The sequence below is a fragment of the Andrographis paniculata genome, unplaced genomic scaffold (genome assembly GCF_009805555.1).
Source record: "Andrographis paniculata isolate CXL003 unplaced genomic scaffold, ASM980555v1 Contig98END, whole genome shotgun sequence".
Lineage (NCBI taxonomy): Eukaryota > Viridiplantae > Streptophyta > Magnoliopsida > Lamiales > Acanthaceae > Andrographis > Andrographis paniculata.
Window position 1 is genome coordinate 1,235,690 of NW_026137637.1, and position 102,737 is coordinate 1,338,426.

At 30.2% G+C, this 102,737-nt stretch overlaps 9 protein-coding genes across 18 annotated transcripts; 3 read left to right on the top strand and 6 right to left on the bottom strand.

Moving 5' to 3' along the window:
• Nucleotides 1-5,117: 5,117 nt before the first annotated feature.
• LOC127243756 (LOB domain-containing protein 1-like) lies at nucleotides 5,118-6,674 on the bottom strand. Its single transcript, XM_051263921.1, has 2 exons — nucleotides 6,381-6,674; nucleotides 5,118-5,486 (listed from the first exon to the last, which is right to left on the bottom strand). The coding sequence occupies exons 1-2, from the start codon at nucleotides 6,672-6,674 to the stop codon at nucleotides 5,130-5,132; spliced, it is 651 nt and encodes a 216-aa protein (XP_051119878.1). The 3' UTR covers nucleotides 5,118-5,129.
• A 2,917-nt stretch (nucleotides 6,675-9,591) lies between these two features.
• On the top strand, nucleotides 9,592-19,394 carry LOC127243851 (DNA-directed RNA polymerases II, IV and V subunit 9A). 4 transcript variants are annotated; one of them, XM_051264058.1, is made up of 6 exons: nucleotides 9,592-9,833; nucleotides 11,022-11,127; nucleotides 11,262-11,337; nucleotides 12,336-12,494; nucleotides 13,508-13,612; nucleotides 19,256-19,394. In XM_051264058.1, the coding sequence occupies exons 2-5, from the start codon at nucleotides 11,099-11,101 to the stop codon at nucleotides 13,586-13,588; spliced, it is 345 nt and encodes a 114-aa protein (XP_051120015.1). In that variant the 5' UTR covers nucleotides 9,592-9,833; nucleotides 11,022-11,098; the 3' UTR covers nucleotides 13,589-13,612; nucleotides 19,256-19,394. The 4 variants fall into 4 exon arrangements, with proteins under 4 accessions (XP_051120015.1, XP_051120013.1, XP_051120012.1 ...); XM_051264056.1 differs by lacking the exon at nucleotides 19,256-19,394 and having other exon boundaries at nucleotides 9,593-9,833; nucleotides 11,005-11,127; nucleotides 13,508-13,835; XM_051264055.1 differs by lacking the exon at nucleotides 19,256-19,394 and having other exon boundaries at nucleotides 9,593-9,833; nucleotides 13,508-13,835.
• On the bottom strand, nucleotides 14,301-22,384 carry LOC127243757 (protein PHOSPHATE STARVATION RESPONSE 1-like). The gene is made up of 10 exons (XM_051263922.1): nucleotides 22,357-22,384; nucleotides 20,689-20,798; nucleotides 20,491-20,554; nucleotides 19,235-19,410; nucleotides 17,687-17,885; nucleotides 17,515-17,591; nucleotides 17,392-17,431; nucleotides 16,291-16,348; nucleotides 15,974-16,043; nucleotides 14,301-14,892 (listed from the first exon to the last, which is right to left on the bottom strand). The coding sequence occupies exons 1-10, from the start codon at nucleotides 22,382-22,384 to the stop codon at nucleotides 14,575-14,577; spliced, it is 1,140 nt and encodes a 379-aa protein (XP_051119879.1). The 3' UTR covers nucleotides 14,301-14,574.
• Nucleotides 22,385-30,202: 7,818 nt separating this feature from the next.
• LOC127243880 (probable inactive histone-lysine N-methyltransferase SUVR1) lies at nucleotides 30,203-39,106 on the top strand. Its single transcript, XM_051264102.1, has 11 exons — nucleotides 30,203-30,289; nucleotides 31,097-31,356; nucleotides 31,671-32,133; nucleotides 32,231-32,557; nucleotides 32,656-33,006; nucleotides 33,100-33,447; nucleotides 33,695-34,641; nucleotides 36,094-36,356; nucleotides 37,717-37,783; nucleotides 37,873-37,923; nucleotides 38,689-39,106. Exons 2-11 carry the CDS (start codon nucleotides 31,168-31,170, stop codon nucleotides 38,785-38,787), a joined length of 3,105 nt encoding a protein of 1,034 aa, XP_051120059.1. The 5' UTR covers nucleotides 30,203-30,289; nucleotides 31,097-31,167; the 3' UTR covers nucleotides 38,788-39,106.
• Nucleotides 39,107-47,116: 8,010 nt separating this feature from the next.
• On the bottom strand, nucleotides 47,117-51,019 carry LOC127243758 (histone-lysine N-methyltransferase SUVR4-like). The gene is made up of 7 exons (XM_051263923.1): nucleotides 50,951-51,019; nucleotides 50,689-50,788; nucleotides 49,415-50,382; nucleotides 48,348-48,613; nucleotides 47,634-47,700; nucleotides 47,503-47,553; nucleotides 47,117-47,218 (listed from the first exon to the last, which is right to left on the bottom strand). The coding sequence occupies exons 1-7, from the start codon at nucleotides 51,017-51,019 to the stop codon at nucleotides 47,117-47,119; spliced, it is 1,623 nt and encodes a 540-aa protein (XP_051119880.1).
• Nucleotides 51,020-54,063: 3,044 nt separating this feature from the next.
• LOC127243759 (plasmodesmata-located protein 2-like) lies at nucleotides 54,064-57,829 on the top strand. The gene is made up of 3 exons (XM_051263924.1): nucleotides 54,064-54,471; nucleotides 55,406-55,751; nucleotides 57,711-57,829. The coding sequence occupies exons 1-3, from the start codon at nucleotides 54,064-54,066 to the stop codon at nucleotides 57,818-57,820; spliced, it is 864 nt and encodes a 287-aa protein (XP_051119881.1). The 3' UTR covers nucleotides 57,821-57,829.
• A 6,569-nt stretch (nucleotides 57,830-64,398) lies between these two features.
• Nucleotides 64,399-67,902, bottom strand: LOC127243832 (hypothetical protein At1g04090). Of its 2 annotated transcripts, XM_051264025.1 has the most exons (3): nucleotides 67,745-67,902; nucleotides 67,355-67,509; nucleotides 64,399-66,310 (listed from the first exon to the last, which is right to left on the bottom strand). In XM_051264025.1, exons 2-3 carry the CDS (start codon nucleotides 67,455-67,457, stop codon nucleotides 64,749-64,751), a joined length of 1,665 nt encoding a protein of 554 aa, XP_051119982.1. In that variant the 5' UTR covers nucleotides 67,458-67,509; nucleotides 67,745-67,902; the 3' UTR covers nucleotides 64,399-64,748. The 2 variants fall into 2 exon arrangements, with proteins under 2 accessions (XP_051119982.1, XP_051119981.1); XM_051264024.1 differs by having other exon boundaries at nucleotides 67,355-67,882.
• A 1,484-nt stretch (nucleotides 67,903-69,386) lies between these two features.
• LOC127243726 (transcription initiation factor TFIID subunit 8) lies at nucleotides 69,387-74,787 on the bottom strand. Of its 6 annotated transcripts, none has more exons than XM_051263881.1 (6): nucleotides 73,189-74,787; nucleotides 72,768-72,867; nucleotides 71,665-71,748; nucleotides 71,513-71,561; nucleotides 71,364-71,433; nucleotides 69,387-69,465 (listed from the first exon to the last, which is right to left on the bottom strand). In XM_051263881.1, exon 1 carries the CDS (start codon nucleotides 74,296-74,298, stop codon nucleotides 73,192-73,194), a length of 1,107 nt encoding a protein of 368 aa, XP_051119838.1. In that variant the 5' UTR covers nucleotides 74,299-74,787; the 3' UTR covers nucleotides 69,387-69,465; nucleotides 71,364-71,433; nucleotides 71,513-71,561; nucleotides 71,665-71,748; nucleotides 72,768-72,867; nucleotides 73,189-73,191. The 6 variants fall into 6 exon arrangements, with proteins under 6 accessions (XP_051119838.1, XP_051119839.1, XP_051119836.1 ...); XM_051263882.1 differs by lacking the exon at nucleotides 69,387-69,465 and adding an exon at nucleotides 72,014-72,097 and having other exon boundaries at nucleotides 71,080-71,433; XM_051263879.1 differs by lacking the exon at nucleotides 69,387-69,465 and having other exon boundaries at nucleotides 71,080-71,433.
• Nucleotides 74,788-77,274: 2,487 nt separating this feature from the next.
• On the bottom strand, nucleotides 77,275-93,391 carry LOC127243725 (protein CHROMATIN REMODELING 20). Its single transcript, XM_051263878.1, has 24 exons — nucleotides 93,077-93,391; nucleotides 92,649-92,711; nucleotides 92,474-92,569; nucleotides 92,298-92,390; nucleotides 91,824-92,014; nucleotides 91,485-91,743; nucleotides 90,687-90,800; nucleotides 89,050-89,133; nucleotides 88,249-88,664; nucleotides 86,196-86,286; nucleotides 85,911-86,126; nucleotides 85,348-85,467; nucleotides 84,068-84,234; nucleotides 83,841-83,982; nucleotides 83,196-83,345; nucleotides 83,057-83,112; nucleotides 82,677-82,980; nucleotides 82,004-82,136; nucleotides 80,645-80,694; nucleotides 80,205-80,431; nucleotides 79,424-79,627; nucleotides 79,263-79,341; nucleotides 78,922-79,187; nucleotides 77,275-78,045 (listed from the first exon to the last, which is right to left on the bottom strand). The coding sequence occupies exons 1-24, from the start codon at nucleotides 93,245-93,247 to the stop codon at nucleotides 77,568-77,570; spliced, it is 4,170 nt and encodes a 1,389-aa protein (XP_051119835.1). The 5' UTR covers nucleotides 93,248-93,391; the 3' UTR covers nucleotides 77,275-77,567.
• Nucleotides 93,392-102,737: the final 9,346 nt, after the last annotated feature.

Genomic DNA, 102,737 nt, shown 5'->3' on the forward strand with positions numbered 1-102,737 from the left:
AGGCACTTGTGTCATCTGTCTCAATCATTATAGTTTTTAAAATTTTAATTATGCTCTTAATCTAGAAAAACGTTACACGCGTTTTATGCAATGACTAATGTTAGGCGAAAGGGACCTGCAAAAGAAATTAAATTTATATATATATATATATATATATATTTTGTTGGAAAATGTTGCTAATGAACCCTTCAACATATGAATGCTAGAAGAAAGATCGAAATAAAAATGTGTATTTAATTGGTAACTTTTTATTTAATATTTTGCATTGAATCGTAATATAGATAAATGTTTTGTGATATGAAAAGTTTGTTTACCTGTGCTTTAAAATTAATTTGAAATGAAATATTATTTTAAATTTTTATTTAAATAGTATTTTGATTTAATATTTTTTAAAATAAATAATATATTTTTATTAAAAATTAAATAATGTTGATTTAGGTTAGAAATCACAAAAAATCAAACCAAATTATTTATCTATTTTTTTTTTCCGTTGTAATCTAACAATTTCTCACGACAAATAATGCATGTATAATTACTCTGGCTATATTCTTCTAGAAATAGATTATAATATTTGATTGTGCAATCATGGTAATTTTGTATAAAAAGAGATATATATATATATATTTATTGAAATTTGGCTCAATTCAAGACTTGCGATCCGAGCCCAATTCGCAATCCAAACCCTTTAATCCGGATCCAATTTGTAAACCCGCTCCATATAAAACCTTTTTTTTCCTCAAATCGATTCATTTTGTATGGTATGTGATTTCTCTTCTTTTTCTACTTCGCATTCAATTCTTTGTGGGTTTTGGGGGATTCGGTGTTAGTTTCAGCCATTTTCTCTCGTCAAAATCTCTGGTGAGTTTTCCTTCTTTGTGCGCTAAGTGTTAGGGGGTTTGATCGGGTGTGTAGAGTTAGGTTTCGGTTGCTTAATCCGTCGGTTTGAGGTTTGTTTGGAGGCTGTTGGTAATCGCTATTGTAATTCATTCACCGCCGAAGAGGGTTATAGACTGAGACAATTCTCTACTAATTTGACCATATCATTTACTCGAGGGTTGCTCCCGTAGGGATGCATTACAACCAAATGACTATTTTCGCCTAGTTGAATCGCATAAGATTTTCCCGGAAAATTTTACCAATACACAATGAACCTACACTCACAAACAAACATTAAGTAATCATGCACTCACGAGCAAACATTAGTTTTGCGCACAACTAATATCTCATTCTAAAAAAGAGACAACTTAATGCAAAAATAGGCAACAAACAAACACCGTCTCAAAAAAATAATCACGGAGTTTACTAGATTACAAAACTTACATATGTCATCACACCACTCATAAAACATAGCGAACGCTTTTATTAAATTATCGTATCACATGCTTGAACACCCAAAAACACAAAGACAAGCATATATTACACTCAGGAATTCGACATTGATCACAAAGAAACTAAAAATATAGGTCTGCACATATTATCATACAGAGATACAATATTATCACATAGCCTAAGCAAAATTTATCACAAAACTTAGCAGACTAACATACAGTTAGACAAACACTCAAATATTCTCGGGATAATAACAACTGAGAATTTTTACTTAGTCTAGGACAAAATCATAAAGGACAAAAAATCAGTTCATTATACCTCATTAACAACTGATTTAAGCCACGCAGCAACAAAAAAACACATGCCATTATTCACATAAAAAGAAAATGTATAACTATTTTTCAGCACAACATAAAAAGAACAATGGCAATCACACTCGAGGACAATTTTTACAAATAGTATACCCACAACACTTATTCGAAGAAAACAAATCCTATATCTCACACCAACATATAAAAAGAAGAAAATTTCAGCATATGGATCACAAAGATTTTTACAACACTTAATATATTGAAAGAAAAAATTTTCAACACTATTTTTTCCAAAACAAAAGGTCATTATGTCTACAAAATAATTTTATTTACAATCACAACTATGGGAACGGACAGATCACACGTAGAAAAACTAATATAGACATATCAAAACATAAAAAACAACCCCTAAAGATAAACTACTAGAAACTATAATACATGCTTTAAACTCAATTATTCGACTAGAATTTGTCTTATTAAGAAATTTCTTAATCTAGTTATATGCTCCACCACGGACCAAACAAGATATAGACATAGACCTATTCATCATCTTAAATTTTCGTACTTTTATAGGACAAGGATTTATTTTCAACATTGTTGCTATTATGATTATTACTTTAGGTGTTCTACCCCTTAAGTACTTTACAATACTACATATTTTTAAATCAACTAATTCGGTTGTAAATTTTGTGTTGATATAATCAAGTCAATATGATGTTGATTTCACCAGGTCAGCATATATTATATGGGTAACTAATATATGTATATGCATATTTTAACATTTGTTGTGTTATAAGATAGTATATGATGAGTTATAATATAATATACTACTGTAGTTATAAATATGCTAAAATATGTTAAATATATGTTGGTAGTCTCTGTAACATATGCTAATCTGGTCAAATCAGCATCATGCTGACTTGATCGGATTAACAACTAATCCATGTCCAATTGGTTCTATACTCAATCTAATTTCTATATTTTCACTTTATGCTTCCAAGAGAGAAAATTGATTTTTCCATTTAAAAAACAAATTCAAATTAACACGATCAATAAGTGCTTATATTGCTGCCTATTCAAAAACAGATTTAAAAAATATTCTGAAAAATTTTGTATATATAAAAACAGCAGCTTCCAATCACTAAGAGTCATTACACCAACGAAAAACATACTAATCACACAAAATAAAAAATTCTCTCGACACACAATTCATTTAGAATAAAAATGGGCGCATATACAACATAATCCAACAAAACAAATCAAACACAAAGATTCATAAAATATATGTTTCTTTGCATGGCTATGCAAAACTACAACACATTACTTGTTTGATTATTTTTATAATTATAATTTAATAAAAATATATACAACATATATTATTTTGTAGAGAATAAATTTTTATATTATATAAATAAATAAAAAATATAATTATTTATTTATGATTAACATAAATAAATTGCATCAAATCAATACACATTAAAACATCAAATATCAAAATCAAATATACAAATATAAAGGAATACAGAATCTTTAAATTCAAATTTGTTTCAAACTAAAACTCAAATTTCCAAAGCTTTCTCAAAGAAACACACCCTAGTACATATATCATTTTAGAATTTAAGTAAATTTTATATAGAATTACATGATGACACGTTCCATATGGACGAGCCACGTAACAATTAATTTGTTCATTCAGTATTTTTCATTGGAAATTCCCTATAAATATTATTAAAAAAAATACAAATTTACACACAGTAATATAATATAATATGTACATTATTCATTCATAAAAAAATCAATTATTCAATACAAAATATTATTTTTTATATTACTATGTTGGGATTCTCGATCTTTCTGAACGTTGGGTGATTTGCACAAATTCTCAATCAAATAATTAGTGCGGATAAAAATGATGATTAAGAATGTGAACAGAAATATATGTTAAGAATTGAAAAGAAAGATAGATCAATCGGTAGTGTAGGCTCAGATCGCAGCCACTCCTTCGTCAACTCCAAGTCGTCCTACGAGGTAACCCACAAAGGTGTCGATTGCGGTGGTTCTTAACACGAAGTAACCTAAGAACCCTATAGTGTTCCTCGCACACTCAGTATCAGGACGAAAAATAACAAGAGAAGTCGATAGACTAAGGCAGTAGATTCGTCGCTCACATAACAGAGAACTGAATAGCGAACTCGTCACACCACGCTCCCAAAATCCCAAACCCATATATATAGAGAAGAGGCGGATGGATAGAACCCAAAATAGGAGGGAACAACCTTACCTTATCAACACCCAATGGCTGACTCGATCAATCTCGAAGAAATAGGGATAGCACCGTGACTGACTTAACGGATGAGAGACCGATTCAAACGATCGAACAAAATGGGGAGAGATCGGTTTGATTTGAGGGGATAAAAAACAAACCGGGTCGTTTCTGGATCGGGTCGGAGAGGGTCGGGTCGAATATGTGTTTGGGTGTGGGTTGACGCAGAAACACATCAACATACTAACATAGTTTTTCATACTAAAAAAAAAAAAAAATCAATTCATCTAAAGACGCTGAATGAACATACTGAATACTTCTAATTTAATATTGATGTTGATTTAATTTATATATATATATATAAATGTATGAATATATATATTTTTGTAATAAGTACACAAAATTAATTCTACGTTAATATTTAGTGTTAAAAATTATTATATGACTAATTCATATCGACTCGGAGGTGTTACGTAACACACAACAATATTTCAACACCAAATAATTTTTCCAATGAATACAAATTAAACATAAAACTATACAAATTTTACTTATAATTATTTTTAAACAAATTGCACTTAAAATAACCAAATGATAATAGATGCTATGTATGCAACTAAAATACATACTTTTGTTTGGAGGTTTGGATTTTAAGTTGAGATTTGAATAGTAAAAATTTTGAATTTGAATAGTTGTGTGATGTGATATAAATATGTGTTGATGTGATATTTTGAATGTAAAATTGATTTTTAGTATAATATAAAAAATGAAAAATAGGTATTTAATTTGATGTTTTTGGAAAAAAATGGAATAAATAGTGAAATTAAAATCCAATCCTCCAAACAAACACAATCGAGTCTCTCTCTCTCTATATATATATATATATATATATATAAACTTTCAAACATATTTAAAAACAATCATAAATTTTCCCCAAATATTTATTCAATAATAACCAAAACTAAAGTTTAGTCAAGAGCAAATGTGACAAAAGAAACAAAAGGTGAAAGAAATTCCATTGATATGATGGCATTAGGTCACCCAAAAGATGCCAATACACAATAATAATTCTCACATCCCTTCAACTAATTTCTTGTCTTTATCTTTTCCTTTGGAAAAGTTAAGGATTTTCACATGAAAGTACTCCAAATCTATCGTGTGAATAAGACTATAGATAACCTTAAAACTACTTATACTATTTCTTGACACAAGTGAGTCTTCTTTTTCTAAGATAAATAAGTCAACGGAAAATCCGCGCGTAAAAAGTCCTCATAGAGAAAGAAGTTCGACGAGACATTACCATCGTTGTCATAATAGGACAACATCGGCGCTTCTTGCACGACTTCTTCATGCTTGTATTGGGCGACCCTTTGATTATATATTAGCTCGTATAGTTCGGAATTTTGGAATTGCATCTTTATTACTTCTGCCTGCGCTTTTGCCAGTTCGGCTTGTAATTTGTTTATTTGTTTCTGGAGCTGGCTTATGACCCCCGCACATCCGTATACGGGATCCCTTAATCTTGCATTCGCTTCGTATACCATACTGTTCACTGCATCTTCCCTTTGATTTTCCGGGAGCTCCTGAAATCATATTTATGAGTATTGACATATATTGAAGTAGCGTACTTAATTCACGTATATAATTGATAGCAATACTTATAATAATGGTGCGTTTGTTTTGTGTTTTGATGTGATTTTTTTTATTTTTACGTAAAATATAGAGAATTGTATAGTTAATATAAAAGTAACAAGAATATATATAGTATATTAAAATTTTTAGAAAAATATATGTACATTTTTGTTAAAGAAACAACACTTATGTCTTTATAGAAAGTATACTGGATGTGTTTGGTTTGTGTTTCAAATACAAATTACGATTTTGGATAAAATATATAATTTTTTAAAAAATATTATATTAAAATGATATTTTAAAAAAAAAAAACAGTTGCAAATAAGAACAAACAAATCCATTATATTATAATAAATCAAATTAAATGTATTATTATATATACATTAATTCCTAAATTTTAATGGAAATAATTTGGGTAGCTTTTGTATAAATAATTAGGTGGCCTACATGTATTGACCTTTGCCTAAGCATGGAAATGTTATAGTGAGAGAGGAGACAATTAAAGTCAAGAAAGATGAGTAACAAATAAAAGTAAAATTTTAAAAATGAATAAATATTTATATGATATAAATATATATTGTATATTATATTTTTAATAAAAAAATAAAATTTTGAATGATTTTAAAATAAAATATATAAAATAAAATACCTGTTTTTAGGAGATGGATTTACTTAATAATTTAAAAAGATATTAAAGGCATAAGTAAAATTATACTTATAGAGTGTATAAGGGAATATTAAATTATTTTTTTCATAAAATATTTAAATATTTATATTATTTTAAAAAAATTCAAATTTTCTATATGAAATGGGAGACATATATATATTTTTTTATTAAAAATGACCTGCAGTAATTTGATGATATTGCTGGCTCCAAAAACCCTATGTGCGTTGGAGAACTTCAGCGGCTCCGCCGGCGGGAAGTACGGCGCCAACGCACATTTCTCCACGCACCGCCGCCGGAGAATCCTGCAGGCGGCGCAAGGGCTGAAAATCACCGCCGCCGGTGGTGGTGCTGGTAATTGTGGCGGTGGAGACGATGATGGCGTCGGAGACAGGCAGCAGAACTGAGATCCCGCCGCCGCCGCCGCTGCATTGTTGGCGGCGGCAATGGCGGCCGGGGTTTCTGGGTAGGCCATTGGTAGTGGGATAGTCGGTGAGTTAAGAAACTTGGGTAATTTATAGCTATTATTATTATTATTGTTATAATTATTATTATTATTATTATTATTATTATTATTATTAGATAATCAAGGAACTTTTATTATTAGTACTATTATTATTATTGTTATGTACTGTACCTGTTGCGTTGAGTCAATATGGTACATGCACGAGGAGAGTGAGGTATACAATGACGTCATCCACACGTCATCTTTCTACTAGATTTTCCACGACCGTGTCTAACGGGCGCGTGCTCACATTTAGGATCCACCACCTCGGGTGTCTTCGTTTTGAGGATTGGATTTTATTCATTTCAATTTTTTTAAAAAAATATTAAATTAAATACTTATTTTTTTATTTTTTATATTATTACTAAAAAATTAATTTTATATTTAAAATATCACATCAGTACCTATTTATATCACATCATACAATTATTCAAATTCAAAATTTTTACTATTCAAATTGTAACTCAAAATCCAAACTCCCAAACAAATACACCGGAAAAGGAAAGTGGATATTGTGTTGATCCGACTAAGTGATTGTAATATTGATTTGAGATTAACATTTCTTATATAAATAATGATCATCATATATTTATATATTTTTAATATATAATATATTATAAAATATCATATATTATATTATAATATAATAATTAAAATATGAATAAATATATACTAATAAGTCATATGACATTGACTAGACTTGACCAGAGGATTCATACCCAACAACAAGACTTGTATAATAGGGGTTTGTTTCATTATTATTTCAAATCAAAATTAATATTATTCATTCATATAATTTTTAATAAAAATATATTTTTTTTCAAAATATCAAATCAAAATATAATTTAAACAAAAATTGAATTTAGCACCAGATTTCAAATTAATTTTAAACCATAATCAAGCAAACCCAAGATTAATAAATATATACTCTCCCTCAATCCCGGTCCAAATGAGCCATTTGGGGTTTTGTAGCAGATTACGAAATAATAATATATGATTAGTTAGTAGAAAAGTATAAGAGGTTTTGACATGTTTGCCGTTTGACTTTTTATGTAAAAAGTAATTGTATATGTAATGGTATGTTTGTAATATAGGTAAAAGTTAAAAGATATTTTGGTATTGGTGTAGGGTTACTTTTACTAAAATAGGAAATCGATACTTTAAAATGAGACATACGAAAATGGTAAAAATTGTACTTTGATTTAGGACAGAGAGAGTAATATGTTTTATAACCTTTTTCTTGTACTGAAATAATAATATATTGTACTATATGAAATTATATAGTATGTTATGCTATATATTGTATTAACATTTGCTCTTGTAATGTGCCCGGAAGCTAACACGCCCGGCGCCTAAGCCACACCGGCGCTGAGGTCCAAACCAGCCGTTCCGTACGCACAAGGCTGAATACACCATATAGTATGAAAAAATTATGCGGAATATGTACATGCACCAAGACATATGCCAAATCAATCTACTCAATAGGATAATGGTTTGCACACATGGAACGGACTATGACTGAGAACCTAAATCGGAAATGACAAACTATGACAATACTCATGCAAAGGGGAAAGAGAACTTCCCAACTCGCTGGAAAACCACGAGAGGATCGATTGGTAGTGCAAAAGATGGCAACGGCGGGTAAGGGCTTTTCAAAGAGAAGAAACAAGAATCAAGTGAATGGTCTAACATGACCTGTTTTCTGAGTTCGAACGATTGCTTGCACGATAAAGTAGAAATGTTCTTTAAGTTTTTTGTTCGATATTGATTTGGTTTTGTGAGAATATAGCATTGTCCATAATTTGCTTATTATGCTAAATATAATTATATAGTGTGTTATATATTATATTAAGATATACTGTTGGTTATTTGTTACTTTCTTTATAAGTATGTGTTGATTGAGTCAAATTAATACTATGCAATTTTAATCTAATCTAATCAACACAGTAGCTAAAATATATATTGTGTTAATGTGTATATATATTGTATTTCATAATATTATTTTATACAAATTATGTCAAAAAAATACAAAGTGAACAAACTTAAAAGTAAGTTGATGATTTATGCTTGGTTTACAATTTCATAATACTTTTTTTAGAATTCTGGATAATTTTTATATTATCGACACAATATTTTAGTATATTTTAAATAAAAAAATTTTTAAAATCAAAATACTAAATAAATAAACATATATTTTTTTTTTATGCGAAGCATACAAAATTGTATCGTTAATATGAAAAATAATATTTTATATTGACTTTAATTTTTTTAAAAAAAATAAAATAAAATACTCCCTCCGTTCTATTGAAAGGTTGTTATTTTTTATTTTCGTCCGTCCTAGAACAAGGTTACCATTTCCTAATTTAGTAATTATACTACCTAACATAATAAATACCCTTAAATTTACACTATATTACACAAATATCATTATTTTTATATTACACAATACTAATATGAGTATTTTCGTCTTTTTTCACTACAACCCATTATAATATTAATATTAAAAAATTTACTTGCAAAAAAGTAAACGACAACCTTGCATCATCGGGACTGAGGGAGTATAATCATTTTTGTCAATTTTAAAACAATAATTTTATTTTTATAAATACTAGTATCACTTTGTACTTTTTATCGATAATATCAATATTTTTTAAATTTCGTATTAAATTCAAATAAGATCATAATTTTGAAACGGAAGAAATATATCGATAGTTATCTAAAAGAAAATTATTGGAGAAACAAATTATTTTAAAAGATATAAAATCAAAGTATTTACTCCTTAAAATCAAATAATTGGAAATAATTATTGCACGGAAGAAGTATTTCTAAAAAAATATTTATATTAAAAATTAATTTTATATTCAATTTTTTTCACTCATGTCCGTACACATTTTTTTCATTTTCACCCTAATCGAGTACACTCTCTCCCGTCTTCATCGCCGCCGTCATAACCTTCCTCCGCCGCCCATCCCCCTAACGAGCTGCGCAGCGTTGGGCGGAGCGAGTAGTGGTGGAACAACCGCGATCCAGGGGTTCCTTCCGGCAAATTGAGGGCGGACAAGGAAAGACGACTTCGGCAGCTATTCTCCGACGGAAAATACTCAGAGAATCTCTATCCCTAGATCAGTGGTGAGCTATTACACTTTCAATGCTAGATCCGTTCTTCGTTACTCTTAGGTTTGGTTCGATCTGTACCTTATTGAGAGCTGAGCTATTTACGAACGTTTGCGAATATCAGTTCTGAATATTTCTTTGGCTCGCATAACACTGTTCTAGAACAATCTCTTATTGTTCGTTGACAAAAGTAAAAATAAAAACATAAAAGAAGTGATGAGAATGTAATATACATATTTTCAATGCAGCAAAATTTATATGAATTTATAAATTCTAACCATTAAGGTTTCAATTTGAGCTTGGTTATTGGGGATTGAAAAAATTAGGTTTCAATTTGAGCCTAGTTATTAGGGATAGTAAAAGTTAGGTTTCAATTTGAGCTTGGTTTTTGGGGATAGTAAAAATTTGAATTGAAATTGTATTGATGTTTTGAATGATTTTTCTTTTTATTTTCTGATTAATATTATAAGTGAAAAGTATTTGTTTGATTTGATGAATTTTCAAGAATAAATAAATTGATGAATAATGCTAAACAAACCAGACCTTAAAAGAAAAAGACTAATTCTGATGACCTTTTAATAATTGTGAGGATTAAACAATATGCATAATATAATTATGGGGTGTCTGAGAGTACATTTGAAAACTTGGAATTAAGATGTGGTTTCTGAGATTACAAACAATGGCTTCGATTACTTTTGAGATTGTTTTTTTGTTTTTGTTTATTTTGTTCTATAAATACATGCAATTTTTTTCGTATAAAATATTTCACCCAAAAACACAGATCAAAGAACCAAGCACTAAGTAAACACACCCAATGTTTATAGTTTGTATCTAATAAGTTAGTTCATGTTTCTGTAAAACATATAGCACCGCTGGACTGGTATCGAATTTGTGTTTATCTGTATTTATGGAAGTGGATATATTTTTTCCCCTTTCTCAATGGAAAATAGAGTTTTAATATAGCGTTTTGAATGACAATAAGCTTTGGTATATATATATATGTGTGTGTGTGTGTCCCCTAAGGTTCAAATTCAAGGTTTAGGTATCTTCTGGTAGAAAACTCTAATGTGTTGTATGATTTTTGCATTTTTTAGTTAAGAGTTTGTTAATCGGGTTTAAGTTACAAGTTCAGTGGACACTTCTTGCTAAGTTGCAATTGTTGTCTTGAATTCTTTATTTATGTCAGCTTTATTTCCCTTCAAGGAGGATTAGGTAAGTGATCAGATCATATTCAAAAGTCGAAGAGGGAACACGTTCCAAGACACTCCTGACTCGCAACCATGAGTACCATGAAGTTTTGCCGTGAATGGTGGGTGTTCTTTTGGTTTCATGTGAAATGTGGAATTTCTTGCCCTTCCTTTTATGTTGTGCTGTAGCTTCTACTTCACATTTTATTGTTTTACTTGGAGACTCTGATATAGGTGACTGTTTGTTTTTGGTCAGCAACAATATTTTGTACCCAAAGGAAGACAAAGAACAGAAGGTTCTTCTATACGCTTGCCGCAATTGTGATCATCAGGTTCAAATTGGACCTCTTCCTTAGGTTTTGGCTATCTAATTGTCGTGGTTGTTTTTACGAGTGTTTGAACATGTTTTTGTGTGCTGACCCCAAGATGTTAATTAAAATTATCTTGAGTAGGAAAGTACTTTAGGGTTTGTTCATTTGTGGCTTTGTTTTTCATTGTCTTGATGTTTGTAGATGAAAATAATTGTTTGATATGATTTTTTGAATGAAAAATACATGTTGGATGTGATGATTTTGAAAAAAAAAATACATTAAATAGTTGGCATATCGCCAAATTGTCGACACGGCGCCTAGGCGATATGGCGGTTAGGTGATGCCATGCCCCGAACCTCGCCGTGACAACCTTGGTGATCAACCCTGTTTTCTTGAGAAAACTATTGATGGCCTCTAAAATGAAATTTCATTTAAAGCCATTTGTTTCTTTCTCTTATCACTCTTCATTGAGCTATCACTATCACGGCTTGTTTATGTTTACTTGGACTCTCGGGGTGTGTGTTTTTTTTGCAAAATTTTTACAATTTTTACTATTTGTACTCTACGTTTTTTAAACAAATATATTTTTTTCTCTCACAAAATATCACATCAAACATTATTTAAATACAAAACAAAAAATACGAAGGTGTGTTTCTTTTGATAGGTTTTGGAAAATTTTGGTTTGAGTTTGGTATTAAAATAATATGTGATGGATATTTTGTGAGAGGAAAAAATGTATTTTTTTCGGGAACGCAAAGTCCAAATAGTAGAAATTTTGGATTTGGATGTTAAAAAACACACCCTCAATGTCTCATGGGTGGAATTTCTTTTGAACATTGCTTGCGAACATAGTAATATAATTGACACCATATCGATGTGAGTTACATAATTGTCACGGATATGGTCAAGACTAGTGTTCTCTAGTATCAACTGAACTGTCATCGTAATTGTACGAGTAGCCGGAGTTGTGTTGTAACTTAAACCATTGTTTATTTTTCCAAACGTGGCTCACTTTTCAGGAGACTGCCGATAACAACTGCGTGTATAGAAATGAGGTACACCATTCGGTTGGAGAGCGCACCCAAGTCTTACAAGATGTAGCTGCAGATCCAACGCTTCCTCGTACAAAGGCAGTTCATTGTACCAATTGTGGACATGGAGAAGCTGTTTTCTTCCAGGTTTTTTTTTTTTTTTTTTTTTTTTTTTTTTTTTTTTCTTATTTATTTAATAAATTTTTCGGTATCCCATTCATATTTTTTGGTATACCTTCTTAGCTCAACATATTCGTAGTGATCGTGCTTTCTAGTGATCATTCTTAGGTTCAAGATATAGTCACTTGATCCTTGAATCCTGGTTTTTATTTTATTTTTTTTGTTCATCAAATTCTTCGGTAGTTTCAACTAAATTTAAAATAGCCAAAATTGCTTATAACCCATTTGTGTGTAGAAAGTTTGCACCATACTCATTCATGATTTAAAAGCTTTACGAGGCTCACTTGTATTTTAGAAAATATTGGGCAAATTTTCTAGATATTGCGTGAGGCTTCTTCGTGTTTTCTAAAGCATTGCACAAAATCCCCTAAAAATGAAATTCTGTGCAATTTTTTAAAAAGCATAAAGAAGCATTATCTAGTTTCTAAATTATGAAGGAGAATGGCACATACTTTCCAAACTACAAGTGGGTTACAGATAATTTTGCCTTTAAAATAAAAATGATACTACAATTCGTTCGGCTCTAAGGATCTCATTTACTTTTTGCGTGTTGATATTTGAATATTAATTATTATATGAAAATGTAATACAAATTAAGGGAAAATGACAAAAAATACTTCTATTAGTTTCTTATAATACTATTATAATGATATTTCTACAAAAAATTATACAAATATAAGGATATTCTTAATATTAAGTACAATGACGCAAAAGATAAATGAGACTCTTAGAGCCGGACGGAGGGAGTATTTAAAACTATTGCTTTGTGACAATTCACAAACACTTGCTTTTCGATGGTCGAGCGGCTAATAGAATATAGCTTTTTCTAATATATCAATCTTTGTAAATCAGACAACACTCTTGTCACCATGTTCAAATATGCAGTAGTTATTTCATCGTTTTAACTTTGTAGTTCCGATGTTATCCTATGGAGTCGTAAACATTTGGTAATATTTATCCAAGATTTGATGCGCATACAGGCAACTGCTCGGGGCGAAGAAGGAATGACGCTATTCTTTGTCTGCTGCAATCCGAACTGCGGGCATCGCTGGAGAGATTAATTCAAAATTACATAGTCGGGTGAGGTAAGCTTCGAATATCACTTTCTGTGCAATTACAGTATGTAGTGCTTGGGGAAGCTGTTATTTTCCGACTGTTAAATTGACTGCGTATGCTAGAAAATCCTAACTGATTTGTAGTTGACTCCCTTTAACATACATTTCATTGTTTCGACTAATTCCATCCTTCTCCATCACTTCAATGTCATACTCTCTCCGTTCTGTTCTAAGGGTCATATTTATTTTTTGTGTATTGATCTTTGAATATTATTTATTATATCAAAATATAGTACAAATTAATGAAAAATTGACAAATACTTCTATTAGTGTTTTATAATGCTAATATTAATGACATTTGTATAAAAAATTATACAAATATAATACTCACTTCGCCCCTTAACAATCTATCTATTTTTTCATTTTGGTCCGTCACTTTTCTTTTTTAGTAACTGTACTATCTACCTACATTATAAATATTTTTTCAATTTACAATATATTATACAAATGCTATTATTTTTATATCATACAATACTAATAACGGTAGTTTAATTTTTTTACCTTTATTTCTATTACATTCCAATAGAATACTAATACTTTTAAAAACTCCGCGCAAAAAGTAAATAGACAAATAAATATTGGACAGAGGGAGTAATATTTTTAATGTTAAAAATATAATGATGCAAAAGGTAACTGTGATCTTAGAGACGATCAGAGCTACTATAACCTTTGATTAATTCCACCCATTTTTTGTTGCCTCGAATTCATTTACTTCTGTAGCGTAGGCTCGATTATGAAATGATACCCAACGTACTCAAGAAATTCTTCTTGAGATATCGATCATGAATTGTTAATCATTACCCGAATATTCTCTATATTCAGATGGCCCCCATCTTTTACCAAATCTCAATTGATCCCCCGACAACTGTGTACTTCTATACACTAGAACACAATTGATAATTTTTCGCGAATTCTACTATAAGACTTAGATGTCATAATTCTCGAGGAATTTCAGAAGTACCTGTTTCGATAAACTTGGCTTGTTTTCTTACTGGACCGTTGTCATCATCTTCGTCGCCACTATGATCCCTGCAAGGTTTCATTTCTTGCGACGTTTCATTCTTACTCGAATGTTCGTCTGCATCATCGGCCTCTGATGGATCTGCTTTATTGGTTTGTACATAAGAAGGGTTCTCAATTTCTGATGATGTTGGTAGTAGCTTTTTTTCTTCCATCTTCCTCTGATGCTCGAAGATCTTTTGGAGGTGCTTTGTTTGTTCTTCGATTCGTAGCTGAAGGTTTCTTTGGATCTGTAGAAACAGCTATCGACGATTAATGGCTAACATTTGACAAATCAAGTGATGTGCAATAACATGTTAGCCAGTGAATTCTAGCTGCATTTCAAACAACAATAAAAGATCGAAACGTAAATGTGCGCTCATGTAAATTAATCAGTTATTTTTACTAATATATATTTTAATTATTTATTAATCATACATTTAGCTGGTTTCCTGTATTTACGTAAAACTGGACACGTAAGGTGGGATTGAGGTTTCCCATTGTATTTTCATACACTTTTGAATGTTTTGGTTTTCTTTTACAAAATATCATGTCAAATAACAATTTTATCTAGAAAAAACATTACATTGTATATCCAACTTTTTACTATTCACGTAATTCTCTAAAACTTCGAAAAATTCTTATCTAAACAAAGCTTCGGGTTGTTTGGTTTTGATTTCAACTCAAATAACTACTAGTTAGACCGTCTGATTTCCCGTAAAATTCACTATTTCATTCATATAATTTTACATCAAAATACAATTTAAACCAAGACAAATAAAAAATGTATACCAAAACCAAACAACCATTTAGAGATTGGATAAACTTTCATTTCTCCCCAACCAGCCTTCTATAAATGGATCAGAACACAATACACATTGGATGAAAAAAATGGACATATAAATTGGCCGGCGGCTGGTAAGGTGCTGATTTGGTCAAATAAGGCAAACTAACACGAAGGAATTAACAAAATATTACACAATATATATAGCACATTAATTTGAAATAATTAGCAAATCATCGTAAGAAAGATAACATATATTGTATTATATATAATGTACTATATATTATGTGATGATTTGTTATATTATTTATGGACATTTGCTAATTGGATTAAATTACTATTGTGCTGAAGTCAAAATATATTTTACTATATATAATTATATAGTATACTATTCAAATATGTGCTATAATCTATATCTGACATTTGCTATTTATATTATAGACATTTGCTAATTGGATCAAATCAGCATGATTCCCAATCAACACGGTAATCGAAGCGAAATTGGCCTTATAATTTTTTCTAGGGAAACAAAACCATCCTTTACATACCTCAAGTTGTTCATGCAGCTGCTTTTGTACTTCCATCTGCTGTCTGAGGGCTTCAGTCAGGTCCAAGGTCCTGCCAAGAACACTCAACTAATTGAGCTTCAATGGCAATAAACATTAGGGAGGATGATTAGAAATGCACATGAATTTAAGTGAAAGCACCTAAGGTCTTCACAAAACATTCGAAAACCAAATTCAATCGCGAAGCAATGCCCGCGCTTTGGATAGCATCATGAACAAACAACTGAAGGAAATTTAATGTAAACGTGCTTTGGTAATGGCCGTGTGAGTGCCACATAGGTATAAAAAGGGGGACTCACGCTTTCAAGTCCACCGGCTTTGATTCTTTTCCGGTGTTTGAATTCTTGTCTGAAGATCCTAGCAATGGCAACCATTAAGAAGCCAACAATAACAAAAAGATCTATATACACACACAGAACAAGGGGTAAATTGTAGTACATCCGTCCGGCTCTAAGAATTTTATTTACTTTTTGCGTGTTGATCTTCGAATATTAATTATTATATTAAAACGTTGTGCAAATTAAAAAAAAATTTGCAAAAATACTTTTATTAGTGTTTTATAATACTAATAGAAGGACATTTGTAGAAAAAAATTATACAAATATAAGAATATTTTTAATGTTAAGTACAATGACGTAAATGTGACCTTTAGAGGCTAACGAAGAGATTATAATATTCTTTGAATTTTATTATAAATGCACAAAATACTTTTCCGTCTAAAACTGAAGTTGGTTGTAAACAAGCATCTAATTATACAAATAAAAATGGTAAAATATCTTAAATAGCTTTCTTTGAAATAAATAGATAAATAATCAACTTTATTTCATACTTTTTTTTTTTGTTTTTTTGAGGCAGGAGTGCTATTTAAGACATTTCGCTCTTTTATTTGTGTAACACTTTGTAATTAGGCGCAACCAACATCACCTTTGGACGGAGATGATGTTTCACACATTTTAATAAAAAACAAAAAAAATTTACATAATAAATAAAATAATGATATTTTGTGCATTTATAATAAAACACAAGAGTGTATTATACTTACTCCGTCCTAACTCAATGTATTTTTTTCATAATTTTTTCTGTTCCACTAAAAAGTATTTTATTACTATTATAGTAAAAATAATTCATTTATAAAAATCAAAATACTCATTACTTTTTCAAAAAATATTACTTTTTTTTTATATATTTGCAACAACAAAAATGTCAATGTCAGTTTAACGTACTTCCACTAACCAATTAAACATTCTTTTCTTTTAATCTACCAAAAAAAAAAACCAAAAGAATATTTTGAGCCGCAACGAAGGGAGTACAATTTACCCAAGAATATGAAGGAGAATAGTCAGCAAATGTGAAGCATTTCCCATTGTCCAGCAATTTAAAAAAAAAAAATGGATTTGTACCTTCTGATGATTCAGGCTTCACTCTGGCAGTTCTATATTTCTGAAATTCCAGAATATGGTTAGCTTTAAAAAAGCTTGAATCAGAAAACCAAAGATTTAATTCAACAGAAACATTTTTACCACCTGTAGATGACTTTTCACATGATAGATTGTCAAGCCTTTAACATTGATGAGCTTCAAAACAGCCTTTGGTGTAGCTTCTGTGCAATTTTATCTCATAAGAGTTAAAACATAAAATAAGATTTTAAAAATCCATGGAACTCTGGAGCAAACTAGTAGAAGCCTAAAAACTCACTTTCACAACCACCAAGCTTGTTCACAGCGTCGACGAATATTTCATGAAGTTCAGGAGTCCACCGCATTCTAGATTTGTTAGAGGGTGCAGTCGGAGAGCAAATCACTGGAGAACAATTTCCACTTGGAATCGGATAATGACATAGATGATGAATTTGTGGTTGGCACTTGGAGACCTCCTCCGGTGGCAGATCTAGCAACTGCAGTTAAACATTTTGAAGAGATGAAAAAGGGATAACAAAACAGTAACACATTTTAGTTACACTATAAAAAGCTATGGCATAAATAGTCGCATTAGCGTGTAATAATATCCATCTAAGTCCCAAAGATCTAAAAAGCGATGAAAGATTTTCCGTTGCTGCGATGTTGTCCCTAATCGACATCTTCCCTGTAGCATCTAACACGGGAGTGTGTTGTTCATTAGTACAATCTAGAAGATGCCTTAACACAAATGTGTTTTAAACAAACAGAGTTGATTGTAATTAAACACACCCATGTTTCTGTCTGAACCTCCCATTGACTAGAGTTGTAGAATAACATGTTCTTGTTTGTCAGGACCACGGGCATGTTTCAATGCAGACAGACTTAGAATTGGGGGGTAACTTAAAACTTTAGTTGAAGAAGTTTATGGCAAGCCCCCATTAGGGGGGTAGTTACTACAAAAGAACTATGTTATTTATGGAGCATATTATATTCAAACATTAGCCTAGTCCATATAAATCACCTACTATACACTTAAAATGATCATCATACACCTACGAATTCATTGAAATTTTTAAGTTTCACTATAAACCAATATGTAAAACCACAATAAATCACTCACAAAAAGTAAATAAACTTATACAATGCAATTGGAAGCAAATAACTCTTATTTGTATAGACGCTCGATAACATGCTTGTATTCATGATGAATACACGTGTGTTCTCCTACGACTCTAGTCAATGGAAGATCCAATTTAAGAGACAAGCATGTTTTATTACCACATTGGCCATGCTCAAGCATCTTACAACTCATGTGGGCGAACAACATACGATATGCTGTACTATGTTTTGAAGCCAAAATACAGAATGTTGATAGTAACATGCCCATGTTGCTCCCTAGAATAGATGATAGGGGGGGGGGGGGGGGGGTTGGGTGCTATGTCAAACAACTTGCTAGTAGCTTTTCCAATCAACCATATATGTTTAGAATTTATCTCTCTCTCTATATATACTCCATCTATTTGTCATCAAACTTATTTCCACTTTTTTTTTTGTCATCCAAATTTTATTTTATTTTTTAGTAAAAAATTCCACTTTTCTACTTTTTTCTTTATCATAAAAGGAATTTTTTTTTTTCACCCACTTTTTTTATAAAAAAAATTCGTGTCCGATCAAATGAATATAATTTTACATGACGGAAAAAGTACAAGTTAATGGAACCATTTTTGTTACACCTATTCTTATGGTACTAAATGTGTAGCCGAAGAATTTAAATAGGATTGAAACACATTATTTTCCCAATCAAATAGTAAAAGTATTAAAACATCATTGATATTGAGAAAATGACCTTGGAATCTGGATCGGGCAGGTTGACATCAATGAGAATATCACTCCAGCTTGAATCAAGTGAATCATCTGCAACTGTAATCAACTCATCTGCCCAGCCATGCCAATCAGTTTTCCTCACATGGTTTTCTGATGCCATTGAACCTCCAGTGGTATTTTCAGCCATTATGCAGAAGCCTATTGTAAGGATTATCAAGAAAGTTCTTACCATCAGCTTTTTGCATTAAAGGATGCTAGTCATTTATATTGCATGTAAAGAATAAAATAGTAAAAAAATCCATTATTATTGGACCACACAGAAACACGAGGAAGATCTATGAGACAGTTAGGATGCGTTTGTTCGAGGAAAGGGTGAGGAAGCAAAAACTATTTTAAATGTTCCTTCTTTTTTTTTTGGAATGGGAAAGGAAAGGAAAATACTTACCTACAAATTGGCGAAATTTGTAGGGAAGGGGGAAAATAGTTATAATTATTTTTAACATATATATATTATTTATTATACTTTTAATACTTTATTTAAAATCTATACCTCTGTGTAGCCCTCGTTTTGATTTTATATTTTTATTCACTTTATCCATTACAAGTTCTTTTGCTATTTGTTACATTTGAGTTTGTTTTTTTACAATTTTGAATCCAAATTAACAATTCGTTTTCAATAAATATATATATATATTTTTCATTAAATATTCCATCAAAATATTATTTTATATAATTCAAATCAATATCTCATTTCAAATCAATTTTAAATTACAATCAAACAATCTCATATTACACCCAAATGCAGATTTTTTTTTTTTTCTTTTTCTTTTTAAATTTGGTTTTTGTTAAAGGAAATAATGTACTCTATTGGGAATCACCATTGTTGCATAATTTTTTTTATATAAAAAAAAAAAAAAAAGAAAAAATTCCAAAAGAACACCACCTAGTTTTGTGTTTTTGCATTTTGTAAAATCTAAAAATTTCACGATCAGCTAGATTTGGTTTTTTGGTCTTAAAATCGTGATGGAATCTTAAATAGTAGAATATTTTTTTGTTAATTATTATGTAATTTAATTTTTATTTGTTTCATTTTTCTTCACCAAATAATACAATTATATATTTGTAATTTTTTTCAAGCTTTTCTTCTTTAACCTTTCCCTCCCATTCCCTAGGTTGACCAAAACACACATTTAGGGAGAAAATAAATGAGAAGCAAATATCTGCAACAATCTATACCAAAGCTCTACAGGCTTCCACCTATTTGTAACAATGTTTTACGAAAGGCGTAGGGAACTTCCTTAGGTGTTCTCACTGTGTAAATCTTCATAGAAATGTATAGAAACTACGAAAACAATAAATTCCACAAAAATCGAAGCGAATACACAAAAAAAATTAAGCGAAAAACGAACCTCGAGAGGCAGCGCAATCCGATAGTCTCGCGAGTGACTAAACATACAATTGAAACCAAATCCAGACTGACGCAGAGCTCAGAAACGCCGCGCCGATTGCTGAGTCCGCAGGGCGATAGAAATGTAGGACGACGACGGCGACGGCGACGGCGACGGTGGGAGCGGAATTGGATTTATCTGAAATCGGGAATGAAATGATTGATAGATCGTTGGCTGCTGTTTGATCCGTGGGGGTAACTAATACTCAACTAATAAATAGCTATGCTTGCCTTGGAGTGATGTGGACCGTTGATTTCGGCGATGGATAAAACGATCTGAACCGTTGATTGGACGCCTCTGCTGGAGTTGTCCAAGTTGGCTAATTATGGTTTAGCTTAGTGGTGGGGAAACAAATTCTTGCTGCTATTGATTGTTTTTTTGTCTTTTTGCTTGCGTCACTTTGTGGGGCCCACTTTAAAAAGTTTATGCCGTGTTTGTTTGGGTTGGAGTGCAATGAAATGAGTCGGGTTTAGTCGGATTCGGGATCCGACCCCAAAATATAGTATTGGATCCGAGATTTAATTTGAATTTGATCTTTGGATCTGATCATACTCGGATTCGAATTGAACAATAATTAATAAATTTTAATTTTAAATTGGAGTCAAATTCGGATTCAAATTCTATATATAATATTAAAATTTATGTATTTTATTAAAACTATTTTTAATATAATTTATATTGGTATTTTTTTTTCATATATATAAATAATAGTACTTCCTCATTCTCATATCTATTTATTCATTTATTTTTGACAAAGTTTTAAATTGAAATGATATTTGAACTGTTAGGTAGATAGTAGGAAATAAATATTTTGTTGTGAGACAACTAAAATGAAAAACTAGATAGATTGTTAAGGGACTAATGATGTATATTATTAATAGGGTAAACTGTTTTTTTAGTCCCGTAATTGGACTTCCTTATCATTTTAGTCCCGTAAGTGGAGTTTATCGCAAACTATTCTCATAAGTGAAAATTTTTCGTTATTTTAGTCATCTGGCGCCGGAGACGCCCGCGTGTCTCGCCGGAAGCCACATGTCCGCCAGGTCAGCGACACCTGGCGCACACGTGGGATTTGATTTTTATTATTTTATTATTTTTTAATATTTTTTCAATTGGACCAAATAAAAAAATTAAAAAAGGCAAATAAATTTTAAAAAATAAATTTAAAAAAAATAATGAAATCCATGTGTCTGCCATGTCAGCGAGACCTGGCGGACACGTAACCTCCGACGAGCCACGCGGGCGTCTACGGCGCCAGAGGACTAAAAAAACGAAAATTTTTCACTTATGGACTAGTTTGCGACTGGTTTTACTTACGGAATTAAAATGATAAAAGAGTTCAGTTACGAGACTAAAAAAACAGTTTACTCCTATTAATATGAAGTATATTATTAATATATTAATTAGATCTAGATCCAAGTAGGGTCTACAATTGAATCCGAAACACGACTCAGACCTGATAAGAATATACAATATCCAACCTATATCTGATCCAATATCCGTATAATTAAACCCAACCCTCTATAAATGGGTCCTATCTCGAGCCTACTTAGACTTATTGTCATCCTTAGTGCAAACTAAAGTCTTTTGAATAATTCAAAAATAAATTTGTACAAATTCGATTCACAATAGTATGCTAGTATTTAATTGGTTCAATCATAATTATTTATTTTTTATTATCCACACATATTTGTACAAGCACAAGCTTTTGGTTTTGGAACCATTGATACTTCTAGTTTGTGACAATGATATGTTTAATAAGTTAATAATATATGAATTATAATATTATTTTATGTGAAATATTGTTGATAATTTTAAAATATTCATTATTTTTTATAATAATAAAAGAAATATATATAATTTTAAATTTATATATGAATAAAATATTGTATATAAATAGATATTATTTAAAAATAAAATAAAATTTTATATAATACAAATAAATAAAAAATAAAATAAAATTTTATATAATACAAATAAATAAAAAAATATTTATTTATAATTGACATAGGTTTGCCTATAATTTTTTTTTACGATATGTTTTTCAATATATGTACATATGTTTTATTTTTTTACAAAAATAAATATTTAATATAAAATATTATTTTCTATATTATCGATATGATTTACTGTACTTTACATAAAAATTCTTTAAATCAAAACATTAAACAAACATACCCTATGTTATAAAAAAATCAGTGTGTTTGTTTGTGAGATTTTGATTTTGAGTTTAAATAATTAAATTTTATGAAAATACTACATATACCATACGAAAATATAATAGATAAAATATGTTATATAAAGCATATGTGTGCTGTAAATGCTATTGATGACTTTTTTTTTGTCCGACCGATAAAAAATGATCATTTTTATTTTTAATAAATTTATTTATTTTAAATATATACTACCAAATATAAGAGGATGGTTTTTCGAGAGCTTTTAGCAGTTGTATCAGTAAATCAGCCAATTTTGGTGTTAATTAACGTTTTCAATTAGTTTATTGAGTCCAAAAAATTAATTTTGAAAAAACTGTATATCTCAGCATTTCAAATTAGTTTTTTTATCTTCATTTTTCTTATTCCTTATTTACTCTTAAAATTATTTAATTATTTTACATATATTAATATTTTTTTGTATAGTATATTAATAATGAATGCGTGTAGTGTATTATTTTTTTTTTTAAAAAAAACGTATTTGAAAAAATAAGTGAAAGAAAGAAGCCGCATCTCTCATAAATAATACTCTAATAATTAACATATTTATGGTTGTTATGAAAAATATATGAAAGAATTTAAAATTTTATTAACGAAATCGAGTAAAAATATTGTATTAGTTTTAGTTTTTGAAGGATCAGCCCCAAATCAACTCGAAAACAAAAAAATCTACACAAAAACACACCCAAAAACGCGATGAACACGAGCACTCCGGCCTACTATCTACGACACAAGAAATATATCCCCACAAATAAAGATATAATGCTAACAGAAGCCTACACGTTGAGAGAGCCCCTTGCGGCTCAAATTAACAACACAGAGAGAAATAACCATGTCAATGAACTCCACCGATAGGAGGAAAACAACCGTAAAAAATCGTCGCCGAAAGGATGGCCAGAGAGAGAGAGGAGGACTAGAGAGAGTGAGTAATGTAGAGAGAAGATTATGTCAATGAAGTGAGTGAAGGCTGCCTCTTCCCTCCCTATTATATAGATAGGTTAAAAAGAAATGAACGGCCAAGATCTCAACCCTAGATCCAACGGTTGAGATCTTGTCTAATAAAAAGGGATGCGGGTCAAAAGAGGGTTACGGGCTGCGGACATGGGTTAAGCAGCGGGTCGCAGGCTGTGGTTATGGATTAAGGTAAGTGGATCGTGGGCCTCGATTGTAAGTTTAAGCCCAAGTGTACTTGGGCTGCGAAAATAGGTGCATTTTGTATATAAAATGAGGTGGATCAATTTGGAAAAAAAAATAAAAAATCCAACAATGGTAATATACTGATAATTTTTTTTTAATATAAGGTTTGTTCGTCAAATTAATTTTTTTTTCTAATAGAATTATTAATGTATAATATTTATATTATATTTTCTTATAAAAATCATAATTTTTTTTTTTCATTCTATATAATTATTTTTATATAAATACTATTCTTTATTAAATTTCATGAAAAAAAAAAAAAACAAATGCATTTTAACTATAGGGAGCATAAAACTAAATAGAAAAGGAATAAAAAAACACAGCCCAATACACATAATCCAATTATACGAATGCAATTCGAGCAAATTTAGGATGATTTTAATTATAGTATTATATTTAATTTTAATTTCCAAAAAAGTGTTTAAAATCTAATTGCTATTATCTAATTTGATGTGTGGAAAATATAAGCATAAATAATTTATAGAAATATATAAGACTTTTATTAAAAAAATTGCTGATTTTAAAATCAATATAAATGTACTTAATATATATATATATACTTTACATAATATAAACCATGCAATTTATTTTTAAGTATATAAGGGCTTGTGTTGCAATTCGTTTAAAAACATAAAATGGCGCGTGATTTCAAATTTTTCACAAAATAAAATTTAAATTATTTATTTTATTTTTGTTTCGAGTAAGCTTTGTTTAAATATATGGAAAGTGACGTCGGAATTGACTCATAATACATATAGAATAATCCCGTTCCTATTTTTTTGGTAAGTAGGAATACCCGAACTAATTCCATTACAGCAAATACATCGAAAATATAAAATTAAATACAAAAAATAATAATTATAGTTCCGTAAATAACATTATTAGTACATTGTCTCTTATATCAATTAATTATTTCAAATATATTCTTAGAGTTATATTTCAAATTTTTACTATATAATTAATATATTGTATAATTTTGTTATTTTTTCCTTTTTATAATAAAAATATAATTTTTTTATGAAAAAAAGAGAACATTTTTTAAAAACGGACAAATATATATATATATATATATACTATTTTTAAGAAATAAAGAAGATATAACATTTCAAAATATTTGATTTATGAATGCTCAGTTTACTTAGGCATAATTTTAATTTTTTGTGTTGTAATTTATTATGAAAAATATATTATTTCATCAATAAAATTAAATCCAACCTATGATTTAAATAAAAGATAAGATATAAACAATAATCAAATAAATTAGTCTAATTATATTTTAACTTTGACATAAATAAATAGAAAAAAAAAACTTTTAACTTTTAATTTTTTTTTCAATAATTTATTATATAGTATAAGTTTACAATTCCCTCTAAATATACTTTTTTAAAAAATAAAATATTATATTAAATAAATATTTAAATAGAAAAATACTAGCACAAATTAAAAATTATATTAAAAGCCAATGATCGTTGTTGAAACAATATGTGTTGTGTATATCAATAGCGTGCACTGTCGGTATGTTATTTATCTGTAATGTAATAATATGAAATGTTTTGAAATTAGTGGTAATATGTGCCGCATACACTATTGTCATATGTTGTGTCAGTTCATATATTGTATTTATATTATATTAACATAATAACGTTGTCTGTCTATTTGTTATATATTGTATAACTATATTTGAAGTGTTGACAATATTATATCGAATACATTCATTCAGTATGATAACTACAATCTTATTCATTACTTAACATAACGAGAAATTTTGATCTCTTTTTAAATTTATATAGCAAATGGACGAGGGGGAATGAAACATTTTTTCACTTGAGCCGGTCATTCAAAGCTCGTCTATAATGACTTTTTTCAATCGACATGATTCGTAAATTATTGTATTAACTGTAGAACAATGATTTTATGTCCAAAATCTATCTTCTTTTTTTTTTTTATGTGAATATTTTTACATTCGAAAAAAAAAATATACCACTTGGATGTTAATTATGTACGAAGATGGTAGTTTTTTTTAAAAAATCAATTTATAGGTACTTAATGTATATATACTTTGCATAATATATACCATGCAATTAATTTTAAAGCGTATAATAGCGCGCATTGCAACTCATTTAAAATAAAATTGCGCGTGATTTTGAATTTTTCGCAAAATAAAATTAAAATTATCTTTTTTATATTTATTTTTGTTTGAAGTAAGTTTTGTTTAAATATATATAGCAAGTGACGTCGGAATTGACTAGAATAATTACGGAATATTCCCGTTCCTATTTTTTTGGCAAGTAGGAATGCCCGAAATAATTCAATTCCGACAAACGCATCAAAAATATAAAATTAAATACGAAAAATAATAATTTAGTTCGGTAAGTAACATTAGTAGTATATTGTCTTTTATAGTAAACATTTATTTAAATTCAAAATTCAAAGAAATATCTTTTGAGAGATTTTCCAAGATTTATACTATTCACCGGATTTCTCTTTAAAAAATATTAAATCAAATATCTATTTTTAATTTTTATATTATACTAAAAATCAATTTCACATCAAATATTTATTTATATCACATTATACAACTATTCCAATTCAAATTTTTTACTATTCAAATCCCAACTCAAAATTCAAAATCTCAAACTAACACACCCTTAGAGTTTTATTTCAATTTTTTACTAAATAATTAGTATTACATTCTTCTAATAATATTATTCCATTGTTTAAAAAAATGTGCTTATACTTTTCAACATGAGTTTTAATATATTGTGTAATTTTTGTTATTTTTGCCGTTTTATAATAAAAAATATATAATTTTTTATTTAATAAAAAAATAAGAACATTTTTTATAGGGACAAAAGAAAGTAAATATTTATTAAGAGATAGAGAAGATATAACATTTCAAAATATTTGATACATCACTGCTCAGTCTACTTAGTCATTATTTTAACTTTTTATATTGTAATTTATTATAAAAAAAATTATTATTTCATCGAATAAAATTACATCCAACCTATGATTTAAATAAGAAAATGAGATTAAAAAAATAATAAAAAAACTAATCTAATTATATTTAAGTTTGATATAAATAATAGAAAAAACAACTTTATTTTTATTTTTTTTTCAATAATTTATTATATATTTTAAAATTCTCTATAAATACAATTATTTTTTTAAATAAAATATTATACAAAATAACTATTTAAATAGAAAAATACTAACACAAATTAAAATATCTATTATGATTCTTGAAAATTTGACTCATTTTGATCAAATTAAGTACGATGATTTTGATTTTCTTAGTCAATTTTGGCCATATTATTGTCGGGATTACTATACTCTAATAAACATTTTTTAACTAACTCTACTCAACTCCGAGGAATCCCTTTAGAAATTATTCATATCAAAGGTTGTTTGGTTTGAGTTTCAAAATTTTAATTATTTTACTATTTAGTTTGAAGGTCTTTTTAATAAGGATATATTATTTCAATTCACAAAATATTATATCAAAATTCTATTAAAATAAAAAATTTTGATAAAAAAAGAAAAAGAAAAAAGGAACTCAAATTCAAATACATTCCAACATACCATTTAATAATAATTTTATAATTAATACGACATACTACTGAGTCTCTATTTATATACGATGTTTTTTGTTGGGAAGTGATTTATTGAACAAAACACATTCGAACACTTCAAAGGGCCAACTCTCTCAGTGTGAACGGTTCACAGTTAAAACAACGATTTAACAACAAATAACAAAGTAGAACACAAAGCAATACATGAGACAAGGTATTTGTTGACTTGATTCGATTATCAACTAATCATTCGGGGATATCAATCAAAGAGAGATTCCATTAATCAATACTGATTATAGAATATGAACAACTACGAATCCTTCTGCCCACACTCCTATCATGGATAACCTAGGAAAATACCTTCACAGATTTACGTTGTCACAAACGATGACAACGACCATACAATAGAGCAGCTCAGAATCTGATCATCCTCTTCGGTTAGAATTTCATTATCTCCGATCTTCGTCGACCTCTCTGGTGGGTTTCAGCGTCAAACAACAGTTCAAAACATGGAGAAAATAGGGGAGAAGGGTGAGGGAACACATAATAATTTTTCTCTCTAAATTTTGGCTCTCAAACCTCACTCACAACCACACTTTTTGTCTCTATAGTTGTATATACCATGCAACATTGGAAAGAACAACATCTTATTAATTTTCCTTTGCATGAAATAGGATGGAGTGTTCTCCAGTGATTCTGCACGTATCTGACCATCTTCTATATGTTATGTTTGACTCTTCAGGCTTTTAAAATATTGGATATATTGAATAATGTTAAGCCCACATTTTCAAACTGCACTATGATTACAGTGACAATTTTTTTGCAACTTCAGAACACTTGAAATGAGAAACTTGTTGCACATGAAGAAAATATATTTGTCCATATGCCAAAAATAACAAATGGTGTGTTTGTTTGTGGGTTTTAGTTTTTGGGTTTGGATTTTTAAATAGTTGTTTGATGTGATAGAAGGTTGATGTGATATTTTGAATGTAACATAAATTTTTAGTATAATATAAAAAAGAAAAAGTAATTGTTTGATATAATATATTTGGAAGAAAAAAAAAAGAATTTGAATAGTAAAAACTTACGATAAAACCCACAAAAGAACACAACCAAAGAGTTTTTCTCATTCACACTTTTCAACAGCTCTGTGTTGACAGGAGTTAATCATTACTTACTTGCCTCTCGTCAACACATTATCATTAATACACAGTCTATGGTTGTTGTTGAAATAAGATGTCGTGTATATCAACAACATGCACTATCAGTATGTAATTTATCCGTAATGTGGTAATATGCGTTGCATGCACTATTGTTATGTGTTGTCAGATCATATATAGTACTTATATCATATTAACGTAAAATATATAATGTCTGTCTATTTGTTATGTATTGTATAACTATATTTGAAGTGTTGACAAGAATATATTTATCCAGCATGATAACTACAATCTTATTCATTACTTAGCATAACGAGGAATTTTTTTTATCTTTTTCTCAATCTACATAGCAAATGAACGATGGGGAATGGAACATACTTTCATGTACTAGTATTGATATTTACCCCAAAATCGATTCAAATTATTCAAATTCTATTAACTATTTTTAGTTAAGCTAGTCACCTAAAACTTGTTCGTAATAATTGAAATATGATTCGTAAGCTATTGCATTAACTGTAGAATAGTAATTATATATCTACAATCTATCTTTTTCCATGTTATTTTTACTTAAAGGTTAATTTCGTACGAAGATGGTATCTTTTTTTAAAAATTAATATAAAAGTACTTAATGTATATATATACTTTTTACATAATATATACAATGCAATTTATTTTTAAGTATATGAGGGCGCGTTGCGCGTGTTGCAATTCGTTTAAAAATTTACAAATGGCGCGTGATTTCAAATTTTTCGCAAAATAGAATTTAATTTATTTTTATTTATTTTTGTTTCGAGTAAATTTTGTTTACATATATGGCAAGTGACGTCGGAGTTGACTCAGAATACATATGGAATAATCTCGTTCTTTTTTTTTTTTAGTAAGTAGAAATACCGGAAATGATTCCATTCCAAACGCATCGAAAATATAAAATTAAATACGAAAATAATAATTATAATTGGGTAAGCAACATCATTATTGTATTGTCTTTTATATCCAAATCACACGTAAATATAAAAAATATTTTCAAAATAATAAAAATTAACATTTACATTATATGTGTTCATACAATAAAAGTTTTTGACAAACTTTTCTATTATTAATATTAATAAAAAATACATTATACATACATACTTACTTAATATAATAATATATATAATCTTTTCATGCAAAGAAAAAAAATAAAAAAAATTATTCAATACAAAAATATTACTTTTTATAGCATTATATATTTTTATATACATAATATAAAAGATAGTTACACTAAAAACATTAACTCACCAATTATATCTAATTCAAATAAATAATTTTAAAATAATAATAATTATTATTACAATATTAAATAATAAATTCACATAAAAGGCGTTCTTTTCGGTGCCCCACATTTTCATACTTCGCTCCTCGTTTTAATGGCGTCCTGGTTCTTCAGTGCCGTTGCCACCCTTGCTCTGTAGGACTGCCTTTCACGGTTTTGGAGAATTGATTTCCAGGTGAGATACACAAGAATGTTCCCCTTTTCTGTTTTTCTCAGAAGTGAGCCAAGTTGCAGAGTCGATTTTATTGAATTTTATTGAATTTCGTTGTCCGTACGCCATTTTTCTTCAGTAGCTAAGGCGGCTTTGCTTTGGTTTGCTTTCTTGTAAGTTGCGGTTTTGATGGTGTGAAAATGAGTCGCTTTCTTGGTCGTGGCTGTAATGGAAACTTGTGTTCCGTTATTTGAGCGCCTCTGTCTTTTCTTTTTTCTTTTTTGGGTGATTTCTTCCATGCATTATGCGAGGTGAATGGGAATCTGGCTGTGTCGTTTCAGGCGATTAAGTGAAAATTTTTGATTCGGAACTAGTTGTCAAGAATTGGCGTTTGTTAACTTATCTTGCCTCTGTTTTGATCGAGATTTTGATTAATGCAATTCCCGGAAATCAATCAAAGGTTTTTATTTTTTTCAATAATTTTAGAAATGTTTATATGAAATAGCCTTCGAATTTGATTATGGAAAAGATTCGGCTTTGGGAACGAAGACATTGCTGCTTGGAAGCCTTTTGGACAGCAGATTGTTTATTATTTACTGCTTGCCGGAGTTGAGGAGCTGTTTGAGTTTCTAAATTACGTATAGATGGTTTAGTGGCATAAAAATTGGATTCAGTTCTTTAGTGATTCTAATTTTTTGTTTTCGTCGGCTTGATCATCATGCTAAAGATTTGTTCAATGTGTGAGAATGATTTATTTATTTGTTGTTTCCCTTTTGGGTTTATTGTGTTTAATTGATCGTAGTTCTGTTTGTTCTATTTGATGTCTCTTAGGCATGAAAAACTTTTATCCTGAATCATTGTAAGCTAAAAGTGCCAAGATCGACGGGCCTTTGGGATACACGATGGAGACTGAACGGAGCTTGAGGTTTGAAAAGGCGTACGATGCCATGGGGGTATTGGGAATTAGCCCAAAAGCAGTAAAACCTGTTCTCGGCTGGTTGTTGAAGTTGTATAAGGGAAATTGGGAGCATATTGAAGAGGACAATTATCGTACACTTGCTGACGCCATATTTGAGCATGCCGATGATAAGGTTTCTCTTTGGAACCTTCCTTTCTGCCAATTCAATGTCTTTTTATTGGTGTCTTTACTCTAACATATAGTGTGTGTGTATGTATATATATATATGCATCAAAGTTCTGATAAACGACTAATTACGTCTTGGTTCGTATGTGCTATATCTTCTATGATCTATTATCTGTTTCTTTGTAATAAGGTTTTATTACTGTTGAATTTGTTGGAATTCTTTCATGGATTGTGGCTTGGCATTTCTAAACCTCTGTGCTGCTTTCCAACCTATGTAGAGTATGTCGAAAATTATTTTTCTTCTTGATGTTTCATGTCTAGGAATCGGCTGAGAAAAGAAATGAAGCAGCCCATGAGAATGCGGAACCTGCACTCAAGAAACAAAAGCAGGAACTTTCGAAGAATGAGGCTTTGTCTTCTCAGGAAAAAGATCGAAATGTTGAAGATGCAAGCGAAGGTAGGGTCCCAAAACCCCCTAGTGGAACAACGATGGCAGCGTCGACTAAAGTTCCAACACAAGGACGTACTCGCAGATTCACTAGTGTGCAGACTGGGAGCAAATACAAGAATACCATTCAAAAAAAATTGGCTCCTGATGACAGACAATCATTGCCTCGGCCGCCGTCAGGTGGACTTCATACCAATCGCGAAACTAGAAATCAAGAACCTAACAATCCTGGTTTAGTTCCAAAGTTGAACAGAGAACCAATTGATAATGAAGATAAAAGAACAGTTCTAAGGGAAAATCAGCCATCTGCTTGCCCTCCTATGCATATTCAACCAGGTACCGGCTAATGAAGTTCAAAATATTTTTTGTAAGTTGAACATGCAGTTGTGTTTTGTCTGAACCGTGAGACTTTCTTTGCATTCTTGGGAAAAAGAGCGAAATGTCGAAAATTCAAAAGAAGGGAGAATTCCGAAAACCTCTAGTGGAAAAAGGATGGTGGAGTCATCTTTAGTTTCAAGGGATCAGGCACGTGAACCCCATCGAAGAGCCAGTCATGTGCAGACCAGGAGCAAACAGAAGGATCCTGCTCAAACAAATTCTGCTCCTGATGAGCAAAAATCGTCTCCTCGTCCACTATCAAGCGCAGGTCGTACCGGTCGTGAGCCTAACAATCCTGGTTTAGCTCCAAAGATAAAAAGAACAGCAGTTGATGATGAAGATACAATAGTGCTAAGGGAAAAGCAGCTGCGTATTCAATCAGGTACTTGTTAATGAAGTTCAAGATACTTTCGTAAGTTAAACATGAAATTATACACTGTCTATACAACATGGGATTTTCTTTGTCTTCTTTGAAAACAGAGCGAAATGTTGAAAATTCAAAAGAGGGCGGAGTTCCCAAAGCCTCTCGTGGAACAAGGACGGTAGAGCCGTCTTCAGTTTCAAGGGATCCGGCACGCGAACCCCATCGAAGACTCAGTCACGTGCAGAATGGAAGCAAAAACAAGGATCTTGTTCAAACAGCTTCTGCTGCTGATGAGAAAAAATCATTTCATCGATCATCATCAAGTGCACTTCGTGCCAATAGTGAACCTATTGATTCTGGTTTAGTTCCAAAGATGAAAAGAAAGACAGTTGATGATGAAGCTACAAAATCAATAGTGCAAAAGAAAAAACAGCTCTCTGATTATCCGGCTCCACAAATTCAACTAGGTACTGGCTAATGAATTTTGAAATATTTTGTACATTAAACATGCGATTATGTTCAATCTGAAGCATGGAATTTTCTGTGTTCTTGGGAAAAAGAGAAAAATGTAGAAGATTCGAGAGAGGGTAGAGTTCCAAAAACCAGCAGTGGAAAAACAATGGTAGATTCATCTTCAGTTTCAAAGGATCTGGCACGTGAAACCCATCGAAGATTCAGCCATGTGCAGAGTGGGAGCAAACACAGGGATCACAGTCAGACAAATACTGCTCGTGATGAGGAAAAGTCATTTCCTTCTCCATCATCAATTGCAACTCATAATCGTGAATCTAACGATCCTCGTTTAGGTCCAAAGATGAAAAGAAAGGCAGTTGACAATGAAGATACAAGTACAAAAACACTGAGGAAAAGGCAGCCCTCTGATAACCCTGATCCAAACATTCAACCAGGTACTAGCTAATGAAGTTCTAAATATTTTTCAAGTTGAAGATATATTTACATCCTGTCTGAAGCATGGGATTTGCTTTCTGTTTTATATCCAATTCCAATGTCCTTAGAAGTGATAACGATTATTACCTGGAAAGATTTGATGAATATACTTTGTTAGATATGTATTGGTGTTGTATAACTGTTACTGTCGAACGTATGCTTACATTGATTTATAAATCAAGTTTTACAAATGACTTTTATCTATAGGTTCAATCAATTCTGTGCAGCAGTTAGGCGTGCACAATAAGGAAAATGGTTCTGTCTTGGGACACAATAGTCAAACTACATTTGATATAGCTTCATCTGCTAATGGACATGTGAAGGTTTCCTTAACATGTATCAATGCACAACAGCACAATACTCCATTTCTAAGAACAGACGAAGTCCTCAGGTTTGCAGAGGTCCATAGCCAGAGATTTTATGTAAACTTGGGAGCACAATTTTCTCTTGTTAACTTTTTGAATGGATTGTGTGATGGAGTTTTGGATAATATTAACGAAAGATCACCCATGAGAATATCGCCTAGGGATTATACCAATCAATCCTCAGGATCTAGAGAAAATGCTGGAAAAGATCATCCTGAATGTCGTGAACTGTCTTCTGAGTCTTTGGATTCATCTAGAGAGAGACATTTGGGTCAGAGTAAAAAGAAACAGACATTCCATAAAATGAGGGACATAACCAAAGGCTCGGAAAAGGTGAAGATTTCTCTATTAGATGAGGTAGGCACAGAGCCGCTGCCTCGTTTCGCCTACTGTCCAGTAAACGTCCCTTATGAATCTGCATTTGTACATGTATCATTAGCCCGTATCTCAAATGAGGACTACTGCCGAAGATGCAAAGGAAACTGTGTTTTAAACTCCATACCGTGCGCATGCGCTCGTGACACCGGCGGGGAATATGCTTATACCTCAGAGGGTCTGCTAACTGAGAAGTTTCTTGAATCCTGCATTACTATGAAAATTGAACCGCGAGATGAAGACCTATTCTATTGTCAGGAATGTCCTTTGGAAAGAGCCAAAAATGACAGCTCGACTGAGAAATGCAAGGGACATCTGTTGAGGAAGTTCATAAAGGAATGTTGGGTGAAATGCAGTTGCAACATGCAGTGTGGAAATCGAGTTGTTCAGCGAGGTATATCAAGGAGATTAGAGGTTGTATCCTAAACATGATCTTTTCTATTTTCAAGAACTGTTATTACGAAATTTTAAATGCATTTATGATGTCCATTATGCAAGTGATATATTATCTTCCTTACATTCGCTACATGATTCACAATTACGCATAATCATATACTGATATATACTTACTCTTCCGATGTTTCACTGAGAAGCTATTTTTACTTCTACAGAATATTAGTAGAGTTAAGCACTTAACAAGTGTTAGATTAGTCCTTTTCAAGTTAGTCTTAATTTTTGTTTTCGTTTGCTCATTCTTCATCCTAATGTAACTCCCGGTCTAGTTTTTATATAATAGACTCTTCTACTTAACCGAAAAAAAAAAGGAAGAAAGAGTAGATAGCATGCAATCAATGTGTATTACGTATGAAAAATAGCAAGGTAGCAAGTCATCAAGACATCAATTATGTATATATGTCAATGATGCTCAACATGCCGTTGCTTTCTACTTGCTGCATTTTTTTTTTCTCTCAACATATAATCACTGCTGGGATAGCTACCCATTATTTCCTGGACTTAAACATGTGATAGTTTTTATGTATTAAGTTTATACAAGTTTCACTACTTTGTCTAGGTATATTTCTATTGTGCCTTTCTGGTATTAGACTGTGTTGCTTGCGTCATACTAAGTTCATACAAGTATGATTGGTTATTGGTTTTCCCCTGCAGGTTAATTCTTTGAATCTTTATTAAAGTTAATTGTTTTCGTATTATCCTACTTTTTATCAATTGGTCCAACCTTCCGGATCCCTTTGTGATAGAATTGTACCCATCACTACCCGAGCAGAACGTCATCTAGATAAGATCAATTTCAACCTACTTGGGGTACTGAGGGAAAGGTTCTGTTGGGGTACTGAGGGAAAAGGCGCTCGAATTCACCTACTTCTAGGAATAAATGATAAGATCAATTTCGACCTTAAGTTGATGAGAGGTCAACCAGGCATGATTGCTAAGCGATTTTGGTGGATGATAAGATCAATTACTGGATTAAGTAGGTAGGGAAGGATCGATTGAAGGGCAGCATGGGTTGAAAAAAAGAAAAGTCCCACTCTAATACCATGTTGAGAAATGAAATGAGAAGGAAATGAAATGTATTAACTTGCATTAACTTTGTACAATAGAATAACACAAATATATAGACACTAGGAGGTCAGACTAAGAGATATAGAGGGTGGAAGAGACGAAAAAGATGAAACAAGCAGACAAACCAACACATAGATATGATAATTAATATTTAATAGGTTGATTATTAGTGGATACTTCGAAATTATATATTATGGTTACATTTTGAAATGCAAATTTTTAATAGATAATCCTAACAATTATGTAAAATATGAATATATGCATTTACATAAACTGCTATTCCAAATTATGTTTACGAAGTGTCTCTTTTCCACTTAATAAAAGGGATTTTAAATTTGTATTCAGGTTTTCTTATACGAAGGAAAAGGCTGGGGTTTACGTACACTAGAAGAGTTACCTAAAGGAGCTTTTGTTTGTGAATATGTTGGAGAGATCTTGACCAACACAGAGCTGTTTGAAAGAAACAAGAAAAATGCTGGTAACGGGAAACATGTATATCCTGTGCTACTCGATGCAGACTGGGGTACAGAAGGTGTTTTAAAAGATGAAGAAGCCCTCTGTTTGGATGCAACGTACTATGGAAATGTCGCTAGATTTATAAATCACCGGTAAGCTTTCATAAACTTTAATATCATGTCTTATCAAATTCAATCACTATCCTCCATATATCTTCTGCATTTGATTGGTATGAATATCGTGCAACTGGAATTATATATTTGCCAAAAATTGTACATGAAGGCGACTTGATAGGATGATTGGCATGTACATAGGGTGTCAGCTGGTTGTGTGGGTCATGACAGCTTCCACAATAGAGCGACATTTTTAACTTTGATGTGCACTGTTCTCTCATAAAATACTAATTGGTGGCGCCATAATATAGTTTAGCCATTGCTTATATATATAAAGGTTATGGGTTATAGCCTATGGTTAGCCTTTCAGTCTTCATATTCGATCGTACTACAATTTTTTTATTTTTATTTTGAACTATATCAGGACAAAAGGTTTAGAAAAATATTGAATGCTAAAACTGTAGTGTATAAATGCATTAAATTGTAAGTATATTACAAAAAGTTAAAGTTTTCAACACCTTTACATGTTGTTGTTTTTTTTTTTTTTTTTTCGGTATGTTTGTGTTTCGGGTTTTGATATTTTTGAGATCAAATTATTGTTGGATGTGATGTTTTGGAGGAATATGGTGAGAGTGCATAGTTAAACACACACACACTCAAAGAGAACCAACCCCTTGTGTGTAAAATAACTTTTAAAAAATGGTGGATCTCAAGGATTCAAACACCGACTTTCTATTCTCATATCATGTTACAATTGTCATAATACAAAGTATTCAAATAGGCTTAGGTGTATGAGCTTTTTAAACAACCCTCTATTCTACTCAGCGTTGAAAGGATTTTTATTGATGGGGAGAACTGTAATGAAACAAAAAAGAATAGAAAGAGTTTTTCTTGTATTTGGGAGCTTTAAAATGAGATGCGGAAATGATTAGAAGAAAGCATTTCTTGTTCTTTCCTTTTTCTTTATCTTTTCTGCTTGATCATTTTCTTCATTTTGTACTGTTATAATCTCCCAAACTATTCATAAGTACAGTTCTCAGAGGATGGTCTGGGCTTATCAGTAAGAGAAACACATATGTATATATATATTCGAAAAACATCATATAGTAGAATTGGAAGGATAATATGCCATATAGTTTATACAGTGTGGTTTCTAACCTAAGTTGAACATTGCTGATTATAGCTTTCAATGGAGTAACATTGATAGGAACAAGGCTGCACTTTCCTGTCAAATTGGTCCCTTCAGTATGCAAACAATGGTTTTCTTGTATTTCTATATAAACAGTCTATAGATTATTATGTAACAGATGATATAATGCATAAAAACCTATTTACTATCGATGAGCATGCAGTTGTATAGATTTCACTTCATTACTTAATTTATCTGTCTTGATAATAGATGCTTTGATGGAAATATCATTGATATCCCAGTACAGGTGGAGACTCCTGATCGGCATTGTTATCATGTAACATCGACTCCTCCATTGTCTTATTCCTGCTATTTCATTGTATATAATGTACAACAACACTAAAGCTTCTATGCTTTGTTACGCAGATTGCTTTCTTCACTAACAGGAAAGTGGAAGCTCTAGAAGAACTTACATGGGTAAGTAATTCAATGGTTTATATTCCACATTTTACTGAATGATTTTATTTGATACATTGGTTAGAAACCGACATGTGTCTCTATATTCTTCCTAGTGCCATTGGAACAAGTTTAGGCAGTCACACTGTAGGGTCTCTTTTACTTCGTTGGGCCACTTGCTTCGAGTCTTTCAGTTTTGGTTGTATTAGCTAAACTCTAATCTTCCATAAGAAAAAGAAAAATATCATTACATTGTATCATGAGCATTTAGCAACTCAACGCTTAATTCTGTGAGTTATTGTCAGATCTCATTACTCATAAAAATGACGAGATAAAAGAGTAAACTATGGGTATGTATACTTTGTGTTTGGTTTTGATTTTGCGACTTATGTTTTTTGGATGAAATAACAGTTGGATGTTATGTTTTGTATAGAAAATTCGTATGTTTTTATAGGGATTCACAAAGTTGTATAGTAAAATGTCAAAGTGAGCAGAGCATATATGTATATATATATATATATAGTACTTGTCTTTTTCATATAAAAAGCATAAATGCCCTCTGCAAATTTTATTTCATATTTCGCATTCATCTTAGCAAAAAATATGAAGAAAACTCCTAGTGTGTGCATTATATAGGGATTCTATCGTAAATTTGTTGTTCTGGGACACTTTTGATTCGTATCTAAGGTGTTAATACAAGAAAGACTCTTAAATTGTTATAATAAATTCTATTTGCATAGTCTTGTCTTAATTAGATGTTGTGACTATTTTTGTAATAATTTTCAGGATTATGGTATTGATTTTGACGACGAAAGCCATCCCATCAAAGCATTCCGGTGCCGCTGTGGCAGTCCATTTTGCAGAGATACTAATCGCCAGTCCTAGTTAGGTGCTCGAAACTTGATGCAGATATTAAAAAAAAAGTTCTGTAGGGAATAGTTTCAGACTAGGCGCAAGGAATACTCAAAGGGAAGTTCCGGAAACATCTAAATGTCAAGGTATTTTGTGCAAAGAGGATTTTTTTTCCGTGGTTTTGTGGGATGTAGTGACAAATTAAGTAGTTGACATTTCAAGTAAGCGCGGTGAGTTCGCACCGTATGATTTAACTTCATTTGAGTTTGATGAAAGCTCGTCTTACAAACTAAATAAGTCGAGTTAAAACAAAGATATTTGCTTGGTAAGTTTGCGGATGAGTTCGACCTTTGTTTATGAGCATCCATGTAGTGTGTTTCTCTTACTTTTGATTATGTTTATATGTGTTTTGAGAATTCTAGGGAGAGCTATAAATGTTTGGAATATATGTTGCAAATCTATATGTGAAATGTTGTTTATTTGGGGTTTGGTTTAGACCTTTTGGTTTGAAAAGTAATTTGAAGGTAGAGGTGGACACTATGTTTGGTGATAAAGAAAAAAAAAAAAAAAAATTATAGGAAATTGATACAGTTGCATTCTGTGTTTATTTGTTACTCTCTCTGTCCCAATTCAATTGTCTTTTTGGGTTTTGCTGTAGATTAATAAGTAATAATATTTTATTAGTTACTGGAAGTGTGTGTTTAAATATAAAGTTATTATAAGTGTAATGAAATATTTATAGTTTAAGTAAAAGTTAAAGAATATTTTGGTATTACGGTATGATTATTTTTTCTAAAATAGAAAAGTAATGTTTAATGAAATAGTCATGGTGTTGATAGAGTAAATTAGCACGATGTTGATTTTTTTTTTTTTTTTTTTTTTTCAATCGATACATAGAAAACAGTCATACAACACGATACTTTTATTAATGCTTCCAATTAATGTGTTATTTATGTATTATGTTAATATAAGTTGTGTGTTGTGTGTCTCTATCGTGTTAGTTAGTCATGTGCTATATTTGCGTTGTTAATATAATTCATATGATATTTGATATTAGTCTTTACCTACTTTCTTTATTCTATGTAGTTGGTTATATGCTATATTTTTATACAATTTTTTTTTTAATTTTTTTATAATGTGAGAATTCGCAGTAGCTATCTTTCGAATGCGCTCCTGGTAAAATAAACAGGCCTCCGTTAAATTTATTCGCTTTCTATCAAAATAGTGAAGTTTCAAGCTAACTCCACAAGAGAAGCAATAGGAGAATATCCATGTCCATATCAATCCGGCCATAATCCACGATATCGATCCAAGATACAATAAAGCATCGATCCTTTAAGAAATTGATAATTTCAAAAACAACTCAAATAAATCAGAAAAACAAAAGAGATCCTATGAGATAGATGCCAATTTCTAACAAAATTATCAAACACACAAAAATTAACTTCGATCGTGAGCTTTAACTTCGTTGGAAGTGAAGAAAGCGAGCAAAGAATCGAAAGTCAGTATGATAAGATAATGAAAAGATAGATAAGACAACTATTGATGTTGTTCAACCTTACATGATAAAAATTAATACCTACCGGTACTCTTCATCCGTACGGGTGGAGACCTCGACGGTATTTTTAAATTTGCAACGGTAATCAAGATTTTTTTTTTATTATTATTATTAATATCATTGTTTCATGCAGTTTAAAACGAAACAAAACATCAATTTTAAAAATTTATATATATAATTATACAAGTGTGTTTATTTTGTAAATATGTATAATATATTAATTTTTTTATTTAGAAAATATGTGTTTTGTGTTTAACAAAAAGAAGGTACCCTAAATTTATATAATAGATAAAAAGAACGAAAAAAAAAAATCTAAACAAAACCTTAAATACTAATATGGAATAAAAAAAAATTCATATACTTTATTTATAATTAAATAAAGTTGCCACTGTGTGTTAGTTTTGTGAAATAATTTGAAGGAATATTTTTTATATAAAATATAAAAAATTATTTAAAATATATAAAAATAATCAATGTGTACTATATATTAATATTTTTATAAAAATATATTTATTTATTTTTGTTAAAAGAAGACAAACAAACAATGAATTCCGTTTGTATTTTTTGAACGAGTGATTTTGAAGGATCAGCAATATCCGGATTCTTATAAATTATAAATATTCTTTTTGTTTTTAATTATGACAATATATTAAAATTTAATTATGATATTATTATGACATATATATAATTTTTTGGCAAAATTGTCCATAAATCCCTATTTTACTTTAAAAAATTGTCTGACGCTCAGTTATACTTTAAAAATATTGCATAAAACCCCTGCCATGCAAAATATATAGATAGGAAATATCTTCTTTATCACACGAGGAAAGTTTCGTGGTGGTGGAGTTTCATGCAACGTTTTTTAAAGTATAAGGGGTACCATGCAATTTTTAAAGTACAGGAGATTTTACGCTGAATTTTGAAATCACACGGGGAGTTATAAACAATTTTACCTAATTTTTTTTATTTATTAAATATATTTAATTTATGTTTAAAATTATATATTAGTTTTAAGCAAACATATTTTCTATCATAGTTATTTTGTATTTCATTAATTATTTTTTTTTAAAATAAATTATATTTCAAATAAAATCAAAATATATTAAAGTGTATAAAAGAATTCTAAATGTCTAAAATAATAATTAAATATTTTCTCTGTTATTCAATTTTATTCTTGTTTTTTTGTAATTTACAAAGAGAATAAGAAACTGACGATAAAATATTTACTAATTAAATAATATTAGTGATATATTGTAATAATAATCCTTACATATTACTATTATAAGGACAAATATGCTTTTTGTACAAATACACAATAATGTATATTGTATTATTTTGTAGAATATATTATAATAATTTGTAGAATATATTATAATATTTGAGAATATTTTGTATTGTATTATTTTTTTAGAATATTGGTATTTATGATAGAATATTTTTGTCTAAGAATAGGACATATCTTATAGATGTTTTTACACTATATAAATCCACATTAGGGTATGAATGAATTCAAAACTTGCTTCTCTATTTTTTTATTTTTTTAAATAAAAATAAAAATAATTAAAATTTGAAATTTAAAAAAATAAAAAATAAAAAATTAATATTTAATTTGATATTTTATAAGAAAAAAAAATATTTAATATCACATTTTAAAAAATATTATTATAAATAATATAGCTTATTGTTTTAGGTTGTTTGAGGATATTGGATTCTTCGAAAGTGTTAAAAATCCGGATAGAGTACGGAGAAATTAAGAAGTAGCATTGTGGCAAAAAAAAAAAAAAAAAAAAGACATTTGTTAAAGAAACCAATTGACTTGACTAAACAAAAACTGGAAATCTTATAATAATAAGATAATGAAGGAATAAATAAGAAAAAGGAGGCTGTTCAACCTTATATGATAAAAATATGTGTTATTCATAATTTATGTCCTCATATTTGACCGTCTTTTTAAATTATATTTCTCTAATATTAATTTTGTAAAACATATCCTAATTTTTAATACTTACGAGTTAATACTTAGATGATAATTAGTTAATACTTACGAGTTTCTCTCTTATCTCTCTTCGTTAATATTTGTCTATTTTTTCTCTCCTGATGTTATATATTTATTAAATTTATATTATTATTATTATTATTATTATTATTATTATTTTGCATTAATTTAGTAATAGTATATAGTAATATATTTTTTTATATTTTATAAAGATATTATTTAATGAAAATATATATTAATTATTTTTTTTTAAAAAAATAAATTTTAAAACACTTAAATATATAAATTTTATTTGAGTGAAATTATTTAATTTTTATTATTTATAAAAAAAAAATTTCCCCAAAATAATATAAGATTGCATACACACCTATTTTTAATTTTATAATAAAATAAAAATTAATTTTATATTTAATATATCACATCAAATTCTTATTTCAAATAAAAATTGAAAACCTAAACATCAAACAAACACACAATTTTTTTTTTTTTATCAAATATATTAAATATATATTTTTTTACATAATCAATTAATATTCGTTATCATAATTATCATAATTATCATAATTTCCCTAAAACACAACCAAACATTCAAATATAACCAAGAATTCAAAAATTAAAGTATGTTTTGTCGCCGTTAGAAATATATTTAAAATGTGAAGAATTTTTTATATTTAAAAATTTTAAATTGAAACTTGAAATAAAATTTGAAATTATAATAATTATAATAACTAAAATTAATTGGTGATATAAAAAAAAATTATATTTAATATAGTAGAAAAAAAAAAAAACTTGTCTGTTTAGTTAGGGTTTTTGTTTTTAGTTTTGATTTAAATAGTAAAATTCTTAATTTAAATAATTGTGTGATATAATATAAATTAAATTAAATTACCCAAGTGAAATAAATGTATTAAATTATTATAAAAATTATATTTTTATAAAAATATAAATAATATATATTATTTGTAAAAAATATATTTATATAATACAGAAAATATATTATATATTATCAATGTAAATTAATGCAAAAATATTAAATAATAATAATAATAATAATAATAATAATAATAATATAAACTTAATAAATATATAATAAGAAAATAGAAGTAAGAGAGAAATATTAATGAAATAGATGAGAGAAAAATTCATAAGTATTAACTAATTACTTTCTAATTTATAATTAGACTATACTTGATGTTGATTAGTAAAAATTTGGAATATATTTTAAAAAAATAATATTAGAAGACATCATTTGAAAAGACGGGGCTGCAGCCCCTCACTCAACCCCACCACATCCTTTTATTTATTATTATATATATTTTTAAAATATGTATATATATATAATTGATTAAAAAATTATCAAAAATATTGAAAATTAAAATTTATTTAATTTAAATTTAAATTAATAATATTATTATTTAGTATGTATAATTTTAGATAAAAATATATTTTTTATTAAGATATTATATTAAAATGTTATTTAAATAAAAAAATTAAACATAATATTTAAATTAAAATTAAATCCAAATAAATAATTGTTGAAATGAAAAAAATTTTTTTTTATTAAAAGTAAAAATTTTTCTTAAAAATAAATATTTTATTCGTCAATTTCAAACAATAAGAAAAAAAATATATCTACAATATACAGTCAGTGTTATTATTTATCAATATTTTAAAAGACATTCAACAAGTGTAAATCATTTTGCAATTTACTGAGCAATGATTAATCCTAACAAATATGATAATTAGCATAAGTTTTAAAATATGACTCAAAAATATAATTAACCGAAAATAAATAAATAAATTGTCCATTCCAAAATTTGACCAAAAGGCCAGCTCAAGCGGGAGCCCAACCGAGGGAGAATACGGCCCACAAGAAGGCCCAGATCAATAAAATGCGTGGTCAATGGAGAAACATCATAATTTGAAAGAGAAAAGAGTTTGGGGAGGTTGGAGAAAAATAAGGGATAAGAGCCTTATTCAACTTAAACTTAAAGAATAAAAAGAGGAAGTGGAGAATTAGGAAGCAATCACATTCTTCTGCATTAATTTTTTTCTTTCTGCAATTTAATTTCCTGCATTACTTTCAGACTTCTACAGTTTTCTCCCGTTAATTTTAATTTAATTTTTCAGCATTCATTCCAATTTTACCTTCTTTCTTCGTTAATTTTTCGGTTATCGCGAGATAGCCCGGATCCTTTCTTGAGGAGGCCGGGGAACCCTACAATTAAATCAATTCCGACAGATTTTCGGTGGCGATTTTTTGACGACAACATATATATATATATATTATGTATAAATTAAATAAATTTTATTGTTTTCAAATATTAGCCCCCTTCCGGCTAGGTTTTGGTTCCACCCTGCCTATCGGGATTCTCGACCATAACTGGAATAGTTCAGAAAGATCTCACATTTGTGACTCATGCTTTATTGCGAATTTCAGAAACCCTAAACTCCTGAGTTAGTCCAACGTGTAAAAACATATTCTTACTTGGTTTCACGAACAGGTGCACATAGTTCATAAGAAAAAAACACAATTTGAATATTAATATTATATTTATACATGGTACAAATTATGAGAAAAAAATAAAAATATTATTTAAATATAATGATATTTTTTATGTTAAGTATGTAAATAAATAGATATTTTATTGAGAGACGGAGGAAAGAGTAATAAAATAGCTTTTGTGTTTGGATAACAAAAATAAAAAATAGTTACATTTTAATCAAATAAGGTAGTAAATGTTATTAGCGGGAAAAATGTAAAAATATATTTCCTCCGTTTATTAATTTGTAATATATTGAATTTCGACTATGAAATAATATTATTTTACGTGTATAAATATAACAAAAATAAAATAAAAAATTGGTAGATTGTTTTGAAGAACTATACTTACTAATCATGAATCTTAGATTGTTCTGTGGCTAAATTTAATTTAATGAAAATATATTTAGAACTCAGGCTTTATGCTCTAAGTTGCTATTTTTTTGAATGCACAATCCTAATATATATATATATATATGAGGAAACATTGTTCTTAACAACGATCGACCTACATGCATATATATCGAACTAACACATGTAATATTATATCAAGTTCAAAAACTCCCCTTAGACAAGAGATTTTTTGGAATTTCAAAATAATTGACAAGTATATGATGTAGTATTTTGTGAGAGAACAATATTTTCTAATGTTTTTAAAAAAATTAGAATAGTGCCAAACTCCCAAAAATGTTGCTAAACAAAGCCAGTGATCCTGAATTGTGCGCGCGTGTGTGTATATATATATGGCGGCGGCTACAGTGCTGAATCACTGCGCTGAGCAGCACACCATGTGCTAACGGACAACACACGGTGTAATCACAGACAGCACACAACATGCGTTAATATAATACAAATACAACAAATGAACTAACAACATATAATGTGTTCTCACACAACACATACAACCGTTGATCTTAACACATAATATACCCTCATACAACAGACGCTGTAGTTACGAACAAACAACACATGTCTTTGTTACAAACAACATATGTTGGATGTAATAAAAGGCATGTGATGTTCTGTTTCTATATTTTACATGTCTTTATTTAAGTATTTTGCTGATTTTCCAAATTTAGCAACGTAACCATTCCATATATATATATATATATAATTGATACATATGCATTGTAGACATACAATGTTTGTAGTATATTAAAATAATTATTGTGTATTTGTTCTTATATTGTATTGTTTGGTTTTATAATATGTATTTTGTGAGATTATATCATTTAACATAATTTATATATTGTATGATGTTTTGCCAACACTATCCTAAATTTTTATTATATATATAATTATCTCTAAAAAACCAACAAATTAAATATTTGTTTTTAATTTTTTATATTACATTAAAAATAATTTTATATTTAAAATATCACGTTAATTCATATTTATAATACATCGAATAACTATTCAATATTTAATATGATAGGCTATTTGGGGCATTGATCCCGTGTTGATCCGACGATCGAATCAACATAAATGATATATGTAAACAATATATATTATACATATTTCACATCAGCATATGCTATGTTATATATGATTGGGTCAAATCAATATTTATTTATTAGGCTTTTATACAAATTTTTAGTATTCGCAAAAATAAAATAAATTAAAAAAATCAAATCATACACTTATATGTTTGTATATATATATATATATTAAAAATTATATATTTAAAAGATCAAATTTTAACACGAAATATTCGACTCCGATATCATATTAATTAATCGTCTCACTTAAATTAAATTTAAAGAGATATATCATCGACTCCCTCCGTCCGGGAAATTTAGCCCATTTTCCTTTGTATTTTTACAAAGAAGTGGGATTAAATTTCCCAGACGGAGGGAGTATTTAGTTAATGATAACTCTAATATTATTGCTAACATTGTAAAACTATGAAATTAAATCACAAGCTTTCAACGAGTTTTAAATGAACTTGAACAGCTAAAGCTCCAGACAAGTTTGTAGATTCATTTTGCACGCTATCGGAGTTCTCATGTCATAAAAAAATAAAAAAATAAAAACATAAAAAAAAAACCGGTATATATTCATTATACATCTATATTTTGCAGTCTCTTATTATCATAGCGAAGTATTTTGTCTATACATCCCAAGTAATGATCGAAAACAAAACCTCTTCGCTATACAAAATCATGTCTAACTCTAAATGTCGAAGAAACTTTCACACCCAGTCTAAATGTATTATTGCCTATAAAAGAACATTCGGTAATTCCTACAAGTTTTCGAGTACCTGTGGCTATGGCGACTGACGATGTCTATCTCTACAAGAATCACAACCACAGCAACATTGGAAAGGCCTAATGTGATCGGTGTCCTCGTCAAAATCAATCCCATAATCCTGGAATTCATTATTTTCAAATATGTCAAGGCATGGGACGATGTAACTAGAATTTAGTATAACTATTTGGAACAAGGACAATAACTCGCAAAAATAATTAGGCATCAAGTCGCTATATAAAAATAGAAACTCGAAACAAAGAAATAAAAGAGGCGCGACTCCTTAAATTTGTTCCAATGGCAGTAACAAGAATTTAAGGATGGACGCCGGTTTTTAACCAATGTATTAAAAAAGATCGTAAAATCAAGAAATGCGTGCTAATTAATAACCATTGAAACACTCACCCAAGTAAGCTCTTCTTTAACTTCGACTTCCCTCATAGTGAAGAAAGCAAGCTGTGAAAAAAAAAAAAAAAATCAGTTCGCGATGTATAACAAAATAATGGGAATAAGACAACAAAGGAATCCATCCTTACATGATAATATTTCTTATCGAGACTCTCCACCTGAACCGGGATCCCGATGATATTTGCATCGCAGCAACTGTTATCAAGCCAAAAAAATTTCGAAATTATATGAACTTTATATATAAATGCTTTCTAATCTAAAGTATACGACGTTTTTATGCACTATCGTGTTAGTTTACATAATGCATGTTATATTAACATGTGACATAAAATTAATCGTAGCATGTGTTGTGTGGACATTATGTGCTGTTAGAATTTTTGTTATTTTAACATGCAATGTTGCGTTGAAATCAATTGTGTAACTATCACCGTATGCTGATTATAGCAAATCAACACGATTAATTATAATCTCCGCTTTCTTTCACATATAAGTCTAGTTTGAGAGTTTATAATCGAAAAGAAAACAAAAGGAAACATAGATTTATAATAAAACACTTTTATCCACTCACAATATTATTATCCATAATTTAACAAATAATAACAATTTCGCCGACTTACCCCGTATATTTTAAATCATTTTCTAAATAAATTTGTCGTAATTCCCCACTTTATGTTTTACGTTTTTTGCTCTAACATTAAAAACTACACATGCCAACCACCATCTAAACCGTGTAACACATTATGCTACACACATGATATTCATATAAATCGAATGCAGAAGACAATATAGAGGACAAAGATCATATTCGACAGATATGATTGTAAGTATATATCGAAGCTTACCTGTGATTGATAAACCTTCCGACGTTTCCATAATGTGTTGCATCCAACCACAGTGCATCTTCATCTCTTAGAACACCTTCTGTATTCCAACCTCCGTCGAGTAGCACTTGATATTCATGCTTCTCATTCCCGGCATTTTGCTCATTTCTTTCACACTTCTCTCTGTTCGTCAAGATCTCTCCAGCATATTCGCAAACAAAAGCTCCTGCAGGTAACTTTTCGAGTGTTCTTAAACCCCAGCCTTTACCTTCACTTGTCAAGAACACCTGAAATACAAATTAAGTGTGAAGATGGACTATTTGTAATCACAATTTCGAAGAATGGCATTTTATGTAAAGCAGAGATTCATAACTATAATATTTCAGCAAATTACAATAGAATTAAACAGAAACAAAAGTTATTACCCTTTAACATTACGCATATTTCTAAAATACAGACTCAATCAATTTATCTAAAATATTTTCACACTTTATTAACTCATTTATATACATATCAAAATACTTTTACTTTATATCGCAATCAACTAATATTATACTATATTCATTAAAACTCGTATCTAGGTCACATGAAATTTCCCAATCTCCCCCTCTTAAAACCCAAGTATCATACATGCACCCAAAATAAAGAGCCTTGAAGAATACCTAAAGTCGTGGTCATTTACTTATTTTATTTCGATCTTTCCATAATTCCATATATTAGGCTTTCTAAGAGATCGAAGATGATGTAACCAAAATCTTCCAAAGATTAGCGGAACCATGAAACCATCTGAGAGCATTAGTTGAGTAACACTACTCCTATTATAACTATACTTTGTCCCTTAGCAGCATTTAAATCAAGATCGAGTTAGAAGCAGTGTTAGATATCGGCCTTCATTTTGGAAATCAAAAGAAACATATGCATAGATACAAAAATGGTTTATTCACCCTTTTTTTTTGTTGGAACGATTCTTAGCGAATATTACTAAAAAGTATAATATATACACATTAACACAATATAATATATATATATATATATATCTAAAGCGAAGGATGAAAAATGACTAACAGGGCTAGAAGATATATACTAACCTGTAATTTCCTCGTAATACCGAGCTGAACAACTCGATTTCCACAGCTCATACTGCAGTTGCATTTTCTCCAGCATTCTTTGGTGAACCTCATCGGCTGATGTCCCTTGCAATTCTTCGTCGCGCCACCATCTTCGGCTTGTTCCAAAGGGCAGTCCCGACAATAGAACTTGTCTTCTAAGCCAACCTTCACTATGATGCAATATCCCAGAAACGCCCCGGTTAGAAGACCCTCTGAGGTATAAGTATAGCCTCCACTAGAGTCATGAGCACAAGCACATGGCATCCCGGACAAGACACAAATTCCTTTGCCACATTTACAACAGTCCTCGGCCGAGATATGGGCTAATGATACACGTACATTCGCAGATTTGTAAGTGATGTTCTCCGGGCAGTAGATGAAATGAGGCAGAGCCTCAGTGCCTGCCTCGTCAATTAGCATAATCTTCACATTTTCAGTTCCATTTGCTATGTCGTCGAGTTTATGGAATAACTGTTTCCCGTCGCTACATGAACCTGCAGAACTCATTGTCTCTTCCCTCAGTTCCATACCTTCAGGATTATCTCTTGCATCATCTTCTCTGGATTCTGAAGATCGATGACCACCATCAATGATGACAGATTCCCGAAATTCATCACACAATTCGTTCAATAGTTCTACAAGAGAAAAATGACTTCCCAAGTTCATATAAAAGTTCTGGCTATGAAACTCTAAAAGCCTACGGGCTTCAACTGGTTCCGGAAACTTAAAATCGTGCGGCTTCGGATGGAGCCATCTTAAGGAAACTTTCACATCTCCAACTTCCGATGAAGCTATGTCGATCAAAGTTTGATGATCATCAGAGACATCTTCTTCTTCAGTTTCTACATCCATATGCTCTGCAAAATCATCTTCATTTTGAACATCTCTCAGCTCCTCGGAATCATTTTCCTCATTTTGCACATTTAACTTCACGGAATCGATTGAACCTAAAAGATCGAAAACATCACATTAAATATCATTTAACACATTCCAAGTTAGCAGTTGAGAAGGAAGATTGTATACTCTCGATAAAATTTTCTAGTAGCAATCGATATTACTTCTAAGGAAATTGTAATTAGATATATGACACAAAAAAAATCACGAGCTTCAGATTTAACATAATTGCATGTGTAAATGGCCTAAACTAGTCGTAAGTAAGTGCCTGATCTAACACGAGTGAAACTCATACAATCCAAGCTTCACAAGTAGTTTCTTTGTTATTCAAAAATACTTTGAATGCCCTTAGCCAGTACCTGATTGAATCTGCTCATCCTTCGAAAGCCCTTGTGGTTCTTTCTCGACTTGATGTTCCACATCCTCATTAACTGCACCACCTTTTTCCTCAGCCATTTGCTAAACACGAAACATGAAGAAAGAAAGATTAACTGTGCCATTCTATTGGAAAGATGCAGAGGAAATCGAAATATCCAAATCCACAAGACAGGAAATAATTCCACCAATTCTAACATAATAAAAACCTTATTTCGAAAGAAAATAGCAACTGTAACTAAAGACCTTATTGCCTGCATCAGCCAGCGAACGATTATTATCCTTTCCAGCCGCCAAGTCCATTTCAGGCTCCATCACGATGATCTTTGTAGTCTTAGCTTACAGTGATTCAGATTTAACGTTTGTAACACCTAAGATTCATCGAATAGAACAAACAGAAAGATGATCAATAAAACATGATGAACTAACACAAATCATTCCCAAACATACTAATTTTCAGCACCGTGATTGATGTGTACAAAAACAACACAACAGAATCTAATATTTATGCCACTCATTGATCTCATGTCAAGAAATATGAATTAAAACTATCCGTAGTAATATTTCAACTCAAGAATCATAGTATGATGAATCTTTCTTAAACGATGCATTTCTTGCTACGCAGATGAAACAAGAGATTAAACTCAAAAAATGTTTCACTCAATGCCATGTCAGATACTTTTAACTCCAGAATGGATTGTTCGCCTGGTTCAACCAACATTCGAAGGCCATTTCATCTAAACATTTCAACAATAATTTAAACACGAAAATCGTTAAGAATTGTATAATAACCAGAATCTCAATCAAAATTGAGGCAAGATTACTTAACATATGCATACTGTAAGTCCATTCTTGGTCACTAATTATCAAATAAAAAAAATCCAACTTATTCTCGAAGAAACCAAAATCTCCAAAACAGAAAAAATAATGGAATACAAAATTCCATTACGATCAAGCCTAAGAAAGGAATTCACTGTTCACATGCGAAGAAATTTAAAAGATAATAATTCCACCATTGCTACTGAAGAAAAGAACGTCAGGATACTGGAGAAGAAGAAATTCGAATTCTGCTACTTTACAAAGTCGATTAAGTCGAAATCATGAAACTATTTCGACCTGCCATAGCCATACATACCAGTAGTAGAGCGAAAGTGTCGACAGCGTAGAATGAACTTGGAGGACGCCATTAAAATGAATGAAGGTGCGAAGAATGGTGTATGAGTGAACCGTTTTGTGGCGGTTACCAAATGGCACGTGTATTTGTTTTTTTGCCCGCGTTTTTTTTTTTTTTGAAATAATTTTAAAATTAAGTTTTTATTTTCGTTAATTAATTAAAATTGTATAAATATTAATAAAATATTTATTTTGGTTGTTTTTAAAATATTTTATATTTTGAGGGTCTGTTTGGTTGGTTTTCAGGCCAAGTTCCCACTATGCTCTAATTTTTTTCTTAAAATATTACATTATATCGGACTCACTTAAATTTTATTTAAAATATTTTATTTTTATCTTTTATTTTTAGTAAATAAATATATTTATATCCATCCAAAACACTCTATTTATTTGCAAATTAATTTATATTAATCATAAATAAAAATTTATATTTTTTAATATATTTGTATTATATAAAATTTTATTCTTATAAAATGATGTTTATATTATATATTTTATTAAAATATAATTATTAAAATAATTAAATATATATTTTTAATTTTTTAATCTTATATATTACATAAATATTAATTAAATAAATTATATCTAACCCAACTTTAATTCAATAATCCAACAGATAAACAAACATTATTTTTATTTGGTGTTTTTAGAAAGTGAACAATCACTGGGGTGGCTTTGTTCCAGGGTTTGAATTTGAATTTTTTTACTGTAAAATTTAAATTTGAATAATTATATGATATGATATAAATAAGTATTGAGATAATATTTTAAATTAAAATTGATTTTTAATATAATAAAAAAATAAAAAATATATTTGATTGGATTTTGTGCTAAAGTATTTGATAAAACAGTTGTTGAATATTAGTTGTTTATATTTGATTTTTAAAATATTTAATTGCATTTTTCGGTGTATAGGATTTTTTAAAAAAATTGTTATTAATTATTGAAAATTATGAAAATTTTATTAAAATACTTGTATAAGTTGTACGCGAGTTTTAATAAATATAGTTATATATATTGGTTTATTGTGACATAGCGTATAAATATTTTATAAATATTTTAAAAAATATACAATTGAAGTAATGAGGTGAGACAAAATTTTTAAATAAATTGAGTGTTTAAATAGTTGCCGTATATTTGTAAATATACATAATGTTGAATAGTATAATTTTAAAAATGTGTTCGTATTTTCATTTTTTCTATAGATAAAATTGTGTATTTTTTTTTTTTTGGACAAGTAAAAGGAAAAGATAAACAAATATTCCCTCTTGTTAAAAAAAATAAAAATTATGTTTTTGATCGGGCAGAAATTTTAAAACAAAAATTAGTAAAAATATAAATTATTTTCTATAGTAAAAAAATTACAAAAAATAGTATTTTTTTATGACAACTGAGAAAAAAAATGAATATAAATCTGAATAAAAAAATAAGTATAAATTTAATATACATGAAAAGACTTAAGATAAATTGTATGTTGTATATTTAATTATTATATATTGTTCAATTATATTGAAGTGCCATCAATATCCAAATAAATATATTAATATACTCCCTCCGTTCCAATACAATAGTCTTGTTTACCATTTTTTTTCGTCCCAAAACAATAGTCTTATTTTCATAAATAACATGTCACCGTAAAACTACCTCTATTTTTTCATTTTTATTGCACAATTGCCACCATTTTTACACTAATACACTCACAAGGACAAAAAAGTCTTTTATCCATATTTTTTACCCACTATCAATATAATATCAATATTCTTTAAATTTCGTACCCAACCCAATTAAGACTGTATTTATGGAACGAAGAGAGTAATATATATATATTATGATATTGGAATTCGCAGCGGCTATTTTTCGAATAAATCACGACCCATCTTAATTTAACATATTAAAATCAGCCTACATTAATTGTGAAGAAATCATTCTCTAGAAGCCATCGAACTATCGGTATATAAATATTCCTTTTCCACAATTCTCAGAATTAGGTAAAAGTTAGGCACGAAAAATATCATACTCCCCAAAACAGAAAGAATTGAAAATTGCCATTATTATTATTTTTATTATTATTATTATTATTATTATTTATAAAGAATAAAAAAATAAAAATTCCCAACAGAAAGTTAACGACGAATGCCTTTAAATTAAAGAAATGAATCCATTATTACATTCATCATAATTCTTACATGGAAAATTCATCTTTCATTCTCCACCTCGTACTACTAATCCTATATTTTCTTCCATTTTCTCGATTTCAATTTCGGCTTCGATTTGTTTCTGCTGACATAAACAATCACGAGTTGATATTCAATCAATGTCCGAATCGGACATCTCCCTCTGCAAATCCCTTGCATTCTCGACTACTTCCCGGGTTGTTTCAAGAATTTGTCGCTAGGTCGTCCGAAGCCCACTTCTTCAAAACCATAGTTGGCGATGATGAATTAGCCGTTTCCGGAACCTTTCAATGTAAGAATGATTTGAGCCCCGACGAGTGCCGGAGGTGCGTGAGAAAAATCGAGAGTTTGTCCGAAGATTTGTGTGCTCGAACATTACCGGCAAGAATCCACCTCTCGGGTTGCTACGTACATTATCAGGTGTAAGCCAACACTTTTCTTTGATACTGTCTTTGTCTCGCATATTTTATAATAATTTTTATTTTGGTCTTATCGTATACCTGCAATTTTTTAAAATAGAAATTAATTAATTATACTTTATTTATCACATTATTTAAACAAAAAAAATGAATACATATATTTTTTTCATCATATCATCTAATTTCCACTTTTTTCTATCCATATAAATTCTCGAATTAAAATATTGCACCTTATATTGAACGCATTTATTAGCCGAGAGCAAAGGCAGATTTAAAAATATTTTTCAGTTGTGTCATGATATATAAATTTAAAATAATATAAAATAATAAGTAATTACTTATAATATAGAAAAATACTGGGGTGTGTTTTTTTATCATATTTTTCTCGATTTTTATTATTCACCAAAAAAATTTTCAAAAAAATCAAATTAAACATTTATTATTTATTTTTTATATTATATTAAAAATTAATTTTACGTTTAAAACATCACCTCAATACCCATTTATATCACATTATACAATTATTCAAATTTAAATTTCAATAGAAAAAACCCAAACCTCCAAACAAACACATATAATATGATTTTTTATATTTATATTTATAAGTATGAAATTGTTGATGTAAATAAGTATAATTTTTTGTAAGAATATTAGTAATATACAGTGGGTTGGTTATACATAAAAAAATAAAAAAATAAATAAAATAATTAAAATTAAAATTAAATTAATATTTTCTATTTGGACAATAGAAAAGGGCAAATATATATATATATCAAATGGACGGAGGGAATAAATATTCTTTTATTAATATTGTAAGGTCTACACTTACTAATATTGAATACAAATTAATTTAATGAAAATAATTTTCGAACTCGAGCTTTATACATATGTAATATTCTATCAAGTTCAAAAATTTTAAGCATGTCGAACGCCAGGTCGACAGTGGCGACAATTATGATCCGGTTCAACTTCTCCACAAAACTTGCGGCGAACGTGTAGTGAACAAGTATAGATTTGATGCGATGAAATATAAAGCGCTCGTCGCCTTGGAAAGTTGTGTTATTAGCGGAAATGGTTTTTGCGACATGAATTACGAATCCCTCAATGTGGTCGCGCAATGTGCCGGGAACTTACAAAGAGTGTGCGATTGTAGCGGATGCGTAAGCGACGCCGTGCAAATTGCCGTCGACGAGTGCCTTCACTCGGATTCGGCCGAGGTTTATTTGAATAGTTGTTTCGTCACGTTTCATTACTATAAACATCGGGGCTCCTTGCTCCAAGGTACGTACAATTTTATTATTGTTTTTATTATTATTCTCTCCGTCTAATTAATTTGTCTCATTTAGTGTAGGTACGGAGTTTTAGGTATTATGTAATTAATAAGTAATTAAAAAATATATTAACGAAAACAATTATGATTTAATAAAAATAATTATAGATTAAGATGACTTAATAGTTTAATTAAAATAAAAATTGATAAATTATGAATTTTAAAATACGAAAGTGTATAATTATATTTTCAAAAAAAATGACAAATTATGTGGGACGAAAATAGAAATAGTGGACAAATTAAGTGGGACGAGAAGAGTATCATTTATGAAAAAGCTATACTACCTCTATTCAAACTTATGCCTGACTTGTCTTTTTTTTTTTTTTTTTTTTGTCATAAAAAATATTCTTATATTCTTTTTAGTAAAAAAATACTATTATTTTCTATTTTGTTTACTACAGAGGTGGAAAAATAAACATTTTCTTATTCATTTTTTTTTAAAAAGTTTGTGTTCGATTAAATGGGCATAAATTTAAATGATGAAGGTAGTAATTTTGCATCGTTATATTTTGTTTGTTTAAAGGATTTTCCAACATTTCAATTATTTTAAGAAAAAAACTAAAAAATTAAATTAAATATTTTTTTAAATTTTTATATTATTTAAAAATTAATTTTATACTCACAATATTACATTAATATTTATTTACATCATCTTATATAACTATTTCGATTCAATTTTTATATTATTATTTAAAACTCAATTCATAATTCACAAATATCGCTTCTTCAAAAAAGAGAAAGAGATACAGTGAATATACTTGTATATTTTTTAGAATTTTTTTTTACTGGAATTATAATGGAAAAAATGAATGTAATAGTTCTATTTTTTGTTATTCTTTAATGATAATATTTATGAAAAAAATTAATTTTTTTTCTAAAAGTATGATAATAAATATTTAAATTTTGTACTATTTTTTAAATTTTAAAACTCTAAATTTTTCCATGAAAATCGAATATAATAGTATATTTGTAATTTATGTAAAAAATAAGTATTTAGCATTATTGTATAATTAGTTTTGAATGGAAAAAAAAATAGTAAAATATACTCAAATAATATTTTTATTTTGAATTTTAAATTAAAGTAGAATGATGGTAAAAAAAAAAATAAATATATGGGAATTAATAATATTTGTGTAAATAAATAAAATTTTAATTAATAAAAATTTTTAAAATTAATTACACTTTTTTATTAAATATGATACGAACATAATTTTTTAGAGAAAAAAAATAATAAAATAAACATACTTTTACAAACAAAACAATAAAAACTTCATTGAGGACGAATGTGTTTTTTTTGTCAAAAAATAAAACACCAACACATTTTACGTCTAAAAAATTAATATATTAATATACTTATTATTTCTATATTATCTATAGAATTTTTTATATCTTATACAAAAACATTCTTGCAAACTATTTCACAAGGCAAACACATCCGTCGCATAACTCTAAAATTAGATATAATTTTTTTTTTTATTACTTACATAATTCTCTATAATTCACGTAAAAAAAATTATTCGAACACGCCCGTTAGTTAAGTAAACTTTAAATTATATACTCCTTCTGTCTCATTGAAAGGTTACCATTTTCCATTTTCGTCCGTCTTAAAACAAAGTTACAATTTCCTAATTTAGTAATTGTATTACCTACTTCACATAATAAATACCTTTTCAACTTACAATATATTACACAAATGTCATTACTTTTATATTACACTATACTAATAGGGGTATTTTTGTCTTTTTTTACTACAATTCAATATAATACTAATATTCAAAAATTTACGTGCAAAAAGCAAACGCCATCTTTCTTGCGGGACAGAGGGAGTACGGTGTGTTTTTTTATTCTTTTATTTTCTTTTATGACGTAAAATTGGATATGGTGCTGACAGTTGATTCGATTGGTCGCAGGTAAAAATTCAACTAAAGTGGTAGCCATTGTTGTTGGGGCTTTAGCTGCTGTTATAGTTTTATCATCTTTATGCTATTGCCTAAGGTCATGTAATAAGGAACAAAAATAAATAATTATATCGAATTTGTATTGTGTACATTATTATTATTATTTTATTATAAAAAAAAATGTTGATTTATTTTTACGTCTGTTATAAAATATATATATATATATTAAGCAATTACTAATACAAATTTATACTTTTTTTTTTTAAATTACTATAAATATATATATATATACCGCGTCAGAATTTGTGTCTAAATTAAAATGAACACATTTTTATAACACATAAAGAGTATTATATATAATTAGGTCTTACTGTATATGTGTAATATATAAATATGTATGCTCTGATGAAATAAAATAGGATAAATTATATAATACCTCATTTTGTTTTAGTAAAAATGCATAAAACATCACGTGTTTTATTTATTACGTGAAACCTCCTTGTGTTAATATAAAGTTTGCATGAAACGCCCTCCTTGTCCAAAGGTTATGTTTGATTCTAAATAAAGACAATAATTATGCAAGTTTTATACAAATAAAAAATAAAAAATATTTTAAATATTTTTTTGAATAAAATAAATAAATAAATAAATAATTGATTAATCCTTCGTTTTATAATTTTTGGGAGACAAATTATTATTTAATTTTTATAAAAACTATAAAAATAAATGATTTAATCAATTATTTATTTATTTATTTTATTCAAAAACTTTTTTAAAATATATTAATTTTTTATTTACATAAAACTTGCATAATTTAGGTCCTTATTTATTACTACCAAATATCAATTTTGAACAAGGAGGTTGTTTCATGCAAATTTTATATTAACACAAAGGGGTTTCACCAATTAAATAAAATCCGAAGTATTTTATACATTTTTACTAAAATACAAAAAAAATGTGAAATAATTTACCCAGTAAAATATTACTATATAGACTATCAAAGGACGAATAGAGTGTTGACCGAATTCAATCAGCATCTTGTTAATTTGACTTGGACAATGCATAGAATAGAGGTGAATAATACATGTTAATATAATGATGTGTTATATAAAAACATTGTTGCTTAGTTTATATTGCATTGTGTTGTACAAATATATTTTTTTATGCTGAAATTAATAATTTATTGTGTAAAATTATATTATGGGTTGTCAAAATATGTACTCCCTTCGTCATTCAAATATATGCTCAACTTTTTTTTTCGGTTGTCATCGAAAAATATTCTTATTTTCTTTTTAAGTAAAAAATTATTACACTTTTGTACTGTTTTTTACTATAAAATGAAAATTAACAATTACTCCATCCGTGTCTTAACAATCTATCCATTTTTCCATTTTAGTCCGTCCCATAACAAAGTATCAATTTTTTTTTTTTAATAATTGTACAATCTACCTAACATTACAAATACCTTTCCAATTTATAATATATTACACAAATATCATTACCTTTATATCATACAATACTAATATGGTTAATTTAGTCTTTTTACCTTTATTTCTACTTTATTTCAATATAATACTAATAATTCTAAAACTCCGTGCAAAAAACAAATTGATATATAGATATGAGACGAAGGGAGTATTAGTTATTTTTATTAAAACTCGTGACTGGTCAAATGAGCACACATTTGCATGACGGACGGAGTATTATGGTTGCAAATTCTGTGTTAATCCGAATAAGTCAGCATTATGTTGATTTGTCTTGTCTGAATCAACATATGCTACAAGAGTATGTTGGTGTTATAAGATAACATATGTTGAATTATAATATAATATATATTATACAATAGATATGATTGTATAAGTATATGCTAGTCATCCCTATAGCGCTATAGAGGTTGATATATATTTATACATATTTCAGCATATAATGTATTATAAGATAGCACAAATTGAATCATAATATAATATATATTGTATTTATTATGTATTATATATTGCATTATTGATTTTAGTTTTTTCTTAATATTGTAAATCATACTTCAGAACAAGGGATTATGTAAATCAAAACCAAACAAGCTATTCTAGCCCAACCTCATTTTTTTAAAACTTTATTATTTGATGTTCAAGAGAATTACATAAAATTATTATTTTACCTAAAAAATAGGGTAAACTGTTTTTTTAGTCCCGTAACTGGACCCTTATCATTTTAGTCCCGTAAGTGGAGTCTGTCGCAAACTAGTCCCATAAGTGAAAAATTTTTGTTGTTTTAGTCCTTCGGCGTCGGAGATGCCCGCGTGGCTCGCCGGAGGTGACGTGTCCACCAAGTGTCGCTGAACTGGCAGACACGTGAATTTTTTTTTTTTTTCATTTTTTAATTTTTTTTAAAACTTATTTTTAATTTATTTTAAATTTTATTTGTATTTTTTTATTTAGTCCAATTAAAAAATTTTAAAAAAATGAAAAATAAATAAATAAATCCACGTGTCCGCCAGGTGCCGCTGACCTGGCGCCGGAGGACTAAAACAACGAAAATTTTTCACTTATGGGACTAGTTTGCGACAGTCTCCATTTACGGGACTAAAATGATAAAGGGATCCAGTTACGGGACTAAAAAAACAGTTTACCCTAAAAAATATACTTCGTAAATATATTTCGTCCGTCTCATTCTAAGGGTATCATATATTTATCTTTTGCGTCCGTCTCATTATAAGGGTATTATATATTTATCTTTTACGTCATTGTACTTAACATTAAAAATATTTCTATATTTGTATAATTTTTTGCACAAATATCATTATAATAATATTATAAGACACTAATAAATATTTTTGTCAGTTTCCCTTAATTTCTACTATATTTTCATATAAAAATTAATATTCAAATATCACACACAAAAAGTAAATGAGACTTTATAATTGGACAATATAAGTACATAAAAATAAATTCAATATGTACATTATAAACTGTAATATTTCCTAAATCTAAATATTTTTGTTTTATTTCTTTTTAACCCTTTAAGTAATATATAATCTTAATAATTTTTTTTTTTGTTATTTTGTGATTATTTTTTATTTAAAATTATTCATAAATTACATTAAGTACATTAAAAAAATAAAATGTGTCTATATATAAATAAAATATATATATATATAAAAACATTGAAATTTTTTAATTATATTTTTAATTTATTTACACTTTCGATCTCCCGGCAAGTTTTCCGGACATATATTCATCCATAATTCAAGACACACCATATTCATCTATTTTCTTGCATATCAACAAAATCCTACACCTAACAATCTTTTTCTTTTCTTTCTTCTTTCATAATTTTAGTCGTCGTCGCCGTTGCCGCTGCTGTCGTAAATTAATCCCTAAAACGGCCGCCGCAATGGCGAACGGCGCCCACTCCCGAATCCTCGAAATCACGATCATATCAGCACAGGATCTGCCGCCAGTATCAAAAATGTTGCGCACCTTCGCGGTCGCCTACGTCAACCAAGACAACAAAATGTCGACGCGGATCGACCGCGAAGGCAACACCAACCCCACATGGAACCACAAGATGGCCTTCCGTGTCGACGTCGACGACGACGACCTTTTCAAGAACGATCCCGCCGCCGCCGCCGTCGTCACATTCGAGATCTACAATCTCGCATGGCTCCGCGACCTCCCCGTCGGGACGGCCCGTCTCGCCCTCAACCAATTATCCCCAACCCTACACAAGAATCCCGCGTACCGACGCGTTTCTCTCCGAATCGCACGCCCGTCGTCGGGGCACCTCAAAGGAACTCTCAATCTCGGGGTCCAACTCGTCGATCCCGAGACAACCCCGACGTGGAATTTACGAACGAAAAGTGTCGTCGACGAAATTCAAGACACGGCTCGAGAACGAGTGGAGACTAAAACACGGCCGTGTCTGATGACACAGAATACGAAAATGATCGATCCCGACGAGATGTTCGGATCGAATAATCGTTCCTCGCCGTGGGAATTAGGGGTTTTTTGCGAGAGAAAAGGTTTCGAATCGGGGGATTGGAGCGAGTACCGGAGCTCGATTTTCGACGATTTAACTGAAACCGTCGGAACTGAAATCCGGGAGAAGAAGAGAAAGAAAGGGTTGTTGTCTTATTTGTTTTGTGGATCAAATGTGAAGAAGGAAAAGAATATGAAGGGGTTTTATGTTTGAGTTGGAATCTTTTCTTACATTAGCAAATTCTCGACAATGCTCGAATATTGTTGCCTAATGGGTTAAGTTAGCTCATCGTGTGGATCGATCAATCATTTTCTGTCATGTATATTTTTAAAATAATAAAATAATAAAATAAATAATTTATTAAATCATTTTATGTCATGTGTATTTTTAAAATAATAAAATAATAAAATAAATAATTTATTAAATACACATGACAGAAGATAATTGATTGGTACACAAAAGGCGCGATTTAATTTATCGAGGGTTTGGATAATTAAATCCGTCGCCTAATTTGGCTGAAATTCGAATGCTATAAGATTCTTTTCTTGATTTTTTATTTTTATTATTATTTTTAAGTTTTTAATTTTGAGTTTGATAGTTATAAGTATTTATGTGAGCTGTAATTTTATTTTTTTATTTTATTTTTTTCGAGTACGTATAGGATAAACTTATGGATCATTAGTTAATAGAAAGTTTGTTCGTTTAATATGTAAATTTTTAATAAATTTATATTCCGTTAGTAATTTTTTTTTTCTTTTTTTTTTTTCGGGTGATGGGACAATTTATAGTATCTGCAAAAATTATGTTAGTTTTTTTACTCCATCCGTTCGGATAATTTATCCGCTTCACTGTAGACACGAGAATTTAGGAGGGAGATAAATAGTAAATAATTAAAAATATATTAGTGAAAATAATTATCGTATAATAAAAATAATTATAAATTAAGATTAAAATAACTTATTAGTATAATTAAAATAAAAATATATATATGAAAATGTGGGACGGAGGGAATATTATTTATGGTTAGTTAAATTTATATATAATTTATTTATAATAAAATATTTTATCCACTCAATTTTATATTTTTATTTTAACAAATAATAATAATAATAATAATAATAATATTATGTTAGTTATTATTATTGTTATTGTTATTTCGCAATTATTTTTTAAAATATTGAAATTTGATAATGTTATTTTAAATAATTAGATAAAAAAATTCATTGAAATATAAATGTATATTAAACCATTTGAATATGACTTAAGTAACACGGGGCAAGACAATGTTCAAATATGGTCATATTTAAATGTTTAAATAGTGTTGTATTGATTGTTTGCAAAGATTAATATTTTTTCGTCTCAATCACTTACATTTTGTCCCATCATATCATCTTATTAATATATATATATATATTTTTCTCTCTATTATATTATTTAATTTTTAAATTATTTTACTTAATTCTTCGAGAGGGATGGAGCATATTTTTAAATTTTTTTAATATATTCATCTTGAAGTGTAAGCTATAATAAAACATATTTGATTAATTTTAATTTAAATGAAAGAAAAATTGACCAAATATTTATGTACTAAAATTCACTATTGTGTTTCTCAACGGGACAAAAATATTTTTTTTCTCTGAAATTTTTATTAGAATAAATATAAATTAAATAGTAGAAATTTAATTTTAAATCAAAATTAAATAAATATTACTATGATTCAGTAAAATTACATACTCTTTGTCCAGAATAAATTGAAAATCAGGTGGTGTGATAAAAGAATTTATTATTATTATTTGGATTATGTGATTGAATAATGTGTAGTTAATTATTTTAATTTTAAAAATATTGCAATGGAATATTATAAAGGCAAAAATGCTTATATCCACAAGTGATTTAAAAGTATGTCCCGTAACAGATAGCCTGGCAGTTTGGGGTGAACTCGTAATTATAAGATTATGGATTAAATCTCGTCTCCAGGCCTCGCTTGCACTCGTCGAGTAATGATTACGAGTGATGAAATACAATGTAATTATACACTACATTCTAACCCTCTACATATAATATACTTATTCCCTCGTAGTAAAAATGAACCTTTTGACACGACATTTTAATAGCGTAAATTAGTAAGTTATTAATAATATGTTATAATATTATGTTATTATTTTTTATATGAGCGTGTTAGTACTTTTAATATTTTTAGAATTATATTTCATAGATAATAAAATTCTATATATAATACAAATAAATAAATAAAAACTATATTTACTTATTTATAATTAACTTAAAAAACTAATTTCATAAAAAATGAAAAGTTTTAAATATAGATAAAAATATATATATGTTTATTGAGGAAAAATGTAAAAATAAAAAGGTAAAAAGTTACAAATTTAATTAAATTGATTTATATTTATTAAATATATTTAAAATAAATAAAAAAATTATTTGTGACAAGAAGATGGACAAATATATTGTTAGTATATTCTATCAAATTATAATTTATGCGTTAATAAAAAAACTCATCAGTTTAGTACAAACACCTAATCATTCCCATACAAAATACTTTCACTATCATCCAAAGCTCATTTAATCGGACACAAATTTTTTTAAAAAATAAGTAAAAATAAAAAGTTCTACTTTTTTTAAAAATAAATAAAATAGAAAAATAGTATTTTTTTTTACTTAAAAAATGAAAATAAATATAAATAACAAAAAAATAAAAAAAATAAAAAAAAAAAAACGAGAATAAATTTGGATTATAAAAGAAAGCAAATAGATAGAAACATAAAGAGTATAACTCTTCTAACAACACAACACTGCACAACCACACAAGGTAGCAACTAAATTGCTACAACATAACTACTATCCCAAACACCACAATCCCTACAAACAATACACCAATAATCCAAACAAAGCCGAGTCGAGTCGAGTCGAACACGAATCGCGTTCGAACCCAGTTCGATCTGATCGCCGACGACGCCACAACAAGTATGTGTTAAAGCCCTCATCGATCGAGCATAGCAAACGACCCAACCGATAGAATCAATCGGATTCGATTCCTTACGGAGAACACAACCGATTTCACCAACGTTCGTCGCCGAACCAATTGTCCTTCTCCTTCGGCCCAGTCGGTCCTTCTTCGCCGTAGAGCTCAGTTGGGAACAGCTCGATAAAGCTCTCCAACGAGAATCGGAGAAAAAACGGGAGGTGGCTGAGTATTTTCTCGAGCTCCGATCGAGAATCGTAGACGATCGTCGGACCCCATTCTCTCATGTACTGCAGCCAACACGGCTGAGGGACGGCGTCGCCGAGGTATTCGGCGGCAATTATTTTGTACCGTCTGCTCGAGTCGACCGCGTATTTACTCTTGGCGCAATCGTTCCGAGCGCCGATCCCGAGCTTATCCGACCCCTGAAGATAACAACCCTCGTGGGGGAAACTTGCGTGCCCGTTCTTCGACGCGTACACGGCTGATTTATTCCCGTCGACAAATTCTAGCTCCGCCGCATTCCGCCACCCGCCGCCGCTGTGCTCGGAAAAGTATATGCTCCAAAGCTCGCCGTCGAAGTTGCTTAACCGGAGAGTGTAATGTTCCCAATCGCCGACGTGCTCCCCGATCCGATCAAACTCGTAGTTGAACGATCCGGCTTTGATTGTCGACGGACCGTTGAACGGACAGAAAACCCACATCGCGATATCGGTGAAAGTCCCGCCGGAGGCCGGCTTGACGTGGACGTAAAGCTCGGCGGAATCGATGTCGCCGCACTTCACGAGATCCCGTTTATCGTCGCCCTTCGGCAAATCGAGCCAGAATCGCTTGTCGTTTATCCCGCCGCGGGGCAGATTCGAGCCCTTCAAATCGACGGGAATCCCAATTTCATTCCCATCTTCGTACAGAAGCACACCGCTTTCGAAAAACCAAGAAACCGACGAGGGCAAGTACACTTCGTCGGGATGGAAATACAGAGTCGGTCCGTAGTGTTCGATTAGAGCATCGACCTGGTCGAGAGTCGGCATTGCGGATAACGACGCGTCGAGGTTTTTCAAGCAAGCGATACTTAAATCGGAATTCTCGCCCCGGCTGCAATAAAACGTGCCAACGGGCACGCCGTCACATAAAAATCCTCTCTCGCAAGGCCTCGTGCTCCAAACGTAAAACTTGTCCTTCGAAAAAATAGCCTTCGAATCGAATATAGCGGCGCCGACTTCGCAACTTTCGGTGAGATCTTCTCGGACACACCGTACTTCCCCGACATCGGGCTCGTCGGGCTCCGCCGTGACCACGAAACCCGCTGCTTTATAACCTTGCGGAGGATTCGGCAGCCATACATAGACACATTCCCGACGAGAACTCGAACTCCACACTTTAGTGTAGTTAAGAGGCTTCTCGAGAGGCGCCGAACTCGTAGAATTATCGGTCGATATACTTTTTGCGACAAGAACGTACCCTCGTAATTGCTGATCGCTCGGCTGACAATAGTGACCGAGGCAATAATACCTATCCGGAATCCCGACCGGTCTGTAAAATGTAATTGCGTTACCCTTCCCAAGCACCGGGCTGCAGCTCGAAATCTTCTCGAATTTGGTAATTTTAGCTACTCGAATCTGCCCGAGGCTGATTTCCCCTGTCGAAAAACCTTTGCCTGCGAATATTCGAAGTAAAGAAAAAACGCAGCAACGTAATAGAACGAAAATAAGTTTGAAAAACCAATTGCGCGCTATGAAATGCAATCTTCGAGCTCAAAACTAGTCGAAAACATCAAGCATACTTTAATCAAGAGCAAAAATCAACAAATGCCAACGTTCGTTGGCATCGAAGATTGATGTAAATATATTTTTACCATAAGAAACATTGCGCCATAGCTGTTTTCTATTCAAACCATTGCGTTTAAAACTTAATTTTCATTCGAAATATCATCTTGATGATCTATTTTTCTATTTAGTGCATCAAACTTAGAACTTATCTTCCAGGGATAAACATAATCGAACGAAAATAAGTTTGAAAAACCGAAAAGAAACACAAATGTTTGATTTTGTATTCAGAATCGTTTGCGCGCTATGCAATATAATGCAATCTTCGAGCTCCAAACTAGTCGAAAACATCAAGCATACTTTAATCAAGAGCAAAAATAAAAAAATGCCGACGTTCGTAGGCATCGAAGATTGACGTAAATTATTTTTACCGTAAAAAACATTGTGCCGTAGCTATTTTCTATTCAAAACATCGCATTTATAACTTAATTTTCATTCGAAATATGGTCTCGATCTATTTTTCCATTTAGTGCTTCAAATTTAGAACTTATCTTCCATTGGGATAAACATTTTCGAATCTAAAGACTTCAAAATCAGATATTGCAGAGTTCTGTTCCATTCAATGATCTAAGCAGGTTGATCAAATCCTCCTAAATATTTACTTTTTATTTCTAAATGCTGAAGAACATTCAATAGATCAAATGGCTATGGCGAATGAACTAATTACACAAACAAACTCAGCAATCTTCAAGCTAGATCTTGGTCAAACATATCCATGTCAAAGCAAAGGTGAAACATATATATATATATATATATATTGGAATTGATGGATCGAATGCAGAAAAATCGAAGAGATAAACCAGCAGTCAACACAAATCATAAAAATAATAAAAATAAAAATAAAAATAAAAAATGGAGAAGAAGAAGGCAGGCACCTTGAGGCCATGGCGGAAGAGGTGAAGGAAGAGAGAACGGCTCTGGTTCCTCCTGAATTTCTCCATCGTCATTGTCCCAGCACGACTTACACAGCCCAAACATTTTTTTAAGTTTTTTTTTTTTTTGGATAATCCTCTCGATTTATTGATTGTTCCTGAAAATTGAAATCAGGAGCAAACAATTAGGAATCCGAAATCAGCAAGTAGAAAGTGATTTTGCTCTTGATTAGATTTTAATCAGCCGACGAATTTGAAGTTAAACCGAAAAAGTCGTCGGACATGGACAACAGACTTTCTCTCTCGCATACGCACACAAACACAAATGAATAAGTTTAGAAAATTGGCGAAAGGGTTGAGCTCGGTGAATGAAGGAAAGAAATGGATGGATACATTGGCGGCGGCGGAGGATTTGGGAATGGCGGAGGAGTGGTGGTTAGAGAGAGAAGCAGGGTTGAGTGAGAAGACAGCAAAGAGACGACGATGTCAAAGAGAGAGAGAGAGAGACTTCTTTAATGTCTTTTAACTTGTAAGATTGTTTGTTTGTTTGTTTGAAGATTACCTAATCAGTGTTATCTTTATTATTATTTAAATTTATTTTAAACTATATGATTGATTTCAAAATAAAATAAAATAAAAAATTATTATTTAATTACACCATATCAATAAAAATATACTTATTTTATTAAAATGTTCAATATTTTTATTTTTATCTCTATATATAATTTTGATTTGCTTTTTAAAAAATAATTATATAATCCCTCCGTCCACTTACAATGTTTACATGTTTCTATTTTGGGACGTCCAATTACAAAGTTAATATTTTATTAAATATCCTACTTTTTTCCACAAATATTCTTATTTTACATCACATCATTAATTTTACAAAAAAAAAAAATAATAATAAGGGCAAAAATGTCATTACACTACTTTTAACTACTCGCTATATTTAAAATACTATTATTTCTTAAACACCGCGCCAAAATAAATGTCAACATTGTAAGCGGATGTAGGGAGTATATATTAATCAACATTTTAAATCTTGTAATTTATTGTTTTTTAATTTATAATTAAATTATTTAATAACTTTAATTTTAATTTATATTATACTATAATTATTTATATTAATTATATATTATTATTTTTTTCAATTTGAAACTAGATGAAAGAATATTATTTTTTTATAAAATATCAAATCAAATTATTATTTAAACTAAAATTTAAATAGAAAAACATCTCAAATCAAACCTTGAACCAAAATCATTTAAAAATAGCGATACCATTTTTTTTTCAAATATTTTTTATAAGAAAGTTTCATATTAATTAATTATTTCATTTAAAAAAAATAATAATATTTAAAATTTATTCAAAATCCCAAACGATACTAATCAAACAAATTGTGCTTGGTTTATAGTTTTACTATAAATTTTGAACAATCTAATGTGAATAATAAAGATTTATTAGTGAAACATTCATTCAAAAATAAAATAGAAATTAATATATTTGTATTTTTAATTTATATTTTTATTTAAATAATATTTAAATATGATATTTTATGATAAATAATACTGCATTTTATAAGCAATAGGAAACTGTATAATAAAAAAATGAAAATTGAAAAGTATTTGAGGCCATAGTTTTTTTTTTTTTTTTAAAAAAAAGAGGAATACTCCCTCCATTCCGGAACTAAATATCCATTTGTTTTTTTGCACGTAATTTTAGAAATATTAATATTATATTAAGATATAGTATGAATAAAATAGAAATGACTAAAATAACCTTATTAGTATGAGCGATATAAAAGTTATATTATTTAAAAAGAAAACAAATATTATATTTTTATAAGAAACAAATTGTTGCATTACAGTAAAAAAATCAAACTCCAAAAAATATAATAATATTACTTTATGGAGAAATTGTTAAAGTATTGATTAGAATTAATCAGTTGTATAATTAGTTCTAATTACTAGTACTATATAATACATAGACTATTAATACATAACTTTAATTATTATTATTATTATTTTATTTTTATATATTTTTTTTTGAATGATGTGGAAACCCGCGACCGCTACTCGAAAATATGCACTGAGTAAACCCCCGAACCTAATACCCTGCGAATAACGTCCGAACAGAAAAGTGATACTAGAAGAACATGTACATAGGTAATTAAATTTATATTGCTATCAACTGATTCCCAATATGACCGTAACCGCATCATAGTTTGCAATGCCGTATAAAATTGGTTGGAAATAGTCAATTTGTGTAAGCTCCGCAGCCTCCCCAATAATTTTATGACTAAGACATTTTCTTCAACAACATAACCACTCTCTCTCTCTCTCTCTCTCTCTATATATATATATATATATATATATTAAAAAAGTTAAATTAAATTAATAAAACTAACGAGGCTACAACAATAAAGGATTAAGAGTTACGGTGAACCGTGTTGAATACCACATAATATTTTATAAAATATACTTCTTCTTCCGTCCCTAATCAAACGGGTCGTATAAAAGAAATTTTGACATTTTTGTCATTTGACTTTTTGTATAATATAACTGTACGTGCAATCAAAGTTGTTAAACGAATCGAACTGTTCATGAACTCGACTCGTTTAAAGTTCGTTCGCTAACGTTAACGAGTTGAGCCGAACAACATAAACATGCTCATTTAATTAAAGAACGAGCCCGAAATTTGTTCGCGAACGTTCGTTAAAATAATATATTTATTATAAATATTATATAACATATAAAATTATAAATTAAAAAAAAAAGTGAGACGAACGAGCTTAGTCGAGCCGGACACAAATATAAGCTCAAACAATAAAAATTCTTAACGAATCGAGCTCGAACACTACGAACGAGCGCGAAAGTTCAACGAACAAACACCAGTCTTGTTCACAAACGTTAACGAATGAACACGAACACTTAAAATTCGGCTCGGCTCGTTAACGGCTCTATATGTAATAGTATATTTGTAAGTTATATAAAAGTTAAAAGATATTTTAGTATTAGTAAATGATTATTTTTTTTTAAATAGAAAATAAATATTTTGAAACGAAATAAACGAATATGATAAAAAGAATATTTTGACATAAGATGGACGAAAATGCTAAAGAACACTTTGAATTGAGACGGAATAAATATATTATTTATATTAATATAATATTATCTCCCAGTTTTAATTTAGTACAACATTTGATTTAGGCATAACATTTTAAATAGGTAATATTAAATAGAATAATTTAAAAATTAAATAATATAATGAGAAAGTGAAAAATATATTTATTTTTTTACTTTTTTATTTGAGCTATGAGATAAAATATGATTTAGAAATTAAATATAATAAATTGTTTTATATTTAAGAAATGTTGCAATCTGTTTATATTAGCAAAAACTAAAAACACATTTCTGTATGTTCCTATAGATCATAAAATATAAACAAATAGCAAATGACATATAAATGTCAGTACCAAAATACTATTTAAACAAAAATTTAAATTTATAATATTATAGAAATGCCAACCATAAAACAACATTCGAATACTACATGAGAAAAAAAAATTTAAATTTATAATATTATAGAAATGCCAACCATAAAACAACATTCGAATACTACATGAGAAAAATGCTTTTCGCGAGTCGCGACAGCGACGACACATTTACATTTAACCAGTGATTTAACAAGAATGAACATTCCACACTTTAAAAAAAATATGTACTCTATTTATCCGCCAAACTTATGCTTACTTTTATTTAAATTTTTCGATCAATTACTTTTCTCCATCCACTTCGGCAAATAATAACTTTATCAATGTCATTACATCACACATACACTATCAATTAAAACAAATTTCGGAATAAATTTCCCATCATACCTCCACATGAGTCTATTTTTACGTTAAAATATTATTATTTTTTAATTTATATGCCGAACTATATAAGCATAATTTTCCCGGTCTAACTAGTCATTAATGTAGAATTCCTGAAGTGTAAAAGCTCATACGTACCATCGTAAAATTGAATTGGGACCAAAAAATTTCTTCATTCCCCTCACGAACGATGATAATAATGCGTGACCTGAATGTCAAAGAACAATAACAAGAAATTTAGGAATTATCCGGGAAAGGATAACTAACATAAATTCAGGAAAAATCACCTGATCTTTGATCTTTCTTGGGATATGTTTAGTTCTTTTCTCGAAATATCTGCAAAACAAAACATTAGATTGTCAGGATATCGTTATTGCAGGTAACGACATTCCCTTATTAATGAATGTCGAAGTCCATAAAACGGAAGCAGATCATTTACCTATCCAACTTCGCATATAGCAGCAAAAAATGTTTTTTTCCTCTTGGCGAATCCGAGCTGTTCATTGTCTTGTTAGTTTTTTACCTGCTTAGAAACCAAAACACGAACAAACATAAAAAGTTCGCCAGTAATTTCACACATTATGAGTGACAAAAGAAAGGGTTCCAAGGCACTAATGGAGACCCGTAATCTTCTGAGGAGATGGAACACTAGGGGTGTGTTCCTTTTTGGCTTTTTCTAAATTTTTTACTATCTAGACTCTATATTGCATCAAACATTATTTAAATAAAGAACTCAAACCTCAAAAATCCAATCGAGACTTATAAGAAACACACTCCATAATCCTAACCTCATTTCCAAGAAAATCAGGCCAAGATGCCGGATTCAGGGGCAAGGCATAGATCAGAGTCTAACGAAATCCGGCACTCCAATTCTAGGTATTTATCATTAAACAAATGTTACAAAACGCCATGTCATTCCAAGATCTCGTACTTCATTCAACAGTTTTAGTTGCTTGACGTATCTCACGATAGCAAAATGCAAGTCGAAAAAATAGAGTAGATAAACGTAATGACACAAGTATAAGCAGCTGTGTCCAACAGTACAAATCAATGAGTCGAAAGATAAATAACCCATAAAATCTGCAAGAAAATAATTACTCAATCATCCAAGTTCTACTTCTTAAGCTACAGCCGTATTGAAACAAATAGAACAAAGTACTCATTTAGGAGAGAAGCCCAACTCGCATATACTATTGGATATTTTGAATTGGTAAAACAAAATCGAATCACCATCCCTAATTCAAATTGGGAGTTGAAGAATCATGTCACAAATAAAATAAATCCAGCAAAATTGAGAAGAAGAACATCCCTGAACGAAGCTCTAACTCATTCCATAGATGCCCAGAGATTACCGAATCAGAAAGAACCCCTAAACATACATAATTAATCTGATTCCTAGCATATATAGAGCGTAACTGACATTTTAGCAGTATTTTAATGCAATCCATCAATAGCATAGGAATTTCCCAACACAGACCAGAAACAAGAAAAATTAACAAAGAATTGCTACCGTTGATCAGAAATTCAACAGAATCATCTTACCAACAACATATTAGAGTCCCCCATGATGCCTACATAGCATTTAGCCAATTAACAACTCATCTGCACGCATAGAGAAGGGCTAATGTCGAATATTGGAAACCTGTGAAACAATCATTACTCAGGCAATTAACAGCCAGGGTGAAGGTTGCACAGAATACCCAAACACAAGAGAAGCCGGAAATTCAAACTCATAATCAAACCTACCTAGCATGTTCTTAAACCTATGCATTAGCATTTAAAAATGAACATAACATTGGGACGACAGATAAATCTCAAAAAATGATTGAAATACATCAGTTCCTAAATGGATTAGCATCATGTTCACAGGCATTGCTACAAATTTTTTTTGTGTTACACTAACTATTCAACTAAAATCTTTTCTGAAAAAACTTGCCGATAATCCAAGGAACTACAAATTTACATTTTACAACTGAGGAAGCTCTTGCTGGTTTTCCAAAGATTGCCGTAGAATAAACTCAACCCTCCTCTTTTTATCATCCTTTTCTTCTTCGCGCCCAAACCAAGCCATAGTCCTTCCGGAAGCCCTGTTCCGAATTCTCAAATCCAACGGCTCTCCAAACACCTTTTTACCACTCTTGAACTCCAAATAAGTAAAAGTCCTCTTTTTCGGCATAGCTCTCTCCCCGTCACTACCAGAATCAAGCCCGTCCTTCATTGCTTCAATGGCGGGAGCAAAAGTCTCCAACAAAGAAACATGCTTTTCCGTCTGTGCATCAACCTTGACCGGAAGCTTAACCGAAGATTTTTCTTTCTCAGCCCGAAACGGGCTCGTTGTCACATCTATTTGCGGCCAGTTTCCGCCGTCATCCGACTCATCGTTTGATTCAATAGACAGCAGCCGCTGCTGCAAATTTAACAAGGACCTCTCAGCCTTCCTATGCTGCCTTGCTAGCTCGATCTTGTCCGTTCGAGGATCAGAAACCCTCTCGTTCCAGACAGGTGTTTTTATATATGTGTGGGGGTCGGGAAATGCAGGCAACCAATCTGGAATGTGCTTCGAACTAGGCGTCTCATCCATTTGCAAGAAACTTGGAATCGTTCTAGGTTCCCTGATAACAGGAAATCGAGGCAATGGCTGAGCAAATGGTACTTCCTCGGCAGTTTCGACAAATTCCTTAAGCTCTCTTACAGCACTGGAACCAATTACACAGCCGGTTCGAATTCCCGAATCATTCGAATGCCTTTGTTGCAAGCCTAAATCTTCCAATCCTTGTACAACATCAAACACGTTGCACTCTGTCCTACCGGCTAAATTTGCAATAAATTTCGAGGTTTTACCTAGGTCAGAAATGCACCTAATTGCAATGTCAGAAAGAGATTCGAGAGCAGATTTATTGAATCCTTCGAACCCTACGCTATTGCATATTTGAGCCACTGCAATTCGCGATATTTCTGAACCAAAATGACTAGCAGCAGTTTGAATAACTGAATTGCACTTCTCCTCACCCTTCCCTTCCGCTTCACCTTCACCTCCAGTTTTCATGTTCAGATTCCAAGATTCCAACAACATTTGGGGGGTTTAGATCCAATAAACGCCAAAATAACCAATTCAATTCACAAAACCATGTTTCGCCTCCATAAATTCACGAAACCACTCACCCCCTGTTGGCTTCGTGACCCCCAAAATTCAAAATAAACCCTAGAAAGCGAGATGAACATACAAAGTAGAGCAAAAAATGCGAGGATAAAGTGTCGACTGCGACTGGAGATGTACGTAAGCTGCTTTGCGGACACTTTCACGCGACGGGATTCTCCCGCCGATGTTACGATTCGATTGTGGTTCAATTACATCGAGAAAAGCACCGGATCTAGTTCAATTGCAAGAGAGAGATGAGAATCAGTAGGTTGAGGACGCCTTTCGGGGGAAATCGAATTGGGATTTAGTTTGGGGAAGAAATCAAAAACCCTAATTGGGAAAAGCATAGACGAGGAGGAATAAAGAGCCAAACTCAAGAGTTCAAAGCCATATCATAGACGGACATGGCAGAATCTTTGAAGTGTTTTTTTCTTTTTCCATTTTCCTTTTAAAGGAAAAATACACGTGGCAGAATCTAATAGTTGTGTAGATGAAAACGGTGTGTTTAATTTGTATTTGAATTTAAAGATAAAAAATCAGCACCATACTTATTTTTTAAGGAAATCAATCATCTAAACCATATGCTAATTCTGCATCATAACCCTATCAACGTTAGAGTGGTTAACGATCCGAGCCGAGCCGAGCCTAGCCAAATTTTTGTTAGGTGCAAACCTAAGTCCCACATTGAAAGCGGTGAAGATAATTACATAAACTCTACTAGTATGAGACTTTTTTGAGAATATCCAAAAACAAATCCGTGCGGGTTCAGCCCAAAGCGGTCAATATCGTACTAGTATTGAGTTGACCCAGTTAGATGGAGGATTGTTGGGTGCAAACCCAAGTCCCCAAGTCCCAACAATTTTAAGTGTTCGTTTGTTCGAAATTGTCTGTCTTATTTATTTAAAATTTATATATAAATTATAAAAAAAATTAAAAATATTTTATTTATATATTTTAAATTAATATTGTATTTATTTATAAATTATAATTTTATATGTATATATAATATTTATAATAAATATATTATTTAAACGAATCGTTCGCAAACATTCGCGAATAAAGCTCGAGCTCGTTCGTTAACCAAACCAGCTTGTTTATGTTATTCAACTCGACTTATTAACGTTCCCGATTGAAATTTTATTAAGCAATGCTAAAATTTGAAAATTAACACATAAGATTTTTAAAAGCATATGTAAAATATGAAAACGACATATACAAAACATGTAATAAAAATACATGCACTGTATGTGTGTGTGACTATATATAGTATTATATTTGTTAGTAGTAGCATTCAACTATCTATTCATATTATATTAAATAATTATTCAAATTTAAAATTCTACCATTAAAAATTTCTTACATTCAAAAATTAAATGCACAAATAAACAAACCACACCCTATGAGTTTTATTTTGGTTTTAATTTTTAATTTGCATAATAATTTGGTGTAATATTTTAAAAATATATATCTTGTTTTTATTGAAATTTATATTACTCCCTCCGTCCCAAATATCATGTCCAAGTTGCGTCCGTCCCACATACCATGTCACTTTCCTTTTTTGAAAAGTGATTACACAAGGAGGGAGTATTATATAATAGAAAACTAAAAACAAATTCTAAAAAATTTAGCCATATTTATATCCAAAAATAATTTTTACACAAACAAAAATATTTTGGAAAAATTCATCTAGCATTATATCTTTGAATTCGTTGAGGATTGGCTCCAAATCTTTAGGCAATTTTCCGACCTTTATTTCATCTCCTGGAATATCTTCGTCGCTTAGGATAGCAACGAAGGTTGCCTCTCCCGTTTTTACTTCTTTTTCAAATTATCTGAGACTCATTTCTTCTATCCGATATACCATTACAAGATCTATAAACTTATCATAAATAACACTGCATAGTTATCAACAGGGACAATATTAAAGTGTTGGGTACCTTGCCATTTGCCAAGTCTGGATGGGCACATCCTTGGCCACACCAGATAGAGAAGTTCATCCACAATTGACTCTCTTAAACCGACCTCCAGATGACACAAGTTCATCCACAATTGACTCTCTTAAACCGACCTCCAGATGACATCCATTGTAGGCCAAATTACTGGTCATCTCTTTGCTCATATAGACCGTCTACACTCTGTGTCAATCATGCATGTCGTCTACACCCCATTTATCTACGTACACCATTAGGCTCCCTCGACTAGATCAATCCCTAATAGAATATTCAAGCAAACGAAACATCCATAATAAGTTGGTCCTAGCTTTTCTCGTACCTCTGATAGCCACTAGACATATCTTACCGCCTCATTGACATTTGAAGAGACTATTTCTTTAATCCTCAACTTAGCCCAAGCCGTTTAGGAACATCAATAGTACCTCATTAACTAACATATTAAACACTTCCAATAGTAGGTCAAAAAAGTTCTTGATATACTCTAAATACTCTTTTTCTTTAAGCTCTTGTTTAAAGATTATCCATATGGTGATGACCTTTTCATCGCTTGGCCTCATCTCAGACAAATATCCTCAAAGTATGTATTTCTCTGTGACCTCATCTCCAATGACGCATGTATCCTCAGAGTATTTCTTTATATCATAGAAAAAATCATCTACAACTCGAGCTTTCCACTCCCCTACATAGTTCTCCGGACATGAGATCTTCCCCCGGGGTATACTAGGACAGCCTAACACAAACTCGTAACTATTTCTTAATTTAGTAAATATAGCCCACATATTACTGAAACATCCTTACGTTTCACCTTAGAGACCCATCGCACATAAAATACTAATACTTTCGCGTACAAAAAATAAATATATACGTGAACCCTTATATACCCATCACACATTAAATACTAATATTTCCACGTACAAAAAATAAATGTATACATACATTGAACCGGACGGAGAGAATATTAAATTAATAATCGATGATTTATACCTTTCTACCTTCAAATATTAGAATACATTCCATCCTTTCCATGCATAATACTTTGGGATTGCACAAAAAGTGTCCAATAAACTCTATGCAATTTAGATATGTTTTGCAGAAATCAATACAGTTTTTTACAGCAACTAAATAAGTAAATCAAGAACCAGAGCAATGACTTAATCTGTATTTTCATCTCTGTAAGAATTTGGAGAAAAGTTTCAATAGGAAATGAAAATCAGTGTCGTTACCTGGCGTTGCTGCAATGATATTACAAGATCAGGCAACTCTCGGGTCGGATTTGTCGGTGACGTCCTCCCAGCGCACCACTTTGGCGCACTCCCCGCACACTGCTTTGTCTCCAAACTTTACCCGTTGGCTCCTCAGAGTCAGCAGGTGTGAGAGGTTCGTGCAGCGTCGCAGCCCGTACATGTACGTATGGCGCTGCCTTGCTCGTTCGAGCGCATAGTCATGTTTAGGAGTTGTGACGGTTGGAGGACGAGGATTGGGCTTTGAATTGAGCATAGAATCAGTTATGGAGCGCCGTGGCTGCTGCTGCTGCTGATCGGGTGCAGGTTCGCCTACAGATGCTTTCTGCTGCTCGTGCATTGTTTCATCTGGAAATACGCGCCGCACCTCTTCCCACTCGAGGGTTTTCCGATACACCTCCCAAGCTAGGTCTTGCTCTTCTTTAGACAGTTTCTCATCTTCATTTTCTTGCAAGAGGGTCTCGTGTTCATGGTAATTTGAAATCCAACTGAAAAGAGCACAAGAGAAATGTAGAAATGTTCCGAGATCACACATTTTAACCAATGATAAAAATTTATAATGCAAGGAAAACGACGGAAAAATTGTTTATAATCCATTTGTGGTTTGGAAAGTCTTGCATTATTTTCTTCATAATTTAATAATTGCATGAGACTCCCTCTGTGTTTTCGAAAATATTGCACCGAATTTATTTTTGTGCAATGTTTTCGTAAACACAAGGGAATCTTGTGTAATTTTTAGAGAATTCTGTGTGATACTTTTTAAAATGAGGGAGCCTTATGTAGTTTCTAAACCATGGAGGAATTCGGCGCAAACTTTCCAAACCACAAATAGATTATAAGTAATTCTTCCGAAAATCGAGGAATTTATCCAAGCAACAGCAAAGATCTTTCATTTCAATTCTAATCATCCAGAGTCTAAAACTAATACAATCCTGACTAATATGTATTCAGCTCGAGAGTAAAACAACATATTGGGATTGAAGATCGGGAAAAGCAGATTTCAATATGGAAGTAGAGCGTGTATAGATATTGGTTTAATACAATAATGACAACATCGCAAATGCTTCTAACAAACTTAGGAGCCTAGATTGTGTTGAAAGATTACAAAGAGCAATTTTGCAACTAAACAGTATAGATATAGGAAAATACTGTCATGGTTAAAAACAGGACATGTGATTTGGCACACCGATATTTCACATATGATAGCACAAAACAGAACCACTTTGAATTCACAAAGGGATGCTCAATTGGTGAATATAGTTACCAACCAAAATTTATTGTAATATTATATATAAAGCTAACTAAATTCATTACTAATCTCATTTGTAAAAGTAAGTATAATCATTGGGTAAGCATAGTCTTACTTGGGATGATGATTGCTTATCAAACTTTCAATCAACTTGTCCGTAGATGAGCTCCCATGAGGCAGTTGCATCTTCTGCTTCAATATGTTTCCAACGTGACTGGCTGCATCCGGTGTGGAAGCACCAGTTTCTTGTCCCAAATCAGGTATCATGTCAGCATTTTCATCGTCACCGAAGTCAAACAAATGTAATATTTCTTCTTTAGACATTGTCCTGTGAACCTGCTGTCTATCGACTACTCTTGCAGCGAGGCCCTCCTTAGTCACCTGTAGAACTTTATCGAGTTAATTTTTGTTCAGAGAGTAACTAGATTGGATTGGGGCCTTGTGATAGGACACTACCTGACGCTTATAGATTTTTTCTTCCATTGTTGCGTGTGCCAACAATCGGTATGCAAAAACAGGTTTGGTTTGTCCATACCTACAAATAATAAGCATTTTAATTTACCAGCAACTTGAAGTCTATTACAATGTTTTGCTTAATAGAAATCACAGTAGAGCACCTCCAAACCCGGTATATAGCCTGAAGATCATAAGTTGGGTTCCAAGATCCATCGACTATAATCACTCGGTTAGCAGCATGAAGGTTGATCCCCAGGGATCCAGCCCTCGTTGATATTAAGACGCATTTAACCCTTCTATTCAATGGTTCATTGAACCTCTCAACCAACCTCTGCCTCTCGTAGCTTTCAGTTCTTCCATCTAACCTGTTTAACGAAGGTAAGAGCTTAGTATTTATTTATTACATTTTGTGTAAATAAACCTGTTTGCATAGTTAATAAGACATAAGCCTACAATCAAGAGTGAAATATGGAACAGTTCAGAATATAAATACAAACGGATCCATAAGTACTCTCAATGGGAGTTTACATCTTCCTTTTTCTTTCGAATAACATGAGGCAAACATAATGTCATGTACATGACTTAATTTGATCGGTTTCTAGAACTCCCATCGAATGCAAAGACTAGAGAAAAGATCTCACAACAGTGATGCAAAATCAACTAGAGATACAACGAAGTTGTGAGCCAAAACAATCAAAAAGCTGGAATGCAGCTAAAGATAGTGCCCACATTACAGAATGGTGGCTTTTCCCTTGCAACAACACAATCAATATATGCAAAATAAATAAGGTAACCGGTTCATCATTATTATGTTAATTCACAAAATAATGGTGGTACGTGGTGCAAGCAAAGAAAATGAGATTCATCATAATCGCTCCAAATATTGCACAGATGTAAGTTGATATTATTGATATTGTTCTGCTATATTGTAACCACACATACCTGTACCAGTCCTTCCCTTTCCTCCAACATTTCCCATTCTTCCTAGGACGAGGTAATTTTGAAAGATATTTCTCTATAAGGTCCAAAGTTAGTATGCTCTGGCTGAAAACGAGTGCTTTATCACCCATGTTCGAGCACGCTGTTAGGATATCAAGTAGCAAAACCATTTTTCCACCTTGATTGATGTCCATATAATTGTTCCCCATTAAAAGATCTCTCCACCAATCCTGTTAGCAAATTGATGATATATATATATATATGCATATTAACAACTCAAAAGAATATTGATGGAAATAGCCAGGTCTAAGAGAGTATAAAAGCACATATGAAATTACAAATAGGAAAAATACATTAACCGAGTGACCATTAACACACTAAATAACTAAATAAATAGCAATTGTTTACATAGGAAATGGGAGACAGTAAATTAAGGTCCACACCTCGTGATAAAATCCAGTGTCATTCTTTCTGTGATGGTTGCTGAGCTTCTCTGCAATATGAAAAATGTACGAAGTATGAGAATATCTAACATCTAGCTCTTTAGGCATCAGCAGGGGCACAACTATTTTCAAAGTTCATTACGTTTCTCACAAGTATTTTTCCTAGTATATGGGATCTATTTAGTTTCTCACAAGTATTTTCCTAGTATATGGGATCTATTTAGTTGATAATGTTTCTATTTGTTCGATAGAACATATATTTTGATCTAAATTTAAAGATGTATATTACCGTTCTTTTCCAATTTATAATGGCCCCCTTCCCCTATTACTTCTATTATATTATTTTTAGAAGGAAAAGGGAATTTTATAATTGGATGATAAGTAGTACAAAGGAGATACCCAATAGAAACCCAGAGAACTAAGTCATAGAGGATCAAAATCAAACTACAAAATCTGAGTGCTCAGGGGCACCATATTTCGTAAAGGCGTCTTCCAATCCATTGGAACAATGAGGGATATGGTCAAAAGATATGAATTGGCATCAGAAGGTGAGGTACCAAAGCTTATTGATCTCAGGATTAAGCTTAGCGATTATTGATCAACTACTTTCTAGGAGGTATGTACAGATATCCTATACATACATTTTAAGAATGTATATCATTTTCTGACATATAGTTTCTACTGTCAGCATATAGTTTAATGTTCCTGGATATCAACCTCAGCACACTCTATCCCGGCGTTTTGTTCTTATTCACATCTTATTGCCCAGAATATATACAGTATAGCTGACCTTATGGTAGTACTCTCAAACCTATAGAAGTATTTCTGATTACTTTTCTATTTAACTCCAACCTACTTCACTTTGATGCATACATCTTTATCAATTCCTTGACTTTTCTCCACAAACAGTTACTAAAAACTTAAAAGAGTGTATTGTATTCTTTTGTGTTTTCGTTCCCATCTATTTACTATTCAATATATTATTTTTACCTCCAAAAATATCGCATACAACACCCACTTTCCATACAACACATCGCATCCAACTACCATGTTCACCTAGAAACTATCAAAATGAAGACAAAGACACAAAAGAGCACACCCTTAAAAAATTACTATATAGTATATTATCAATTTCCAACGAAGTAGTGTGCACATTTACCATGCCATCACTTCTACAACACTAAAGTAGAACCTAGCCACCTATGTATGATAAAATCTATTCCAAATTATAAGAATTCAGGGAACTATTTGTGCAGATTATAAAACAGAGAATGTTAAAAATAATCAGTCCTGAATATGTGAAAGCATTCTTGAATTGGTGATATACTAAACAAATCACTAATATGCATCAGAAGGTACCTCCAGAGATAACATTGTAGTCAACATTCTCATCACTAGAGCAATCATCTGCGAGAAAATTCTCTAGATCTTCACATCTACTAGACTCTTTGTTTTCTTTCCTTAGTTGCAAAATTCCAGGATGGTTCCAAATCTACAAGAAAGAAAACAGAATAGAATAAAAATAAACAGAAAACTGCACTATATTTTATCTTTTGTACTCATGTTGGAAATAAATATGGAATGAGAAATGTCTTTGATGGTTTCCAAAAAATAAAAATAAAAATTGTAACCATATAGTGTTTGGTCATTCTGGGACTATACTACATAAGGTAATAAGAACTGTTTGATTTTTCAACACAGTTGCCACAGGTAAAATGAATTATTATTTTTTTTAAAAAAAAAAATGTGTAATAACGTAGTAGAGCAGGGCAAACTGGATCGAGTTCTAAAGTGATATGTAATCTGCTCAACTTAAATGATCCCCCTTTGAAAACAAAAAATCATGCTCGTCTATGATTCAAACAATTGTAGGTACAGGTCTGCGTTACAAGACACAGAACAATACTCTCGAGCAAATTACTTAGGCTTCAATATTACATGCTTAGAAGCTGATGTAATAGCTAAGACTCTCTTAACATTTATATGAAAGGATAAGAAAATTCATGAAGCCATTAAAAAACTAAGGACACACCTGAGCCAAGGCCTGGTACCCAGCAAAAAAGGATCTCTTAATTATCCTTTCACCTGAGACCTTGTCTTTTGTGAAACCGTGGACATCAAGAAATCTCTTATACAGTTTTCTCTGTAATGTAGATAACTTCACGGAGATGACAAACACCGTTTTCGGGGGCAAATCTTTTTTAACGACATTCATGTCCATTCTCTGAACAAATCCTTTTAGCTGTTCATAGAGAATATGAGATCTTTGATTCATTATCTTTACATCGTCTGCAGTAGAATTGGTGTGCTGACCATTTTCTATGGGATTCTGGAAACTGAAAAGGACAGGAAACAGTAATCATGATGCAAGAGAATAAATTCCACAAAGAGAAGCATGAACGCCATTATTACCGGTTCCTAAACTCATGGCTGCTACCAAGAAATCCTTCCCTGACAAAATCAACCATCTGTTACAGACAAACCTTTAAATGATTAGAGATGATGATTCACACAACACATCAGATCCAAAGATGTAGTTTGAAATTCATACACAATAGTACTCCATCAGATTGTTCTGAAGAGGCGACCCAGTCAATGCAATCCTTCTCTGGCACTTCACTTGTTTCAATGCTTGAGTTGTATCAGCCCGGGTGTTCTTGATAATATGGGCTTCATCACAAACTAGGATATCAGGTCCTTCCTGTCAACAAATACCGTCTTCATAATAAAAAGTCCTTGCTAATAACTTACGGTTCAATAATTACATGAACTATGGAAATTACGTAGGAGGCTGAGAAGATTTCAAAAATATAATAATAGAAAATTAAAATTGAAATTGCAAGTAACGAAATATTAACAAGTGTAAAGTCCTAACCACCGAAGTCTAATTTTGACATGTGCTAGAAACAATGTACAACAACCAAAGTATTTAGATTAATGTTGTAAAGTAAAAAGAATATTGAAGTATAGTACTATAGTTGCAGAAATTTCTTCCATTTTTTGTCTATTGTCTCGAAAATAATTCGTGATATCACACATTAGCATGCCACAAGTGCCATGATAGGGAAGGATGAAATACATAGCTATCCCATCGAGGCATGTAAAAAAAATCAGAATAATTATGAAAGGGATGTAGATATTATAGTCAGCCAAAAACTAAAAATGTTCAATATCAGAATATCTAATGATATATCACCTGAAGTGCATGACTAATTGCTCTGGCTAGGTCCCTGTCCTTGACATACTTTCCAAGAGATAAATTGCGGAATGCTGAATAACCAATTATGAAGATCCCACCTTTAATTCTCCACTTTGTGAGCAACTGAACCCTTCTCTCCCTGAGGAAATAAAGATATGAAGATGTATCATTTACAGTGTCTTTACCAGTTTTAAATATGTAATAATCAAACAGATAAGTCAAACCTTGGAGCATCTTCAAGCATGAAAATACGAAGAGGCTTCAGCTCAAGTGGCCTCCATTTCATGAACTCAAACCGCCAATTGTGTATAACACTCACTGGTGTTACAATGAGTGCAGTTCTTAAACCTAGGTCAACACTTCTCATAGCGGCGTAGAGAAAAGTAATGACCTGTATGCACAAATTAGATCTTTCAAGGATCATCATTTTAGAGGTACTTTGCATCATCTACACATAGATGAGCAAAATACCAAATCTAGACATAATATTAGAATTCCATGTAGTAGATTGGACTTCACACCATAGTAACAGTTTGAAATCAAATTGCATAACAATTAATAATAATATCAAACTTTTATCACAATCACAATACAGCATGAAATTATATCTTAATTTAATTATTATTGAAGATAAAAGGGGCCTAATATAACGAAGGAGATCAAAGAAAATATTTACACTGCACGTAAGGGTGGGCACAGACAGAAAGTCAATCGCAAAATATTGGAGACAATATCAGTATGGGATACATTGGGAAGTGACAAGGACAGCTTTTCAACCCCAACAAAATTTTGGGACATAACTGGGACAAGAGTGTTCCATCCTGATTTTCACCATTCTTGCTCCCAACTCAATGTCATTCTTAGTGTAGTTGTATAATTTGCAAATTCTGATTATAATATGTATACATATATATATATATTGGATATACTGGAGATATAACAATAACCTTGGTTTCTTAAATAAATGTAAACATGTAGTAAGTTCATACAATTTCACTTTAATCTTTTCTTCATGTTATAACATATAGTTTACAAACAATAAAGAAAACGTTTTTGAGTTATTTATTATAAAAAATTCAAATTACTGATCTTTTATTATCATAGTTATATTTAACTAGATTTTTTCATTCTAGAGCAAAATAATTAATAAAATTCTCAAATTTTCCAAAATGGATATGGACAACTATATTATTGTTGACAAGACTGGACAAAAAATATTCAGGAGATGATTGGAACAAGAATTGTCCCAAACAAATTTTTAGGACCGTATCAGATAGGGCAAGAATCTGACCGGTTTGTCAGTCCAATCCCGTGTGCACCCCTAACTACAGAGTTAAAAGTTTGGCAAGATGTTAAAATATCAGTGGAAGGTTTGAAACTACATATCAGAACAATAAATCACATACGCCATGCTACAACTCATTTAAGTGAAATTATACAGGTAGATGCATTGATAGAAAAGAACTGGCAGTGATTAGAAGTAATAGAAGTTTATAAATTGTACCTGAAAGGTTTTGCCTAACCCCATAGTATGTGCCAAAATGCAACCAAGACCTTTGTCGCCAGACCTCACTTTCCGCACAGATTGAACAATATTTTCCCACATAAACCGAATCCCTGCAACCTGAACCAGCTAATTATTAGGATTACTTAACCCAGTTAATGTACATACGTACAATGTTATAATATTACTAGGTCACAGCATATCCAGAAAAATAGTTCAATGATGAAACAAAGTTGGAATAACAAATGCACGATTTCATTACTCCAAATAACTGCCATTACTTCAAAACTGTGGTAGATGTCAAAATGTACATGAGTTATTCCATTCAAGCAATTGTAGAATTCAAATTTAAACAATAATCATAAAACTTTCCTGCAGTTTAGGAACAACATAATACCGAGAAAAGAAACTATAGGAATTGCCAAATTGAACCAAATTCCAGATAAAGAATGGAATCTCCATTAGCATCAAGGAGGCTACCAAATATAGATAACTTCAAAGTTCAGATTTCATTTCTTTACATAATTAATAGCGTAGGGAAGAAAATCTTAAACTAGCCAAACCTGATGTGGTTTTAATTTCCCTGAGATGCTTGGAGGTATTCTCACAGCCTCTTCACCTTCCTCTCTCACCACATTTACAATGTAACCTGCAGTTGCATCACCTAGCATTTCTGCAGTAGTGCCATCAAATGAACTCACTTTACTGGTTGAATAAGTCATTGTAACAGATTTGGAAGAAATCCGCGCTTCCAAAGATTTAAGCCGCTCTTGACGTTCCTGTGACAGTATATGCAGCCAAAATGTTGATAAGAGAAATTAAATATATAACACATGAGAAAATTTTACCTTTTCAATTGCAATTTTCTTTTTAGTTTCTTCCCCCAGTTCTGTATCATCAATGATCCTTCGAATTTTCTTTTTACGTCTTCTCCTAGTGCTGAGACAGGAGGTCAGACAACAAATGTTCAGAATAATATCTAAATTCCAAAAAGGATAATTAAATGAAACAACAGAAGCATGTATTGAATAATAATATAACAAGAGGAACAAGGGTTATCAATCACCCCAAGCTTGTGAAAAAGTTCATTTCTAATTCAATTATCAAACTAGATATCTGACCAGTATAAATTTTCCAGACAAACCAAAAAGACACTAAATTGGAAATGAGGAAATAAGAAAGAAAGAATTCCCAAAATCCCTAATGTAGATATCAAGCTCCCCAGACACGTGAATATAACAAAAAATTCAGAGGAAAAAAGTCTTGTCTCTTCTTTTCTGATACCAAGCTTTCATGTCAAAAGTATTAAATGCTACAACTAGAGAACGAAAGGCAAGAAAAGTCACAAATAAACCCTGTCATCATAATAGCAGAATGGATGCCAAAAATAAAAAATAAAACCCAATAGGATCAGTTTAACCCTCACAGAATCCCAGAAAACAAATTCCAAAATTCCAGAATGGCTGTCTCAAAACCCTATCTACTCCTTAAATACTACTATCTAAACCCTACTTATCAAATTAGAATAAGTCCATATAATAAATAAAATTAACCCAATCCAAATAAATATGAAAGACCAAGCATGCGAAAGCAAGCCTAAGACCGTTCCCACATACACTAAGAGAGGCCTTGCCCCCCTTCTCTTTCCCGTGCTTTTGTCCCTGCTCTCTATCACAAACAAGGCACACATGTATAAAAACTAGTAAATGTATATAAATTCTATCTTATAAGAAATTAATGTCTATAATTAATTTTATAGTAACATATCAAGAAAATATAAAATAACTAAAACAAAAATAAGAAGTTGATTTAAAATTTTAAAATAATAACTACACAATAAATAATACTTCCTCCGTCGGCAAAAATGTGCTCAAACTTTTGGGTACAGGTTCTAATTAGGTGTGTACTTTTTACCTTTTATAATAAAAAGGTACAAAAAGTAGAGTAATTTTTACTAATAAAAAAATCAAAATATTTTTAGGCGACGGAAAGTAAATAATACTCCCTACGAAAACATTTTGTTCCAATTTACTGTAAATAAAGAATTTAAGTAAAATATAATTAGTAAATAATTAAAAATATATTAGTATAAATAATTATTATATAATATGAATAATTATATATTAAAATTAAGATAACTAATTAATTTAATTAAGATTACAAAAATTATCAATTATGAAATTTAAAATATGATTAAAATATATAATCATTTTTCCTAAATAATAAGAAACAAATAAGGTGAGACGAATGGAAATAGAAATAGTGAATAAATAAGGTGGGACGGTAAGGCAATAGACCAGATACTAATACTAATAGTATAAATAGATAAATAAAAGAATAGCACTATCAGAGCAATAAAGTAGATAACAAATTAGAAATAATTGATTCTTAATCTGCGGAAAAACACCACGGCGGATAATAGCAACGAGACCAAGAGAGAGCAGAGAAGAGGGAAGAAAGAATGACAAATTAGGGTTCGATCGGATTTAAGGTTTAGAGGTTGACTTGGGCTGGGCTTGAGACTTACAAGGCTCTGGGCTAGCCTGCCCAGTGCCATGGCATCTCCGTGGCTTTGTTGAGGCGTCGCTAAAGCATCGCCAAACCGCCTTCTTTAATAAGGCGAGGCGAAGAGTTGCGGCGCACCTAAAAAAGCGCTAAGACGCCATGGCGACGCAGTGACAACAATGGCAGTGACAATTATTATCTATAAAATGGAAGATAACTATCCAAGCTTTTGAGTGAACATAACAGTCTAAATAATTCAAAATTCTGCATGTGAATTTTCAGTATGGTTGGGATTTAAACACCCGATAATCTATGTCAATTCAACTCTCCAGCGCTGGTTAGATACTATCTGTGGTCTTGAACAATAAACACGATCATCAATGTAAATCAGTGTACCTTGTAGTGACACCGGTAACAGAATCTGAATCATCTGAATCAGAATCTGAACTAGAAGTCATTTGACCATCTACTTTGGTAGCTTCCTCCATGTGTGAAGATGCATTTTCAACTGGTTGAGCTTCATTATCACTATCAGCAGTAATTGTACAGCATTTTTTGCCATCGGGCTGAGCTTCATCACTTTCACGATCACGCTTGACTCCCCTAGAGTCAACTAAGTCTGGGGATGTTGAGCCATTTGTCAAGGAGGCATCATAACCACTCTTTGCATTCTCTTCATCATCAACAACAGGCAACCTGTTTGCATCACTAATTAGTTCTTGATCACCAATATCACTTGCATCAGTGCGATCCTCATGAATTGTGAAATCATCTAGTTGATCCCTCAAGCCATCAGCGAAGGAAAGCGTTCCCTTCAGTATCAAAGGTAAAACAAAACAACAAGACAAGATGATATGTCAGTAGTAATAAGATATGATAGTTGTGGCTAACCAAGATCAAAACTGGATAGTGACCATATGTAATAATTTTCCAACAAAATAAATGATTGAAAAATGTGTAAGTGGAAACAGACTGATTTGTGCTCTACAATATCAAGCATATAGCCACATTGTCTGAAAAAGACCCATTTGACGATGTATAAAACAACAATCATTCACGCACTCAGTGCATCATATCCCTTTGCATGATCGTAAAGATGAAAATAAACAGAATGAAATCATAATCAAACTGGACTGGACATTGAAAATGAAAAATGATAAAAATCAGGGACAGAACCAAATGCTTTGAAGTTTTTACCTTTTTCCTTTTCTTCCTGTGTCTCCTTTGTTTTAAGCGAATGTTAAGCTTTCGATGAGCATTTACATCATCCTCCTCTTTAACCTGTGAAGAAAATAACAAGGAAAAGACCAAAATCATTTTAACTAATGTAAAAGGAAGAAATACATATTTTCTAATATTGTAAAACAGTTTCTCTCAATATGTTTACTGAAAGGCTTGCTGTTGATTTGAGAATCAACATGAATGAATTAATTCCAGTTCCTTAATTCTCCAAGATGGATTTTTTTCCTTAATTACCACTTCAATATCTGTATTTAAGTGATAATTTGTAATTTTCTTTTAGCATTCATTCCATTCCTTGCTTTAGTACCAACATGATATCTTTGTCTACAGCCTTGTCAAATGCAATGATTTTTTTACTTAAATACTTCCTTTATACCACTGTAAGCAGAAAATTTCAGGACATACCAACATTTATTTGTAATCAATCCTATAGCAAACACTATTTTTGAAATGTTCAATCCAATTATTTCCAGAAGCTGAGAGAGAAATGATGCTTTTGGATTCTAGTAGAATAACCTTTCTAACAAAATGTGGCTAGCTAATTTTGACGCGGACAGAAATATGAGTTGGAAAGAATGTCCTTATGGAAATACTTTCAGTAGCACACTTCTAATTTAGAAGAATAAGGAATCATTACAAACAATAAATGGCATGTTCATCATCAATTCCATGTTAATGCATCATATAGGCGATCAAAGTAAAATTGTCACGGTGCCCTTTTGCGGTGCGGCGCCCGTGGACCGCCATGCCGCCATGGGAAAAAATGGCGAACACAGCGCAAGTGTATAAAAACTTATGTATTATATCTTTTAAGAAATTAATGTCCAAATAAAATTATAGTAACATATCAAGAACATACAAAATTACTAACAAAAAACAATAAAAATAAATAACTACACAAAAAATAAGAACTAATAACACTAATACCATAATAGTATAAATGAAAAAATAGCACTATTGGAGGCTGGAGCACTGAAGCCGATAATAAAATTAAAAATACTGAGTCTTAATCCGTGGATAAAACACCACGGAGGGATGAAGCGGCTGTATAGAGCGGCGGACAACAGCGGCTAGACCAGGAGAGAGTAGAGGAGAGCAGGGAGAAAGAGGATGACAAGCTAGGGTTAGATAGGGTTAAAGGTTTAGGGTTGAGGTTGATGTGGTTTGGGCTTGGGCTGGGCTGGGCTTGAGATTCGTAAGGCTCTGGGCTAGCCTGCCCAGTGCCATGATATCACTGTGGCGTCATTGAGGTGACGCCACAGCATTGCTAAGGCATCGCCAAGCTGCCTTCTTTAATATGGCGAAGCGAAGAGTCCCGGCGCTCCTCCAAAAGCGCCAGGACGCCATGCCGACGCCATGACAACAGTGATCAAACTGAATCACATAGCCACTGCTTTCACTTAATATAAGGTACATTGAATGATTGATAACATTAACTTCTCAAGATGAAAAAGATATGAACTCAACGAATCACCACTTTTGGACAATGGAACTGCAATAGAAGGTGAGTATTTCTCTCTAGTTATCGTAACTGGTTAAGAGAAATATGCTATTAACAGATCAAATTGTGGTAGAAAATACGAATGGCCAACCTTCTTAAAGTTTCTCTTCTGTTCTTCAGTAAGATACAGTTCTCCTTCATTTGCTATAGCATCAGCAACAAATGGGTCACTTGAAGTACCATCAATGTCATCAATTTCCTCAACCTGTAAGTATAGTTAATGTGAGGGATAAAAACTTCAAAAGAATGCTATCAAGTAAAAAAGAATAAATAGATGTTCTTTAATTTCAAACTCATTTGGTATCCTTATAAAGCAGAAGTTTAACGATTAGGCAAGTAATAGTCTTGATAAATTTACATCAACAAAACCAATGATTCAGTGCAACACTCGTTGCTTCCCATATCAATTCATCCAACAGAACCATATAAACTTTTGTGCATCAGAGGTCTTTAGTTTGCCTGAATAAAAAACTTACTCCAAATTATACAATTTACAGATCTCTTTCAAGCAACATATACCTGCTTCGAAATGTGACAAAATGATATCTCTGCACGCCGACTTTAAAGAGCCAAAATTTATTTTAGGATGTGACATATTCAACTAACACTTTAACTAAAAACCTTTAGGGGAAAGTAGAATGGTCTCTATCATTGGGATTCCCTCTACAATGATTCAATGACTGTTTTTGAACATCAGTTACCTTCACCAATAAAGTGTATGTGCAGACAGCAACAACAAACTTTAAAACATTTATAGTACAGAAACTGAAAAATGAGAGCATAATTCTAGTTAACTAGGGATAAGTCAGAAAAAGCTTTGTAATTATGAGCAATGTATTGGCCAGTAGACAATGAATAAATCAGTATCGAAGAATCAAATGTATTTCACCTCATCAACTCCTGGAAATTTCAGTCCCAGTTCAGCAGCTTGCTGAGGGGTGCTGGCTAGGTAGACAGAAGCCCAGTGCTTGCTGCCAAAAGAGATGGCCTCCAAACTTGACTTATCAGAGCACATTCTGCTGAAAGAATCCCAATCTACATTTACCGAGTCATTTACTGTATCATTTACAGATGTACTGGTTTCAGTTGTCCCAACTTTTTTTTCGAGGAAACCACTAGCGCCCTCCTCTAAGACTTTGCCATGCCGTCTGCCCTACATGAAGATTTTAGTTAAAAAATCAAGTTTATCGTTGGATATATTAACTTGCTGCAAAGGCTGAGAATGAACCTTCTCACGGGCCTGTGCACGTTGAGATACTTTTCAGCCTCTGCAACTGATTCAGTTGCATCAACCGGCAGTTGAGTTCCAGCCCAATGAGTCCTCTTTTTCCAGGCTTCAGTGTGGCAAGCATTTGGAGCTTGCTTTTCTATCCACTTATAGAGACTGGAAAGATCAATCCCAGCACCATCAAGTTGCTCCTACCCACCGACAAATGAATTTGTAAAGCATAAACATCGATTCTTCTATAAGTTGGATTTAAATATACTCCAATAACTGAAAAGACACTTGTAAAGAACAAATTGCAGAGAACCGTACTAAATATCCTATGGTATAAATCAATGGAGCAATTAGTACTCTAATCCCAAATTCAAGTTCATTTCTTCGAATAATCAAAATCAGAAACCTAGAAAATTAAAAATCCAACTAATACAACCACTGTTGCATTCTAATGTAATTAAAAACAAAACTGAAAAGCCATACCAGTAAATGAGCACTCTCAGTCTCAAGCTCGTCAAGCTGAACTTCCCACTCATCCTTGAAAGCAGCCATCTCATTCGTGACAGCCTTTTCCAACTAATTCAAAAGAAAATTGAAAATCACAAGGAAAACAATAAAAAAGGCAAACAAATAGTATGGAAAACAATGCAATTAACTACCTCATCACCCGACGACGACTGTGCCAATTCCTTTCGAACATCAGCTTCTACTTTGGCTAGGGATTCCTCCTCCAGAGCCTCTTGAGCTTCAGCAGCCTACAAGCATTTGAGTTAGTAGCATTCAACTACAATAACAAAATCCCTCCTCGAATAAAGTAAGGTCATAACTATTTACTTTGCTTTCGACATCTAAGAGCTCAGCAATAAGCTCTTCTATCTCCTCCTCCGTCAATGGCTCCTGCAAACACCAAGCATATGTGAATTTTTCTAAAAAGGAAATTAACCATAAAAAGAATTAAAAGACACTACAAAAATGCAATTTACTTCGAAACCACATGATTACTACTAAAAGCTTCAAAAAAAAAACTAAACCAAACGAAGAAATGGAACACGGAATTGCACAAAACATGTTAACCAAACCTACAGAGAAAAACGAACAATCGAAAGAGTAAAATCCCAATCACAAACAACAAAGAACAATACTTCGAACTAAAACTAACAAATTCGATCCAGAAGAGCAATCTCCACATTCTTCATCCGACAAACAAAATTGATTAAAAACAAAACAGAGAAAACCCAGATCGAATCAAGTCGGGAATCAACCTCAGGATGCAATCCTTCCCCTTCCTCTCCGTCTCCGCCTCCATCCTCCTCTTCTTCTTCGTCATTATCCTCATGGTCGGCAGAATTTTCAGAAGAATCATCCCCGACAAGCTCCTCGACGTCTTCCTGCACTGGTTCTTCAGTCTTCTTCTTCTCTTCTTCTTCCACCATCCCTCCCCTCCTGATAACTGTTACAAAAAGATCGATTTACACTGCTACGAAAGTGGAAGTACGGGTCAGAGTTGGACTCGGGAGGCAGGGAGGGGTTTAGTTTAGAGAAGAAATTTGGGGGAAATGGAGACGACGTCGTTTCGGCCCATGTTTGGTTTGGGCAAAGGGCAGTTACTATCATCCATTGTCGCAAGAAACCCGTACACTTTTTTTTTTTTTTTTTTTTTTTTTTTTTTTTTTTTTTTTTTTCCTTTTTAATTCGCATTTAAGAGGGGCGAGATTCAAATCTTTCATTTCATCCCCTACATTATCACATGTTCCTTTGAACTATGTAATTAGGGTGTATTACTGTAGACACGAGAGTTTATGTAAAATATAATTAGTAAGTAATTAGAAATTTTATTAGTAAAAAAATAATTATTATTTAGTAAAAATAATTATAGATTAAGATTAAGATAAGTAAAGAGTTTAATTAAAATTAAGAAAATTATAAAATTTAAAATGCGATTAAAGTGCATAATTATATTTCTAAAAATAGAAATGACAAATTATGTGGGACAAACGAAAATAGAAAATAAGGACAAATTATGTGGGACAAACGAAAATAGAAAATAAGGACAAATTATGTGGGGCGGATGAATTAATAATTATTTATAATAATATAAGGAAAAATGTATCAAATTATGATGTCTTCAAATAAAAAATATTGATGCAGCAAATATTAATATAATACTCCTTCCGTCCCAAAACTACAGTTTTAATTGGGTTGTGCATGGGATTTAAAGAATATTGATATTCTATTAGTAGTTGGTAAAAAGTATGGATAAAATTGTCCTTGTGAGTGTATTAATATAAAAAATAGTAACAATTGTGTAATAATTATTTTGTGACGGACAAAAATAGTAAATAAGATTATTATATTATAATGGATGGAGTATATAGTACATTATGTAACATATGTGTTAATACAGATAACTTGGTAATATGATGTGTATGATAATTTGCCAATTATTTCAATTAGTTTATTGTTAATATAATAGTATTAATTTGACCAAATAAGCAAATTAATTGCAACCATTTATTTATAATAATATGAGGAAAAATGTATTAAATTATACTCTTTCATCCGATAAAAGTACGGGCACATAAAATAAATAATAATAATATTTTAATGTTAAAATAAAATAGGTAGAAATAAAAATAAATAAATTAAAATGATTATAGTATGAAATTTATTAAATTATTGCTACAAAAGTAACAAATAAAAATTTATGGCAAGTTAATTATTAATATTTGTTAAAATAAAAATAATAAAATTACAAACCGATAGAATTGTAACGTAATTTTGACATTTACGAATTAAAAAATAAATGCAAAAAAATGTTATATGGGTGTGTTGAAAAACATATTTTTCAATAAATATATTTTTTCAAAATAATTAATATATTACACATATTCATTATTTTTATATTATTTATATATTTCTTATGTCTTATATAAAAAAATACATCTTCAAATTATTTTACTAAACAAACGAACCACAAGTATTTAGTTTTTAATATTGTTCGTTAATTAAAAAGAAGTTATTAAATATTTATTTATTTTTATATAATATCATGTTAAATATTTAAAATGTGCTCTTACTTTAATTAATAATAATAATAATAATAATAATAATAATAATAATAATAATAATAAAATTACCATAAAATTTAAAAATAATTAAACATTTTTTTTCATTACTAATTGTTTAAATTAACAATAATTATATTAACTTACAATCTTTCTATGTGTATTCTTTTGAAATTGTTATATTCATTTTATTATTTCCTTATATCTTATATTTCAATTATTTATTTCAATATTAGTATAAATATATTTAATTCATTATTTCTAACCAATTCTGCATCATTTTTATTGGAAATAAAGGATAATTTTAAAATTTGTAATATATGTATGACTATATTTTAAATATAAGTAAGAGGTCCGTTACCAAAAAGAAAAAAAAAAAAAATGTAAAGATGATAATTTGATTTAATATTTTTATACTCGTTTCGTCCGCTTCTAAAAGTTACATTTACCTTTTGCGTCATTGTAGTTAATATTAAAAATATTCTTATATTTTATATTTTATTTTACACATGTCATTACACTAATGAAAATATTTTTGTAATTTTTTATTAATTTGTACTATATTTTAATATAATAATTAATATTTAAAAATTAACACGCATAAAATAAATGAAACTTTTAGAGTCGAACGAAAGTAATATAATTTTTTTAATTATTATACGGACATTATTTATATTTAAAATAAAAATAACACACACTCAGGGTGTGTTTGTTTGGGGGTTTGGATTTTGAATTGGGATTTGAATAATAAAAATTTAGAATTTTGAATAGTTGTATGATGTGATATAAATAGGTGTTGATACGATGTTTTGAATGTAAAATTAATTTTTAGTATAATATAAAAAATGAAAAATAAATGTTTGATTTGATATTTTTGGGGAAAAAAAATAGTATGAATAGTGGATTGGAAATTCAATCCCCCAAACAAACACACCCCTATTGTATTTTCACTAATATTGGCCCAAAGACAACCTACATAGGTCTTGGCCCAAGATTCATAAATTTAAATTTTACATATAATATGACATGTTTGGTTGATAATTGCAAAGTCACTTATTTAAAATCTTATCGACACTTTCCCAATAAAGCATTTACAATTCATATGTTTTTTTAATGTGTGTTCTTCCACAAATTCCCCAAAATATATTTTCTTTAATATATTACACATATTTATTATTTTTATATACCTTTATTTTTGATGTGATGTTTAAAAAATAATAGTATTTTAATTATAATGGATAGATAAAAATAATGTAGTGATATTTTTGTTCTTATTTTTTGTATAAAAATAATAATGTGATGTAAAGTAAGAATATTTGTGAAAAAAAATAGGATATTTAATGAGATAATTATTTTATAATTGAACGTCCCAAAATATAAATATGTATACTTTCTATATGGACAGATGGAGTATTATTTACCTAATTTCCTATATCCCATATTAAAATGTATATATATATATCTTCAAACAACTTCACTAAATAAAAACACCTTTATACCTATGTTTACAACATTTTTACGTCCGCGTATTAGGTGAAAAAAGAAGATAAAATATTTTTTCTTTTTTTTTTTTCACATTAGAAAATTGAGGATGGCTTTGGACAGATCCGATGTTTGATCCAGATCCGATTCATGTATTTGGAATCGGGTTTAATTTTTCGGGTATCGGATTGGACATAGGTCGGATATTATATACTCTTATCGAGTTTGGACCGAATCTTGAGTCTAAGGGTGGACTCGTTTCAGATACGAAACTGATAATATATATAATACTCACTCCGTCTCATAAATATAGTCTTAATTCGGTTGGACAAGGGATTTAAAGAATATTAATATTGTATTGATAATTGGTAAAAAGTATGGATAAAAGACTTTTTTGCCATTGTGAGTATATTAGTGTAAAAAGTAGTAACAATTGTGTAATAAAAATGAAAAAGTATGGATAGTTTTACGGTGATATGGTTATTTATGGAAATAAGACTATTGTTTTGAGACGGACAAAAATGATAAACAAGACTATTGTATTGGGATAGGGAGAGTACATAAATTTTAATATATCGGGTCTGGACCTAAAATTGAATCTAATTTTAAATTAAAATTTAAGAATTGTGAAAAAATTTCGCAGATCCTGTCAAGTATTATTCGAAGTGGATTGATCAAATCCAAATATAGCCAAATTTAATTTGGGTCTTGGATCCAACAATGTATATTTGTGGTCGCATCTCGAGTCCGGCTGGATCCGAGCCATTGTCATCCTAAGAAAACTAAACAAACTCCACTCACTTTAAATATTTGGACTTCGTAACAATATATTAATGGGATTGGGCCATGGTTGGATTGGACTTGAACTAACCCATATTTATTGTTAAATATATATTCCATCCGTGGCTCTATTACCGTAGATACGAAAATTTAGGTAAAGTATATTAGTAAGCAATTAAAAAGTATACTATAAAAAATTATTATTATTCAGTAAAAATAATTATAGATTAAGATTAAGATAAGTAAATAATTTAATTAAAATTTAAAAAATTATAAAATTTAAAATGTGATTAAAATGGATAATCATATTTCCAAAAAATGTAAGAACAAGTTATCTGCGACGGACGAAAGTAGAAAATAAACGGAGGTAATGTTTTTTTTATTTGATGGGATTGTTAAATATATTTTGGGCCTTGGATCCATGGATAAGATGGGCCGAGCCCAATTGATAATTGATTGCTTAAATTCAATTGTTAGATAAGTGGAACTCGTAGTTTTTAGTTGATTCAATTAGCTGTTATCGTTTAACTGATTTGATTAGCCGATTCAATTAGTTGTTTGTAATTAAAGTGTTTGGTAAAATAATTGTTTAATATTAATTGTGTATATGTAAATGGATAATTTAGGATATTTATATTTTAACTTTTAAAATTTTTTAATTGTTTTTTTTTAATTTTAAAAATTTTAAAATTTTTGTTATTAGTTATTTGAAGTTAAGAATGTATTATAATTTTATTTTTCTTAATTAATTTTAGATATAAGAAAAATAATAGTAGTATATGTTTTTATTAAAAAATGTGAATATTTTTTTTTATTAAGAATGATATAAAATATAAAATAATAAGTTTTATATATATTTATTTATTATATTAATTATTGATTAATTTATTATATTTATAATTTTTAATAAATTTATTCTATTTTATTTAAAATTTTAATATAAAAATAAAATAATAATATTTATGTTTTTATTTTATTTTAATAAATATATATAGTTTACAAATAAAATTAATTATATATATATAAAAATTAATTAATTTAAATTTATAAAAATAAAATTATAGTTTAATAAATAATACTCCCTCCGTCCCACATAATTTGTCCCTATTTTCTATTTTCGTCCGTCTCACATAACTTGTCCATTCTATTTTTGGAAATATAATTATGCACTTTAATCGGATTTTAAATTTTAAATTTTATAATTTTCTTAATTTTAATTAAACTATTTACTTATCTTAATCTTAATTTACTAATATACTTCTTAATTACTTACTAATTATACTTTATCTAAATTCCCGTATCAGTAATAGTCCCATATTTTTTGGGACGGAGGGAGTATATTAAAATAATTTACAATTACTTCAGTATAAAATATATTTATATATATGTGAAATAAATAATACTTCTTCATATTAAGGGCAAATAAGAAATAAACAAAATTAAAGTGAAAAAATTCTTCCAAAAAACTGGGTTATATAGTTTTTCAGAAATTAATTTTTTTTTTGTCAATAAATTATTTCAAAAAATTAATTTACCAAACATATTTTACTGATCAAACAGTTAAAAGCGGTTAAATTTTTTTACTGATCCAACAGTTAAAAACTGTTAAATAAATTAAAAGCTATTGAAAAAAAGTTGTTTATCTATCACCCACTAAATCAATTTTTTCGAAAAAAATACAGCTCGAATCAATAAATTTTGAAAAATAAACAGTAAAAAATTAAATATTTGATTGAAACATTTTTAATAAAAGTAACTCCAATAATGACATTAAAATAATAATAATAATAATAAACACTTTTATTAACTACTTCTAGATTAAATTTATAATTTTGTATGGAACCAATATATAACTTTGTGGTCATTGTTTTTTTTTTTTTTTTCTTTTTTCTTTTTTACAGTGACTATAGAATTAGATGATATATATAAAATGTTTGTTTGGTTTGTGTTTGAATTAGTTTTTTAATTTAATTTTTTATTTAAATAATACTCCTTCCGTATCAGAGTTGTCTTATTTTTCCATTTTCGTTCGTCCAAAAACAATTGTCTTGTTTCCTTATTTAGTAATCGCGGTCTCCACTTTACAACAAAATTATTCTTACTTTTCCAAACTACTCATAATTATTACTTTCATCTACTTTTTAAAATCATTCAAAAAGTAAGAATATTTTAGTCTTTTACCTTCTATTTTATACACATTATCAATTAAATACTATTGTTTCTTAATTCACGTGTCCACTCCCAATAAGACATATTTTCCGGGACGGAGGGAGTATTTAAATACGATATTTTATAAAATAATACTCTCTCCGTCCCGAAACAAGGTTGCCGTTTACTTTTTGCACGTAGATTTTTTAATATTAGTATTATAATGGATTGTGGTGAAAAAGACGAAAATACCCCTATTAGTATTGTGTAATATAAAAGTAATGACATTTATATAATATATTGTAAATTGAAAGAGTATTTATTATGTTAGGTATGTAGTACAATTATTAAATTAGAAAATGGTACCATGTTTTGGGACGAACAAAAATAGAAAATGACAACCTTTCAATTAGACGGATGGAGTAATTTTTTATTTTTTATTTTTTACTTAAAAATTAGGTTTGAAATCAAGCTCAAAGACACCCATAATGTAGTCACATATTAGCTGCATGAATTATTGAACTGTTTATTACACTTTGAGCATTGACATTAATAAGTATATAATCAATATTCAATATTATCCAATCAAATTAAATAATTGGGTTTATGAATCATATTATTATTGAATTAATTAAGCCAGGTGGTGTGCATGTGCACTTCACAAGTAGGGCATCAATTAATTAACAATATTTTTAATTTGAGAATATTTATTTTTTCTAATAACCTATTTACAATTTTTATAAATTTTATTCGTTAATTAATTAACATGAATAGATTCTTTGACAGCCTTTTTTTTTTGCTTATCAGTTCATGCATTTTATTGTGCTTTCACATATAACAAAACATTTGCAAATTAATTTACAAAATACTTGCAACTTAATTATTTTAGTGATATGGTAAAAATAGATAAATAAATAAATAAGTGAAAATGAATAAGTGATACTATTATATATATAGACGAAAAATGATAAAATAATATCTTTCACGTGTATTCGATTATCACTTTTATTTTTTATTTATTTCGATGACAAAATATATCATACACATATTTATAGAAGTCGTCATTCTTCACTACAAAAAAATAGTATATTTGTAACGGAATTTCGTTCCTAAAGTTCACGTAGTTAACGTAATTTCATCCATAATTCCGTCTCTAATATCATTAGTAACGGAAAAAGTGTATTTAAAAACGAAAAAATCTCGTCACAAAATTGATATTTTTTTGTAGGGCTTGTTATTTGGCCGCGCGTGGGATAGTCATTGGGTGAACATTACGCTCGGTCAAGGACACATAAATCACTACTAGAAAAGTGTTACATTGTCCCGGAAAATTGTCTCGGCAAAAACCGCCGAGACAATAGTGTGTCGGAGAATTTTTGTCGAGACAAATCAGTGTCTCAACCATGATTTGAGATATTACTGCGACCTCGATCATAATTTCGAAGACTAGTTCATGACAATGCATTGTCGCATCTTTCTCTCAAAACACCACTGACAATAAGAATTGTCCCGACATAGACACGGAAAATACCCCGAGATATAGAATTGTCTTGAAAAAAGTCACCAAAAGTTTTTTTTCGAGAGAATGCATTGTCTAGAAATGAATCACGAAAAAACTCTGCGAAGATATGTTGTCTCAAAATTCATCACGGGAAAAATTGTGAGTATGAATTGTGTTGAAATAATTCACAAAAATACTATGAGAGTTTGAAATGTCTCCAAGTAAGTTACAAAAAATATGAGACTGTGAATTATTTCGAAATAAGTCCCAAAAAAGTACCTCGAGATTTTCAATTGTCTCGAGATAATTTCGCCAAAAAATTTCGAGAGTATGTATTGTCTCGAAATGAATTATGAAAAAACTCTGTAAATATATGTTGTCTCAAAATTCATTACAAAAAAATAATTTTGAGATCTTGAATTGTGTCGAAATTAGTCACAAAAATATTTCGACGTTTGAATTGTCTAAAAAAATCACAAAAAAGAATTCCGAGGGTCTAATAGTATAAATTATTACAAAATCAATCTCAACTTAAGTTAAAATAAATAAAATTTATGAATATATGATATAATTATTTATTTGAAATTAAAACAATTATATAAAAAGTATTACAAAATAAAAAATATATATTTCATATAATCAAAAATTTAAATTAAAAAAGAATAATATTATATGATTATGTTTGATTTATATATCAATAATAATTACTTATTTTATTATAATAATTAATATATCTGTTATAAACAATAACATTAATAATAAATAAATAAATGAATAGATTTAATTGATACTTTGTCCAATCTACGGATAAATGATTTGACAGATAAAATATATTCTTTTTATTATTCAATCTATTTAAAATTAATGAAACTTGAATATATAATTTATATTCAATCTAAACTAAAAATATATATATATACCTTTTTTTTAATAGCATTATTTTTAGGAAAAATTAGTGTATTATGTATTAATTTTTAATTAAATTTATTTATCTATAAATAAATTTAAGTTCAAATATAATTAAAATGCAAAAAAGGTCCTATAGATAAAATATAGCTGAATTTTTCAACGCATTTATTTGTCGGCCCACTCTCCACTCTATGTTCCTATTTATTTTTATCCACAATCACATTTACTCGGTCCACTTATTTTACACAATTCGCATAGCAAACTGCCTTAGTGCTAAAAATCCTAATAGCACGAAGTTATTGTGATCTGTAGCAGCTTCTCCAATGCGGCTCTCTCCTTCTCCGATGCCACTGTCATCTCCTCGTCGAACGCCTGCCACCCGTCCTTGTGCACCTCCTGCATGTCATGGAAGTGATACATAGACATTAAAGACTAAATTGCGAAATTTTTTTACTTATAATTTTAAAATAATCTCCAATTACGTGACTAAAATGATAAAAAGTTCAGTTACGAAGCTAAAAAAATCAATTTATCCTATAAAAAAAAAATAAATATTTAGTTTAATATTTTAAAGAATGTTTTTTTTTTTAAATAAATAGTACTCCCTCAGTCCTAAACAAGGTGTAGCATTTGCTTTTGGCACTGGTTTTTAGGTGGGTAGTATTAGGTATGATAATTTAGAAATTAGGTGATGTGATGGAGAGAAAAATATATATTTTATTTTTTTATTTGGATGATGTGAGTGGATAAAGTGTGAGGTAGAGATTAAGTATAATTAATTATTTTATATTTTAGAAATGTTGCAGGGTGTTTGGGACATACCAAAAATGAAATGTTGCAGGGTGTTTGGGACGGAGGGAGTAGTAAATTTTTGAAAAATTCCAATAAACGAACGCAGCGTTATGAACAAATCCATTGCGAAGCTTTGATTTTGAATAGTAAAATTTTGAATTGAAATAGTTATTTGATGTGATATAAAAATGTATTGATTTGATATTTTGAATGTAAAATTAAATTTTAATATAATATAATAAATGA

Excerpts from the sequence above, each read along its gene's own strand:
- LOC127243832 (XM_051264025.1), bottom strand. The coding sequence starts at position 67,457 with ATGTTTGGGCTGTGTAAGTCGTGCTGGGACAATGACGATGGAGAAATT. Across the intron at positions 66,311-67,354 it reads TCTTCCGCCATGGCCTCAAG|GCAAAGGTTTTTCGACAGGG; the intron begins GTGCCTGCCTTC and ends GAATATTCGCAG.
- LOC127243756 (XM_051263921.1), bottom strand. The coding sequence starts at position 6,674 with ATGGCCTACCCAGAAACCCCGGCCGCCATTGCCGCCGCCAACAATGCA. Across the intron at positions 5,487-6,380 it reads ATATCATCAAATTACTGCAG|GAGCTCCCGGAAAATCAAAG; the intron begins GTCATTTTTAAT and ends ATATGATTTCAG.
- LOC127243726 (XM_051263881.1), bottom strand. The coding sequence starts at position 74,298 with ATGTTGTTGGAATCTTGGAATCTGAACATGAAAACTGGAGGTGAAGGT.
- LOC127243759 (XM_051263924.1), top strand. The coding sequence starts at position 54,064 with ATGGAAAATTCATCTTTCATTCTCCACCTCGTACTACTAATCCTATAT. Across the intron at positions 54,472-55,405 it reads GTTGCTACGTACATTATCAG|GTCGACAGTGGCGACAATTA; the intron begins GTGTAAGCCAAC and ends GTCGAACGCCAG. Across the intron at positions 55,752-57,710 it reads TCGGGGCTCCTTGCTCCAAG|GTAAAAATTCAACTAAAGTG; the intron begins GTACGTACAATT and ends GATTGGTCGCAG.
- LOC127243758 (XM_051263923.1), bottom strand. The coding sequence starts at position 51,019 with ATGGAGCCTGAAATGGACTTGGCGGCTGGAAAGGATAATAATCGTTCG. Across the intron at positions 50,383-50,688 it reads GGATGAGCAGATTCAATCAG|GTTCAATCGATTCCGTGAAG; the intron begins GTACTGGCTAAG and ends TCGATCTTTTAG. Across the intron at positions 47,554-47,633 it reads TCGATAAGAAATATTATCAT|CTTGCTTTCTTCACTATGAG; the intron begins GTAAGGATGGAT and ends TTTTTTTCACAG.
- LOC127243725 (XM_051263878.1), bottom strand. The coding sequence starts at position 93,247 with ATGGTGGAAGAAGAAGAGAAGAAGAAGACTGAAGAACCAGTGCAGGAA. Across the intron at positions 85,468-85,910 it reads GGAAATTAAAACCACATCAG|GTTGCAGGGATTCGGTTTAT; the intron begins GTTTGGCTAGTT and ends TAGCTGGTTCAG. Across the intron at positions 83,983-84,067 it reads ATGCTTGAAGATGCTCCAAG|GGAGAGAAGGGTTCAGTTGC; the intron begins GTTTGACTTATC and ends TTATTTCCTCAG.
- LOC127243880 (XM_051264102.1), top strand. The coding sequence starts at position 31,168 with ATGGAGACTGAACGGAGCTTGAGGTTTGAAAAGGCGTACGATGCCATG. Across the intron at positions 31,357-31,670 it reads TTGAGCATGCCGATGATAAG|GAATCGGCTGAGAAAAGAAA; the intron begins GTTTCTCTTTGG and ends TTTCATGTCTAG. Across the intron at positions 37,784-37,872 it reads CTGATCGGCATTGTTATCAT|ATTGCTTTCTTCACTAACAG; the intron begins GTAACATCGACT and ends TTTGTTACGCAG.
- LOC127243851 (XM_051264058.1), top strand. The coding sequence starts at position 11,099 with ATGAGTACCATGAAGTTTTGCCGTGAATG. Across the intron at positions 11,128-11,261 it reads ATGAAGTTTTGCCGTGAATG|CAACAATATTTTGTACCCAA; the intron begins GTGGGTGTTCTT and ends GTTTTTGGTCAG. Across the intron at positions 11,338-12,335 it reads GCCGCAATTGTGATCATCAG|GAGACTGCCGATAACAACTG; the intron begins GTTCAAATTGGA and ends CTCACTTTTCAG.
- LOC127243757 (XM_051263922.1), bottom strand. The coding sequence starts at position 22,384 with ATGGTTCCAAAACCAAAAGCTTGTGCTT. Across the intron at positions 20,555-20,688 it reads CGTTTCTGAGCTCTGCGTCA|TTTCTATACATTTCTATGAA; the intron begins GTCTGGATTTGG and ends TTGTTTTCGTAG. Across the intron at positions 17,432-17,514 it reads ATGTGAAAAGTCATCTACAG|AAATATAGAACTGCCAGAGT; the intron begins GTGGTAAAAATG and ends CTGGAATTTCAG.